Source organism: Rhinoderma darwinii, chromosome 4 (assembly GCF_050947455.1).
Source record: "Rhinoderma darwinii isolate aRhiDar2 chromosome 4, aRhiDar2.hap1, whole genome shotgun sequence".
Taxonomy (NCBI): Eukaryota; Metazoa; Chordata; class Amphibia; order Anura; family Rhinodermatidae; genus Rhinoderma; species Rhinoderma darwinii.
Window position 1 is genome coordinate 175,075,989 of NC_134690.1, and position 111,787 is coordinate 175,187,775.

At 42.6% G+C, this 111,787-nt stretch overlaps 1 protein-coding gene across 3 annotated transcripts; it reads right to left on the minus strand.

Annotated features, from left to right (window-relative positions):
- Window positions 1–36,394: 36,394 nt before the first annotated feature.
- On the minus strand, window positions 36,395–85,118 carry ERICH1 (glutamate rich 1). Of its 3 annotated transcripts, none has more exons than XM_075861919.1 (6): window positions 84,845–85,118; window positions 72,176–72,316; window positions 68,103–68,225; window positions 53,789–54,145; window positions 46,256–46,450; window positions 36,395–38,897 (listed from the first exon to the last, which is right to left on the minus strand). In XM_075861919.1, exons 1-6 carry the CDS (start codon window positions 84,864–84,866, stop codon window positions 38,818–38,820), a joined length of 918 nt encoding a protein of 305 aa, XP_075718034.1. In that variant the 5' UTR covers window positions 84,867–85,118; the 3' UTR covers window positions 36,395–38,817. The 3 variants fall into 3 exon arrangements, with proteins under 3 accessions (XP_075718034.1, XP_075718033.1, XP_075718035.1); XM_075861918.1 differs by having other exon boundaries at window positions 53,789–54,148; XM_075861920.1 differs by lacking the exon at window positions 36,395–38,897 and adding an exon at window positions 41,240–42,215 and having other exon boundaries at window positions 53,789–54,148.
- Between the last annotated feature and the right edge of the window lie 26,669 nt (window positions 85,119–111,787).

Consider the following 111,787-nt stretch of genomic DNA (forward strand, 5'->3'; position numbering starts at 1 on the left):
TGTCCAAGCTGCCTCAGGTACCTATACGAACTATAGACATTGTCCTGCGCCGTGGGCCAGCTGCCATACCGCCAAGGCGGTACAGCCCAGTGGGTCCACAAAGCCTTCGTGACAGCAAGTGTGATAAAAAGAAATCACGGCATGCTCAATCAGACTGTGTATCCACATAGGTATTCAGCCCTAGAAGTATTGCTTCTAGGGGAGAATATCTCGGTACACACAGAGTCCGACGAAGCCTGTACAGTAGTGCAAGGACCCTGTATGGCTCCATACTAAGGACCCATACAGGCTCTGTGCACAGGGATCTGCTATTTTCATGGACCATTATACTTGGCAGGTGCTTGAAACAGGCATTCAAAAACACCAGAGAAGCCACGTATTTCCTCTTCATGCTATGTACTAGACATAACATAGTATCAGTTTTGTCCAGTGTGGTCCTTTAAGTTGCTTAAAATAGCAACATCCAAATTACCCCCATAGGTGACAGCCACAATGCCCATCATAACAGACAGCCAGTGTACCCTAAAACAGTGAAAGCCACAATGCCCGCAAAACAGGTACAGCAACAAATCGGTGGAACAACAATAAAAGTCAGTGGCAGCTACAGTGCCCAACATTAGAGCCAGCCACAGTTCTCTCCCGATAGTGCCAGCCACGAGTCTCTTCATTAGTGTCAGTCACAGTGCCCTTCATTAATATTTACCTTTTCCTGATCGTCCTACGGCAGCACATTTCAGGCTGGATTCACACGAGCATAATCGGTCCGTAAAGGACGGAACATATTTCGGCCGCAAGTCCCGGACCGAACACACTGCAGGGAGCCGGGCTCCTAGCATCATAGTTATGTACGATGCTAGGAGTCCCTGCCTCCCCATGGAACTACAGTCCCATACTGAAAACATGATTACAGTACAGGACAGTTGCCCCGCAGCGTGGCAGGGACTCCTAGCGTCGTACATAACTAAGATTCTAGGAGCCCGGCTCCCTGCAGTGTGTTCGGTCCGGGACTTGCGGCCAAAATACGTTCCGTCCTTGACCAAACATGCTCGTGTAAATTCAGCCTAAGGGTTAAGATACTTCATCTGACCGGATAGAAGAGACATATTACTCAGCAGTAATCAATTAAACAATTAGGAGGTCCCAGGTAACCTTAAAGTAGATCCAAATCCCTTCAGAAAGCATATTTTTTCTCTTCTATGAACATGGATAGTTGAAAACATCTATACCAAAATGCTTTATACAGAGGGGGTTCCTCTGTCCCTAAGCTGCGACCCATGAGGACATGGGGGGCTGTATACTGGGAGTTTCCTCGGTCCTCCAACCTGGCTTCTAAAAATCTTACCTGGAGGTAATGAGAAGCCATGCTTCCAGTCTGGAGCGGCATACAGGTCTTACCTGTCCATCGGCTCCTAGACGTGGATCCCATAGGTGTACGCTGGATTCCGGCGCATGTGCTGTGCACTCTCCCGGCTTCGGTGCGGTCTGCGCATGCGCGAGAACGGAAGTCTCGCGGGATCCCGGCGGTTCAAGAAAGGACCGCGAATCCGGGGCTACAGCGCTAGTGCAGCTGCTCGACCCTGGAGATTAAGGTACCCAAAGCTTTCATTGTGTAATGTGAGAAGGCCACTTACAGATAAGATTGTAATTTGCATGCCTTTTTTACAGATGGCAAGTCCTGCATCTCAAGGGAAACGTAAAAGGAAGTCCAAGCACAATATGTGTAAAGGTTGTCAGCAGGACCGGCCCTATGATAGATGGCGCCCTGTGCGAAATGATCTTTTGGCGCCCCACTCCATCACTAATAAAAAATGCCCCATAAAAAAATTATAATGCCCCTTTAGTGCCCCATACAGTATAATAATAATATTTAATAATATATTACAACCCCTTCAAGGACACAGTATTTTGTCCTCTAACTGTGTCCACAGTATTATGCCACCTGTAGTACCCCTAAACAGTATAATGTCCGCTTAGTGCCCCCCACACAGCATAGTGCCCCCTGTAGATTTTTCCATATATCCTCCATGTAGACAGTGCCATAATCCCCCACCTCCTTATTGTAGATTGTGCCATACAGCCCCACCTCCCTTTGTAGACAGTGCCATAAGTCTCCCACCTCCCCCTTGTAGACAGTGCCCCCAAACAAAAACAAAAATTGTACCCAACCTTTTCGGACTCGAGGCAGCACTGGAAAAATAAAATGTCCTCAGAGCACCACTACCAAAATTGTTTTGAGAAAGACATAAAATGGTTAAGAACAAGCACTACACTCGTAGGGTATGTTCACACACGTATTTTGTAAGGCAAAAAAAATCTGACTCAAAATTCCTTCAGGAACTGACAGCGTTGTGAACTTTTTTTTTTGTGTTTTTTCTTAAGTCGTTGAAGCAAATGCAAAAGAAGCAGGAAAAAAAGCTCCAAACGGGCGACGCAGGTATTTTCTGCCTCCTGTTAATTTCAATTGGAGGTCCCCTTGTGGGTAGCGCCAGACAGCCCCCTTGTGGGTAGCACCAGACAGCCCCCTTGTAGGTAGCGCCACACAGCCCCCTGTAAAGAGTGCCACACAGCCCCCTGTAGAGTGCGCCACACAGCCCGCTGGTAGGTAGTGCCACACAGCCCCCTGGTAGGTAGTGCCACACAGCCCCCTTGTAGGTAGTGCAAGGACTACGAAATTACCCTGATAACTGGTGGGCAATAGACATTCAAAAAAGGACAACTGCGCAGGAGCACACAAAATACCCAACTTTCCCGGCTATCAAATAAATGTGTGGAAATAAACTAAGATATAACTTTTACTTAGTCTAGCTAAAAGGATTAATTCATTTAACTAGATTAAATAAAAGTTATATCTTAGTTTATTTCCACACATTTATTTGATAGCTGGGAAAGCTGGGTACTTTGTGTGCTCCTGCACTTTTGTCCTTTTTTGTAGGTATTGCCACACAGCCCACAGCCCCCTTGTAGATAGCAACCCCCCCCCCCCCCTTCCAGTATAGATGGCGCCACTGTAGCTCCCTGAAGCAACGGAATCCCCGTGTGGCCGGGGATTTCGCTCCTGGAGCGCTCTTTGATGTCTCTGTCCATACAGTGACATCAGGGGAAACTCCTGAAGTGGAATCCCCATCCACAGCGTTGCTAACGTTGTGACTGTCGATTCCACTCCAGGAGAAGCACCTGTCGTCTGTGTCCATGACGTCATTGGCTTCTCCTGGAGTGGAATCCCCAGTCACAGCGTCGACAACGCAGTGACCAGGGATTCCGCTTCAAGAGTTTCCCCTGATGTCACTGTTCATATATGGACAGAGACATCAAGGAGCGCTCCAGGAGCGGAATTCCCGGCCACACGGGGATTCCGCTCCTTCAGGGAGCTACAGTGGCGCTAGTAGATAGCAGAGCAGGAAGATACCTCCCTGCTCTGCTATAGTGCCGTCGCTACCGCTATAGCAGCCGCAGCGGCTGCTAGCGGCGCCAGCGCCACCACCCTCATGCCCGATGCCGCCGCTAGCAGCCACTATGGCTGCTACAGCGGTAGCGACGGCCACTAAGTGAAGAAGCGTCCGGGCTGAATGGCGATTGCCTAAGGCCAGCCCTGGGTGCAGTTAGCGAGTGGCACCTGACCCGCTGGTAGTTGCAACGGCACGGGGATAAACACACCCACTGGCGCCCCTCTTGCAGTGTGGCAGTTGGCACCCTGTGCGACCACACTCGTCGAACGTATCGAAGGCCGGCCATGGTTGTCAGCAACTGTTGCCAGGTGATTGGGACCAGAGTTTCTGCTCCTCTTGCAGACCTCCTGAACAATCCTTACATACTGTACCCGTGGGGTTCCTGTCCTGGTTTAAAGATCAGCTTACAGATACCTTTCAGGAGATTAAGTCGTCTGCTATGCCGAAAAAATCTAAAGGTAGAAAGCGGTTGTCCTCTCCACATTCCCCTTCTGAATATGATCTATCGGAGGAGGATCGGGATTCAGAGGACTCTGATGGGGAAACCTTAGAGAATATTTACAGTGAAGGAAATAAGTATTTGATCCCTTGCTGATTTTGTAAGTTTGCCCACTGTCAAAGACATGAACAGTCTAGAATTTTTAGGCTAGGTTAATTTTACCAGTGAGAGATAGATTATATTAAAAAAAAAAAGAAAATCACATAGTCAAAATTATATATATTTATTTGCATTGTGCACAGAGAAATAAGTATTTGATCCCCTACCAACCATTAAGAGTTCAGCCTCCTCCAGACCAGTTACACGCTCCAAATCAACTTGGTGCCTGCATTAAAGACAGCTGTCTTAAATGGTCACCTGTATAAAAGACTCCTGTCCACAGACTCAGTTAATCAGTCTGACTCTAACCTCTACAACATGGGCAAGACCAAAGAGCTTTCTAAGGATGTCATGGACAAGATCATAGACCTGCACAAGGCTGGAATGGGCTACAAAACCATAAGTAAGACGCTGGGTGAGAAGGAGACAACTGTTGGTGCAATAGTAAGAAAATGGAAGACATACAAAATGACTGTCAATCGACATCGATCTGGGGCTCCATGCAAAATCTCACCTCGTGGGGTATCCTTGATCCTGAGGAAGGTGAGAGCTCAGCCGAAAACTACACAGGGGGAACTTGTTAATGATCTCAAGGCAGCTGGGACCACAGTCACCAAGAAAACCATTGGTAACACATTACGCCGTAATGGATTAAAATCCTGCAGTGCCCGCAAGGTCCCCCTGCTCAAGAAGGCACATGTACAGGCCCGTCTGAAGTTTGCAAATGAACATCTGGATGATTCTGAGAGTGATTGGGAGAAGGTGCTGTGGCCAGATGAGACTAAAATTGAGCTCTTTGGCATTAACTCAACTCACCGTGTTTGGAGGAAGAGAAATGCTGCCTATGACCCAAAGAACACCGTCCCCACTGTCAAGCATGGAGGTGGAAACATTATGTTTTGGGGGTGTTTCTCTGCTAAGGGCACAGGACTACTTCACCGCATCAATGGGAGAATGGATGGAGCCATGTACCGTCAAATCCTGAGTTACAACCTCCTTCCCTCCACCAGGACATTAAAAATGGCTCGTGGCTGGGTCTTCCTGCACGACAATGACCCGAAACATACAGCCAAGGCAACAAAGGAGTGGCTCAAAAAGAAGCACATTAAGGTCATGGAGTGGCCTAGCCAGTCTCCAGACCTTATACCATCGAAAACTTATGGAGGGAGCTGAAGATCCGAGTTGCCAAGCGACAGCCTCGAAATCTTAATGATTTACAGATGATCTGCAAAGAGGAGTGGGCCAAAATTCCATCTAACATGTGTGCAAACCTCATCATCAACTACAAAAAACGTCTGACTGCTGTGCTTGCCAACAAGGGTTTTGCCACAAAGTATTAAGTCTTGTTTTCCAAAGGGATCAAATACTAATTTCTCTGTGCACAATGCAAATAAATATATATAATTTTGACAATGTGATTTTCTGTTTTTTTTTTTTTTATATAATCTATCTCTCACTGGTAAAATTAACCTAGCCTAAAAATTCTACACTGTTCATGTCTTTGACAGTGGGCAAACTTACAAAATCAGCAAGGGATCAAATACTTATTTCCTTCACTGTATCTATTAGATAAAGACAAGGTCCCGCACTTGCTGAAAGCAGTCAAACTGACCGTGGAGATTGATAAAGATGTGTCTCATAAACCTAAAAAGGAACAACTTTATTATTTTATTATTTTCCGGTCAATAAAAGACAGAGTCCTCACCTCCCATCCTGTTATTACAGATTGGGTCCAGAAAGATTGGGATAAGTAGGAGAGAGGCATCGATCAAGGGGCGAGGTTTAAACACACCTACAAAACAGATCCCAAGTTCAGTTCTAACTGGGATGTTCCGCACAAAGTTGATCTTGCTGTCGCCAGATTGTCAAAGAAATCTGTTTCCTTCAGAGGAGTCCTCATTCTTAAAGGATCCAATGGATCGCAGAGCTGATTCTATATTAAAAAAGCCTACTCATCGTCGGCTGCGGCGTGTAAAGTGGCATCAGCTTCCATCCCGGTTGCCAGAGCCCTTCGTACATGGCTTAGTCAGCTCTCTCAAGATCTGGAGGAAGGCGTACCGAAAGGGAAGATCTTGAAAAATATCCCTCTCATGAAAGTGGCTGCAGAATTTTTGTGTGACAAGCCACTGGATGTCTTGAAGTTTTCTTCCAGATCCCTGGCTCTCTCTAATATGGCGCGTAGAATCCTCTGGATCAAGCAAAGGACAGGGGACGTGGCATCTAAAAATAATTTCCCTTCCCTTCCATTCCATCCCTCTTCTCTCTTCGGCCCTCAGCTGGAAGACATCCTTAACGCCTTAAGGACGCAGCCTAGTTTGGGCCTTAAGGCTCAGAGCCCATTTTTTAAATCTGACATATTTCACTTTGTGTGGTAATAACGTCGGAATTCTTAAACCTATCCAAGCGATTCTGAGACTGTTTTCTCGTGAGACATTGGGCTATATGTTAGTGGTAAAATTTGGTCGATATATTCAGTGTTTATTTGTTAAAAATTGCAAAATGTAGAGAAAAATGTGAAAAAATAGCATTTTTCTGAATTTAAATGCATCTGCTTGTAAAACAGATGGTTATACCAGCCAAAATAGTTACTAGTTCACATTTCCCACATGTCTACTTTAGATTGGCATAGTTTTTTGAGCATTATATTATTTTTCTTGGACGTTACAAGGCTTAGAACATAAACTGCAATTTCTCATATTTTTAAGAAAATTTCAAAAGCCTTTTTTAAGGTACCTGTTCAGTTCTGAAGGGGTTTTGAGGGACCTATGTATTAGAAACCCACATAAAACACCCCATTTTAAAAACTAGACCCCTCAACGTATTCAAAATAGCATTTAGAAAGCTTTTTAACCCTTTAGGCATTTCACAGGAATTAAAGCAAAGTGGAGTTGAAATTTGCAAATTTCATTTTTCTTGCTGAATTTCAATTTTATTCTATTTTTTTCTGTAACAAAGAAGGTTTTACCAGAGAAACACTACTAAATATGTATTGTCCAGATTCTTCAGTTTTTAGAAATTTCCTACATGTGGCTCTAGTGCGCTCGTGGACTAAAACACAAGCCCCAGAAGCAAAGAAGCACCTAGTGCATTTTGGTGCTTCTTTTTTATTAGAATATATTTTAGGCAGCATGCCAGGTTTGGAGAGGTGTTGAGTTGCCAAAACAGTAGGAATCCCCAAAAACTGACCCCATTTTGGAAACTGCACCCCTCAAGGAATTCATTTATGGTTATTGTTACCATTTTGACCCTGTAGTTTTTTCACAGCGCGTATTTGAATTGGGCTGTGAAATTAAAAGACTGACAATTTTTCCAATAAAATGTCATTTTTTATCAGAATTTCTTATTTTCACAGGGAAAAAAAATGCCCCATTTTGTTGCCCAATTTGTCCTGAGTGCGGCAATACCCCATTTGTGGTGATAAACTGCCGTTTGGGCCCATGGGAGGGCTCAGAAGGAAAGGAGTGCTATGTGTTCTTAGGAGTCCAGATTTTGCTGGATTTGTTTTCGGGTTCCATGTCGCATTTGCATTGCCTCAGAGGTATCAAAGTAATGGAAACCCACCAAAAGTGACCCCATTTTGAAAACAAAACCCCTCAAGGAATTTATTTATGGGTGTTGTGACCATTTAGACCGCACAGTTTTTTCACAGAATTTATTTGAATTGGGCTGTGAATTTAAAAAAATGAATTTGTTTTCCAATAAGATGTAGTTTTGGCTCAAAACTTCTTATTTTCACAAGGAATAAAATACCCCATTTTGTTGCCCAATTTGTCCTGAGTGTGGCAATACCTTATTTGTGGTGATAAACTGCCGTTTGGGCCCATGGGAGGGCTCAGAACGAAAGGACCGCCATGTGGCCTACTGGGGATTTTCTGGTGCCAAGTTATGTGTGCAGAAGCCCCTGAGGTATCAGTACAGTTGAAACCCCCAAGAAGTGACCCCGTTTTAAAAACGACACCCCTTAAGGAATTCATCTAGAGGTGTAGTGAGCATTTTGACTCCACAGGTACTGTGTAAAAGATAATGCGCAACAGATGGTGCAGAGTGAGATTTGCAATTTTCTATATATATGCCATGTCAGTGTCCGATATATTGTGCCCAGCATGTGCCACCGGAGACATACACCCCATAAACTGTAATGTGGGCTCTCCCGGGTACGGCAATACCCTACATGTGGCTGTTATTAGCTGCCTGGGCACACGGCAGGGCTCAGAAGGAGAGGACCACCATTTGGCCTACTGGAGCTTTTCTGGTGCTAAGTCTTGTACGAAGAAGCCCCTGAGGTACCAGTATAGTTGAAACCCCCAAGAAGTGACCCTGTTTTCAAATCTACACCCCTTAATGCATTCATCTAGAGGTGTAGTGAGCATTTTGACCCCACAGGTATTGTGTAAAAGATAATGTGCAGCAGTTGGTGCAGAGTGAGATTTGCAATTTTCTATACATATATGCCCATTCAGTGTCCAATATATTGTGCCCAGCATGTGCCACCGGAGATATACACCCCATAAGCTGTAATGTGGGTTCTCCCAGGTACGGCAATAACCTACATGTGGCTGTTATCAGCTGCCTGGGCACGCAGCAGGGCTCAGAGGGGAAAGATGAGGAGGGGTAAGCGGTGCGGAGTGCATTAGGGTGAGTAAAACTGTGGTAAATTAAAAAGGAATGGATGATAAATTTTAAAACACTTTCATACAGAGCTCTGGTTTTTCGGGACACATGTCACATTGATATATTGTGTCCTTCCTTATCCCCCTTATAGCAGACCTTGCACCTCTTTTGACTTTTTCCCTTCTTGCCAGTTTGGGGAACTTCTCCTAAAAAGTGTTGCCCTGGTACGATGCGTGTGGCCCCGCTTCCAGAAGTACTGTAGGGCTTCAGGACTTGATCTGACAAGTCCACCCCTCCCATGTACCTATGGTAGTCCAGGATGCAGTCTGGTTTGGGGGTCTCTGTACTGGTACCTCGTACAAGTACATGGGTACTGGTGGGACATCTCTCTTGTCCTTGTACTTGACACACAATATGTTGCTGCTAGAATGTGCCCTGCTCTCACCCCTTCTTGTTTGCCCAAGCAGAGTCTTAGGGAGGCTTCTCAGATTTCTTCTAGCAGTGCCGCAGGACTTCTGGAAGCGAGGCAGTTGAAGAGTGGGACGCTGGTATAAAAATTATCCAGGTAGAGGTGGTAACCCTGGTCCAGCAGTGGGTGCACCTGTCAGGGATCATTACCATGTATATTGTTTGAAAAATATTATCCTTACATATATATATATATATTCAGTATATTATACAAAGAGATTGAATTCATGGAGTACAAAGAGCCTGCATAACACGCCTATGGAAGACACCGCCCCCTGGAATGCAAATAGGAGTGTGCAGAAGAACGTACAGGAAAACTTACGACAGAGGAGCCAATGGGATTCAAGTTCCACATCTCGAGGGAGGGGCATGTGTCTCCTCTGTCTGTTTCTTTGTTCTGAATAAAGTTCAGTTCTCCTCTTTTCTGATGAAGGGAAAGTTGTGTTGCGAACATTTCTGACTCGTTCACTTCTTTCCAGGCATGCCTTCAGCTTTCAATTTACAGAGGTGGTTATTCGGTGTGAAATGACAGGGAGAAAGGAGCTTCCCTGATTTACGGACCTGACATTTTTGGCACCCCAGATGGGACCTCACTCGAGGAAATATCGAAATCCGGATAACCGACAATCACAGGGTGAAACAGAGGACCCGAGATTGCCCACTGATAAGGAATTTGATCACCTCCGCAATAACACGGTAAGCGAATTGATTTTATAAATCTTCGTATTATCTGTGTTAGTGGACAGTCTTGTGGCGATCTGTAGAACCCTTTTGTTGATTTCCTGGATTATCTCAGGCGACAGAGGTGATATTTTCCGCTGTGAGGTCGAAAACCAGTGAGACCCTAGTCGCGCCCGACTAACCATCCTCTGGGTAATTAGGGACTGGATAAAGTTATATAACACGACCGGAGAGTTATCGACTGTGAAATTTTTTATATTTCCAGCGAAGCCAGAGAGTCTAAATAGATAAAGTTATATAACACGACCGGAGAGTTATCGATTGTGAAATTTTTTTATATTTCCAGCGAAGCCAGAGAGTCTAAATAGATAAAGTTATATAACACGACCGGAGAGTTATCGACTGTGAATTTTTTTAATATTTCCAGCGAGGCCAGAGAGTCTAATTAAATATTTTTTATTTTTTATATTTTTTTTTATATCCTAGCGAGACGTAATAAATTACATTGCAGACTAGAGATGATACTATTTCGGCGAGACTTAGCGTTGGAGACTGTGGAATTATAATATTTCCTGCCAGACCAAGAGTTGCAGATCGAAAATTGTTATATAAATTACGTGTATAATATAGACTGTTAGAATGGATGGTTTACGGTCCATATTCAAATCTACAGGATTGTCCATATCTGGACAGTCCTATTCGCATGATTTAGTGAAGCGAAGGGAAGGGAAGCAGTATGTGAGTAAAATTAAGGAATTGATGGATGTGTGTGGGATCCATAGAGGAGGGCGGCTCCAAGCCGCAGATTGGGCAAAAGGTATTCGTGAGAACAAAGGGAAGTTAGAAGATAGTAAGTTGATGGAAAGTGCTTTAGCATGGCAGCGAACAGCCATAGCGGTCAGCAAAGAGGGATTTGAAGAAGCAGAAGTTAGGAATAAGAAGGGCATTATATTATGTTATATGTATTATACAACAAAGGAGCAGCCCCCACCTTATAATGGCCGCCATCCCTCATTTTGGGTGTGCCCTTATTGTGGCCAGCAAAACCCCCTTACAATTGAACAATGTGTTTCCTGTGGGAGAGGCCGCCCCTCACCTCCTGATGAGCTCACGTCCAGCTCAACCAAAGCAGCCTGCCCAGGCCCAACCCCTTCCGCACCCACCGACACGCCCAGTACACCCGGAACTGACATCAGTACGTCACAGGAAGTTCCCACCCCCGGCGGCCATCTTACTACTCCACATGAAGCTACCATAGAGCCACCATTACCACTATACCCAGTCCTTACACCAGATGGTGCCTATTATGTCCCGAAAGATTTTGTGCCCCTTTTCCCTATTGTCCCCCCAAACATGACTGGACGCTTCCCGTCCATAGATGACTTTCTTAATAGCCCGGCCTTTCAACGTGAAATGGTGAAGAGAAGGAGTCAGTGTGAACCGGATGAAGACAAGGAATCCCAGCATGAGTTACATGCTGTGAAAGAGGATTGTTCGCTCCCCCTCCCGGTCAGTCAGATCCCAGGCCGTGTTACATTTCACATACCAGAGTCCCCACCAGTGGAAGAGAGGGATACTTTCTCTGATGCAGGACACCCACAGCACTGGGAACCATTAGCAAAAAGACTGGTGTGGCCTACTGACACTTTGTTGATAGCAGGAATGGGCGATATTGTCACCCAGCGAGTGGATGCAATTGTCAATCCAGCTAATAGTAAGCTCCGCCATATGCGAGGGGTGGTCAGAGCAATAGTACACGCGGGAGGTGTCGGAATCCAACGTGACAGCGATCTCATAGTTCAGGAACAAGGCCCACTTAGAGTGACAGATCTGGTATCCACAGGCCCAGGAAATCTCCCCTGCACCCTGATAGTACATGCAGTAGGCCCTGTGTATGAGGCCGAGAATCACGAGCACTGTGTTCAACAGCTTCAAACAACTGTCCGCAGGATTCTGGATTTCGCCAATTATAATAAACGTCTCACAACCATAGCACTCCCAGCTATTAGTGCAGGAATTTTCGGGTTCCCACCTCAAGCATGCGCACAGGCAATTGTTCAGGCCATACGGCATCACCCAGCAGTACCGTCCCTGGAGGAAATCAGATTAATTAGCAATGATGATGTTACTGTCCAAGCACTGAAGCAGGCCGTGCAGAACATGTCCAAGCAAGTTATCCCCTCACCTTTATTTAAGGAGATGTTCCCTGAAGATCCGGATGAACTGCTACCTGGCCTACCCCGCCCACCGGTCTACCCACCCCCTCCTACAGCCTTACCTCTAGTTCCCATATCCACACCCATTGTGGTACTCCCCGATGCGACACTGCCTCAGGAGATCGGGATTACCACAGCCGCCTCCTCCGCCATCCCCGGCTCTCCTCCTGTCCCTGACCCACTTACGACCACGTCCCAAGGTGACGCACCCAACAGATATGTGGCCTTCAATCCGACGCAAGTGAACCAGATTGTGAGCCAACTCCCGGACCCGGACAAGAATCCTATGCCGTTCTACAGGAGACTCAGACAAATTCAACAGACATACTCAGCAGCATGGAAGGATTTGCAACTCATCACTAGCATCAAGGCGGGGGATGGTTTCTGGCCCATAATCCAGTCTGCCTTAGATGATACACAAGTACCAAATCAGGTAACTTATGAATCAGGAGATGTGTTTTGTCGTCAAATGCAAGGATGGGCCAGGGATAGGTTAACGGAATCTTCCACGAGTATTTCGGACTGCACCCAAGACACCACGGAGTCAGTGGAGAAGTTCTATGCCCGGATACAATCCCTTTTCCAAGACCAGGGGTTTGATGTTAAAGTCAAAATGCAACAGGTGTTGTTAGTGTCCTCCTTTGTTAATGGTCTCAAGGAGCATATCAAGAAGAAGTTGGTGGAGGGAAGGCCGGAATATGTTGACATGGATCCCAGGAAGGTCCTCCTCATAGCTAAAGCTATTGAAAAACCAGCCCCCACCCCACAGGAGTCTACAAAGGTAGCTGTGTGCCAGGATATCAATACAATTATGTATGCCGGACCAGCAGAGCGACGCCCCCCTCTCTACCCGCAACAGGCTTACCGTCGTCCTCAACGATCTTACGGGCCCAGACCCGTACAAGCGAGATTTACAAGGGAATATCCTGGCACCCAGGATCCCAGACGGGCCAGTGAAGTCCTCATCTGTTATAAATGTGGGGAACCAGGGCACTTCAAGCGAAACTGCAAGACTCGTCTGGACAATCGGCCTGATCCACGACCTCAAGATGATTACCGTAATCACTCTCTGGAACGCCCTTACCGACCATAGGGAACCGGCAAGCCCGTGCCCACCATGTCCTCTGTTACTGCACAGTCTGGACCTATTTCTTCTGTTAGGATCCTGGTGGGAGGCCACTCTTTGCCTTTCCTAGTGGACACGGGTGCAGCCAGATCAGTCATAAGAACTAAGGATCTACCTGCTGACAGTTTCATATCTGAAGATTATATCTCCTGTGTTGGTGTAGACGGCAAGCCATCTTCTTCTAGGCTCACCTACCCCGTACCTGTTGGGGCCCAGCAAAAGATTCTCTCCAGATTTGTGGTTTTCAATACCTGTCCTCTCAACCTGTTGGGAGCAGACTTGTTACAAAAACTTCACGCAATTATCCGCTACGAAGACTCTGGAATGTACCTCGATTTGGACACTCCTCTGTCCCAGGAAGAGACCTGTCAGATCAGGGCTATCCCTTTGCTTCTACACCAGCCCCCTGCCACCCCCATTCCGAAATATTTCTACAATCAGATCCCCGATTCTTTGTGGTCCACAGGCCCGTAAGATATAGGGAGATTGCCCGTTCCACCTGTTCAGGTGTTCCTCAAAGAAGGTGTGCACATACCACGACTCCCACAATATCCTTTGAAGGCTACACAAGAAGCTTCCTTAGGAGCCCAGATTCAGGGACTACTACGGAATGGCGCCCTTATCCACTGCATATCTCCAGCAAATACCCCCCTCTTCCCTGTGAAGAAGAAAACTCCGAAAGGTGAGCCCGATAAATTTCGCCTGGTCCAGGATCTGAGAGCAGTTAACGCTGCCACGGTACTAGAAACTCCAGTGGTCCCCAACCCGCATACTCTGCTGAGTAACATTCCGCCCGAATCTACATACTTCACGGTTATTGATTTGGCCAATGCTTTCTTCAGTGTCCCTCTACATCCTGATTGTCAGTATCTTTTTGCGTTCACCTACAGGGGAGATCAGTACACTTGGACAGTTATGCCACAAGGAGCACAGAACTCACCAAATCACTTTTCTCAGGCCCTCTCCATGTGCCTGGATCCTTGGATACGAGCTCACCCTGAAGCCACACTCCTCCAATACGTGGATGACCTACTCCTTTGTTGTCCGGACGAACAGACAAGTCATCATCTCTCTCTACGCCTGCTCCAGTTTCTTGCGAAAATTAATTGTAAGGTCTCTCTGAAGAAGCTCCAGTGGTGTGCCACCAAAGTTGTTTTCCTAGGACACTGCATTTCTCAGGGGGTGAAACACCTTACAGAAGACCGGAAGTTTGCTATTCGAGATATTCCCCTCCCAAGGGGAGTGCAACAACTCCAAGCGTTCCTGGGTATGGTAACCTACTGTAGACAGTGGATTCCCAATGCTTCTGCCCTTATGCAACCGCTGTATGCTGCCTTGAAGGATGTAGTCTGGAATCCACAACTACCTGTGGAAGCCGTGGATGCGGTACAAAGACTCAAAGACCTGATTGTCTCCGCGCCAGCCCTTGGCATCCCCGACTATCAGCGACCGTTTTTCCTCTTCGTGTCAGAATACCACGGCCATGCATCCGGAGTGTTAACCCAACACCATGGCGGGACACACCGTCCCATTGGATATTACTCTTGTAAATTGGACTCTGTCTCACAAGCGGCCCCTGTATGTCTCAAAGCTGTGCTGGCCGCCAAGGAATTGCTGGATAAAACGTCTGACATTCTTCTAGGACATTCAGTTACGATATTGGCTCCACATGATCTCAAAGCCATCCTTGATCAAAGCCAACAAAAGTATCTCTCTACACAGCGGCATATGAGACTCCAATGTTCTCTTCTTCTCCAAGAAAATGTGACCCTACAGCGATGCACAATCCTGAATCCGGCCACACTGCTTCCTCTCTCGAGGGGGGATTATACAGATGGGTTTTCTTCTCACACTCCTAACCCCCCGCTTATGACGGATCATGATGATCCAGATGCCCATGAACACGACTGCCTTCAGGTAATGCACCATGAAACATCGCATTTGCCCACAGTGACTGAACAGATGATAGTCAATGCTGACCTTACCCTCTTCACTGATGGATCCAGATATGCGGATGAATGGGGGTCTTTCCACACTGGATATGCTGTGGTGTCCTCTACCACGGTTATTACAGCCGGATCTCTACCGCCGCACATGTCAGCGCAAGAGGCGGAGCTGATAGCCCTAGCTGAAGCCTGCAGACATGCAGAAGGACGAACTGTCAATATCTATACTGACTCTAGATATGCATTCGGGGTGGCGCATGATTTTGGTCAGTTATGGGCCATACGGGGCTACAAGACAGCCACCGGATCCCCTATCAAGAATGCAGAGGCGGTGGAGAATTTACTGGAGGCCCTCCAGCTTCCCCTGCGAGTGGCGGTAATCAAAGTTAAAGCACATGGGAAAATCCATACGGCAGAAGCCCAAGGAAATCTGTTTGCGGATCAAGAGGCTAAGCAAGCAGCCATAGGACCTCGAGAGGAGGCAGGTGTGTACGTAATGACGAGGAGGGGTGAAAGGAAGGAAGAAGAGCAGGAGGGGGAGAAAATGGATAATCCAGGAGTTAGGACCCTCCAGGAATTTCAAAAACAAGCCCCGACCCACGAGAGAGAAGAATGGCTCAGAACAGGGGCGATACAATCGTCACAGGATGAACTCTGGAGAAAAGGGAACAGAATATGTCTACCCAGAACACTTTACCCATCTACAGTACAATGGGCCCACGGAATAGTACACAGAGGGAAGAATCAGATGATTGCTGCCATAAACAAACTATACGTAGCACCCGGCATTTCCTCACCAGTTAAGCAATACACTCAAAGCTGTGAAATCTGCAATACCTGCAATCCAGGAAGAACTGAACCCACTCCAAAGAAACACTTGGCAAGACCATTGTACCCGTTTCAAAGGATACAGATAGACCATATGCAATTACCAAAGAGTGGAAGGTATGAATATGTCCTGGTGGTGGTGGACAGGTTCTCAGGATGGCCTGAAGCGTACCCAGTGTCCAACATGACAGCAAGAACCACGGTGAAGTGACTGCTGACAGAGTTAGTCTGCAGATTCGGCATCCCTGAAGTCATAGAAAGTGATCAGGGACCAGCATTTATTGCAGATGTGACCAGAGACATTTGGAAGATGGTGGGTGCAGATCTTGGACTACACACCCCGTACCACCCTCAAAGCAGTGGCAAAGTGGAAAGAATGAACGGTGCTCTGAAAAGTAAAATTCTTAAAGCCACTAAAGAACTGTCCCTGCCATGGCCCGAAGTATTGCCCATTGCTTTGTACTCGGTTAGAAATACCCCCAAACAGCCAACAGGACTCACCCCATATGAAGTCCTCTTTGGGGGTCCTCCCAGAATGGGATGTTACTACCCGCAACAACTTAGTCTAGGAAATGATAGTCTTGTTAATTTTGTTATTTCCCTCAGTAAAGAGTTGACAGTAACACATGCTGCAGTGTTTTCTTCCATTCCAGATCCAGATTCTGTCTCAGGGGTGCACAAGCTACAACCAGGAGACTGGGTACTGGTGAAAAGACACGTCAGAGGGGCCTTAGAAGCCAGATTCGAGGGTCCATACCAGGTCCTCCTGATCTCGCCCACTGCAGTTAAGCTGGAAGGGAGGCCGACATGGATCCACGCCTCGCACTGCAAGAGGGTCTCTTCCAAAGAATGACTATCACCATGTACATCCTTATCCTTTTCCGTGTTATTGCACAGAGTGTTGAGGGGGAACATGTAGGAATCTCCCAGGCTGATGGGGTGACCACTTTTTGGTATAATTCTTCTAGTACACATGTAGCTACATACCAGTTTGAATTTGAGTCTGTAACATCCTTCAGAAACAAACATAGTTGTGTCAAACAAACATGCGGATATTGGAATGCTTATCACCTGTGCGATCGAGGCACTCAATATATATGTGTAACAGACAAGTATTACGGCAATCATTGTACATCCTGGAAGGCGGTGGGCTGGAACACGGGGGACCATTGGGGATATCGCCCACAGAGTGCCTTAGAAAAGAAAGACATTAATGGGAAGTCCCTTCTAACTAGAATGACTTTATCAAGGAAAGCCTGTGGTCTGTCAGGATTAAACTTGATCCTCACCATAGAAAACCCCAGTAAAACAGACCAAGACACATACATATTAGGGACCCATGGGGGAGTAAACAGAGAAATGGGAAAATTCAAACTAAAAGATATGGTAGACTCCCGAGAATGGAGAAAGTTGAACCCTGAGAGACTGATAAAAGTGTTGCTATCCCAAATACAGATGCATAAAAAAATGATCGCCATGGCTGACACAGGATTGGAAGACACTATGGCCGTAGAAACCGGATTTGGGGACCATAATGTCTGGTTAGAGTGGGTACAATACACGACACGGAAAGTGAATAAGTCCAACTGCTATGTGTGTGCAGGAGCCCGGCCACACCTGGGGATAGTGCCACTTAATATTCCTGACGATGCTGAAGAATGTTTCCTAAGCCTATACACCAATATAACATTAGACCACACAGTATGCGAGTCCTGGAAAAAGGAATACCCCATAGTCACCACGACACCCAAACAAGCCCAGGGACTTACCATCTACAAAGGCAACTACACATGTTACACCAATACAGAAGGGAATGGCCGGTTCCTAGGGAACTTTCCGGAAGGGTACTGTTCAAGGTACAGCTCATTAAATGCATCTATCACTCAGAATCAGGTGCAGTTTTTGGGCGATATATACTGGATATGTGGGGATATGAAAATCAGAACCAGACTTGAGGGGCAATGGAAAGGAGAGTGTGCATTGGCTAAAGCAATTATGCCTTTCCACATTCTTGGCGAAGGTTCAGATGGAGAACCAATAAAAGGATCTTACCACCGCAGAAAGAGGGAGGTATCCCCAAGGGGAAGCTTCGATCCACATGTGTATATAGATACAATTGGTGTCCCGAGGGGGGTGCCAGATGAGTTCAAGGCCAGAGATCAGGTGAAGGCAGGATTTGAGTCTCTTATCCCAATTATTACTGTTAATAAAAATGTAGACTGGATTAATTATATATATTACAACCAGCAGCGGTTTGTAAACTATACCCGAGATGCTTTACAAGGGTTAGCCGACCAACTAGGGCCCACCTCAACTATGACATTCCAGAATAGAATGGCTCTTGATATGATATTGGCTGAAAAAGGTGGGGTATGCCGAATGATAGGGACAACCTGTTGTACGTATATCCCCGACAATACCGGGCCCAAAGGGAAAGTCACAATGGCCATACATAAGCTGGAGAGCTTATCTCAGGAGTTGAAAAGGAACTCAGGTATTACCGACCCATGGGACCAGTATTTCTCATGGATGACTGGATGGCAGAAAATATTAGCACAAATAGGAATAGTGGTACTCGCCTTTTTAATACTATTCTCTGTCCTTGTGTGCTGTGTTTTCCCTTGTATCAGGAAAATGATGACGAAAGCAGTAGAACAGACTGTGCCCACTATGCTTACACAAATAGACGAGGTGACACCGACAGTCCCTTTAAAGACAACCATCCTGTATACTGAGGAGAATAGGGACAGTTAGGACCATTCAGAAACCTTGGAAGTCCAGGTACAAAGGGGGGTTACTTATAAGGAGTAGCTTTTCTCAAGCTGGTGAAGAAATCCAAAACCCCTACCCGCCTGGTTCGAGTGGTCAGTGGTAGGTTGATAAGCAAGACTCAGAGATAGAATAATATTTAGGGGGGACTGTCAGGGATCATTACCATGTATATTGTTTGAAAAATATTATCCTTACATATATATATATATATTCAGTATATTATACAAAGTGATTGGATTCATGGAGTACAAAGAGCCTGCATAACACGCCTATGGAAGACACCGCCCCCTGGAATGCAAAGAGGAGTGTGCAGAAGAACGTACAGGAAAACTTACGACAGAGGAGCCAATGGGATTCAAGTTCCACATCTCGAGGGAGGGGCATGTGTCTCCTCTGTCTGTTTCTTTGTTCTGAATAAAGTTCAGTTCTCCTCTTTTCTGATGAAGGGAAAGTTGTGTTGCGAACATTTCTGACTCGTTCACTTCTTTCCAGGCATGCCTTCAGCTTTCAATTTACAGAGGTGATTATTCGGTGTGAAATGACAGGGAGAAAGGAGCTTCCCTGATTTACGGACCTGACACACCAAATCCCACACAATTTTTGTATTAACTCCCAGTAAAGGGGGGCATTCTGGGGGCTGAATACTGGTGTCCTTCCCTTCATATATCCTCAATTTGTAGGTATACCCTGATGCACTCTCGCACAGCTTATACATCTTCACGCCATACCTTGCCCTCCTACCCGGCAGGTACTCGCGGAATTGAAGCCTCCCTTTAACCGGTTAAGGACTAGGCTGTTTTACAGCTAAATGACCAGAGCAAATTTCACAATTTTGCTATGCGCTTCTTTAGATGACTATAACTCAGCAGGTGAATAAAGTTCATCTTTGAATTTTACACTCTTTTTAAAGGACAGATAGGGCTTTGTTTTAGTGGCATTTGTCAGTATATATCATTTTTATTTTTTTCTCTAAAGTGGGCAAAATTGGAAAAAAATGCAAGAATTTAGCAATTGCGCCAGTTTATGCTAGCATTTTTCACACACGGTATGGACCACGGACAAAATTAATCTCCTTTCACATTCTTCCACTTCTCCCGTGCATGGGGATACCAAATATGTGTGCCTTATTCACTGTGCGGGCATGTGCCAGGTCTTGGCATAAAAGGAGGCTTTTCGGCCTTTTCGGTCCAGGAATTTTGCATTTGATTTTATAGCAGCATACTGTTTTCTGGGGGGTGTAATGCTGCTGAAACATTAGAATCACCCCATAAATGACTTCATTCGCACAAGTAAACCCCACAAGGTTTCCTTCAAGGGGTTTATCATATTTTTAGCAAGTCCAGTTTTCTTCTGAAAGTTTCTTGAATAAGATGGAACAAAAAAAAATCAGCTATTTTTTAGCAAATGCGTCAGTTTAGGCTAGTATTTTTCACACACGGTATAGACCACGGACAAAATTCATCTCCTTTCACATTCTTCCACTTCTCCCGTGCATGGGGATACCAAATATGTGTGCCTTATTCACTGTGCGGGCATGTGCCAGGGCTTGGCATAAAAGGAGGCTTTTCGGCCTTTTCGGTCCAGGAATTTTGAATTTGATTTTATAGCAGCATACTGTTTTCTGGGGGGCGTAATGCTGCTGAAACATTAGAATTACCCCATAAATTACTTCATTCACACAAGTACACCCCACAAGGTTTCCTTCAAGGGGTTTATCATATTTTTAGCAAGTCCAGTTTTCTTCTGAAAGTTTCTTGAATAAGATGGAACAAAAAAAAATCAGCTATTTTTTAGCAAATGCGTCAGTTTAGGCTAGTATTTTTCACATACGGCATAGACCACGGACAAAATTCATCTCCTTTCACATTCTTTCACTTCTCCCGTGCATGGGGATACCAAATATGTGTGCCTTATTCACTGTGCGGGCATGTGCCAGGGCTTGGCATAAAAGGAGGCTTTTCGGTCCAGGAATTTTGCATTTGATTTTATAGCCGCATACTGTTTTCTGGGGGGTGTAATGCTGCTGAAACATTAGAATGACCCCATAAATGACTTCATTCACACAAGTAGACCCCACAAGGTTTCCTTCAAGGGGTTTATCATATTTTTAGCAAGTCCAGTTTTCTTCTGAAAGTTTCTTGAATAAGATGGAACAAAAAAAATTCAGCTATTTTTTAGCAAATGCGTCAGTTTAGGCTAGTATTTTTCACATACGGCATAGACCACGGACAAAATTCATCTCCTTTCACATTCTTCCACTTCTCCCGTGCATGGGGATACCAAATATGTGTGCCTTATTCACTGTGCGGGCATGTGCCAGGGCTTGGCATAAAAGGAGGCTTTTCGGTCCAGGAATTTTGCATTTGATTTTATAGCCGCATACTGTTTTCTTGGGGGTGTAATGCTGCTGAAACATTAGAAACACCCCATAAATGACTTCATTCACACAAGTAGACCCCACAAGGTTTCCTTCAAGGGGTTTATCATATTTTTAGACAGTCCAGTTTTCTTCTGAAAGTTTCTTGAATAAGATGGAACAAAATAAAATTACCTTTTTTTTTAACAAATGCGTCAGTTTATGCTAGCTTTTTCACACACAAAATGGACCACGGACAAAATTCATCGCATTTCACATTCTTCCACTTCTCCTGTGCATGGGGATACCAAATATGTGTGCTTTATTCACGGGCATGTGCCAGGGCTTGGCATAAAAGGAGGCTTTTTGGCCTTTTCGGTCCAGGAATTCTGCACTTGATTTTATAGCCGCATACTGTTTTCTGGGGGGCCTAATGCTGCTGAAAGATTAGAATCACCCCATAAATTACTTCATTCACGCAAGTAGACCCCACAAGGTTTTCTTCAAGGGGTTTATCATATTTTTAGACAGTCCAGTTTTCTTCTGAAAGTTTCTTGAATAAGATGGATCAAAATAAAATTAGCAATTTTTTAGCAAATGCGTCAGTTTATACCAGCATTTTTCACACACGGCATAGACCACGGCCAAAATTCATCTCCTTTCACATTCTTCCACTTCTCCTGAGCATGGGGATACCAAATATGTGTGTCTTATTTATCACATAGAGAAGTAGGAGGGCGGACGATAGAAGAAGCTTATTTCACAAATCGCTTTTTTTCAAAGCTGGTTTTACAAAACTCAACAGAGTTTCTATAACACTTCCAAAATATCTGCTCTTGAAGCAGAAATCCCAAAATATTCATCTAGGGGTATAATGGGAATTTATTTTTTGGGGTTTTCTAAAATAAGAAATTGCAGGTTTATGCAAATGGAGCTCTCCAGCAGATGAACTTTAGAGAATATGCAAACATGACATCCACCCCCCACCCACCCATTCCCTCCCTCACCCTTGGAGTAAAATCAGGGGAAAAATAAAAACGTAATGTAGGGCAAATATATTTTCAACGAATTAACTAAAATCTAATAATTCAGAACAGTGTGGTATTTTTTAAAACATGGCTCAATGCACAGGCCTGGTTGTGAGGGACATGAGGGACAGAAATATCGGGAATCTTTGCGGTGCCCGTCTTTTCTGCAGACGCGGCACTTTTTCTGAGGGTTGCTTCTGGTTGGTGTTGGGGGAATCCGACTGATGAAGTGTCTTTCAGTCAGTCGCGTGACATCCTCAGACTGGGGGCATTCTCGGGTGTCCTGAACATCAAAAATGAGGCCTTCAATAATTTTCTCCTGGAAATCCAGGTATGTGTCTCTGCCTCTGTTTTTTTTGTAGCGCACAAATGAGTTGTGGATTGCCACCTGTAACAAATAAATGGCCACTTTTTTGTACCAGGTTTTAGTTTTGCGTTTTACTAAATAGGGCTGTAAAACCTGGTCGCTTAAATCCACCCCCCCCCCATGTACTTGTTATATTCGGACACGCTCACTGGTTTGTGCTTGTCCGATGTTGCCCCCCTTTCCCTCACTGCCACTGTTCCTGCGGTATGAATCGTGCTTAGCACATACACATCTTTGCGATCCCTGAACTTGACCGCCAGCAATTCTTCAGATGCATAAGCACAGGAGTCCCCCTTTACCATGCGCTTCCCCACTAATTGCTGTGGAAAACCAATTCTGTTTTTGCGCATGGTACCACATGCCCCAGTCCTTGCAGCATGCAAATGCCTAAACAGGGGCACACTCGAATAAAAATTATCACAGTACAGGTGGTACCCCTTGTGAAGCAGAGGCTGCATTATCTCCCACACGATCTTACTGCTGGTGGAAAGATCAGGGGGGCATCCAGGAACATTTATTGTGCGGTCCCGCCCTTCATAAATTCTGAAGGCGGTGGTATATCCTGACCCGCTTTCACACAATTTGTAGAGCTTAACGCCATATCTTGCCCTTTTTGAAGGTAGATATTGGCGAAAGCTAAGTCTGCCATGAAAGTTGAGGAGGGATTCGTCCACACTTACATTCTGCTCAGGGGTGTAGAGTTGCAGAAATAAATTATTCAGGGAATTTATTAGCGGTCTTATTTTGAACAACCGATCCCGGTTTGCATCGGTACTTGGGGGGGCCTGTGCGTTGTCATTGAAGTGGAGGAACCTCATTATTGTCTCATAACGAGACCTGGGCATTACTGCAGAATATACTGGGGTGGCTTGGGCGGGTCTTGTTGACCAGTAAGACCTAATGGAGGGCTTTTTGACAATACCCATATTTAGGGTGAGCCCCCAAATTTTTTTTAATTCCAGCAAATTGGTGGGCGTCCAATCTCTGGCATGGGTGGATGAAGGTTTCTGCCTTATATATTGAGTGGCATATAAATTTGTTTCGTGGACAATCTGATTTAGGATGTCGTCCGTTATAAATAAATGGAAGTAATCCATTTGGACAAAATTTGTATTGTCCACGGTTATGCCAGGAGTGGCAGTAAATCCGTGGATTCTAGGCCCAAAAGATGGGGCAGGTGCCCATACAAGAGCCTGGACTGAAGGGACCAGGCTGTCCCGTGCTACAGCGCTACTTGGCCCTGCGCTTTCAAGTTCTGCAGTTTCAACTGCATCAGGGACAACGTCCCCTGAAGATGAACCTGAAGTGACGCTGTCATCGTCACTACCTAAAACAGGTTCCATCTCGGACGCCATCTCTGATGCGGTCTCCGACTCAGATCACAGCATGGCGTATGCCTCCTCGGCGCTAAACAACTTCCTCGCCATAACGTAACTAACACTAACACTAACTAAACAAATTGTTTTGTTTTTTTTGTTTTTTTATATAAAACACACAAACTAACTGCTATATATATCTACACTACCGCTAACAAAAAAATAAACCGCTATTGCTATATATATTATATATATGTGGATATATATATAATTATATACTCCCTACCTGCCTATTCTAATAGAATAAAAGATAGAAAGGTAGATATATAGAAAAAAAGATAGATGGATAGATAGATAGAAATCTATCTATACAGAGAATGTTTTAGAGTGTAACTGTATTTTTTGTGTAACTGTAACTGTAATCTTCTGGCAGCAATTCTCCCGAGTCTCTTCTTCTCCTCAAACTGAAACAATGTTTGAGGAGAAGAAAAGAGGCAGGAGATTTACTGCCAGAAAAGTCAAAATAAAACAAATGTGGTCGCTGCGACCACATGTTCAGGGACCATCAGATTGGTCCCTGATACTCTGCCCAGTGCCCAGAGCTGTTGGTAACAGCGTGGGCACAGGGCTGTGTGCACGCGATCGCGATCGCGTGCACACTGTTTTCTATGCAGAAATGCATGTGATCGCTGTGATTGGTTGTCACAGCGATCACATGTTCAGGGGCCAAAAGATTGACCCCTGACATTCTGCCCAGTGCCCATGGCTGTTAGCAACAGCCAGGGCACAGAGCTGTGTGCACGCGATCGCGCGTGCACAGTCTCTGAAGTGCCGCCGTAAATAGTCTATACGGCGGACTTCAGAGACCCTGACCTGGTCGGGAACCTGTTAAAATGTACCAAGGACTCATCAATAGAAATACAATTCTCGGAGGTTTATGCTTGGGAAAACCGGGCACTGAAACGGTCTAATAGGGGTCTCCGTTTATACAAACGGTCAAAACTGGGGTTATCTCGGGGTGGGCACTGCTCATTATCAGTATAATGTAAGAAGCTAAGTATTTCCTAATTTTTATATATTTTTTAGTTTACAGCTCAGTTCTGAAGTTGCTTTGAGGGGCCTATATATTAGACACCCCCATTAAACACCCCATTTTAGAAACTAGACCCCTCAAAGTATTCACAACAGCATTTAGAAAGTTTATGAACCTTTTAGGTGTTTCACAGGAATTTAGAGCAAAGTAGAGGTGACATTTAATTAATTTAATGTATTAGGCACCATGTCCGGTTTGAAGAGGTCCTGTAGTGCTAAAACAGTGGAAACCCCCCAAAAGTGACCCCATTTCGGAAACTAGAGACCTTGAGGAATTCATTGCAGTTTTCATGGGGTGCATGCGACTTTTTGATCAGTTTTTATTCTATTTTTAAGAGGTGTGGTGACTAAAAAACAGCAATTTTACTATTGTTTTTTATTCTATTTTTTTTTACAGCAATCACTGTGCGCTATAAATGACATAATCACTTTATTCTGCAGGGCGATACGATTACGGTGATACCAGATGTTTATAGTTTTTTTTTATGTCTTATGGCGTTTGCACAATAAAATACATTTTGTAAAATATAATTTATTTTTTGTGTTACCTTATTCTAAGAGCCATAACGACTTTATTTTTCCATCAGGAAAGCCGTGCGAGGACTTATTTTTTGCGTAACGAACTGTAGTTTCGATCAGTACCATTTTTAGGTACATGCGACTTTTTGATCTCTTTTTATTCCATTTTTTGGGAGATGAAGTGACCAAACAATTGTGATTGTGGTACGGTTTATTATTTTCTTTTACGGCGTTCACCACGCGGGATAAATAAACAACATAGTTTTGTAGTTCAGGCCGTTACGGATGCGGCGATACCAATTGTGTATAGATTATTTGTTTATTTATATATTTTTATTAATAATAAAGGACTGATGAGGGAAAAAGGGGGATTTTAACTTTTATCACTTTTAAAACGTTTATTTTCTTATTTTTACACAACTTTTTTTTACTTTTTTTACTTTGTCCCACTAGGGAACTTGAGGGCAGGAGGCCCTGATCGCTATTCTAATACACTGCACTACTTGCGTAGTGCAGTGTATTAGAGCTGTCAGCTGTTCGCTAACAGCAAGCATAGTGGGTCCTGTTGGCTTCCGTCGATGGCGTAGCCAGAGTCCATTGTTAGTACTTTGGTTGCCATAGTAGCCATCGCCGGCCGCTATCGTGTAGCGGGCCGTCGATTGTGGCTTAACCCCTAAGAAGCCGCGATCGCTATTGAACGCGGCTTCTAAGGGGTTAATCGGCGGGGACCACCGCGATCGGTCCCTGCACACTGAGCTGTGATAGCTTGCTGTCGGAAACAGCAGGTATCACAGCTCAAACACGTGCCGGGGAAAGATGGCGCCGTGTTAACTCAGGTCAGTACTATACACAACCAATGCGGAGGACAACCAAAATACCCCTTTGAAGGTCATACAAAGTAAATTACTTCAAATAATATATAATATATCGGGGGAAGGGCATATAACACAGTGAATACACATGACTGCTGGTAACATTAGCAATGACTCATATAATGTATAAGAACAACAACCTAAAAGAATTGAGTCAAAGACCAAATTTTAATAAAGAATTATAATTTTTATTATTGCACAACACAAGAAATAAATATATTTACTCACAAGTATAAAAAGACAAGGATAACTACCACAGTGTGGAAAAGGAAGCCAGACACATGTAATGGGGCTACTGTAATAACATATGCATAAAAAGGATATATATAAGACCAAGGTACATAAATAGATTAATAAATAAATTAATTAATTACTAACACCTGGGTATGCTTATCAAAAAAGGGCTTGTGTAAGGTCCAAAATGATGGTATATGGTATTACTCATTAATGTAGCCTAACATTTGATAATGCATAATTCATTAGTATAAAGTGCACATGCAGTTGAGTGAGAGCAGCGTACCCATATTATAACACACTGTTGTCTGGCATCACACCCGATGCGCGTTTCGGCGAGGAACGCCTTCGTCTGCGAACGATGCGCTCAGCACGACGTAATAGTACTGAGCTGAGCGCGAAGGGGTTAAATTAATTAATGATGAAAAAGGGGTTTCCTTTCCACATCCTCCAATGAGGCCGCCATTTAAAACCTTTCAAAACCGTTCTAAAAGGTCCTCTAAGGGTCAAAAATATTTTCGGTGGGGTGACAGGCAGCATAGATTCAAACACAAGCAAGAGGGTAACCCCTCCGTTCGGAAGAAATCACCCTTTCAAAGAAATCCTAACTTATGACCCTAAGAGAGAGGAGTGTCCAGTAGGTGGAAGGCTAGGAAAATTGGTTCACCTATGGCTAAAAACGTAAACACACGCCTGGGCCAGATCCACCATCCAGAATGGCTACTCGCTGGAACTAAACACTGTTTATACAGAATCTGTTCTTTGGAACGGAGGAAGAAATCCTATTGTTCTCAGGCTTATTCAGGACTTCATAAGGAAGGGAGCATTGGAGGAAGTACCGTATCAGCAGCGGGGTCTGTGAGTGTACTTCCCTATCTTTGCCATTACAAAAAAAAGAAGACAAGTGGTGGTTGGTGATAGATTTAACATTTCTGAACCAGTTCTTTGTAAAGAAAAAGTTCAAGATTGAGTCTATACAATCAGTCATAAATATTATCCAAGAAGGAGATTTTCTAGCCACTATCGATCTGCAAGATGTATACCTTCATATCCCAGTCCTGAAGAAACACAGGAAGTTTCTTCGGGTAGCAGTTCTTGTTCATCATCAAGTCCTACATCTTCAGTTCACCTGCCTACCCTTTGGGATAACATCAGCACCCCGAGTGTTTACGAAGGTAGCTGTGGTACTGTCTGCAGTACTATGCATGAAAGGGATCTTCATATGTCCATACCTGGACGATTGGCTGGTGAGAGCCCCATCAGCAGACAGGCTCATAAAACACCTGAAGGTCACTCTAGACATGCTCAGATCGCACGGTTTCATCATAAACCTCCAGTAGTCTCATCTAACGCCATGCACCAAGTTAAAATACTTAGGCTTCATGGTAGACACACAGAAAATGTCACTGACTTTGTCCAGCGACCGGATATGTTCTATCCGTCAGGGTGTTTGGCGACAAACTTCATTGAGTCACTGCTCCATCCGTCAGGCCATGAGAGTGTTAGGCCTTCTAACATCGGCTATCGAGGCGGTACCCTGGGCAAGGGCACACATCCAAATGTTTCAATCCAACATACTAAAAAGCTGGGACAAGAGAATAGTGTCACTCGACGCCTTAATATATCAGTGCCTTCGGATGTGAAACGGGGCCTCCAGTGGTGGCTGGTACCCTACCATCTTGAGCGAGGCTGATTTCTGAAACCAGTTCATCGGATACTCCTCACTACGGATGCCTCAAGCTCAGGCTGGGGTGCACATATGGGAACATCATGGGTGCAAAAGAAATGGTCCAAACACGACAGCTGCCTTTCTTCTAACATGAAGGCGCTCAGGGCGATGAAACTAGCCCTATTACACTTTCAGGCTTTACTCCATCAGCACGATGAACAAATTCAGTCGGACAACCTCCCTGCAGTGTTTTATGTAAACAAGTAGGGGGGCACCAGAAGCAATTCCCTCAGAAAGGAATGCAGTCAGATTATGCGGTGGGCAGAACGCAATCTGAGATCAGTCTCTGCAGTCCACATTCGAGGACTGTTGAATCTGAAAATGGATTGGCTGAGCAGGAAACTGATTCACCCAGGAGAGTGGATGTAAAGGATCTGCCAGACACAGCTTCTGTGTAGACGCCCGTGGTTAATCAGTCTGCACCTGCTCCTAGGTCTGATAGAGTGACTCGATCTGCTACCACTCAGGCTGGTAAGCTCAGGAGTGAGAGAACCTATCAAAGCCTGGCAAGACGGTTCTAGCTCCCGCCCTCGGTCTATTTATACCTTCATTTCCTGCTTGTCTTTGCCTGTGATTCTCTTGTTTCCTGGCTCTGCTGTTCCTGCTATTACCATTGACCTCTGCTTCATATTGACCCTGCTTGACTGACTATTCTCCTGTTCTGCTTTTGCTACCACGTACTCTCCTGGTTTGACTCGGTTCATTCACTACTCTGTTTCTCACGGTGTTGCCGTGGGCAACTCCCCTCTTCCCTTGCTTCTGTGTTCCCTTGTCTTGCTTTGTCTGTCGTGCACATCGTGAGCGTAGGGACCGTCGCCCAGTTGTACGCCGTCGCCTAGGACGGACCGTGCAAGTAGGCAGGGACTGAGTGGCGGGTAGATTAGGGCTCAACTGTCCGTCTCCCTACCCCAACATTATATATATATATATATATATATATATATATATATATTATAATGTAGTAGAGGTTAGAGTGGTTGATGCCCGCCCTTAGGAGAGACCACTAAAGACAGATTTATACGGATTCATTGGTTTATTAGAATTAGTATAAGATGGCCAAACGAACAGTAGCCCCATACAGATTAGACGATCGGTGAGCTCAACCAACGTTGGTCAAAGGTTTATGGCCAACTTAAATCCCATGGGGTCACAAAAGCAGTTTTGAAAGATGGAACAGTGCGTGCTTGAACTGGAAATGCAATGCAATGCAGGTAAGTAGATAAAAGGTAGTAATGTGCCAGGAGTTTTGTGGCAGAAATAGACGTTTGTGTGAACTGAACCAAATTGTTTTATAAATGTCCATCCTATTTTTCAGAGTTTTTTGGCGCTGATTTTGGTTGCGGAAACCGCATCGGGATCAGCGCCAAAAAATGGCCTAAATTGCCCCCTATTGATATAGATGGAAGGCAGAGGCGTTGTTTTTTTCCCCTTGGGCGGTTTTTGGCCACTAGTGGAAAAAAAGGGGCATATCCTTTCTTGCTGTGGTTTCTGCCTCTAAAGTGAGGCAGAAAAAACCTGCGGTGCTAGTTTAAGCATTTTCGTGGCTTTTTTTGGCCGTGGTCCTTGCATTAGGTTCAACGGCCGTGTGTTGAAAAATTGAGCAAAAAAAAAAAATGTGTAGGCAGTTCAAAATCTGCCTCAAAATTCCTGAAGAAATTCTGAGGCAGATTTTTTTTCTTCCTGCAAAAACCTCCATGTGAACAAGGCTTAAAAAGGAATCTGTTACTCACCTCCTACACAGCTGCTCATTGCATGTGTGAGTACAGCTTGCCCCTGTGACCAGCAGACACATCAGTGACAGATAAGCACTGCGGTTTTATTCTGCTTATGAATTACTTCAGTATCATTTATAATGCTGGTACCTTTATATGGTTCGTATTGCAGAGCCAATGTAAATCTATTGGGCTTTTCACGTAGGTGTAAAAATATGCTGCATATTTTAAATGCATTCATGCGCTACTTTTATCTATTTTGTAAACAAGAAACTCACATTAATTAAAGTCTATGAAGATGGATGTATCCGTATTCTGCATACGGAGGCATGCGCTTGTGTATATAGGCATACATGAAATTGTAAATGTTGCAGCACGACTGGAGATATCTTTCTTTTTAGTATATACTATTTGGCAGTATTATTTAGGTATGAATGCATTTATGTACTGCAGAGAGCATGTATGCGTCTATGTAATGTATGTATTCTAGTGAGCACATATGCGTGTATGTATTTATGCATATGTAAAAGTTAATCAATGAATTACAAACATTTTATTAAAAACAAAGTTAAACAATATTCCAATACACACTTTGTATTAACTCCTTGAGGTGAATAAGAGCTTTGTTTTTAGTAATTCAATAGGAACCTTTATTGTTTACTTCCATGGTCATGTGATGGACACACAGGAGCACGGCTCTTTTAGAAGTCACAGCTATGATACACATACTGTAACTGCTATCACTCCCGAACCTGTGTGTCCATCACATGACCAGGACAGATATTTTCTCCTGGAAGTAAACAATAAGGGTATAATTCTCTGGGCCGGATATACTGGGGAAAAGTCTGCAGTGTATCCGACCAAGAAAGCACAGGGAAATCCGGACAAATATTCGCACCAAATGGTGCTTTAATATGGCGAGGATATTTTGCCGGATTTTCTGCTGCAGAGTATAGTTTTTTTCATTTTTTGGAACTTGCAGAATTTTCAACAAATTTCGCCTCTATTGGTATTCGTTGTGTAATTGGATTTCCAAATTGAACTCAATGGGTACATTCTGCAAAAAATATGCAGATTTCCCGCAACGTAAATTTTCATGCTGCAGAATTTCTAATCCTCAGTGTAGGTCAATTTATGCACATATCCTGTGCAGAAGTTTTCTGCAGCGTATGGATGAAATTTGATAAAACCTCTTCTATTTTGCTGCTACTGTAAACGCTGCAGAACTTCTGCACAGAAAATATTTTCAGAAATTCTGCAGCGTACACGTCCTGTGGCAACATAGTGGACACTTGGCCATTACACGTATATGAGATTGTTGCACATCACAATTCAAAACCATGGGCGTTAATATGGAATTGAGCCCTTTTGCGGCTATAATAGCCACCACTTTTCTGGGAAGGCTTTTCCTATGATTTTGGAGTGTGTATGTGGGAATTCGTGTCTACTCCGCCACCAAAATTATTTGTGAGGTCAGACAATGATGTGGAAGAGAGGGACTGGCTCGCAATCTCCGTTCTAGTTCATCCCGCAGGTGTTCGATGGGGTGAAGGTCAGGGCAACCCAAGTGGTTGCCACAAAACTGGAAGCATACTGCTTCATGGCAGAGTGGTTACTTCTTGATGCTTTCACTTCAAAGTAATAGCACTTACATTTGATCTGGTCATATCTCACAGATAAAAATTCACTAACTTGTGGTAAACAAAGACAGTGTTAAGTTTTAAGTCACTGAGCTCTTCAGTACATCTCATACTTTTACCAATGTTTGCCTATAAATTTTTCATGACTGTGCTTGATTTTTTTGCACCCTTTTGCAGCGGTTGTAGTTGAAACACCTGAACGCAATAATTTGGAGGGGTGTCCACATATTTTTGGCCACAGTGTACTTTGTCAGCAACATTAAACGCTAAATGATGGTAAGAAGCCAGAGGCACAGGTAATATGGAGAAACAAGAAAACACTAATTACATTGATTTACATGAAATTAATTTGAAATTTGACACTCGCGTGTTATAAAGCCCAAAGAGCCTGAAGTTTTCAGCAGTTGTCTCTTTAATCTCAGATTGGTTGCAGTAAAGATAGTGGTACAAGCAACACTGCATGTCTTAATGGGCACGCACTAAAGTAAATAGTTATTATACAAATTGAAAATGTTGAGGGGATAGTTTAGGATATATCTGCAATATTGTTGATGTTGTATTTTAACCAGTGCATACGGTCATCACCCAGCGCTCCTGACACAACAAACAATTATTGGTCATCAGTCACATGTGGGTCCTCAATCACTGATTTGGAACCAGTGCCATAAAGTATCATGTAAAAAGACATTTAAAAAAATAAATAAATTCCCTTACAAAACAATACAAAAACTATGACAAATAAAATGCAACCCAAAAAGTAATATTTTCAATAGGTGCCACAATTAGCGTAACAGTTTGGTTTTTGGATTAGTCGTGGTTACATTTTGGGGAGGCCTGAGCACACATAGGCACTCCCTACATGGATTCATTTCAAATATGCAGCACATTCAGGGAATAATTGTGGAAGTTTTTGCTCAAATGACAGTAGTTTTTTTTCATTGTACCTTATTCCAAGCCAAATTGTGCTAGTTATATAATTACAAAGAACTTAGGACTATGCAATGCATCCCACTTCAAAAGATTATTGTATTAGCCCCCTATAGTCATTATGCAATGTGCAATATGGCTGTTTCACACATGGCCAGCCTTGGATACGTTCAACCAGTGCGGTCGCACAGGGCGCCTACCACAAGAGGGGCGCCAGCGGGTGTGTGTATTGCACCTACCAGCGGGGATACACACACTAACTGCAGTCGCCTTTCCACCCGGGCGCTTCTTAACTTAGTGGCCGTCGCTACCGCTGTAGCAGCCATAGCGGCTGCTAGCGGTGACACTGGGCATGAGGGCGGTGGCGCCGCTAGCAGCCGCTGCTAGAGCGGTAGCAATGGCACTATAGCAGAGCAGGGAAGCATCTGCCTGCTCTGCTATCTACTAGCGCCACAGTAGCTCCCTGAAGGAGCGGAATCCCCATGTGGCCGGGGATTCCGCTCCTGGAGCGCTGCTTGATGTCTCTGTCCATATATGGTTGCAGATGCTATGATCGGGGATTCCACTCCAGGAGAAGCCAATGAAGTCATGGACACAGACGACAGGAGCTTCTCCTGTAGTGGAATCGACGGTCACAGGGTCAGCAACGCTGTGGACAGGGATTCCGCTTCAGGAATTCCCCTACAGTGGCGCTATCTATACTGGAAGGGGTTGGGGGGAGGGGTTCTATCTACAAGGGGGCTGTGTGGCACTACCTACAAAAAAGGACAACTGTGCAGGAGCACACAAAATACCCGGCTTTCCCAGCAATCAAATAAATGTGTGGAAATAAACTAAGATATAGTTTTATTTAATCTAGCTAAAAGGATTAATCCTTTAGCTAGACTAAATAAAAGTTAGATCTTAGTTTATTTCCACACATTTATTTGATTGCTGGGAAAGCTTGGTATTTTGTGTGCTCCTGCACAGTTGTCCTTTTTTGAATGTCTATTGCCCGCCAGCTATCAGGGTCATTTCGTAGTCCTTGCACTACAAGGGAGCTGTGGGCAGTGTGGCATTACCAACCAGGGGGCTGTGTGGCACTACCAACCAGGGGGCTGTGTGGCACTACCAACCAGGTGGCTGTGTGGCACTACCAACCAGGGGGCTGTGTGGCACGACCAACCAGGGGGCTGTGTGGCACGACCAACCAGGGGGCTGTGTGGCACGACCAACCAGGGGGCTGTGTGGCACGACCAACCAGGGGGCTGTGTGGCACGACCAACCAGGGGGCTGTGTGGCACTACCTACTAGGGGGCTGTGTGGCACTACCAACCAGGGGGCTGTTGGTTCACTACCAACCAGTGGGCTGTGGGGCACTACCAACCAGTGGGCTGTGGGGCACTACCAACCAGTGGGCTGTGGGGCACTAACAACCAGGGGGACGTGGGCTGTGTGGCACTACCAACCAGGGGGCTGTGTGGCACTACCAACCAGAGGGCTGTGGGGCACTCCCAACCAGGGGGCTTTGGGGCACTCCCAACCAGGGGGCATTGGGGCACTCCCTACCAGGGGGCATTGGGGCACTCCCTACCAGGGGGCTGTGCGGCGCACTCTACAGGGGGCTGTGCAGCGCAGTCTACAGGGGGCTGTCTGGCGCTACCTACAAGGGGGCTGTGTGGTGCTACCCACAAGGGGCTGTGTGGCGCTACCCACAAGGGGCTGTGTGGCGCTACCCACATGGGGCTGTGTGGCGCTACCCACATGGGGCTGTGTGGCGGTACCCACATGGGGCTGTGTGGCGCTACCTACAGGGGAAACCTGTGAGTGGGGGGCTGATGGTCTTCAAGTGGTTTCCACCTCTGACCTCCAATTGAAATTAATAGGAGGCAGAAAATACCTGCGGCGCTCGTTTGGAGCTTTTTTTCCAGCGTCTTTTGCATTCGCTTCAACAGCTTAAGAAGAAACACCTAAAAAAAAGGTCACACAACGCTGTCAGTTGCTGAAGGAATTTTGAGGCAGATTTTTTTTGCCTTACAAAAAACGTGTGTGAACATAACCTACGAGTGTAGTGCTTGTTCTTAGCCGTTTTCTGTCTTTGTCCAAAAAATTTTGGTAGGGGGGCCCTGAGCAAATTTTATTTTTCTAGTGCTGCCTCAAGTCTGAAAAGGTTGGGAAACTCTGTACTAGGCTACAGGATCCCGTCATGGAGCAGCTCAGTTCGTCATGGCAACGGGGCCTAGGTGAGTAAAATTTTTGTTTTTGTTTGGGGGTACGGTCTACAAGGGGGAGGTGGGAGACTGTATTGCACTGTCTACAAGGGGGAGGTGGGGGACTGTATGGCACTGTCTACAAGGGGGAGGTGGGGGACTGTATGGCACTGTCTACAAGTGGGAGGTGGGGGACTGTATGGCACTGTCTACAAGGAGGAGGTGGGGGGCTGTATGGAACGATCTACAAAAATGAGGTGGGGGATTATGGCACTGTCTACAGGGAGGCTATATGGCAAAATTTACAGGGGTCACTATACTGTGTGGGGGCCACTAAGCGGACATTATACTGTGTAGGGGTACTACAGGTGGCATAATACTGTGGGCACAATTAGAGGACAAAATACTGTGTCCTTGAAGGGGTTGTAATATATTATTAAACTGTATGGGGGCACTAAAGGGGCATTATAATTTTTTTATGGGGCATTTTTTTTTTAATGATGGGGTGGGGCGCAGAAAGATCATTTCGCACAGGGCGCCATCTATCCTAGGGCCGGCCCTGGTTTCACGTCAGCATTATAAATTAGCTGGTGTTATGTGTTCATGATGTCGGATATAACAAAATATTAATCAATTACTTTGTGTATCCTTATTATACATGTACTATAGATGGCAATACTATATATGAACTAATGGGAGTACTGTAAGACTGGGTTCACACGACCTATTTTCAGACGTAAACGAGGCTTATAATGCCTCGTTTTACCTCTGAAAATAGAGCTACAATACGTCGGCAAACATCTGCCCATTCATTTGAATGGGTTTGCCGACGTACTGTGCAGACGACCTGTCATTTACGCGTCGTCGTTTGACAGCTGTCAAACGACGACGCGTAAAATGACTGCCTCGGCAAAGAGGTGCAGGACTTCTTTGCAACGTAATTTGAGCCGTTCTTCATTGAAGTCAATGAAGAGCAGCTCAAGATTTACGAACGTCACAGACGCCTCGCATAATGAGAGGAGGAGCTTTTACGTCTGAAACGACGCAGCTGTTTTCTCCTGAAAACAGTCTGTCTTTTCAGACGTAGAAGGTAGCTAGCGTGTGCACATATCCTAACTCTGACTTATAGGGCATAGCTATGACAACGATAGTCAGAAGAATTTGCAATAGCACGCTGCAGGTTTGCTCCTCACCATCCCGCTATATTAAGTCCTTGATTTGTTCCGGTCAGACACTGCCAGTAACAGACTAGATATTTCAGTGCAACATATGTTCTGATGCAACCAACACTAAAAGTTCACAACTTGTATTTGGTCCATCTAATAAATGTCAATTTATTGAGGAAGATAAACCGCAGTTGGCTTGCTAAGCTGTTGACAAGGGGTCTAACATGTAACCACTAATCATTTCCACTGCATATTAAATGGTTTTAACTTCGCATCAAAAAGAGCAAATTTAGGTTTTAGCCGCTTGGGTAAGAACTATAAAACATGACCGCTAACTTTTAGTACTAGGAATATCAGGGATGTGAGATGTAAATAGCTCAACTGCTTCATACATTTCTTTATTCTATTGTTACAGCTGTAATATACAAAGAAAAGGTACGACTTCGCTCACACCGGCTTTGTTCTAGGTGTCATACCTTTAACGATATAAAAGATTTTTCCTTCTGTGCAACTGTTGGAGATTTTTATTCTTTGCGAAGGAGTCATCACTAGGTCTTCTGAGAACCGAAGTGATCTGGGTCACCTCTGGCCCTGCTGCTTGAGGACTTATTATCTTATTCTCTTCATGTTTTCTTTCTTTCAGGCTTCATCCAGAGAAGCACAAAGTGGATATTTTAAGAAAGGATTTGACTGAATAAAAGGCATTGCAGGATACCATTATGCCGTCTAAAGCAGAAACATTTGCATTGAAAACAGACAGCGGAACTTTACGAATAAATCAGTGAGACTAGTGTGACAGACCAAACAGAATACAATTTGTACAAAATCATATAAACAACTAGGCCACTCTGTCTGGCTCAAAAAACTAGCCATAGGAGAAATGCAAGTGCAATGGTTTCTGCCCCCACAATTAAGACTGATAAACAAAAGACACGTTTGGCTACTGCAATGAAGAATTCACAAAGAAACACTTAACTAAAGAAAAGGCACATTATAAAAGAGGTTGTCTCACCAGGACAACCCTTCCCATATACCCCAATAGGGAAGACCTCATCGAGAGGGCTCCCCCGCTCAGGATCCCTCTCTATGGACTATGGAGTGGAGAGCCGCTAACAAAGAGTGGCTCTCGCTTTGACAGACCTGGCCAATTTATCTGCACATTTGCCTCTCCACATTCCAATAGTCATAATTTTATTATTATTATTTTATGTCCTTGTATAAGGCTTTGTTTTCTGTCAGATGAGATGCAATTGTCTTTTAGTATACCTCACCACTGCTTGTATAAAAAGGTTTACCTTGGCAACAAGTGTGACAAACTATTTGTTGATGAGGCTATCAAACATAGCCGTCTGCCCAATAACTCGGACAAACCGGTTGCACCCTCGTGATTACTAAGAATTTACGGTTAATTAAGTCAGAGTATAATAGAACATGGAAGCCTTTCTTGAAAGTAATAATATTACATTTCATAAGTACTAGTTTACTGGAGATGGGTCATTAGTTGCCATATTGGAGTTGGAAAGGAATTTATTCCCTAACCTAAAGATTGGCTTATGCCTCATTGGCAGTTTTGCCTTCCTCTGGATCAACATTGCAGGAAAATACACAGTGGAGTCGCATTATTATGACCACCAGCTAATATCCAGAGTAACTGCCGTGTGCAGCACGGACAGCAGCTAGGCGGGCTGGGAGTGACTCAATAAGGTGCTGGTGGGTTGTCTCCGGTATCTGGAGCCATCTGGAGTGCATCCCACATTTGCTGGATGGTGCGAGGGGGAGGATCCATAGAGAAAACAAGACAATCGAGATGGTCCCATAAATGCTTAATTTGGTTCAAGTCTGGCGAATTAGGGGGCCAGGGAAGTACTTGGAAGTCTTGGTCGCGCTCTTCCAACAACTGTCGGACATTTCTAGCCGTGGGACATGTTGCATGGTCTTGCTGGAAGATTCCATCTGCCCCAGGGCAGAGACAAACAGCATGTATGGGTTGACATGATCTGCAACGATGGTGTGCCTTGAGAATACCATGAAAAGATTCCCCAGACCATAACGCTGCCGCTACCAGCTTGTGTTCTTCCTGCAATAGCTGGAGAGTGTTAGTGGTCTGATTTTTCTCACCTGACACGCCAACGTCCATCCATCCATTTGATGAAGCAGAAAAGGTGACTCATTGGAGAACGCAACCCTTTGGCAATCAGTGGTCCAATTCTGATACTGCCGTGCAAATTGAAGCAGTGACCATAAGTCAGCTTCAGAGCCCCATATGCAGTAGAGTTCGCGGAGCTGTTTTAAACACGTCTGGTAGCCCGCTGGAGATTTTCACGGTGAGTTGCTCCACTGAAGCATGTTGTTTGGCCCTCATGCACCTTCGTAGCAGACGTTCACCTCTCACACAAAAGGCACGTGGTGCTCTGCAGCTTCCACGTCGGTTAATCCCAATGGTGCCATTTGTCCACGAACGATAAACTTTCACCACAGCAGCACGTGAATAGTTCAAAAATTGCGCTGTTTAAGAAATACTGCCACCCTTGGCCCGAAAGTCAATAATCATCCCTTTTTGCAACTGATAAATCGCCCCTTTTACCCGTGGCAACGAGTGACATGTTTTCAGACAGCCTATCACACACCTTATATACCCACCAAGCCAGCCCAGGACACATCACTTCCTTCATGGGTTACGCGCTGCCGACGTCGATAGTAGGAGGTGGTAATAATAATGTGACTCGACTGTGCAAGATAAACTGCATTGCAGCTAGAGCAGCTTCTGCTACTTAGACGTAAGATCTAGCCCTTATATTCTTTTCACAGCAATCGTTAAAGTCAAGACTTATTACATACATTCTTGGCAGGGAAAGGAGTATACCTTTAAAGACAGAAGTCAGGATGCTAGAAAGTCCCTCAAAACACCTTATTCTTTCAGTTAGGAAAAGTTAAAGTAATAATTGTATGAATGATCACACAAAGTACTTTAATAGGAATTACGCAGTCAGTTTTGTATTCATTGGTAAGATATTCATAATCCAGTAGTCAAATAGAGAACATAGCGCCTTTAAGTGATCTGTAAAACACAAAAAAACTAAGAATAATAAGCGGACAGGATAAATAATGAACAATCCATTATGTGCTGACTAAAAAATGTGCACTCACTCAAAAGAACATGACAGAAAGGAAGACCGCATAAGGCTATCACCTGTTTTCTTTTTAGGTTTCTATATGAAGTATAAGAATGCAGAAAAAATTTGCCAGTAGCCAATGGGCCCCAAAAGCTCCAGAAGATGATAACCCCATTTGACACCAAGAACTTGCCACTAGGATCTATTTCTGATGGGGTGATTCACAAATAACCTATTTGACCTTATTGATAATATGTTCTCTGCGTACAATGATAGATTTTTATCTTAATTGCAGTGAAAACTATGTTTTTGAGTAACTGTTACTATTAGATTTAAATTTTCAAATGTCCATGTCCAGCCAAACACCCCACTACGGACCTATCTGTCCGAATGCTGGGCTAGAAGGAAATTAACCAACAGTCCAGCATATTAAGGTCTTGACACTGGGAATATAAATCAAGGAAGTGTCTAGTCAGGGATTGTGTGTCAGACATGTTTGTTTTTTTTGGTGGCTAAGGAGGGGTGGGGGGCCACGATCTACACACAAGTCAAGAAAAATAAAATACTGTGCATCGTTTCTGGTCATATTCCCCAGAGTTTGCTCTATATGCCCATACAGTACTGTGAAAAAGTAAATTTACCAATTACCGAGAAATAAAAATTAAAATCAATATTTGGTGTGACCACCCTTTGCCCTTAAAACAGCATCAATTGTTCTAGGTACACTTGCCCACAGCTTTTGAAGAAACTCGGCAGGGAGGTTCTTACAAACATCTTGGAGAACGAACCACAGATCTTCCGCGGATGTAGGCTTCTATAAATCCTTCTGTTCACCACCAACATGTATTCCAAGCATATAATGAACAATCAAGACATATTTATATCTTAGAAAAACCCAAAAATGTCTAAACCCAAAAAAAAAAAAAATACACAAAAGTATTTCTGAAATAGAAAAATACAAATCTTTATTGTCCCATTTAGGGAAATACCCCCCTCTCAATTATATACAATAGCTAAAAACATACAATTAAGAAAATACACAATTAAAAAGGCCTCGGAAAGAAAAGTCCAACATGACCCTATCAAGTTATTGGTCAAGTAAATGAAAAATAATAAATAATGTGAGATGTTCCAGCAGAGACCAGGAATCTAGAATCTGGTCTCTCTGGGTATACCATAAGATTTATTGCACAACAATGGTAACATAATAATAATAAATATCTAAATCATTTACCCAGGGGCGTAACTAGGAAAGACTGGGCCCCATAGCAAACTTTTGACTGGGCCCCCCCCCATCCCTGGGTGTCACACAACCCACCCCCTTGTAGATAGTGCCTTTTTTACAGCCCCCACCTTTAGATAACGCCATACAGCCCCCTCTGTAGAGAACGCCATACAGAGTCCCCCCCTGTAGGTAACGCCATACAGAGTCCCCCCTGTAGATAACGCCATACAGAGTCCCCCCCCTGTAGGTAACACCATACAGAGTCTCCCCCCTGTAGGTAACGCCATACAGAGTCTCCCCCCTGTAGGTAACGCCATACAGAGTCTCCCCCCTGTAGGTAACGCCATACAGAGTCTCCCCCCTGTAGGTAACGGCATGCAGAGTCCCCCCCCCTGTAGGTAACGGCATGCAGCGTCCCCGTGCCCCCCCTGTAGGTAACGGCATGCAGAGTCACTATGGCTGCTACAGAGCGACGCCACTAAACACTACAGCAGAGCAGGGAGGCATCTCCCCGCTCTGCCATTAAACAAAAGACATGTATCCCCTATCCACAGGATAGGGGATACATGTGTGATCGCTGGCAGCGATAAGGAGAATGGGGGACCGAAAGTCCACTGAAGTTCTCCATGACTAACCTCTGACTTCCGGCGTCTGCGCAACTCAATAAAAATGAAAGGAGCGCTGGTCACGCATGCGCACAAGTGCGATCGGCGCTCCATTCATTTCTACGGAGCTGCCGACACAGATCCCGGAAGTCTGAGGTTTGTGATGGAGAACTTCAGGGGACTTTGTCCCCCGTTCTCCCTATCGCTGCAAGCGATCACACATGTATCCCCTATACTGTGGATAGGGGATACATGTCTTTTGTTTAATGGCAGAGCGGGGAGATACCTCCGTGCTCTGCCGTAGTGTTCAGTGGCGTCGCGCTGTAGCAGCCATAGCGGCTGCTAGCGGAGCCTCCGGCCATGGTGGGGGCCCGTGCCGGTGGGCGTCACGGGCCCTCATGCCGCGGGCCCCGTAGCAGCCGCTACGGCGGTAGTTACGCCACTCCATTTACCTATGGTAGACATGCTGGCAGATAATCTCCGATCCGAAGAAAGACCACGACACGCGTTTCGCTACCTTCGTCGTAGATTGTTTTCTGCCAGGGCTCCTTGTTCTTCTTTACACTGAAGATACATCTAATGTCATTATGAACTATGTTTGGGGTCGTTGTCCTGCTGCAGAATAAAAAAATCAGACGCTTCCCTGATGGAATTGCATATTTCTCAGTATTGAGGACACCATTAAGCCTGACCCAAATCCCCAACTCCATTTTCTGAAATGCAGCCCCAAACTTCCAATGAACCTCAAAAATGCTTCACTGTTGCCTGCCGCCCACACTCATTATTGTACCGCTCTCCAGCCATTCAGTGAGCAAACTGCCTTCTGTTAGAGCCAAATATTTCAAATTTTGACTCATCAGTCCAGAGAACCTGATGCCATTTTTCTGCACCCCAATTCTTATGTTTTTGTGCATAGTTGAGTCGCTTGGCCCGGTTTCCACGTCGAAGGTATGGCTTCAGGGCCTCAATTCCTCTATGAAGCCCACTTCTGGCCAGACTTCTCCGAACATTAGATGGGTGTACCTGGGTCCCACAGGTCTCTGCCAGATCTGAGCTGAGGCACTGCTGGACATCTTCCAATTTCAAAGGGAAGTAAGCATGATGTATCTTTGATCTGCTGCACAAAGTCTCCTTGGCCGACCACTGCGTCTACAGTCCTCAAAGTTGTTTGTTTCTTTGTGTTTCTTCAAAAGAGCTTAAACAGCACATCTTTATACGCCAGTCGGCTTTGAGATCTTTGCCAGGGATAGACCTTGCTGATGCAGTATAAACTACCTAGTGTCTTGTTGCTGTGCTCAGTTTCATGTCATAGATCCAACATGTCAAGACGGTCTTCCACAAATTCACCATTATAGCACAGTTTGGCTGTCCTTCACCCGGTTTTATGCCTCCTACACAGCTGTCTGTGTTACAGTTAATGTCAGTGTTTCAACCTACAAATGAAAATGATGATTATCACCGGTTAATTGGTTAATCATACACCTGACTATAATTCTACAAAATCCATGACTTTGTGCAAGTGTACCTAGAATAATTGATGCTGTTTTGAGGGCAAAGGGTGGTCACGCCAAATATTGATTTGATTTACCTACTGTTCATTCACTTTGCATTTTCTTAATTGGTAAAAAAACACAACTATTATTAAACACATTTTGAACGCATTCTTGCTTTGCAGCATTTTTCCACAACTGCGTAAAACCTTTGCACAGTATTAAACATGAAGAACACTTACTGAACATAAAGAAAAACGGAGTGTATTTATTACACCTTTTTTTTTTAAAATAAAACATAATGGTTCAGGTTTTGTACTGGGAACAAGCCAAATAGTCAATGAAAATCAAGCGTTGTACATCTTGTGCTTTCGTACTGGTACTCTGCCCATTAATTTCTTGGCAGAGATCTCCAGTTTGGTTTAATCTTTAAAATGAGCAGAATATTAAACTCCAGTAAGTTTGAGCTACAGAGCCTAATAATGAGTGGACACGATTTAAAGGCCCCATATAAATCACTAATTCAGGTGGCTAGGGGAGTCGTCACAACACTTAGCTAACAACTTTGACATTAGGTCCTTTTGACATCACTTCTGAGATTTCCATCAGACGTATACATTGGAATTATTGTCCAACGTATAGCTATTTACCTCTGGTGGAAGGCTTGGAGGTTTGCCATTGTATAGGCATACATTGTCCATAGTCTCCAATGTAAAAAAAACAAAACATTGATACTGCGCGGTATACTTTTTACGGGATGCCGCTGCATAGAAAAGTGTATTAGACCAAGTTTTTCTATACAGCAAAAAAACTAAACGGTGAACCAACGTATACTAGCACAACAGATGCCAAAAAGACACTCTTTTGGCCTTTGTCTGGTGAATGGAGGCCCATAGATATGTTTGGCATGTACATTGGGATCTTTTCGAGGCTCAAACGTGATGGTCAACAGACCTTTATACTACTGCTTTGTGATCTAATCAGTATTCTGGGTATAACACAATCAGGCACAGTAAGACTTCATCCAACCTGGAAATAAAACATACACATCTACTTTTACCTAGTAAATACTACAGGAAAGCTTAAAAAACCAAAACAAAACAAACTTTCATTTTTAGTACAGGCGGTGCTGTTCTGAAGTGATGTACAGGGTGGGCCATTTATATGGATACACCTAAATAAAATGGGAATGGTTGGTGAGATTAACTTTCTGTTTGTGGCACATTAGTATATGAGAGGGGGGGAAACTTTTCAAGCTGGGTGTTGACCATGGCGGCCATTTTGAAGTCGGCCATTTTGTATCCAACTTTAGTTTTTTCAATGGGAAGAGGGTCATGTGACACATCAAACTTATCGAGAATGTCACAAGAAAAACAATGGTGTGCTTGGTTTTAATGTTACTTTATTCTTTCAGGAGTTATTTACAAATTTCTGACCACTTATAAAATGTGTTCAAAGTGCTGCCCATTGTGTTGGATTGTCAATGCAACCCTCTTCTCCCACTCTTCGCACACTGATAGAAAATCCAAATTCCAATAAAACTTAGAAATTAACAATTTTTACAAGGAATAAAGAAGAAAAAGCGCCCCAAGATTTGTAAAGCAATTTCTCCTGATTACAGCAATACCCCATATGTGGTAATAAATGGCTGTTTGGACCAACAGCGGGGCTCAGAAGGGAAGAAGCACTATTTGGCATTTGGAGCTCAAGTTTACTCAATTGGTTTTCGGGTGTCATGTCGCATTTGCAAAGCCCCTGAGGGACTAAAACAGTGGACACCCCTAGGACCTAATCGCCCTCCATAGATGGCAGACCAGAAGCCTTTGTTAGGCTTACGGTTGCCATAGCAATCGCCACCCGCAAGAATCTGCCCCCACAATTGCGTAGCGGGGTGCCGATGTTGCTATAACAACTTAAATGCGGTGGTCGCTATTGATCAGCGCATTTAAGGGGTTAATCGGTTCGGATCAGTACTAAGGCTGTTAGTAGCAGCCTGTACGGGGAGATGCTGGGCTGCGGGGACCGCCTGTGTGCTGTTAGGAGCACACGTAGATTAATGGGCTGCAGGCACAAGGACCAGTGCTGCAGCCCATTAATCTACGTGGGTTGGTCGGGAAGGGGTTAAGATACAGGTCTGAGGTAACTGTTGTATTGTAGAAGAAAGGTCCAATTACCCCTTTACACTAAAGGGCCGCCCAAACTGTAACCCCAGGTGGTTTCAACTGTTCTTCAATTGTTGCAAGGGGGTTTTCTGCTGAGTAATAAACACAGTTGTGCCTATTAACAGCACCTGAAAGTTTGAAGTTGGCTTCATCGGCCCAAGTTTTTTATCTAATAATGCCATCTCCTCGTGTTTCTTCATTCAGAATTTCCTCATTGAATTGTAATTAGACTGTGTGAAAAATCACCCCCCTGTATACCTACTTATGCACCTCCATGTATACATGCTTGAGAAAGGTCCCAATGAGGGACTGAAACATTACATTGTCTGATGTTGACTGAATAAACCACATTTTTTTGATATTTTCAACTGGAGTGCTGCAAGATCTTCTTTGTCATTGGATCGGGATTACTTGCTGGGCACCAATCTACTATATATATATTCCACTTATAGATATCAGGTAATATATATTCCCAAATATATATTATCAAATTGCCCACTTGGTAAAGGGGAGCGAGCGGATATAGCACAGCGTAGCAATGGGTAAAAATTGCCCAGGTTTCCCCGCAAATTCATCAGCAAATGTTTAAAGGTACCGTGTAGAAGGTTTACAGACACAGGGTGATGGGCTGCAGGAAAGCCATGGAGGAACATGAATTCCAAATTGCTTCTTCCATTGGGAGGAAATGCCGTGGATTTGCGGTGCAGATTCCGCACTGAAAATCCTCAGCAATTTACAGTAAATACATGTGGATGGTGTTTAAGACCCTATCCATATGTAGGGAAAAAAAAACCCACGTGAAATTGTGGGCTTGGTAAAGATTTTCTCATCCGTAGCATTTCAATTCGGTCTCGGATTTGACGCAAATTTTTTACGCTTTGCAATGTATAGGGTGAAATCCATTGCAAACTTTTAGAACACATGCAGATTTTGACGCAAATTTGCAGCATTATCCGTGGTGTAAAATATTTGCCACATCTGAACTCATCTGCACAGACAGGAGTGATTCATAAGGGTAATACTTAAGAATATTAGGACATTGTCGTTTATGAACTAGACATCTTTATACAACGGAAAGCTTCAATTTGTGAAATAGATCAGAACAACAAATGCGGTTTGCAAAGATAATTTAAAGGGGCTGTCCAAGATAAAATGACTGTGTTAATGCTTGTAATTTATAAATGTAAATACATTTGTAATATACTTACATTTTCCAAAGTGGCCCCGTTTTCAGATCCTGCCGTGGGGTACTTGACGGGTGTCGTCACTCCCTGCACTGGCTCTTGCCACTTGTGACGTGACGTGCCGTGTATGAGCTGTTCTGCTGCACAGCCCGTAAAGCACATGCGCGGTCCCTGCTGTTCTCGCGGTCCCTGCTGTTCTCGAGATAACAGCAGGGACCACACATGCAAGTTACAACAGAACAGCCCATAGAGGGCACGTCACAAGTGACGTGTCGTATACCCGGAAAAGAATTGAAGATCAACACAGCGGCCAGAGCCAGTGCAGAGAGTAAGGTCATCCATCAAGTACCCCATGGCAGGATCTGGAAACGGGGCCGCTTTGGAAAATGTAAGTATATTACAAAAGTATTTAGATTTATAAATTACAAGCATTAACACAGTCATTTTATCTCGGACAACCCCTTTAAGTCTTTCAACTTTAATAGCAATGTAAAACAAAAATATCTTGTGTTCATTCTATACATACTGTATTTCAGGGTTCAGTATTTTGTTTGCAGCTTTTGTTCTATTCATCTCTGATAAGCAGAGGCTAATAGAATTCAGCACCACTATTTTTTAAACAGTTAAAAATACGTACCAAGAGGCATGGATGATTTTTCTTTGAAGCTGTCCAAGGAATCGTTTAATCTTTCAATATCCTGTAGGAGAAGGAGGCTCTTGAGATGATGTAAGAGCTGAACTTCAGAGAACGGCACTGCACCACTCTTAATCTTGTCCAGAATTTCTACAATCTGTTCCACCATCGGAGCAGAGTCTACACATCTGGATTTGCCTGAAAGACATACAGATATCATATTCTAATAGAAACTGTGTCCACATAAACCAAAAATAAAAGTTCTATGATTAAAGTCTACCTACAGTATGGGAAATCAGCATAAGCTCTAAAAATATCAATTCAGAACCCATAATGTAATCTCAAATCATACATTCCAGTTCGAAGCTCTTCAGCGGTTTTAGTACAAGCCCAAGGCCGTCACTTAAGATACATTTATATTACTATGTTTGTTATTCAATGCTACAAGAGTTGGGGCAGATTGTATGTGCGCCCTATGGAAGCCGCAGATTGAGAGTTTAAGTCAAGCTTGTCAAAAAACATTAACAGTTTGTACTATTTTGGGCTGGTACCTGAACCTAAATCAAATAAAAAAATCGAATTCAATTTATGTTAAAGAGGCTCTGTCACCAGATTTTGCAACCCCTATCTGCTATTGCAGCAGATAGGCGCTGCAATGTAGATTACAGTAACGTTTTTATTTTAAAAAAACGAGCATTTTTGGCCAAGTTATGACCATTTTTGTAGTTATGCAAATGAGGCTTGCAAAAGTCCAAGTGGGTGTGTATTATGTGCGTACATCGGGGCGTTTTTAATACTTTCACTAGCTGGGCGCTCTGATGAGAAGTAACATCCTCTTCTCTTCAGAACGCCCAGCTTGTGACAGTGCAGATCTGTGACGTCACTCACAGGTCCTGCATCGTGACGGCCACATCGGCACCAGAGGCTACAGTTGATTCTGCAGCAGCATCAGCGTTTGCAGGTAAGTCGATCTTACCTGCAAACGCTGATGCTGCTGCAGAATCAACTGTAGCCTCTGGTGCCGATGTGGCCGTCACGATGCAGGACCTGTGAGTGACGTCACAGATCTGCACTGTCACAAGCTGGGCGTTCTGAAGAGAAGAGGATGTTACTTCTCATCAGAGCGCCCAGCTAGTGAAAGTATTAAAAACGCCCCGATGTACGCACATAATACACACCCACTTGGACTTGTACTTTTAAACACACCCACTTGGACTTTTGCAAGCCTCATTTGCATAATTACAAAAATGGTCATAACTTGGCCAAAAATGCTCGTTTTTTTAAAATAAAAACGTTACTGTAATCTACATTGCAGCGCCTATCTGCTGCAATAGCAGATAGGGGTTGCAAAATCTGGTGACAGAGCCTCTTTAAGATTGCACAAATCCGAGCGGCGACAAAAGAAGTGATGCTGTAGTATCAATAGAATACCGACAGGGATACCCATCCTACACATAAAATGTGAAAAAGTACATACTGCATAACACCATATTTCAGGATATATTTGGCAAATGGCAGCAATGACCCTTTGCTTTTGAGAACACTATTTGGCTTCCTGCTACTGGCAAAAATCTCAGGTGGCTCAAGTGCATAGCACAAAAATAGAAACCAGCTTCAAGAAGCAAATTTACTTCGGGAGGACTGATCCTAATTTAAAGAACCTGTAGACAAAATCTAAATGTAACAGGTTCAATATAAGGTAGCTGTACATATAAATATCAACTACATAAAAAAACAAAAACGTTAAAAAGATTCCTTTACCATTCTATTGTGGTTTTGTATATTTCATCAGTAGGAATCTCAACACCCACTCTCTCGGTGAGAGAGGTTTACTATGTTTATATGTGGGGTTTTCTTTTGGGGGGATTTTGGGAATAAAGTCGGCACCTAGTTGGATTGTACAGATCCGCTGTTTACAGATGACACATGTACGGCTAAATAGTGTGTTTTATTCTAAATATGGCGAATTCAGTCAGATTTATTAGTTGGAATATTAGGGGAATGGCTGATGCCACAAAACGTCAGGCCATTTTTCAACTTATTAGTGAGCACCAGCCGGCGATTGTCTGTCTGCAAGAGACACATATGATAACTGAAAGATTACAACAGCTAAAGAGGAGGTGGGTGGGATTTAGTGGTCACTCTACATACTCAGTATATTCTAGGGGAGTAAGTTTTTTAGTACATAAACAGATTCCATTTAATTGTCTGGACATGTAGGTGGACGCAGAAGGTCGATATATTTGTGTACTTTGTACCATATATTCAAAAATGTTTATAATAATATCCATATACATACCTCCTCCTTTTTGTAATAGAGTCTTATTAAAGGCCATGACTTTTGTGGCGGATAAACCAGGGATACCTTTGCTCCTACTCGGGGATTTCAATAATATTCTTGATTCCAACTGGGACAAATGTAGAGAGGGGGACAGGAGTGAAGGGAAGGTTGGGACTTCATTTGGTACATTGGTACAAGAAATAGGATTGTTGGATATATGGAGATTACAACACCCTTGTGAACGGGAGTTTTCCTGCTGTTCATCCACGTATTCTTCTTTATCCCGTATAGATCTGGGCTTGGGGAATGAGGGTATGATGCCCTTAGTTAATCAGGTGGAGTATCTACCTAGAACGTTATCATTCTCCCATTAGGGTCACGGTTGATATTAATAACCAGAGTCCCCAACGCCCGATAATCTGGAAGCTGAACCCTTTCTGGCTGACTTTGGTTGATAGGCAAGGTTTCATTGCCCAAAGGCTAGAGGACTATTTTCAAATTAATTGTGGCTCTTCTTCTGTTCGCTATGTATGGGATGCAATGAAGGCGTATTTGATAGGCCTGTTTATGCAGGCAATTAGCAGGCACAAAACAGCTACTAGGGTGGAGGATGCGAGATTACATGAAGAAATGAGTAAGGCAGAAGCGGCATTTATTTTAAATCCTACTGTGGTGCAGCAAATAAGTTTGCAAAGAGCACAAGAGGCACTTAATTTACATCTGTTAGCTGTAGCGAGCAGAAAACGGCAGTTTTTTGCACAGAATACCTTTGAAGAAGGAGAAAAGGCTGGTCATATGCTAGCAGTGGTAGCAAAGGCACAACAGGGGGTAACACATATCACTGCTTTAAAAACGGCAGAGGGCCATTTAGTTACAGAGAATTTGGAAGTTGTAAAAGTTTTGAGAGACTTTTATTCAGACCTATATACCTCCAAGGTGCATCCATCTACATCTGATATTTATACATTCTTAAATAAAGCAGAGCTCCCTAAGCGGTCAGGAAGCGCCAAGGCACTTCTGGATTCTCCACTCACGTTGGAGGAACTGGAAGAAGCGGTCAAACAGATGGCTAATGATAAGGCACCTGGGGCGGACGGGCTACCAGTTGAAATTTATAAAAAATTTCATTATTCATTGGATTGTGGTTCTTTGCCGGCTTCTATGCAAGAAGCCATTATTGTGGTCTTGCCGAAACCCGGGAAAGATCCTCAATTAGCTGATTCTTATCGACCGATTTCATTATTAACATCTGACGTTAAGATTCTGGCAAAGGCATTAGCTCTGCGGTTGAATGGTGTTATCTCTACCATTATACACCCGGATCAGAGCGGTTTTATGCCTGAGGGCAGACAATGTAGGTGAAAGAGCCATTTTTTCACTGGACGCTGCTAAAGCGTTTGACAGTGTGGAATGGCAATATCTTTGGTGCACCTTGGAGGCTATGGGTTTTGGACCATCTTTTATAGCATGGATTAAGGTCCTATATTCTTGCCGTACAGCCAGAATACAGGCAAATGGAGGATTGTCTCCCCGGTTTGCACTTGAAAGAGGGACTAGACAGGGATGCCCATTATCGCCCCTCCTGTTTGCCGTGGCAGTAGAGCCCTTGGCAGCGCGCATACGTGTGTCAGACGATATTAAGGGCTTCTTGTATGGCTCGGTGCAAGAAAAGGTAGCGCTTTATGCAGATGATATGCTTCTATACTTGGGGGATGTGGGTAGCTCTCTGGCAGAAACAATATCCCTAATTGAGAAATTTGGGGCATTGTCTGGGTTTAAAATAAATTGGGATAAATCCCACCTGCTCCCTGTGGATTCAATGTGCTCTATATCAGGGGTGCATGGGGTACCTATAGGACGCGTTAAACATCTCAAATATTTAGGGATCAAGATCTCGACCTCCCCTTCTGAATATGTTGCTCTCAATTTGCAACCCCTTCTGGTCAAATTTAAAATGAAAATAATGGCCTGATGTAAATTACATCTGACAGTTGTGGGTAGGGTCAATCTTATTAAGATGATCCTAATGCCACAATTATTGTATATTTTACATAACTCCCCTGTATGGATCTCATTACACAACTTTTATTATATTAATGCACTTTTTAGGGACCTAATATGGCGGAAGGGTCGCTCAAGAATTAGATTAGAAATTCTACAGAGTGCAAAGCATGATGGTGGTTTGGCCCTACCCAACCATTGGATATATTTTCTTGCCTCCCAATGTCAGCACTTTAAGGGGTGGGGGGAAATTATATCAAAGGGATCCAATGGATCGATTCTACAGGCACAGTTTGGACGATCTGTTTTATTCTCAGTTCTGGAGGCAGGTCACTCTATGTTGGCAGGCAGGAATACGCCCACATATACACTAATGCGTAAAGTATGGGATAAGGTCCGAGCTATTAGAGATTTGGGGGTTTGCACAATTTTTACACCTTTATGGGGGAATAAGGCACTTCCGGAATTCTTCTCTCTTGAAGGATTTGAGGGTTGGAAAGCAAGAGGCATCCTTTATGTCTCACAGTTGCTCCAGGAGGATGCATTTAAAACTTATCAACAGATCCAAGAGGAGTTTGAATTACCTCGAAATTCCCTCTATCAATACTTACAGATAAGACATGCTTTTGTTGTCCAGAAGAAGGCGGTGGATTTGGCAATACACGCAGATGGGGTGTGGTCTGTTTTACATACCAGGAGTGTTACATCGGGGGTTATTTCACATATTTATCAGTGGTTGATCAGTAAATTTTTTGATAAATACCCCCTGATGGCTTCTAAAAAATGGGAAAGAGATATGGGTCCCATCTCTGAAGAACAATGGATAGATATGAAAGCAGTTCCGAATATTTCTCTTAGTGAGGCTGGGCGCCTTTCTCAATTATATATTATCCATAGAGTATACAGGACTCCTAAATTTCTTTTTCATATTGGGGTAAGGAGTGATTCGAAATGCTCCAGATGTGCGGAAGAGGGAGCTGATCATATGCATATGTTGTGGTCCTGCCCACAGTTAACCACGTACTGGATGGATGTACTGAAGGTGATTCAGGAGGCCTATGGACCTGTGTTGCAAGGGACTCCTTTGGAGTGCATTTTGGGATGTATTATGGACACCCCACCCTCTACTTTGGAGCGGTTGGCTATTGTAAGGTTGCTATATATAGCTAGAAAACTAATTGCCCTACATTGGATACAAGGCGCCCCGCCGACTAGGAGCGAATTCATTGCAAAAGTGAATAAAATTATTGTATTGGAAAAGGTTGTCTATGTAAAGCGCAAAACACTTAAAAAATTCGAATCCATATCGGGACCATGGGTAGGGGTAATGGAATCTGTATTATAAAATGTATTCAGGGACTCTGTATGACCGCCAGCCTTTACACGGTATTGGGGTTATGTATATAGATGTGGGATAAGGAGAAGGGGGGAAATAGAGAGGATTAAATATCTGCTATATATTATATCTGTTTTGTATTATACATGCTTGTAGACGATTAAGCTACTTGACATTTGGAAAAGGATATGTCCCATGTACCTTGTATTTTGTGAATAATGTATTCGATATTTGGTACAATTTCTATTTCATATACTATCTAAATTTGGAATTTTGTGACAGTGCCTGGGGGGAGGGTTTGTTTAATATGTTTTGTAGTATATAATTTTGAAACTTCAATAAAAAAAATTATCTGAAAAAAAGATTCCTTAAAGATAAAATAATGCGTGAAAGGCTGTTGCTATATATGCACAACAAATGTCTACATTCAAGACACGGTTCATTCTCCTTTACTTTATGGAGCTATGAAACTGTGCCAGTTTGCAGTCAGGTAAATCCATTATCACCTCAATTTATAGGATTTTATACTGTGCGTGTGCACGCAACTAGGATACGCTTTCCACTCTCAAAAACTCCTCCAAAATATAACTAAAATTGACTGACTGCATCATATTTATTATAGGTATATAGCCCTCTTTAAAAAAAAAAAAAAAAAGACGCCGAAGAAAATTAGACCTCGCGTATCGTACTATATGGTTTGGGTTCAAAATTATCCTGGGGCTGGAAGCGCTCATTAATATAAATTTTACTTGTAACAAATTTCGTCATCGATAAGGATGTAGATTCTATAAAATCATCATTGCCATTAGATAGAGGTCTACACTAGCACAACTCTTGTATGATTGTATTACAATAGGACAAGTCAGATGATGACCATATACAATTTAGCGATCATGTATGGACGATAATTTTTTACCAGTAATGCTTTTGTGATTTATGCATTTACACTGGGCAGTGCTTGTTTCACACGTACAGCCTAAAGAAACGCATCTGAAAAATCAAATGCGTCTTTTTTTAAATGTTTCAGCTGTAATTTGGTTTTCAATTTAATGGTCATAAGCTTAAAGAGAACCTGTCACCTGCCCATACACGTGCAGCATTTAATGGGAAGGGCTGCACAAACCCTGGGGCACTTTACATTTTTCTCCTAACCGCCTCCATTATCTAGATATCGGTGCCGTTATATTTGGCGCCCGATATTTAAATAACCCCCTGAACAGTCAATGGGGCGTGTTTAGGCAAGGGGGCGTGTAACATCGCTGTGACACTGTCCAATCAGCTACGGACAGTGCCACAGCAAGAGCTGAAGAGAGGAGAGCGTGTGCGCGCAGCTCGGAGCGGTGCACGAATGCGCTCTCACTCACTTTAGCTCTCGGCAGACAAGGACAAGACTGTGCAATCTCTCGCATGCGCGCACAGCTCCAAACTGCACATGCACAGCTCAAAAATGCACGTGCGGGCGCACACGCTCTCCTCTCTCCAGCTCTCGCTGTGGCACTGTCCGTAGCTGATTGCACAGAGTCATAGTGAGGTTACATGCCCCTTTGCCATTACACGCCCCTTTGGCAGCTCAGGGGTTATTTAAATATTGGGCGCCAAATATAACGGCACCGATATCTAAATAACAGAGGGTAAGAGAAAAATGCAAAGTGCCCCAGGTTTTGTGCAGCCCTGCCCATTACATGCTGCACATGTATGGGCAGGTGAACGGTTCTCTTTAAGTTGAAACACTTTGAAAAACGCACGCATTTCTTTTAGATGCGTTTCTTTAGGCTGCGTTTAAAAACGCACAAAGTGAATGCAGCCTTAACAAGTCTTTAGTAAGAAGAAATCAAAACCTTCTCCATCATTTTCAAACTCTCTAAAACCGTATCCTTTTTTCAGCGATTTGACTAAGAAAAGGAAATATACCACATACTATCAGTAAAATAGAGCTCTTGAGTGCCTTGAAGGAAACCCAGCAAGTCTTCGGTTTTCCTTGTTTGGTCTTCCTTTGTCTGTTCATCAGATTGAATAACGGCACAGTCTTCCGCCTGGTACACATCACACTGGCATGTTCTACCTTTGGTCCACAGCCCTTCTGCTTTCAGTCTTTCCTTCTGTCTCTTTCGCTGCAATTTCCTTTTTTTGTTTTTATTGATCTTCTCACCTTCCAATGTTTCAGGAGGAGGAGAAGTTTTTTGTATGTTTTGTTCACCGACAGGGGTGGGCTCAATCATAACATTTACTTTCTTCTTTTTCCGTCTGCGTCTTCTACGTATTTCCACTTGCTGATCTTCTAAAGTGAAAAGTATACATTGTTATTCGTTCTGTGAACGATCATTGGAAAACAGACATTGAAGTCTTCAAGATATGTGGTATAATACACTATAGTAGATTTTGGGAACATATGTGCATTATTCAACACTATAGGTCTGTGGTTTTAACCTCTTAACGCCGAATGACGGCTATATCCGTCCTCTGCAGCTGCTAGTTCGCGCAGGACGACGGATATATCCGTCCTGTGATGGCGCGGGTACTGAGACTGTACCCACGCGATCAGCGGCAGGAGCACGGCTGTTATACACAGCCTGGCTCCTGCTGCAACTGCCGGAATCGAAGCTCCGATTCCGGCAGTTTAACCCATTAAGTGCCGCTGTCAATAGTGACAGCGGCATCTAATGTGTTTGACAGAGGGAGGCATGACCTAACAGGTTGCCTGTCAGTTTTACACTGACAGGCAATAATGCTTTGGTATACTAAGTATACCAAAAGCATTATATATGCGATCAGCAGATCGCATAGTGAAGTCCCCTGGTGGGACTAAAAAAAAAAGATGTCAATCAGTTAAATAAAGTTGGTGAAAAAAAAAAAATAATTATTACAGTGAAAATCAAATAAAACGTGGTTTGATTTAGTAAAAGTGTCAAAACAAATCACACATACACATATATGGTATCCCCGCGATCGTAACGACTTGAACAATAAAATTAACACATTAATTAAACCGCCGGATGAACGGTGTCCAAAAAAAACGCAAAAAACACAACAGCAAAATTCTCTCTTTTCTCCCATTCCCCCCGTAAAAAATGTAATAAAAATTAATCTCTAAGTCCTATGTACCCCAAAATAGTACTAATGAAAACTACACATTGGCCCGCAAAAATCAAGCCCCCATACGGCCACATTGACGGAAAAATAAAAACGTTACAACTCTTGGAATGCGACGATGCAAAAACAAGTAATTTTTTTTCTAAAAGGCTTTTTATTGTGCAAACGTAGGAAAACATATAAAACCCTTACATATTTGGTATCCCCGTAGTCGTGCCGACCCATAGAATAAAGTGAACATGTTATTTACGCTGCATAGTAAACGGCGTAAATTTATAACGTGAAAATCAATGCTGGAATAGCTGCTTATTTTCAATACTCTCCTAAAATAAAGTTAATAAAAGTTAATCAATATATTATAAGCATCTAAAAATGGTACAATTACAAAATACATCTCGTCCCGCAAAAAACAAGCCCTTATACGGCTATGTCGACGGAATAAAAAAAAAGTTACGACTCTTGGAATGCGACTGTGAAAAAACAAAAAATAATCCTTGGTCATTAACGTGCAAAATGGCCCGGTCATTAAGGGGTTAATACTTCATTGTATTTGATTGTGTCCGGTATTATTAATATCGGATACATAATAGAAGAAAAAAAAAAAAAAAGACTGATCAACCAATAAAAACAAAAATGGGGACAGCATAAGGAACCAGGGTAAAGTATAGCATAGGCAAGGTATTCCTTCTTCCTGTGCGGTCACCCACTGATGTGTTTTTAAATATTCATTGTTTCCTTCCTTTCAAAACAAGTGTGAATAATAACAATTTATACTTAAAAGGGGTTGTCCCATCTGCTAAGACATAGGGTCATCATTCACCCTCAACCAGAGCAGAGAGCCTCTGCTTCTAGCGGGTCTCTGTCTGGAAACGTAACAAGCCCATGAATTATATTTCTGACTGACTATTTCAATAGGCGTCATCACTGTTCAAGGAAAAATGTTAGAGGTCCAGCACACGATATGATGTGAAAAAATACAAAACGGTTTATTTAAGTCAAAATTAAAACAAGAAATTTAAAAAATCACTGTTTCCTCACTTTGGACAAATAGAGTTAAAAATGTCAAACCATGCAGACAGGTACAGTTGATATTGGGCTCATTAACTGCATATGAATGGTGTATTAACTCTTTCCTTTCCAGAGTGCACATCTTGTAGGGAACACTGAGCGCCATTGTAATACATTTGCAGGGGAAATAGTAGACGCACAGAGCTTCCTTCCCGAGCCGTTAAAAGCTGAGCAATTCTGAACACAAAAGACGAGACCAACAAGATGTGATGTTGAATTTATCCCGCATATTACAATTATCTGACCCTTCTTTCCAGCACATGCCTTGCAAAATAACGTGGTTACCCAATCCCAGAAGAATGAGTAGAGAACCAATTTGGAAATTCCTGACTGAAAACAAATAGTTATAATAGCAGGTTTTGCGTTGGAATTTTGTTTTTGGACTATCCTCCTAAAGGCGCTCTATCGTTCCAAGCATTATATACTTTTCTATGACCAGAAAATAAAAAAGAAATTAAAAACAGACTAAAATTACATTGTCACAATGTCTTAAACCACTTTCACAAGATGTTTATCCCAGGGTTCACAGACGGTGGGAAAATCTGCAGCAAAATCTGTGTAGGATGTGGATTTTGCTGCAGATCTCACCCCTTTACATTGCAATGGTCAATATCCACGTGCCACATTTGTTGCAAAAATGTCTGCGACTGTCCAATTTATCCAAATAGGGCTTGCAGAAATCCATGCACATGCTGCAGAAACAACCCCATTAACATGTATATAACAGATTTTCAGTCGCAGAAATTTCTGTAAATCGGACGCAGGTGAATTTACTAAAAAAGGGATGAAATCTGCAGCTGAAATAGATATGCCGCCAAAATTCCACAGGATCTTTAACCCCTTCCCGACATATGACATACAGTTACGTCATAGCCGGGAAGGGGAAGTATGGAGCGGGCTCACGCAGTGAGCTCGCTCCATACGATGCCGGTGTCGGCTGTATGTTACAGCCGACACTTCAGAGTAACTAGCGGCATCGCGCGATCCCGCTAGTTTAACTAGTTAAATGCTGCGGTCAATACCGACCGCAGGATTTAAATCGTGAGAAAGCGGGGGTGGGCGACCCCCTCTAACCGCTCATCAAGCCCCCCGCAACGCAATGGCGTGGGGGGGGGGCGGTGGTTGCTATGGCTGCCTGGGGGCCTAATGAAGACCCCCAGGTCCGCCATCTTTGTACACCTATTAAGTCCTGCCTCTGGCAGGGCTTAATAGATGCCTGAAAGAATCACGATATACTGCAATACAATAGTATCGATCGCTGGTTGAAGTCCCTTAGGGGGACTAATAAAAAAAGTAAAAATAAAGTTGTTTTTTTGTGTAAAAAAAAAAAAAAAAAAAAATCTAAATTAAAAGTTCAAAAACCCCCCTTTTCCCATTTTCCCCCTAGAGCATAGTAAAAAAAATAAATATATACATAATTGGTATCGCCGCATCCGTAAAGGTCTGAACTACTACAATATATCATTATTTAATCCGCACGGTGAACGCCGTAAAAAAAAATTGTAAATGCCAGAATGTCTATTTTTTGGTCTCCTAATCTCCCACAAAAAATTAAATAAAAAGTGATCAAACCGTTTCATGTACACCAGAATGGTATCATTAAAAACTACAACCTATCCCGCAAAAAATAATCCCTCAAACCACTTAATCGGGGGAAAAAGAAAAAAGTTTTGGCTCTCGGAATTTGGCGACGCAAAATAAATTATTTTTTACACTTAGGTTTTTACTTGTAAAAGTAGTAAAATATAGAAAAAAAAATGATACATATTTGGTATCACCGTAATCGTATTGATCCGCAGAATAAAGTTAACATGTTGTTTTAATTTTTTTCCCATTTCCTAGTACATTATACAGCAAAATAAATGGTGCTACGAAAAACTAAAACTCGTCCCGCAAAAATCAAGCCCTCATAGTACTATATCGACGGAAAAATAAAGACGCTATGGCTTTTGGAATGTGGAGAGGAAAAAACGAAAATGAAAATCTGAAAGTTGTTTACATCGGGAAGGGGTTATGAGATTTGTTCAAAACGCTTCCACACGTCTGGTACAGTAATTCAGTCAGGAAAATCTGCAGCATATTTCACTGAGTGGACTCTGCTTTAAAGAGACTCTGTCACCACATTATAAGTGCCCTATCTCCTACATAAGGAGATCGGCGCTAGAATGTAGATGACAGCAGTGCTTTTTATTTAAAAAAAACGATCTATTTTTACCACGTTATTAGCGTTTTAAATTTATGCTAATGAGTTGCTTAATGCCCAAGTGGGCGTGTTTTTACTTTAGACCAATCAGCCTTATGCACTCCTCTCCATTCATTTACACAGCGCATAGGGGTCGAACACATTAACAATACTGAAGTGTTTAGACAGTGAATAGGGATTCCACGGAATATCTATTCACAATCTCTGCACTTCGTTACTGTTTCTGTGGTAGTTACAGCAGAGGACGCGTAATCTCGCGAGATTACGCGGTAAATGAAAGGTTACAACGAGATCACGCTTCCTCTGCTGTAACTACCATAGAAACAGTAACGAAGTGCAGAGATTGTGAATAGACATTCCGTGGAATGTCTATTCACGGTCTAAACACTTCAGTATTGTTAATGTGTTAGTATAAGACAGCACATAAGGAACTAACAGGATCCCTATGCACTGTGTAAATGAATGGAGAGGAGTTCATGATGATGATTGGTCAGCGTCATACACTTCCCTGTACAACGCCCACTTGGTCTAAAGTGAAAGTACGCCCACTTGGGCATTAAGCAACTCATTAGCATAAATCTAAAAACAGTAATAAAGTGGTAAAAATAGATCGTTTTTTTTAAATAAAAAGCATTACGGTCACCTACATTATAGCACCGATCTCCTTATGTAGGAGATAGGCCACTTATAATGTGGTGACAGAGCCTCTTTAAGTGGGAAGGTGCTATCCTACAGCTTTCACTTTACTCCACCATTCAGCTCAATCTACAAGGTAGTTAAGAGCTCCACTAATCGCATATTCATTTTCTGCAACCGAAAACCGTTTAAAAGTATATAAATATACATACATAAACAAACAAACACACATACATATACAGCGTGCGACCCGAGAAATGATGGGAAAGGGGAAAGGCGAAGGCCCACAAATCAGCAGCCGGCTTGGATCTCAGTGTAGATCACGATGGCCAACAGGCCTTCCCTTTCCCTCAGGGCCTGCTCACAGCTAGTGATGAGGGGATTTGCATTGGTTAATGAGGATGGTAGTCTCTTGATTTCCCCTGGGACACTCAGTGTGTCTGCTCCTGTCCTGATGGTGTTTGGGGTGTCCTTGATGTTATGGGTGCAAAATAAGACATGAGGCTAAAGTGTGGCAGTTTAACAGGCTTGCTCGAGTCACAATTTTACTTAAGTTTTCCACATATATGGAGGCACATTTCTCACAAATAACTCAATCCTTGTAATACAATGTAGCGCCAGATGCAGGTGCGGGGGACCCTCTCTCTCTCTGCTTTCCTTGCGGGTTCCTACCCTTGTCAATTCAGTGGGACGATAAGATATGTGTCCATGAATGCAGCTTTCTGCTTCTGTGTAAAGGCTCTCAGCCTGTCAGTAAGGGTAGTAAAAGGTGTATATTAGAAGGATGAAACTCACCAACATATATGGACACACACACATCTAAAGACAACCATGAGGTACACAAAGATACTCCTGTCCATTACCGGTCACCCATGGCAACCTGCGAGTAAAATCTGAAGTGAAAACGATGAAACTTCTTCAGTAAACGCATGCAGAGCACAGAATTTTATTCTAGTATTTCTAATAATCTGTGAACCCAGATCCAATTAATGCCGGATTAAAGGAATTTTATTGTACCAGGGCATAAATCTACTATTAAGAAAAGGATTAGAACAGAAGTTAGAAATACACTGTGATTGGAATTGAATGCATCGTACAAAAAATATCTTGAACGTGAAGGGAAACAAAACCCCAAGTGCTAAGGGTAAATATCTAGGCAAAATATATTTAACAGACTTCAAATAGACATTGAAATGAGACCATTTTAGAAAGCACTTGGGAATTCGGGTTAGGGTTGGGAATTCACGAGCTACACACAGACAATTCTCCAGAAATATATAGCTGCAGTTTGTTTTATAAACATTTCCATGTTTCTAAAATGCTGTTGGAATTCTACTTCATTAAATAAGACAGGGGGTAATTTTGTGGCGTATAAAAAGGTTAATTGAAAAGACAAAAAGATATTTCCAAAAAGCATAGAGAAAATAAGAACAAAGCATAAATATGTTTAAACGGAGAAATGCAGAAAGTAGCAGAACTGCTTAAATTCAATGGAAAATTGAAAAATATTTTCCGGCTTTTTTCATACTGCCTTCATCTTCATTTACATAAACCATTTTACAAAATATATTTCTAACTGACTGATGTTTATGGCAGAGAACAAAAGTAGAATAAATGTGTATACGGGTTCACATAATTTATGTTCCTTATTTTTGTCCCCTTAATTTACCTTCTAACTCCACTGTTCATGAAGTCTAACGATAGAACAGTTTTACAAAGCAATGCAAAACAGAATATATAATATAGCAAGTAAATCTAATTCAACCAAACTCTACTAAGCCATGAACAGAAAATGCTACGTATAAAAACATCTTATTGAAATATGGTAATCAAAAGCATGTTTAACCTCTTAACGACTGATATATCTGTCATGTGCTAGTTCATGACGGTTAAAAACCCCGCAAAAAACGGCAAAATTGATTTTCTCCCATTCCCCCCCATAAAAAATAAAAATTAGTCTATAAGTCCTACATACCCCAAAATAGTACTAATGAAAACTACACCTTGGCCCGCAAAAAAATCAAGCCCACATACGGCCATATTGATGGAAAAATAAAAATAAAAAGTTATGGCTCTTGGAATGCGGCGATGCAAAAACAAGTAATTTTTTTCTAAAGGGGTTTTTATTGTGCAAATGAAGGAAAACATAAAACCTATACATATTTGGTATCCCCGTAATCGTGCCGACCCATAGAATGAAGGTGACATGTTATTTACGCTGCATAATAAACGGCATAAATTTAGAACGTGAAAATCAATGCTGGATTAGATGCTTATTTTCAATAAAGTTAATAAAAGTTCATTGATATATTATATGCATCCAAAAATGATGCAATTGCAAGTCGTCCCGCAAAAAACAAGCCCTTATAAGGCTATGTCGACGAATAAAAAAAAAAAAGTTACGACTCTTGGAATGCAACCGTGAGAAAACAAAAAATAATCTCTGGTCATTAACGCGCAAAATGGCCTGGTCATTAAGGGGTTAAAACAGCATAAAAAAACAAAAATAGAAATATACATTGAATGGCCACTTTATTAGGAACACATGCTCTTTCACGTTTGTAGCTTTCCGGTATGAAAATTAGACCCCGGAATGCAGAATAAAATCAAGTGAGCAAGCTTTCGATTGTTTAGTTTCAGTGTGAATCCACATTAGAATGGGGGGGGACGAGACGAGGGGACGACACAAAAAAAAAACTTCGAAGAAGGAGTGTTCATTGGTGCTAGACTAGCCGGGGCCAGTATTTACAGAAGTGGTGATTGAGGAAAAACATCCAGGAAAAAAAAATAAAAAAAAGAAGGGGTCAGAGGAGGATGTCATCAAGAATCGTTTTGTGCACAGTCAAGACAATTGCAGCCGAATAAAACGCTGGTGCTCCAACTAACGTGCCCAACCACACAACTAGTAGATGAGCTATAACAGCAGATAACCAGTCTGAGTGCCATTGCGGTCTAAGGGAAACACAGTCAAGACTCCAGTGTGCAAAAGAGCGCAAAAATTAGATCACTGAGCAGAGGTGAAGCATCGACTGGTCATATGAATCAGATTTCCGTGGCACCGTATGGATAGGAGGATCAGAATTTGGTGCAAACGTAATGAATTGATGAACCCTTCCTGTCAGGTGTCAACAGTTCAGACTGGTGGAGTAATGGTGAAGGGAATGTTTTCTTGGCACACGCTAGGTCCTCTAATACCTGTGGACATACATCTGAACAGTGGGGCTCACCTAAGAATTGTAGCAAACCAAGTTCATCAGTTCATGGCAGTTGTTTAGCCTTTGACAGCATGACATTTTGCGACAACTGAAGCTATCATGGGTCAATATTTCTGCAGAACAATTTAACAGCTAGTAAAATCTATGCCATGACGAATTGCTGCGGTTCTGAAGGCCAGAGGAGGTCCAACGCGCTACTAGATGGGTGTCTCTAAAAACCATGCCTTAGGCCTCATTTACACGAGCGTAATATACGCGAGTGCTTTTCACGCGTGTCGTACGCACCTATATTACTCTATGGGGCAGTGCAGACAATGCGTGAATTTTGCGCAGCGCGAGTGCGTTGCGTAAAACTCACGACATGTTCTATAATCGTGCGTTTTTCGCGCATCACGCACCCATTGAAGTCAATGGGTGCGTGAAAACCACGCATGCCGCAAGGAAGCACTTCCGTGCGAACTGCGTGATTCGCGCAAGAGCTGTCAAAAGGATGAATGTAAACAGAAAAGCACCACGTGCTTTTCTGTTTACAAACATCCAAACGGAGTGTCAAATTAGAGATGAGCGCACCGAACTTCACCGGGTTCGGCCGAACTCGTTTTGACCGAACCCGGCAAAAAATGTTCCGGTACGCGACGTCAGGAGACAGTCACTGTCCACGGTGCTGAAAGAGTTAAACTGGTTCAGCACCCTGGACAGTGACTTCCGATCACAATATACATGAACGTGTAAAAAAAAAAAAAAAAGAAGTTCTGACTTACCGATAACTCCCGGCTTCTTCCTCCAGTCTGACCTCCCGGGATGACAATTCAGTCCAAGTGACAGCTGCAGCCAATCACAGGCCAAGCACAGGCTGCAGCCAATCACAGGCTGCAGCGGTCACATGGACTGCCGCGTCATCCAGGGAGGTGGGGCCGGATGACAAGAGAGGGACGCGTCACCAAGGCAACGGCCGGGAGACCGGACTGGAGGAAGCAGGAAGTTCTTGGTAAGTATGAACGTCTTTTTTTTATTCACAGGTTGGTGTATATTGTGATCGGAATTCACTGGTCGAGGGTGCAGAAACAGTTACTGCCGATCAGTTAACTCTTTCAGCACCCTGGACAGTAACTGACGTCGACTAGCCTCATCTCTATGATGGCGGCTGCGCGAAAATCACGCAGCCGCGCATCATACACTGATGACACACGGAGCTGTCAAGTGCCTTTTGCGCACGCAAAACGCTGTGTTTTTTTGCCTGCGCAAAACGCACACGCTCGTGTAAATGAGGCCTTATAGACATATTGTTTTGTCACTTTATTAAAGGTTTAAGAGCACGTGTGGCTTGAAGAATTTGGGCCATCACTTTTCTATTAACTGTAATGTATATAGATCTTTAGATTTATATTTAAAAAGTGAAGTATTTGTATAGTAGGGAAGATTTATCCACAGTAATTACAATATATTATGATCCCATTAACATTAAATGCCATCGCACTTCTAGAATACAGCTGCAGTCTTACATGGACCCTGGGTGGGAGTGCGAACTCTGCTGTCCCCTCTTTTTTCCAGTAGGACTGTAAAGTTTCATTGGAAGAAAAATAAAGAGCATCTCCACCAAAATAAATACTATTCCATACAGTATTAATTGTCTCCCGACCGCTGGTTGTGTTTTTACGGCCAGCGGTCAGGGTCCTTAAAACCCGAGCCATAGACTTTTTACGGCTCGGGTTTTAACTTGCTGCTCGCGCGATCGGGCAGCTGAATGTAGGGTCTCCGACTGTCAGTGAATGCCGGGGACCCTGAGGAGAGGATAGGAGCAGCTTTCGCTGCTTCGGTCTTCTCCGATGTCTTCTTACACAGCGCTCAATGAACGCTGTGTATAGGAATAGAGACAGCAGCAGCGGCGCGGTCTCTATTCCTCCCGGTGATCATGTGACTGGTCACATGATCGCCGGGTGCCATTACTGACAGACTGCTGCTGAGTCTTACTAGACCCAGCACAGCCCTATTAGTGACAATAGTCACTATGAGAGGGCTGATTCCCCTGTAACTGGAGCTGCTGTGCAGCTCCAGTGGAAAAACATGGTGTAAAAGAAAGAAAAAAAAATATATATATAAAGTTCTCCAAAGGTCTTTTTTGACCTTTGAGGGACAGACCATAGTAATAAAAAAAATAGTAAAGTAAAGTGCAAAAAAAAATTAAATAATAAATACACATAAAATACCCACCCCAAAAAAAAACGTTCCCCCCCCGCCAATCATTGTTGTAACGCTAGCGCTGACCCAATTACCTTAATATAGACATGTAATATATTAAAATTTACGGTAGACAATGACGATCACAAATAAAAGGTCTATTTTAGGGTAAAACTATGTTATTACCAAAAAAAATAGCTGAAACATAAAAAAGCTTATTTTTTTACTATTTTCAAACTTTATGAATAAAAATTCTAAAATCGCAAAAAAGGTGTGTATAAAAACTATATAAAAAAGAAACCTGCATTGTCTATGGAAAAAACGTCGCAAAAATCACGTCGTTAGCCCAACAAATAAAAAAGTTATAGCCATTTCACTAACACGTGCTAAAAATGGCTAAACGGTGTCTGGTCCTGAAGGCACAAAATAGCCTGGTCCTGAACTGGTTAATACATGGCAGAGCAGCAGCTTGCATTGCCGTGCCATCATCTGTAACTGGGGAGGTTGGAACCATAGTCCAGCATTTAGCCTCTTAGTCACCAGCTTGGTCTTTCCTTATTTCTACTCTCCTCTTTCCAATTCTATCAATCTTGTTTAAGTTACTCCCATAGTCACATCCCAATATCTTCTGGGCCTATTTGGATTAGAATACAAGGGGAATGCAATCCTACGGGGATCTAGGAACGACCACATGATAGACTAGGGGGGGGGGGGTTGCGATTGCAAAGTCTTGATTTTTAGATGAATTTCAATGGTGGAAAAAAAAAATAAAAAATCAGGCAAAAAACTTACTTCATAAAGTAAAACATTATATTTTATATTAAAAACAAAACATTTTAAAAATGCACTTTGATGCACATCTTCTCCAGACATTTGCTTTAATAAAAGATCGGCATGTTTTAAGAACTATTCTGCGCTGCTGAGAAGTCACTTAGAAATATCTCTGAGCGCACATTGATATCATTGAGGAATTGGAAACCAGGACACACATCACCAATCTCATATTATTGAAGTTTCCCTAGGTCTTTTTTCTTCAAGTGCTTCGCCTAACAAATAATTACAACATGCAAATATAAATTAGAAAGGTTTTATTTTTCTCTGCTGGACAAGCTCCACGGCACACATCAACTGTCATGAATATTATAATAAATGTATAAAACAAAAGAAACCTGATTACTACTGGTGACAAATGAAGACTATGTACACACATGAAGTCTGCCTGGGATCACAATATAGCATTATAGAAACATCATCTTGGAAAAATAACCAGTGAACTAGGGAATGATGGGGTAGAGGTCTCAAACTGTTACAAATATAAAATTGGAGTTTAGAGTAGGCCCCGAAGACTATGAATGTGACCTGGGCCTTATATAAAAGGGATTTTCTTATTCTGGAAAGTGATCGATAGGATGTCATGACTTTGATTGGTGGAGGTCCAACTGCCAGATCCCCTACTGATCCTTAGAATAAAAGAGACACAGCGCTGATTAAATGCTGCGGCGCCTTCACCATTTTGCTTTGCTCAGCGACGCTCCCGGCCACCCACTGTGCAGGGAACTGCAACACAGGCCCATTCAAGTGAATGGATATATGCCATCACTTTCTCAAACTCTATATTATTAGGGTGCTGGCAGGAGTTAGTTACTACACAGAGCCGTACGATTACAGCACGTTGATCCAGGAGCCAAGAGTGCAGTTGCCAATCATAGTCGCACTTTCCAATCTAACAGCGGAGACCAGAGAAACCGCTCATCTCCACCATTTAACCCCTTATATGCTGCAGTCAATGCTGACTGCAGCATAGAAGAGGTAAAACAGAATAGAGCCCAGGGTCCATTAAAGGATCCTAGAGCATTCTGTTACTAAAGCCAGTTGCTCTGGCAGATTTATGGATACAGAGGGTTATATACTCGGATAGATTTATAGGCCAGTATATTACAATGTGAAAAAAAACAAACATCAATAAAAGAAAATCTCTTAACACCTTCCCGACCGCCCACTGTCTTTTGACGTCAGGCGGTGCGGGTGCTTAATCTACAGAGACGTCTTTTGGCGTCGCTGTAGATTAGGCTCATGAGCGCTCGTGAGTGTAACAGCTCCTGCTTAGAGGATGAGCGCTAACAGCTCCTGATCTTAGAGCAGCCTCCTGAACACAGCTGGGGTCGGCACACATTCGGACCCCAGCTGTTTAACCCTTTGATTACCGCGGTCCGTGACCGCGGCAAGATCAAAGGGAATTCCCCTCTTTGATCGCATCACCGGGATTCCAGTGATGCAATCAAACACCGGGGAATCCCTCTGCAGTCAGCCCTGGGGACCTACAAAGGACCCCAGGGCTGTCTGTTCCATGTGCCTGCTGTTCGGGCACACTATGTGCTGCCCGATCAGAAGCCTGTGTCATAGTGACACAGTGTAATGTATTAGCGTACAGAAGTATGCTAATACATTACAAGTAAAAAATAAAGTTATCCCCTGATAGGATTAAAAAAAAAAAAAAGTAACAAAACAAATAAATAAATAAAAAAAGTCACAAAAAGAGTCTTTATTTTGCATTAAATACATTTTATTGCCCCTACACTAAATAAAAACAAAAAAACCTACGCATATTAGGTATCTACACAACCGTAATAACCTGAAGAATTAATCTAATGGGTTATTTAGCGTGAAACGTGAACGGGATAAAAAACAAAAAAAACGATTCGGAGAATCGCTTTTTCCTATATTCACGGCGTAAAAAAAAATGTGGGAAAAAAAAAATACTATTTCTCTCGCATAAAACAAGGCCTCATACAGCCACGTCAATGAAAAAATAAAAACTTTATGGCTGCTGAAACGCAGAGAGGCAAAAACAGAAAAATTTAGCTGGTCATTAAGGTCTTTTCAGCCCCGGTCATTAAGGGGTTAATAAGTACAAAAAAAAAAGGTTAAAACAAATATTCATAAAAATAAAATGTGTACCCCAAAATGGTGCCCTAACAAAGTACAACTTGTTCTGCCAAAAAACATGGCCTCACGCATCTATGATAGAGTGAAAATAAAACCGTTATGACGATCAGAATGTGGGAATGCTAAAACATTCCTTAGGCCCTGAAGGAGTTAATATTTGAGACATTTAATTTAAATCTGCTTACGATGATAAACCCACTCTATAATCATTTTATGAAAAAATATTTTATGTTTCATATGTTTGAGCATTAAAATTTATAGTAAAAGTGTTTGTTATTCTATTTACTTCTAAGAAAATAGGAGGACAGCGACACAGGCAGCTAAGTCTTCATCTAAGGCCTAATTCACACGAACGGTGCGCTTCTCGGACATGAAAAACTGCAGTTTTTCAGGTCCGAGGTGCATCTGTGCTCATGCGCTTCGGGACGCAATGTCACGCATCCCCCATAGTTGAGAGTCTATGGAGGGATGCGTGATAAGAACGGACATGTCCTATTTTCGCACGGACCTTTCACACGGTCCGTTGAAACGGCAGCTGTGTGAACGGCCACATTGAATTACATAGGTCCGTGGGACAGCCGCTGTATAAACGGCCGTCCCACGGACGTTTAACACGCTTGTGTAAATAAGCCCTAACAGTAAGACCGCAAACTTCACTAAATTCACTATTCCATCAAAACTTCATGTTTAAGACTCTACTGTGGTAGAAGGGTTGAAACCGAGATTGACCCAATGATGCATTGTAAATCTCATACATCAATCATAAGGAAATATACAAAGCAACTGAACATTTGTAGTTGTAAAAGGTAAATCACTGCATTTTTTCAATATTGTACCACCAGAAATTCACATACAAAACTGAAGAAGTCTACTATAAAAATAATGTCATACACTACCTTCTAAATCAGAATCTTCAGTGGCGGAAGGTTTGATCTCACTTTGAGGAGGTGGTATATAGTCATCCGGGGGAAGACTCACAGTGAATACCTTCTGTTTAGAAAGGTTTAACTTTTCAATAACTGCAGGAGAACATTAAAAATATGTATTAGATTAAAGGTTTGACTAGGACTATCTGGAGTACAAGTGCACTGATGATGTCACCACAAAATTCGAACTTTTTTTTTTTAACAAATATTGATATGAGTCTTATGAAGAGACAACAATTACCTGTTTTGGGAATAGAGAAAACCAAATACTCCAAAAAAAAAAAAAAGGGAACAGACTGTTTTTATATGAGGTATTTTGTATTTATAGGATGTATTAAAAACAGTTTTGGTAAAGGCATATACATTCATAAGAAACTGACTAAAATTATTTCCATTCTTTAATTACAAATACAAAAGTGTATAAACAAATTCTACTATAATGTATATCTATAATGAATATAGGAAATGTTCCTTTGAGGACATACGGATTCACTGTAAACTCTCTGCCAGAAGAGGGCAGTAAGAGACTTTACACGCAGGACAAAATTGACAACTGAAAAGGATATATTTAGTTTAGTTTTCATTTTTTGTGGATGTGCGATTTTGTTTCTCACATAACACCTGTCAGTTATATCCAAAAATTTTGCAGTAGATATTGCATGTGACAGGATTAGGCCTTATGTCTGTACGGCAGCAGACGGAGGCCTCTGTGTGCTGCCAATCAATGCTCTGTCAGGGGTCGAGTGTGCTTTTAGGGTAGAATACCTCCATACGTAAAGCATGAAATGGTGCATGGAACCATTTTTTCTGTCTGATATTTTTTTTGTGTGAAATTTGATGCATTGTTCGGTACAGTAAAGGCAATGGACTTGTATTGCCACCATATTACAGCGTTGTAGAACTCAGAGGTTGTACTTTGCCGTTATATGGCCGATGCATGAGGCCTTAGGCGGAGGTAACAAATAGGAGAACGGAGGTTACAGCGATGCGCTAAGAAACTTCAGTAAGCTCTGAAACCACGCGTTTTTGTCCACTTTGAAAATAAAATTATAACATTTTTCTATAGCATTTGCATGTAAAATGGTCCTAAAAATTGTGGTTAAAGGGGGTATTCTGAGCTTGGATATTTATGGCATATCCACAGCCCAAGGTTATGACACTTAGCTGAGAGTGACAAAGAATCAGTCTGCTAAATAGTGTCATTTAACACTACAAAGGAAATAGAAAAATGATACTGGGATAATGATTCATATACATAATGTTGTATTTAACCATTAAATACACAATTAAAGCCATCATGTTCAAATTACAACTATTATAGAACAAATGTTAAATATTACAGAAAAAAAAAAAAGATTATAAAAAAGGACTATACCAGTAGAAACAGACTAGACTAATAGAAAAGAAAAAAAAAAACTGTAATATTATTAGAAATTCTTACATTTTCTTATACATATTCCTCATTTTTAGACTCCTACAAAATTGTCATAATGAGTTTGAAGGGAAAGGGAATTATTTCCATTTTTCATGCACAGTCCTATTATCTAGGCATGGAAAAGCACAATTTATCAGCCACAGAACATCCTGTCTTGTCTGCACAATGTTTCCATTGAAACATCAATCCCTCTTTTGTCCTGAAAATTTTAATTTTTTTGTTTTATAAAAGAACACTTTGATCTGATGTGTTAAGACGGTGTCTCTAAAAAAGAAATGAAAATACATTATAGGAGCATGCTGTAATACAGGCTTCCATTTATTGTGAACAAAAAAATAAAATCCACTAGGTATATTAACTGCACCCTACATGGGACCAGGTCTGTAAAAGCTATAAAGATGATAGACCATTCTACACGCAACTACAGAACGGACATTAAAACATATATCCTATGGAGTTTTCAATGTTAGCCTTACAAGAGTGACACAAGGATCATAAAAAACAATTTTTTTTTAAACTGGAATCATTTCCAATTGTATCTGTGCTTTATACTTGTTATGGTGCCCCCTGTTATTTTTTTTCAAACCCTCTCAGAACATCCACCTAATGTGTCCAGTGCTGGTGAGAGGAAGCCGCTTCTAGTGTCCTGATTCTTGTTGGCTAGCCTGCACATTAGTAGAAATCACTCCACCGCCTGTATACAAGATAATCCACGTGGTGGGAATGTTTTCTACTGGGCATGTTTTCTGGGATGTAATCAAAAAACAGGGGTGATATAAGAAGTATGCAACAGCAAAATATAGACACAAGGGAAAACCCTTTAAGAACGGTAGCTATGACACTAGTAAGATGCGCTGGTTCAGACAACATAATCTTAAGGGGGTCGTGCCATCAATAGAAATGGCAATTCATAAACTCAATATACATTTTAGAGTAACTTTGTAAAGTATTGTTAGTAAAACAATTTTTTCTTGCAAAAATATGGCAATTATCTTCTTGTAATAGCACCCCCTAGTGTTCAAATGTATAGGTCTCTGCACGTCATTCCAGTAAAGCTCCGTTAGATGTGCAGCTTCTGCTATGATCAGTGAAACAAACAGAGAATGAAAGCCCAGCATGGGCAGTAAGAGGTATACAGACTGCAAGCAGTGAGGAAAATAGCCATCAGATAATCACTTCACTGCTTGTGCTGAAGTTCTTATCTCTGTCCTTGATAAGGAGGAGAGCAGCACAGACTTGTGAGGAGATTATCTAATGGCTTTAACCCTTACTGCTTGAAGTCTGTACTCTGAGATGTAGAAGTTAGGCATATGTCTATCCTTAAAGAGGCTCTGTCACCACATTGTAAGTGGCCTATCTTGTACATAATGTGATCAGCGCTGTAATGTGGATTACAACAGTGTTTTTTACTTAGAAAAACAATCATTTTTGACGGAGTTATGACCTATATTAGCTTTATGCTAATGACTTTCTTAATGGACAACTGGGCGTGTTTTACTTTTTGACAAAGTGGGCGTTGTGGAGAGAAGTGTATGACGCTGATCAATCAGTGACCAATCAGCGTCATATAATTCTCTCCATTCATTTACTCTGCACATCGTGTTCTAGCTAGACCACTATGTGTAGCCACATACACACACATTAACGTTACTCAACTGTCCTGACAGTGAATATACATTACCTCCAGGCAGGACGTGATGTCTATTCAGAATCCTGACACTTCGCTAATGTTTGTGTGAGATTTACAGCAAGGTAAGCGTAATCTCGTTTTAAATGACAGTTTACAGCGTAATCTCGAGATTATGCTTGCCTTGCTGTAAATCTCACACAAACGTAAGCGAAGTGTCAGGATTCTGAATTAACATCACGTCCTGACTGGAGGTAATGTATATTCACTGTCAGGACAGTTGAGTAACGTTAGTGTGTGTATATGTGGCTGCACATAGTGATCTAGTAAGAACACTATGTGCTGTGTAAATGAATGGGGAGTAGTGTATGACGCTGATTGGTCGGTATCATACACTTCTCTCCACAACGCCCACTTGGTCAAAAAGTAAAGCACGCCCAGTTGTCCATTAAGAAAGTCATTAGCATAAAGCTAAAATAGGTCATAACTCCGTAAAAAATGATTGCTTTTCTAAATAAAAAACACTGCTGTAATCTATATTACAGCGCCGATCACATGTACAATATAGGCCACTTATAATGTGGTGACAGAGCCTCTTTAAAGATATACCTGTTTCTTTAACTGTATTGTACTGTGCATGCACATCTGACATTCTCTAGAAAGACTTGCAAAGACCTATACATTTGAACACCAGGGGGTGCCATTACAAGCAGATAATTACCATATTTCTGCGAGGAAATATTTATTTTAATAATATTACTTTACAAAGTTACTCTAAAATATATATTGAGTTTATATATTTCCATGTATATTGATGGCACAAATACTTTAAGGGTAAATGGATTTTTTTTGTAGCTAGACTTTTTTTTACCATCTAGAAATCATATAATAAAAAAAGATAGCACATACATTTCGTCTTCATGCATAATGAGTGGTTATACATAACTGATACATAATATAACATGAGTCAATCACACTTACCTGCTGGCTCAGATATCGGAGTCTGTAAAGCTTCTTTAGGCTTTCCTCCTGTTTCTGTCGGTAGGATCTCATTTTTGGATGGTACAGTTTGGAGATCAGAAGTTTTCGGATACAATCTTGTTAAGACCTTGGAAAGAAGGACTTAAAAATAAAATAAAAAAAATAAAAAAGGTGAGCTGTTCATATTTCACAAATCAGTAAAAGAAAAAATCCACGTATCACTACAGAAAATAATGTGAAGTATGATAACCCTCTTTTGCAGACAATTAATTAATTTATCGCATCTTGAAGCGTTAAATAACAATTTTTATTTGTATACACCATCTCGTCAATGCGGGTTGATTTTTTACTTATTTCTATTTTTGTTAACACCATTGCTTAGGACCCAATAAAGAAATAAAAAATAAAAAATGGTGAAATTATAAGAGTTTTAATGCAACTTCAATATAGCACAGTAGCTAAGAAACCTGCACGTTTTCAACTGCTCTATGAAATCAGAGTTCAAGCTCGATGTATAAGCCCCTGAACAGTCAACGGGGCGTGTTACTATGGCTGTGACACTGTCCAATCAAATATGGACGGTGCGAGAGAAGAAGAGAGAGGAAGAGAGAGAGGGGAAGAGAGAGAGGGGAAGAGAGAGAGAGAGGGAGGGGAAGAGAGAGAGAGAGAGGGAGGGGAAGAGAGAGAGAGAGAGGGAGGGGAAGAGAGAGAGAGAGAGAGAGAGGGAGGGGAAGAGAGGGAGGGGAAGAGAGGGAGGGGAAGAGAGGGAGGGGAAGAGAGGGAGGGGAAGAGAGAGAGAGAGAGAGGGAGGGGAAGAGAGAGAGAGAGAGGGAGGGGAAGAGAGAGAGAGAGAGAGGGAGGGGAAGAGAGAGAGAGAGAGAGGGAGGGGAAGAGAGAGAGAGAGAGAGGGAGGGGAAGAGAGAGAGAGGGAGGGGAAGAGAGAGAGAGAGGGAGGGGAAGAGAGAGAGAGAGGGAGGGGAAGAGAGAGAGAGAGGGGAAGAGAGAGAGAGAGAGGGGAAAAGAGAGAGAGAGAGAGAGAGGGGAAGAGAGAGAGAGAGAGGGAAGAGAGAGAGAGGGAAGAGAGAGAGAGAGAAGAGAGAGAGAGAAGAGAGAGAGAGAGAGAGGGAAGAGAGAGAGAGAGAGGGAAGAGAGAGAGAGGGAAGAGAGAGAGAGAGAGAGAGGGAAGAGAGAGAGAGAGGGAAGAGAGAGAGAGAGGGGGAAGAGAGAGAGAGAGGGGGAAGAGAGAGAGAGAAGAGAGAGAGGGAAGAGAGAGAGAGAGAGAGGGAAGAGAGAGAGAGGGAAGAGAGAGAGAGAGAGAGAGGGAAGAGAGAGAGAGAGAGGGAAGAGAGAGAGAGAGGGAAGAGAGAGAGAGAGGGAAGAGAGAGAGAGAGGGAAGAGAGAGAGAGAGAGGGAAGAGAGAGAGAGAGAGGGAAGAGAGAGAGAGAGAGATATAGATATATATATAGATATATATATATATACACACACACACACACACACACACACACACACCAGTAGAAAAACGGCAGCACTCTGTTTCAACGTACAAATTCAAGTAATGAAGGGTGCCAGCTGATTGTCCCGATCCAAAGACCATATGCATATCCAAGAAGAAAATTCAGCAGCACTCCAACGATCAAGGTGAAAAAAAAGTGAAATTTATTGTGCCAACATGGCAATGCAACGTTTCCGTCCCAAGGTGTGACGGAAACGTTGCATTGCCATGTTGGCACAATAAATTTCACTTTTTTTTCACCTTGATCGTTGGAGTGCTGCTGAATTTTCTTCTTGGAGATATATATATATATATATATATATATATATATATATATCGGCACCAATATCTAAATAACGGAGGGAGGTAGAGAAAAATGTAAAGTGCTACAGGGTTTGTGCAGCCCTCCCTATTACATGCTGCACTCAGCTGCACATGTATGGGGAGGTGAAAGGATCTCTTTAAGTCCGTACTGCATATTATTTTATTACCGAGTTCAATGCCGTAAGCTCCTAAGTTCCCCATAGGGGTGGATATTTTCTTTTAATTCTATTACTATACAGGAGATTTTAAGTTCTCGATCAGAAAAACGGAGCTCCGCTTTAAAGATATATTGTAAAACGAATCAGCACGGACCAATATAGATTAAAAACAAAAGGATGAAAATTCACTTTAAAGTGGTGTTGCAATGTACAAAATTGTGGCTACCCTAAGTCAATTAACCTCTGGCTGTATATAGATAGCCTTAGAGAAACTACAGATCAGAAAGACAAAGGGGATGAAAAGGATTAATCCACTTCTCTCACTAAAATCCTAAAACGAACAACATTAGCAGCACGGTAAGCACAAAAAACTGTAAATGGGCTGAGCACTATTATTTGTAGTGTGCAACATGATAAATGGCTTCTGACTACTTAGTGGGAATGCAGAAGAGTTTGCCCCTATTAATGCTGACAGACAGAATACAATGCAAACCTTGCAGGTAAAATTGTAACACAATATTTTGACACTGCAAGTGATATGCTAAATGACAGTAATAGGATTTCCTACTCTAATAATATGGTCAATTCCTGCAGCGGTTGACAATACAATGTCCTTGTCATAAACTTCAAGAAGCAAGGTGATTTAGAGCATAAAACCAAGCTCCCCCCTAAAGAAAAAAAATAACCACACACAGAAGCGGCTGTTGACAAGCTTTAATGGCAAGTTATGCACTGCCAGAACAGGTAGGTGACCTTATAGGAAAAGTATTGAAATTGTAAACACATTGATGTAATGAGTTATAGAAACCTTCCAATCATCATCATCGAAATGTAGTGCAACCACCTGCAGAATATAGCTTTGCAAATCTTCCAAAAGCAAAATGTCATGTAAAGCAGTTTTGAAAAATAAAAACAGACACAGGGTTATGTGTCCACTCAGGTTTCTGATCAGGTTTTACAAAAATAGACCGCAGAGTTACAGTAGGTTGCAGCTCTCACTTCAACCAGTGCTTCTAAAGACTCTAGCTCAGGCTTCATAGCAGCTGAGATCTAGGTCCTTAAGGACACAACCAATTTTGGCCTTGGGGAACGAACAATTTTTTCTATATTTCCCTCTTTACATCCCGGCGCTTATAACTTTCATTTTTTGTCCGATGTAGTTGTATGAGAAAGTTTTTTGCAGGACGAGTTGTACTTTACGTAGGTACATTTATATTATTGTTTAATTTCTATAAATTTTTATTTTGGCAAAAGCGTAGAAAAAAAAAAAAAAAAGCAGTTCCGCTGCAGTTGACTTTTTTTTTTACACCATACACCGATTATAAATAAAAGTTATACATTTATTGCACAGGTTGTTATGGATGTGGCGATACCAAATATGCGTATATTATTTCATGTTTTGGGACTAATATTTTGAAAACTTTATTTATTTGAAAAAATTTGTATTTGTGTATTTTTTTTAAAAAATTGTTTTGATTGTACACAGGCAGTTGTTAGGGCATACCCAAGTATGTCCTAACAACAGGAAATAGTCAGACAGCCCTGGGGTCCTTCAGTGGACCCTGGGCTGTCTTGCCATACCAGGTATAGCCATTGATCGCATCACAGGGATTTCCTGTGACGCGATCAAAGGGGAGACCCTCTACTCACTTTAGCTTTGAATGACGTAATCAGCTTAGATTACGGCATTCAAGGGGTTAACGGCAGAGAGAAGAGTGACTGAGCGGGGCTGCGGCTGTGTATAACAGGCAATACAGCCTCTGCACCGCGGACACTGGCTGTAACACAGGACGAGAATACTCGTCCTAATGCGCCAAGTACCCGCTAGTCAGGACGAGTATTTTCGTCCTGTGTCGGCAAAGTTAAAGCTAAGATTCTTGGCTTTTAAACAATACCTAGAACGCAGCGTCAGAGCAGCTCGAAGCGAGAGTTGCATAACTTTGATCTATTGTTTAACATTTTTTTTTAGTAATCCTCTGCTTGTATTTGGGTTTTAGGTGTAAATGTGTAACGGCTGGCACACCGTGTACTTACAATTTCCTGGCCGCCACAGCTCTTCTCGAGTTTCTGCTAGTGGCAGCCTCCCATGATGCAGATGGCACTCGCCTCCTAACATGTCCACCACTGCTGCCAGGGCATGCGATGACCCTTCTCCTCTTAAAGGGCCAGCATGTCCCAATATTCCACCCAGCTTCCCAAAGCTATAAAAGGCTCCGCCCCACTACGTTCCAATGCCTGAGCAATTAGGTTTATCCTTTCTAGTCTAGTGATTCCCTGCATTATGCGTTGTTGAATTTCCTGTGATTGAACTGTATCTTTGACTACCCTTGCCTGCCCTAACCTCTTGCTTGTGAACCATGACAAACCTCTGCCGCCTGCCCTGAACTTTGGCTCTACAAACAGTCAGTGTACTACCACCACCTGCCCTGACTTATGCTATACGTGACCTCAAATTCCATCTGCTCATCTTGTACTATGCCTTTTAAATGTCAATGTTTGCCAAGGGAGACTTCTCTGGAGGTAGCGACCTTTGGTTTCCCAGCAGCGAAGTCTAGATCCATGTATAGCGGTAAAAATGTGAATACCTAGGGACATCTAAGACTCCACTATCTGGTTTAGCCCCAAGCCAAATCCCTAGATCACACAGGGGATTCACAACATCCTTTACAGACCCCGTGACAGTCTCCTTATCCACAGGCCCTATGACAAACTATGTTTTAGCACATTTTTTAAAAAAATAAAAAATATTCCGGTTTGTCACAAAGTTACGTGAAAGTGGACATGACTGCCAACAGCACATCAAGACAACTGCAATCATCAGGTTGTCTGCATTCAGGAAATATAAATTACGCTTTGATACTAAATTGCACGATGGTGCTTGTGTGTATAAGGCTAGGGATACACTGCAACTTTGGCCATAACACAGGTTGCGCGGCCAAAGAACGCTTAGATATGGCTAGCTGCATTGCAGGCATAAAAGTGAATGTGACCGCACTGCAAATCGCAGTTTTCAGCGACCACCAAACGGCAGTCGCAAGAAACCCACCAATTTTTTTTTACTAGTGATCAAAATAACTTCCCAATTCATTATTAATCACCAAAACAGGAAATATACACGACAATCAATAAGTAGAACGCTATTAGGAAAAAAAAGGATCAGAAACGACTTGACATAACGGATTGCATGTATAGACTGGTAAAGAAACAGATTTAAAGGGAACCGGTCAGCAGTTTTGAGATCCCAAAACTGCCGACAGTATGATATAGTGGAGGGAAAGGGCATCTTAAACTTAGCAAGTTGCATGACTGAGAAAACAATGTTTTATTACCCTGGCTCACCGTTCGCAAGTGCCACTGGGGCAGGACTTCATGTGCATGTACAAGCTCTAGCTTTAAGGGAAAGTGTCATTTATTTCATTTTAGTTTCATTAAAGTATAGAAATGTTAATGTGTTTATTTTTTTTATGTTGTAGCTATTAATTTTTTATTTATAAAACCTCCCTGGAGGCGGCCATATTGGAGACACAATCCCTTCCTGTACTTCCTGTGCAGTCCGTACAGCAAAAAGTGTGCACTTTATGGCAGCTGAGCTGAACTGCAGTCAATTGACAGAGAAATCTAATTTCTACAGTCTCCAGGATGTGATGGAGTACAGCCCCTCCAAAGAAATCAGGGGAGATGCATACAAAGCCTTCTCAGTGTATATATAGTGGATCTACACTTCTAGTAATACAACAGTCATTAACTTTTCCACCCTCGAAAGACAATGAGCCGATTCTCTGCCTGTATGTAAGGGGGATAAGCCATACATCAACTATAAACATATCCCTTGTGTGCCTGCTGTCTGTGGTGATGTGGTTTGTGTGCCCTCATCGGTTTCCCCTGTCGGTCCCCTCTGTGTGTGTCTTGTCTGTGTTTAACATTAGTGGTGTGGGTGGACTGAAAGGGGAGGAGGTCTCCGGAGCCAGTGGCAGTTGGTGAGGTGCCATTTTTGGTGTGAGGAGCTCCTGGTAACACAGTGAGGGAGGAATCCCTGAGTGAAATTGGCATTTCCCTGGCAGCACCATTGGGACTATAGAGTGTGGTCCCCGAGTCCTTGAAAAGATAGAGAAAGATTGTGCTGTGACTTCATAGGAGAAGTGTCCTTCCTGTTGGTGTGAACAGATGCTATACTGTAAAGTCTTTTAAGATTTTCTGTGGGGCCTAAAAATAGGCCACCTGTCTTAAAACCAGTGACCGCTGAGCGGATCTAATAAGAAGGCAGTGGCTAGACTTTGCAAGGACCCATCGCACCATATTCTGCCAAAGTAATGGGTGCCCCCACAGTGTCCCGCAAAGGCAAAAGGAGAGCAAGAGTGACATGCTCACACACCATACATAGATCAAGGGGGGACTCGAGTGAGTTTGACGTCCCTGACCTTAGTTGTATACCACTTCCTCAGTTTAAATACCTGGAAGTTCTCACATAAACCAAAAGTTGAAGAAATCGCGTGTGTCCATATCTGTATATATAGCACGCCCTTGTTACATGTATATATAGCAAAGCTGACAAGTGAGCTCCAGAGAACAGGAAAGATCAGCTTATTGTGCCTGATCAAGCGGCCTATGTGAAAACTGATATATTTGGAGATTTTTTTGATGTATATAGTGTTAGCAAGCAGCAAAAAAAAAAAAAAGTATTGGAGGGCGTGTATATCTCACTCAGTTTGTTGAGATGGGAGAGATGCAAGAATCGAGAAAAAGTAGAATTAGTCTTACCGGTAATACAGTTTCTACGAATCCTCCATGACAGCACGGAGTTTCCCTCCCTGTATCCTTTCCCTAGTAACTACATTTTTCTTCTTGAGCATCATATAGGTGACGGAGTAGTTATTTATAAATGAATGGAGAACACTGGGTGGGAGGGGCTTTTAACCTCTCGTGTTTTCCTGTCCATATTAGGACCATTAGGCAACTCCTGTGGTGCGGTCACGGAGGATTCGTAGAATCCTTATTACTGGTATGACTAATTCTACATTTGTCCCCTCCATGACAGCACCACAGGAGAATACCAAATTAATCGTCTAAGGAGGGACATCTGTCTAGAGAACCTCTCTCCCAAAAGACAGTTCAGAGTTTGAACCGAAGTTGAGGCGGTAATGTTTAGTGAATGTATGAAAACTCGTCCAGGTATCTGTAGTACGGTCATGGAGGTGAGGGGAGAAGGCAAGGTTTCCTCAAAAAACCTAGTATGAGGAGACTTTTGTTAAATGTGTGTTCTGGGACTAGATTTCCATGGAACGGCAGGAAGGATTGGTAGTGGGAACTGTAACTCCCTTCCCCACTACAATACAGGCGTTACCCTTAGCCCAGTATGTTCAGGTGAAGCTACTGGGCTCATTACGGAGCCTTAAAAGCTCCGCAGTTAGTGCAGAGAGGGTCAGAGTCTGGTAATCCACACAAGGATAGTGTGTAAAGCCTGATCCAAGGAACTCATGGTTTACAATTGGTGAGGAAACCTGCTGTTTAGTTAGTGTCCAGACTGACCAGGTGTTTGTTTCTATGCGGACAATAGAACACAGACGTACTGGTAATAATGTTATTAGTGACCCGTGAGACAATCAATATAACCGATAAAATACACAGGACCAGTTAGTGTATATGAAAAGTACGAAACTTGCTTTATTGTAATCATACATTAATAAAAATATATAGTAGAGGATAAAAAGGAGAGGAATAAAGCCTAATGGAGGGTGGTAGAGCGGAGATGGTATACAGAACAACAACAACATATGTATGTATTAGGGAAGAGATTACTTTTTCCCGAATATACATATGCTCACGACCCCTGTTGATACTGCGTAAACAGCTACATAATACATGCAAATATCTATCAGAATAGGGATAATGTAGCAACACAATGAAACAAAAATGTATAACATACACAGCCTACCACCTGGCCCCAAAGAGATGCAGAGGGTCAGAGTCTTGGAATCCACACAAGGATAGTGTGGTAAGCCTGATCCAAGGAACAGTGTACACATGGTTTATAATAGGTGGGGAAACTGCTGTTTAGTTCGTGCCCAGACAGGCCAGGAGTTTGTTTTGTTTACAAGCTGCAAGATGTATATGCTAGATAAGTATTTATTTATCAATGTGCAGATTTAAAGGGGACCTGTCACCTTCCCAAAAAACTGCAATTAACATCTCAGCTATATTGCTGGCGCCTCACCGATTCTGGCCCTTTTTTTTTTTATTCTTCTAGCCAATACCATTCATGAATTATTGGTGCTAGATATGCAAATGAGGCCTTTGACTGTCAAGTGGGCGGTTACCCCTTGGCAAGTGAGTGGCGTTAACTGACCACTTGAAAGTCAAAGGCCTCATTTGCATATGTAGCAACAAACTAATGGCACCGATCTCAAACAGTGGGAACTAAAAGGAAAAATAATTTAAAAAAATCAGAATCTATGAGGTGCTGGCAATCTAACGAAGATATCAGATGCAGTTTGCTGGGCAGGTCACATGCCCTCTAAGAAAGTTATGCCTGAAACAAGACCTTACCACATAATAATGGAATAAGCCTTTTGGGAAAGGTTTTTCTGCCCTCACACGATGCAATCTTATCCTGTTTTGGGGCCAAAAGGATTAAAGGGTAACTAAACGTTCAATAAACTTCTGACATGACATAGCGACATGTCAGAAATTTTGATTGGTGACAGTCCGAGCACTAAGACCCCACCAATCGCTTAGTTTCTGTTTGGCTTTTTCTGGAAAGCCGATGTAGCGGAGTATGGGCTCATAGGCTTTCTATTGAGTCCGCGCACCGCTACATTGATTCTGGAAAAAGCCAAACAGAAACAAAGCGGCTCAGCCCTCACACGAGCACTTCTGCAGCTTAGTTTTAGCAATTGGTGGGGGTCTCAGTGCTCGGACCCCCACCAATCAAAACTTCTGGCTTGTCACAATGACATTTTAGAAGTTCCGTTCAACGTCTAGTTACCCTTTAAAGCAGGTCTGTACATGGAAATCAGAGGTAAACTCAAATGCTATGTATTTGGACAACAATTTTCTTCACTGTGGAAGAGTCTCATATACAGCATTTTGTTATGTCTTTTAAATCTTGAAAAAAAAATCCTTACAAAATAAAGGCAGACAACACACCTAGTAAACAAGTCGAAGTGTGTATCAAACTTATAGGCAAGAAAATATCACAGGATCAAATGTATTCAAGATTTACTCAGACAGTCTTGTATAAAAATATTAATCAAAGTTATTTATTTGTCTGTAAGAAACAAAAATGACAGTAAGCGACCCATCAGCGACAGCATATATTACAGCCTCTCTGTGAAGACGGCCAAATCTCTTCTGATGCTATGCTGTCAGCATCTCTACTGCTCGACCAGATATGACAGGTGAATTACTGGACCTTTATTATAGAACCACTGTTTCTTTCTTGGTTTCCATTTACATTGTGAATTGTTTTGATTTTTTGGACAATAGGTTCCAGGAAATCGGATTGTGGATTCCAAAGAACACAAATTATAAAGCTAAAAAGAGAACACAACCAGTACTGTATATTAACGGGGATGTATCATCCATATTTTTATTGTAGATTTTTTTCATTGTACGTTCTGTACATGGGGGCAGCCATTTTGCCTGAGCAGCGCTTAACATCATTTAGAGATTTGCTTTACAGCAATCACATGGATCGTAGGAACCTGTATACTGGAGATGTTCATTTACTACTATGGGAGAGTGTTCTAGTCATGCTCGGACACCTGTGCAGAGGTCATTGTGCAGGTAGGGGAGAAAGGGAGATGTGTATCACCTATTATAAATGGTGGATCCTGTCTTATCTATATAGATGTGTTACCTTTGTAATCCTGTTGTGATGATAATGAGATGACTGCTGAGAAGTGATCTCTACAAAACAGGAAGGGTCAGTCTATTGTGAATGGTGGATCCTGTGTTATCTATATAGAGGTGTTACCTTTCATTGTAATCTTGCCTGTGATGATAATGAGATGAGTGCTGAGAAGTGATCTCTACAGAACAGGAAGTGTCAGTCTATTGTGAATGGTGGATCCGGTGTTATCTATATTGTTAGGTCCAGAATTATTTGGACAGTGACAAGTTTTGGCATTTTAGCTGTTTAAGCCCATATTGATTATATAACTGTTTATTCAATATGTTTTTGTAAAGTGCAGACTCTCAGCTTTAATTTGAGGGTATTCACATCCTAATTTGAGGCAGGGTTTAGGAATTACACCTCTTTAAAGGAAGGTTTTCGCAAAAAAAAAAAATTTTTATATCAATTTGCTTTTAGTGTTTTATTTTTTTTTTTAATTATTTATTTGTGTGTTTGACTTTTTTTTATTTTCTAACTTTTTCTTCTCTATGGGGGCTGCCATTTTTTTTTTAAATTTCTGTATGTGTCGATTAACGACACATACAGAGATGGAATACGGCACATACATCCCCATAGAGAATGCGAACGGGAGCCATTCGGATTCACTATGGTGTACGCCGTCTGTGTGGGAACGGCGCATGCGCCGCTCCCACACAGTCCAAATGGAAGGTCTTCGGCCGAGCGACATCCGGCGCCATTCTACAGGGGGGATCTAGGTAGGGCACCATCTACAGGAGGGATCTAGGTAGGGCACCATCTACATGGGGGATCTAGGTAGGGCACCATCTACAGGGGGGATCTAGGTAGGGCACCATCTACAGGGGGGATCTAGGTAGGGCACCATCTACAGGGGGGATCTAGGTAGGGCACCATCTACAGGGGGATCTAGGTAGGGCACCATCTATGGGGGCACTGTCTACAGGGAGATCTATGGGGGCACTATCTACAGGGGAATCTATCTACAGGGAGCACTGTCTGTGTTTGGGACACCATGTATGGTTCTATTATAATCAGGGACAGTGTATGGTGCCATTATAATTAGATGTGCAGTGTATGGCACTATTATATTAATATTTAGGGCGTAGTGTGTGGCATCATGAGAATTTTATCTTCGTTTATAGGTGAAGAAATGTTTGAAAAAGTGAGAAGCTTTAGACATCTGAGCTGAAAACTGCAGAAATTGGCCGTGGCCGGGAGAAGTCATCATAGAGGTCTGGACCGGATGGAAAAGAAAAGCGAAAAAGAACAACTAGAATCTGAGATAGTCACTGGTGAGTCACTTAATGTAAATGTTTATTCTGCCTCTAATCAGTAATGTAGTCACTGTATGATCTGCAGCGAGATGATGGGTGGTACGATTTTTTTTTTGTGTGAAACGGCAACTCCCAGCATATCCTTACCATTGTTCGGACCATGCTGGGTGCTGTCGTTTTACGCCGTACAAACCTATACAGCAGGTGTTGCACTAAACTGATCTATATTTGTGTTGGTGTTGTATTTATGTACTGAACTCAGTTCTGGTGTTGTATATATGTACTGAGCTTGGTTCTGGTACTGTATAAATGTACTGAGCTCTGTTCTGGTGCTGTATATGGGCATGAGCTTGTTCTGGAGCTGTAATTATATAGAATATATTTATACTAACAAAATTGCAGGGCAGATAGAATGGTTTCCAATTCATTGTATATTTAATGGGAACCTGCCAGGTAGTTTTAACCCCTTGAACCACCACCATGCAGTAATACATGACCTGACAATATTTCCAAACATTCCCAGGTATGTCTTTTTCAGATGCAGCAAAATCTATAAAATCAACTTTTAAAACGGTTCACACTATATGCTAATTACTCATTAAAGTTTCATGGGGGGTGCCGCTATCCTGAAGAGTCAGAGTCCTGCCTCCAAACCCACCTTTCCATGTTTGACTGACATCCCCCTGGTTGTTATACATCACTACCAGTTGCCTCCAACTTCCTCGGATGTGCCATTGCCTTGTACTACTTGGGCATACACCGTGCAGGGAGGTGTACTCTGCCCGGCTGCACCGAGCATGCCAACGGCGCATATGCAAGAGTTGGAGGAGGCTGTTAGTGACTAGAAGGCTGGGTTCACACGACCTATTTTCAGACGTAAACGAGGCGTATTATACCTAATTTTACGTCTGAAAATAGGGCTACAATACGTCGGCAAACATCTGCCCATTCATTTGAATGGGTTTGCCGACGTACTGTGCCGACGACCTGTCATTTACGCGTCGCCGTTTGACAGCTGTCAAACAGCGATGCGTAAAATTACTGCCTCGTCAAAAGAAGTGCAGGACACTTCTTTGCAACGTAATTTGAGCCGTTCTACATTGAAGTCAATGAAGAGCAGCTCAAGATTACAAACGTCAAAGACGCCTCGCATATTACGAGGAGGAGCTTTTACGTCTGAAACGAGGCAGCTGTTTTCTCCTGAAAACAGTCTGTCTTTTCAGACGTAAAAGCCTCTCATCGCTTGCACATACCCGAACAGCCAGTGGGATGTCAATCAAAATCTAGGGGGCGCTATTTCAATTTTCGCCTCAGGCAGCAGAAAAGCTGGCCCTGAAAGTACCCTAATAATTGTGCCAACCAGTGTCCCTCTTGCAGCCACAGGGCACCAGCATTCGTTTCCCAGAACTTTCCCCAGTTTATATAAGTTATGCATGAAGACATGAAGGATACAGAATAATGAAGACGGCCTCTTATCACATGCATTAGTGAAGACATCTTATCTATCTATCTATCATCCGCATAGTCATTACAGAAGTCTATGTTTACCTTGTTTCCTGGCAGAGGACATTGCGCCGGTGAATCTAGCAGAACATGGATCAGCGTCAGGTCACAGCTACACACAACACCGCGAGCACAACAAAAGCAACTCGTTGCATGAAGGAAGTCATCGATTTACTTCTTTAACCCCGCCCACGAAAGACTATAACCAACACACTTCCCCCTTTCTGAAACACCACCAATCAGAGGCAAGTGTAGCGAGCAATGCCACGCCTACTGTCTCATTGCTTAGCATCAATCCCGTTTCTCAGGCCGACCTTTCTCCAATGGCGCCCAGAAAGGGATGCAGGCTTCACTGCGCATGACCAAAAAAATAAAAAAAAATAAAAAAAAAATGTTTATTCCTGACGCATGCGCAAAACGTTCAAATCTTTGAAGCAGAGCGAGCGCTTTAGCCAGGAGCTCTGGGCAGCAGCTACTGGGAAATGCACAGCTGATGCTCGCTTGACAAAATGCAGTAACGTACCTACAAGCGCGCAGGGGGAGAAAGAAAGGCGCATGACGCAAACTGAACTGTTGTAAAGTTTTGTAAAGTGCTCCTCGTGCAGGTTGCAACTTGCTAAATGAATAATGTATTAGGATGAGAGCTCTGAGGAAGGTAAGACAACATCTTCATGTGAACTAGAACATGCATGTCTTGTGCTGTAACTTTTTACATCTTGTGTATGCGCTGCGTTTATGAACTTGTAACATTGTAACCTGTGCTGGAAGGAATGAGCTAATATTTATCTGGAAATTTGCTGCATTCAATATGATCGGATGTGACATTTCCATAAATACCCTCTTTTCTTCTATTTTCAATATCTAACAATTCCTCATAGCCATACAGTGCAGGTTACAACAAATCATGACATAACATATAACATCTTGTCACATGGAAGCCGGAGACAGGAGTTCAGAAATCCTGTTATACAGAACATTGGATTTGTACAGATCGAAATATATAGTAATCAGCGAATGCAGCGATGGAGATCTATTTAAAGAGCACAGTACATGTTCACATGCAGCATGGCGGTACTCCTGTGTTGGGGAGTCACCTGCTGGCTCTGAAATAGTTAAACTCATGGATGTAGTAATGCAGTGCATCATAATGTATAGGGGTTTATGTGAGCGTCAGCAGAGTCGTACAGTGACAAATTATTATCTGGCTGCAACTCTAACCTTATGTCACCTTTCTTTTCCTGGCTTATGAGTACTAGGGCTGCAAATTAATCGTGCAACATCATCAGACTATTTTTTTGTGCCATTGGTATATGTCATAACAGTATTTTGCTCTAAGATGACTGTCCGGAATATGCAGGTCTAGTTTATGCATATTCTACATTGGGGAGCAGGTTTTTGCTACATTGATAAGATCTGATGACACATGTATGTACAGTTTGCGCTACATTGGGGTACATCCTATGCTATATTAGGGTACAGTTTATGCTACATTGTTGTAGATCTGATAGTATATTGTTGCACAGTTTAGGTTTCATGATACATTGGGGACATTTGATAGCAATGGTTAGCTTATGATACATTGGGGTACAGTTTATGATAAATTGATGGTTAGCTGATGAAACATTGGGTATCTGATACATGGGGTACAGTTTGAGAGAAATTGGGTAGCTAATGATACATTGGGGTACAGTTCGGTGGGGTCCCACGTTGTATAGCTGCTGATACATAAGGAAGCAGATTATGCAACTTGCATGTACATTGGGGTACAGTTTATGATAAACTGATGGGAAGCTGATAGGTTGGGGTACAAATTATGCAAAATGCATATACATTGGGGTACAGTTTGATAAAATGAAGGGTAGCTGATACCTGGGGTACAGATTATGCAACATACATGTACACTTGATACATTGGGGTACAATTTATGGTCCTTTCTTGTAGAATTGTTGTCACATTCGGATATAGCTGATGATACACTGGGGTACAGTTATAGCCTTATTCTTTTCCCAGAAAGTGATGCCATATCGCTATATGCCATCATCTTGTGATCGGTAGGGATCTGAGTTCTAGATAACAAAGTTTTTTTTCTTGCAAATCGGCGCTGCGGTCCCTTTATTCTCAGGCTGGATGGGGTCCCGGCACAGATCTGAAAGTGATGGCATATCCTAGCAATTACTTTCTGTGATAACCCTATTGGGGTACCACGTGCCCGGGCTGTCCTGGATGTAGAGGTTTAACAGGTTGTTGGCTATTGAATTGGTCTTACCTCCTCACCCTGAAAGCTGCTAGCCCTACAGTTGTGTTACTAAAGGTTCCCGTACTAGAATGTGATATGTCAGTGTGAGGTCCCTGCTAGCCGTTATACAGATAATCGGTGTTCTGTGATCAGATGCACTCACTCCCCAGGCTTGGCGTCTACTGCTGTCTCAGGAGCTGGACCCTATTCAGTTGTATCGCTGCTGTCCATGGTGCTGAATACACATCCCTTCACTGCGGCCAGGAAAGCACAGGGAATAAGAGTGACAGTGAATGCATGAGGAAGCCAGGGAGTAGTGAGTCACTTGCACAGTGAACAGCTGAACTCAAATTTTTTTGTCTTTTCGGCAAAAATAGACAATCTCCCACCCCCTCATCGCAGGTGCTTCCACCAAGGGAGGATTTCAAGTCTAATAGATAATACACATTTGTCTGAGGAGGAGGCATGTCTTCCAGATTTATATCTTTTCAATTTAGTGGCAACCTAAGAACTTTGCCACCAATCCGTGTCTGGTGCATATTGAAATGCATACCCTTCATCTGGTGAGTTTACTACACAGGCTAGTTATAGGATACAATGCACATAATATATACATGTATGTGTCAGGACCTATACAGTACATTCATGCTTGTTCTTTAGTTCAAAGTCTCCGTAAATGGGTTTTACCAGTATGCTGGAACTGGCTGCTATCCAACATTTTCTAATGTGCAGAGGGTGCTGAGTACGCCTATGCAGCACACAGTCTATTCATTGAGTAGCTTCAAAGAACCAAAGAAAGCATATGCTCTAAGCCCTTACGATTTTTACTGCAGTTTATCATCAATGTTGTATTATCAAGTGTGTGTGTGTGTGTGTGTGTGTGTGTGTATATGTGTGTGTATGTATATATATATATATATATATATATATATATCATTCATTTAATTAACTGCGTGCATTTTAGGACAACCCGTGCAGTGAAATGTATCCATTTTCTTCACAATATATCATATGTTATATGGGCTTGGAACACATCTTTTTATACAGTTTATTCTTAAATAGTTATTCAACTTTCTTTTTTGTTAAATACTCACAGAATAATATATTAAAATGTGTCTCCATTTTCCAGTAAACTTTAAAATCAGAGAGAATGTATTCACTGACGTAAGTCTGGCATATAGTTCATTACCATTCTGTATGCCATTCTTCAGATACTGCACTTATACCTGCCAGTGTTTATATTTTCAGAAAGCTCCTTCTGTATGAATCCACATTCAGTATACAGATACTTGCAGTACGGTATCAGTTACAGTTAATAGGTTGCTTCGTGCAAGGATCTGTATATCGAATAGGGATTCACTGAAAACAGAGTAGGCACTGGCTGAAGTTTTAAAAGTGTTCAGAAATTAAGGTAAATGTGAAGAAGAATAGAGAATTAAGAATAGCGCATAGAATGCTAGAGAGTATAATTTGACTCGGCTTCTGACATGATATAGAGGTTTGTCAAAACTTGTAATTGGTAGGGATCCTAGATAAGAGAACCTTACCAATCATCAGAAAGAAGGGGCTTAGGCACTCTACCTGGCTCCTGATGGTTTCCTTCGCTCCTCCTCAAGACCTGAGTACTGGCAAAATACTTTGGGAGCTAAATAGACTGGACAGCAGACTGTAGCATTTAGCAATCACTGTAGCAAGCAATCAGAGATTTGCACTGCTTCTCTGATGTGTTTATCGCACAGAACATTGCACAGACTAGATACAATTGTATCTACTTCTCAGCTGTGAGCGGGACTAAGTATATAATGGTTTGTTGCCTCTGGATATAAATAAGAATGTTCTCATTCTCTTGAAAATTGTGAGGAACTGAAACATAAAGTTCTCTAGGAAGTTGTAGAACCGTAAATAAAGAGTAACTGTACTTTCAAAAATCTTTTGATATGTCCTAGAGACAAATCAGACGTTTTGATTAGGTGGGGGTCCCGGTGCTAAGAACCCCGCTGTCGCTGAAACAAAGGTGCAGAATCGCTTAGCTGATCATCCTGCACCTTCAGCTGTGATCGGCACTCCTTATTAGGTTGAAGACAGCTCACAGGATATCTATGAACCGGTCTTCAACCTAACAAACAAAGTTAATCACAGCTGAAGGTGCAGGCAGGGTGCTCAGCTGAGTGCTTCTGCACCTTCGTTTCAGCAATGTGGGGGTTCTCAGCACCCAGACCCACACTAATCAAAACTTTCATATGTCTGGACTCTGATAGACTCTATCTTCTGTCACCAGCATAGAGCACACCATAAGTTTTGCTCCATTGGTAATCGCTAAATCTATTAAGACTCTGTGCACACTACGTTTTGGCCCTGCATTCGCGTATAAGTCGGGAAAGCTCCCAATATACAGGCCAAAAATTTATATAGGGCTCCATTAGCCCATCATAGGCCAATAGAGTGCATTTTTGGCCTCCATCGGGCTGTTCTATGTCAATATAGCTTATTTTTGGAGGATGGAAAAGAGTAGTAGACTACACTCTTCCATCCCGAGCTATCCCTCAAAAAAGTATACTGCATGGTAGGGTTGTCGCGATACCAGAATCTGGACTTTGATACTTCGTGTAGTATTGCGATGCTCGATACCAAAACGATACTTTGCCAAGAATAATTTAAAAAAAGTTCTTCCATTTTCTGATGTGGGGCATGTGGTGTGATGAATTTTGAACCTCAGTGTGCCTCACATTAATAATAATCCCATGTACATCACAGTCCTAATGGACAACATTGCGTCAATGTGGGAGGTACATGATGGGACTCATTTCTACTAAGGTGAGGCACATGGAGGTTCAATATTCATAATACCATGTGCCTCACATTAATAAGTGAAAGCAGTTTTTATTTTATAACCGCGTAAACATCATAAATTACGCTATAAATTAGTTATTACAGTCGCGATGATACTGAATGTGTATATTTTATGTATTGTGACTTATCTTAATGTTTATTGTAAAAAAAAAAAAAAAGGTGTATTTTTTTAATTCAACATTACTTTTTTTTTTTTACTAATTTATTTTTAAACTTTAATGTACTGGCATATATCTATATACTGATAGTACACAGGCAGTTGTTAGGTCATACCGAAGTGTGCCCTAACAATAGAAAATATGGTCAGACAGCCCTGGGGTCCTTCAATGAACCCTAGGCTGTCTGCCCATATACGGTATGTTCCTCGATCGCGTCACAGGGATTACCTGTAACGAAATCCAAAGGGCATCCCCCCTTCTCATTTTCCCCTTGAATGCTGCGGCCAGCTTTGATTGCAGCATTCAGGGGAATATCGGCGGAGGTCAGAGGTTTGGAGTGGGGCTGCGGCTGTGTAATGCAGCCATTGCCCCGCTCCTAACAATAGGTGATGCGGTCAGCACTGCACTATTGAGCGGTGACACTAAAGACAGAACATTTGGGTGTTGTGCAGTGCTCCCGCCATGTTCTGTCTTCAGTGCCACTGGTCCTTATTGCAGGGCTGGTCGCATCACATCATACTGACGGTGCACGTGCGCCTTTTCAGGAGTGGGGCAATGACTGTATTACACAGCCGCAGCCTCGGCTCTAACAACAATCATGTGTTACTATACTTAGCTGTGCAGGTGCACAGTTTGGTTGTAAAGGATCTGGCAGACACAGCTTCTGTGTCGACGCCCGTGGTTAGTCAGTCTGCACCTGCTCCGAAGTCTGATCGAGTGACCCCTCCTTCTACCAATCAGGCTGGGAGGCTGAGGAGTGGGAGAGCCTATTACAGCCTGGCCAGACCGAGCTAGCTCCCATCCTCTGTCTATTTATACCTTCACTTCCTGATCCTCCTTTGCCTGTGATTCTCCTGTTTCCTGGCTCTGCTGCTGCTTGAACTATTTGTCCCTGCTTCATATTGACCCAGGCTTACTGACTACTCTCCTGCTCTGCGTTTGGTACCTCATACACTCCTGGTTTGACTCGGCTCGTTCACTACTCTCCTGCTCTGCGTTTGGTACCTCGTACACTCCTGGTTTGACTCGGCTCGTTCACTACTCTTGTTGCTCACGGTGTTGCCGTGGGCAACTGCCCCATTTCCTTTAGCTTGTGTGTACCCTTGTCTGTTTGTCTGTCGTGCACTTATTGAGCGTAGGGACCGTCGCCCGGTTGTACGCCGTCGCCTAGGACGGGCCGTTGCAAGTAGGCAGGGACTGAGTGGTGGCTAGATTAGGGCTCACCTGTCTGTCTCCCTTCCCCGTCATTACATTGGTATTGAAATACAAGAATTAACGGTATTGAATCGTTTGAGGGTGCACGGTATCGAAACAGTATCGAAATTTCGATGCATTGTGCAACCCTACCGCACGGTATATGTTTTTTATTTAACATGCGAGTCTGAATGATGTATGGTACTGTCGCAGGTGTTTCAACACTTATACCTAATGTGTGTAGCACAGAAATTGCTAACATCTTTTTTGTCATAGTACAAAAATACCCAAACATACCATCCCTATTTGTCTGTAACCAAAAAAAATAATATATATATATATATATATCACAGCAATAATGTCCACCCTGTATAAGAAATGTATTGTCACAGAATATCCCCAATGTGTATTTGGCTTCCTTTGTAACAAGTTTGGATTCTGTTCAGTGTGGTCTGTGCTTATGAGACTCCAGTCTTTCAAATGTAATCTGTAATGGCAGAGTAATTTGTCATCTTTACTGATTAGATATTTGAAAGCTTCCATATTTTTTGCTTATGAAAGAAAGTCGAGGAAAAATATTTTCGGAATTAAAGCAATTTACATAGAACAACTAATGCCAGTAGGACACCGTCCAGTAAGAGACTGAATATATAAAGATAATTAATTGATACTCAAAAAAGCTTTCAGCCAGAGTAGTATTACATGCTACTCATTGTATAGGAATGAAACGGTTAGCATGGTTCTGTTCACACTGGCGTCAAGGTTTTTGTTTTTAAGAAATCCATGACTGATATGACTAATCAGTTTTGTGATGGATCCTAATAAATCTAGCTGATTTATGTTGAAATTCATCAGGTTTCTGTGTGTGTGTGTGTGTGTGTGTGTGTGTGTGTGTGTGTGTGTGTGTGTGTGTGTGTGTGTGTGTGTGTGTGTGTGTGTGTGTGTGTGTGTGTGTGTGTGTGTGTGTGTGTGTGTGTGTGTGTGTGTGTGTGTGTTTTTTTTATCCAGATAAAATAGCATAGCCTTTATATCTATAAGGGGCAACATAAACCCGATGGAACAGAACCTACTGTCTAAATGAAATAATTCACTTGATTGTTAAATATTTATATAATTACTTTGTTCTTCTGTACCTGAAAAGTTGTAAATCATTTTAAGTGTAAAACCAGGCACTATTAGGGGGATTTATTAACACAGGCTTTTTATGCACCAGTTTTCATTTGAAAAAAAGTTGAAGTAAAATGCACCTAATTTATTAAGAGACGCACGCCTCTTAATAAATTAGGCACATCTCTCGACGTTCAATATGCCAGAAAGTTTAATCTTTTCCCAAAGGCATAGCTAGGTTCTCCTGCACCTAGGGTAAAGATTCAGTTTGGCGCCCCCTTCCCCAACTTCTTCCCGACATCTCCCTCCCCCTCGCCGTGTTTGCTTTCCCTACCAATCAATAAGGTGTAATTTTTTTTCCCACTTTTTTTTTAATGTAACTTGAGCATAAAACCTCTTGTAAATTTTACAAGCAATATAGAAATTTAAGGTAGTTAACATAACAATAAATTAAAAGAAAATAAATTAGAGTTCAGTGTGCTGGACTAAAACAGATTGTATAACTGAGGCTATATGGTGACATAATGAACAGCCTCCTCTTGTAGATAGTGCCACACAGTCCCCCCTTGTATATAGCGACACACAGCCCCCAAACAAATAAAAAAATGCTTGTACTCAACTAGCCCCGTTCTTACGACGAACCTGAGCAGCTCCACAGCCTCCTCAGCAGCCTATGAGATGGGATCCTTGGATAGGCAGGCGTGATCCACTGATGTTATCTCGCCGGCCTGCACAGGGATCCTGTCCCAGCTCCTTAGTGAATGGCAGAGCAGGGAGCTAGCTCCTTGATCTGCCATAGTATTCAATTGTATCTGCGTTCTAAGGATGCAGATATAACTGAATGTGGCAGTCACCCGGGGCCCAGGATGCACGGTGCAGGCGACGCTACCGGGAATGAGGGCCCAAGCCGTCTGGCCTGGCCCATTATAGGCTGGGCGGCATAGGCTCTCTCATGCCATGGGCCCCATAGCAGCTGCTATAGCGGTAGTTCCACCACTGGCGTCCGCGGTACCAGTGGCACCTGTTCAGTAGCGGTGCTGCAGTGCCCCCCCTTCTTTCCCTCCTAGTTGCACCTGGGGCACGTTCCCCCTCTGCCCCAACCCCAGCTATGCTCCTGCTATGCCAGCTATGAGGTAGCGTAGATTTGCACCATTGTTTACGTCAATTCCTGTTGTAAATAATGTTACATTTGTTGGGCCACGGGTGGCCACATCCCCTTTTGTAAAGCCACGTAAATAAAAGTTAATAGGCCAAACAATCTCCCTTGACTCCACCAAATAAGCTTGTTCAGGTCTGCTGAACAGGAATATTATTTCTATGGTTAGTGTAGAGTAAGGAGTCACCAGACACCTCTGACTACTTATCCAGGGGAACAGGACCAGACAGTTGAAATCCAAACTGTATAATTCCTGTCCGGTCTGCTGGTCACTAAGGCATGAGATTCAAGGTTTGGATATCAGTACGTAAGATTGGCCGTTCATTCTGTTAGTGTGGTTATGCATGCACCATTTATTTTACTGATACGACCAGTAATGACTTAGTAATTTTTCATTGTTTAGCTATCTTGGCAACAGATTGGTATTGGTTGAATAAATTATTGCACATATTCAAAATCTTCTATTAGTTCCCTGTTGTATCACTATGATTGTAGCATTTAACAATTGGCTGAGAACTTTCACATTGAGACAATGCAAACCACCAATCGCACTGATTTCTCTTTTGATCAGAGTGGTTTTGTATAGAAAAAATTATTCCAATCACGGCATATTATGATAATGAAGAAATATTGGAAAAAATGAACAGGAAAAACCCAGTGTAGTATTGGGTAACGGCACCAGGCTCAGGAGGACAAGGAACGAGGCTGGGTAAGTTTGATCAAGGCGATCTATTTATTCAAACGACGACACGTTTCCGGACCGGACTGGTCCCTTCGTCAGGTCAGTGTACAATGTTTGCACGTGTAAGGTGCTTCTATATACAATAAAAAAAAACGGCAAAGAACCGGTGCACAGCCGTTGATTTTACAATTGCAATCACAAAAGCAGTTGCGAGTTTAAAACCCTCCATATGGTATTTTTAAAATTAACACCAAGTTTACTTAAAGCAGTACATAACATTCATATTTTTCAGTTTTTCAATTATCAGTGCACATTTATTCATTGCAATGTTTCCAACTCTTGGAATATAATTAATGCCCGAGTTTTTATTGTAATGGATTATCATCCAAAGTTTCCATCTAGTTTACTTTTATAAATGGATGTACAAGCATATATTTCTAAAATGTTTTTTATCGTATGTACACTTTACTTTTTTTGTGTTGTCAGAACTTTCCATCGTATTGATGCTTGTTTACAATAAACTTATATCTCGTTCCATATTGATCCTCCATATATCTCGTTTTACACGCTCAGGTGGGTGGAGTAAGAGGGGTATTTCATTTTCATAACCCATATTCCATTTCTTTGCAATTAAATGAAAAAAATATATAAAATCATTTAAAATTTGTATAAAAATTAGTAACAATGGTGCAGGACTGCTTGTCATGCGTTACCTATGATAATAGCCTTTTTCCTGTGCAGGAAATATATGATTGGCTAAATTATATGCAAAAACTCAGGCATTATTTTGTACCAAATTCTCATAAAAATTGGTTTATAAGAAAGGAAGTTCATAATTGCAAAAAATGGTGAACGGATGTTTCATCTGTTTTGTTTTTATTGTTTTGTATTAGAAAGTGTCTCTCTAGGGTTAATTTCCTAATGAATCGGTTTAGATCTAAAAATAGCTTAAAATCATCTGGACAAAATGATAAACCTTTTTGATAGCACTTCAGTCTCTTTTTGATCAAGTAAATATTTGGATAAATTGAATAATTTCGTGGTTATGGGTTGGTTGTGTACTGATGGTTGTTTTATTGTTTCATTTTGTTTTTTCTCGTCCTTATATTGCTTCTCTCTTTTATTGTGTTCGTGGGTATGTTCCCCCCCCCTTTTACCTCTACGGTGTCTCCAGCTGGAGGATTTGGTGATGAGATGTGCTTCATTCAAGGACTTAGATATTGAAGGATCCGAGCTTCGCCAATTTATATATGGGACTATTTGAGTCCCTATATATTCATACTAATAAGATTCACCAACAGAACATATTCTTCTATAGAAGATTCATAGATGACCTCTTCATCCTATGGGATGGTGCAGAAAAAGAGGCCACTGACTTTGTACAATTCAGCAATACTAATGATTGGGGTCTTGTATTCACCATGAACTTTTCAAACAACAAAATAGATTTTTTTGGACCTAACTATTAATATTAACCTAGGGAGCACCACCACCATGACACACTTCAAAGATGTGGACACAAACCGTTGCATCAAATTTTCTAGTGCCCACTTCAAACCATGGCTCACTAATATACCCCATAATCAATTTAAAAGGATTAAAAAGAATTGCAGTTCTAATAAAATCTATCGTCATCAAGCTAATATACTTAAGAGGTTCGAAGAAAAAAGTATCCAAAACAAATTATAAGATCAGCATATTTATCCTCCCTAATCACTACACAAAAGACCCTCCCTTTATAAATCTAAACCGACAGCAGATGTTTCACAAACATAACTTTATCACTGATTTTAATAGTGGCAACAGTACCTTGAGGACCATTTTAGAGACACACTGGAACATCTTGCGTAGTGACCCGGTACTAAAATCAATCATACCTGCGAGACCAGGTTTCACCTACAGGAAAGGGCGCAGTGTAAAAAATATGGTAGCACCTAGCTGACTAAAAGAAACTGTCATAAAACCTGCCACAAACTTCATGCCAAAAATAGTAGGTTCCTATAGATGCAACTCAGCGAGGTGCCAATGTTGCAACACCATCAGCCACAGAAAAACTTCTTCAACGTGTAACATTACAAAAGAAAATTTTCCAATCAAACAATTCATGAACTGCGCTTCCAACTATGTCATATACCTATTGGAGTGTACTTGCGGCCTCCAATATGTAGGTAGAACCATACAGTCCCTAAGAACAAGAATTAACAAACACAGGTCTAACACCAATAAACATTTTTTGAAACACAGCGTATCAAGACAACTCCATTACCATCATGAGGGAGTTTTTTCATTAACAGTAACGCCTCTGGAACACAAACCAAAAACAGCCAATAACAGGTTCTCCCGTTTAAAAAACCGAGAGGCTTACTAGATTTATAAGTACCATAGCTTGAGTCGCCTTGATCAAACTTACCCAGCCTCGTTCCTTGTCCTCCTGAGCCTGGGGCCGTTACCCAATACTACACTGCCTTTTTCCTGTTCATTTTTCTATATGCGTTGTTCCCGGTAACTAGGAACTATTACAGAGGGACTGCAGTGGGTGGCAGCTGGCAATCAAAACCCCCTCATTCCACGCATAACCTCGGAGGAGCGCCGTTGACCCCTCACCTTTTCTATTCCGCTGTGCAGCAAATTAGATTTAGTCACAGATAATTGTGGGGAACACGATGCTAACAAAAATATAATTTTAAACTATCAGTTTTTTTGCACCTGGAAAATATTTTTCTCTGCCGATTATCAATGTAGTTATTTTTATAGCATTTAATGGAAGAGCTGTTTCTAGATCGCTTACCACACGCTGTGGTAAAAATCACCTGAGAAATGGTGCATAAATTGGCCTGCGGTGCAGATTTTTAATCCGCAGCATGTCCATTTATACTGCGGACTTGTTGCACTTTTTCCCCATTTGAGTTTAACAGGGAGGTAAAAGCCGGAACAAATAGCAAATGTTGAGGATTTTTTTGTTGCTGCGGAAAAGCTGCAATTCCGCCGCAGAAATCGCAAATCTGAAAAAAAAAAAAAACCTTATTTTTGCTTAAATTGATTAAAGTCTACATTTACATCCCTAGCGTTGTCATAGCGATGACTTCTTTTTGTTCCTCTGGCTGTTCTACATGCTACTGGCCTCCTGGGATAACTTTTCATCCCGTGTGACTGTTGCATTCGATCACAGGTTGTAGTGGTCACATGGGCTGCTGTGTCATCATAGGAGGCCGGGCTGCACGGAGAGCAGAGGAATGTGTCGCTTTGGCAATGCCAGTAAAATCGGCTTTAATTTTTTTATTTTTTTTAGCTCTGTTTTCCGCAACGGCGATTCCGTTCAAAAAGCTTTACCACAATTTGGTGCAATCCGTCGGTCGGAGTTTCCTGCGTGCTCTGGGTAGGAAATGCTGCGTAGTTTTTCACAGTGTATACAACCCGTGTGCACATATACCCTTATGGAGAATTTGTTGGTTATTTGAATAAACTATTGAAGTTTCTATTTTCGGCCCTTGATTTTATCCATCAGGTTATAAAGCAAAATCCACAATATCTTACTTAGGCTTTTGAGTTAGAAGTCTTTTTTTTTTGTAAAATATTAAAGTGAGTAATGGTCTTTGTAATCTCTTATGAGTAGAGAAGTCTATTAGCATAATTACGATGTCTGCACACTAGCAGAATAATACATGGCACACATACAGTCTTTGGCAACATTTTCCATTAATGCCTGCCCAACTGTTCATCTGTTTGCAAATATTTTACACTGGCCATTGATCGAGGGTACGGAATATGGTCCTAAAAATTATCGTTGTCTGCAGGACATCTCCCCGTGTTTTCAGGGGATGTGCTGCCGACAATGAGGCAAATTGTATTCTGACGGATGATCTCCTTCCCAATCATCGGCCCATGTAAAAGGTCCAGCCATCAGTCGACAATTGAGCAAACGCTCATTTGTTGGCTGCTTGCGTCTTTTATATGGTCCTCAAAATTATTGTTGACAGAAGCACATCTCCCAGTGTAAACAGTGGATGTGTTGCAGACAATAAATCAAACTGTATGGGGGGGGGGATGAACAATGTTTGTCCCTATAAAGTTAAATAATAGCTCCATGTAAATCGAGCTAAATCAGTGCCGATCGGCGCTAGTGTACTGGCATATATCTGCCGGTGTAAAACAGCCATTAATGACGCAGCCTTGAGGACACCGCAAATTATTTATTTTTTTCTCTCTTTACTACATTCCGAGGGCCAGAACTTAATTTTCTGTTGCTGTAGCTGCATGGGGGCTTATTTTTTTGCTGGACAAGTTGTATTTTTGAATGGTACCATTTTGGGGTAAATATAATATATTACAAAACATTTGCTTTTCTGGGAGGAATAAAAAAAAAACATTCCGCCATAGTTTTTAGCATCGCTCATGACAGCACCCATGTGAGGAGACCGCCCATCCCAAGACAAGAAACCTGAGGAGATAAAAAGGTTCACAACGCCACCACACCTCTGTTTCAGGTTTCCTGTCCTCTGGATAGGTTGTCCTGGGGAGCTTCTATTCCCATTGGAGATATGTATCTAATTTTTTAATTATAACTCGCACACGGGGCTGAGGACTAGAAACTGGAATGAATTTGCCTTCCTTTTCTGGTATGGTATAAGTCATTGTAAAATGCAGCCTATTTACCTAATCTGATTCCCTGTGTGCTCTCTCCATGTCTGCTGCAGGTGGGTCGGGCAGCATGCTTGTCCGGCGACTCTTCCCTTCTTGGAAGGGGGAGTGGTCAATGCGCTGTGGGCAGGTAGGTATCCTCAGTGTGGTCTGGACAGTGTCTGAGATGCATCTCAGGCACTTTCGGTAAAGGATTGGGCACGTCCGGTTTTGCTGACGTTACGTCCGGTGGCGTCTGGCAGGTGGAAGGAATCGCAGCACTGCTGGGCGCTCTATAAATAGGCAGCAGGGCGGCAGCCATCTCCTGCAGATCCTCTGAAAAATTAGGTTTTCAGCTTGTAATTTCTGTGAGCTGTAAGACTAGAAAAATCACAGTGGTGAATCACCATGTCTGATACTGGTGATGTCCGTTTAAGAAGCGCTGACCCGTCAGAAGCACCCAGGCCTCCAAGTCCGGTATTTGTCTTGTCGGATGATGGGATCCACTGAACGTTTGGGAAGATGCATTTTCCGTTATGTTAATGGTTTTCTATTCCTTATGTTTTTATAGACTACTAAAGTGGTTAAGTAGTGCAGCTCCAGCTCCGGTAAAGCCAGGACTTGTGGAATCAGTAAAATGACTTTATCATCTTCCTCCTCTTACTCTAAACCCCCTAGTCAAGTCTGCCTGGATGGGGTCATTGCTGCGCAGGAGCCTTATTTAGTAGACCGTATGAAACAAATTGAGAAGGATGAAGTGGCTTCCTCATTGGAAGCTATCAAGAGGAAGAGTTCTGCGGCTAGTGCCTTGGGTGCACCCTCTGCTCCCTTTAGTACTGATGACTCCGGCTCAACTTCAGATGAGGGTGAAGTATCCCCTGGATCAGACTCGTCTAATGAAGAACAGTCTGGTAGTACCTCCTTCCAAGCAGAAGATACTGAACAATTGTTAAAAGCAGTTAGGGAAATGATGGGGTTAGAGGATGGTGGCCTTGCAGCGCTGGGGTCCTGGGTTAAAATCAAACCAAGGACAACATCTGCATGGAGTTTGTATGTTCACCCCGTGTTTACGTGTGTTTCCTCCAGGTACTCCGGTTTCCTCCCACACACCAAAAAACATACCGATAGGGAATTTACATTGTGAGCCCCAATGCAGACAGTAAAAGAGGACCTCTAAAGAGCTGCGGAATATGTTGGTGCTATATAAGTAAAAAATATATAAATAAATGTCAGGGAATCTAGATCCTTGTCAGATTTAATGTTTGAAGGATTAGTTCCTAGACCGAATAGTGTATTTCCGGTACAACAGAATGTGCAAGCCCTTATTGACAAAGAATGAAAGAATCCCGACCAAGTTCTTCATTCCTTCTTCCATAAAAAGGAAATATCCCCTTGGTGAAAAGGACTCCGCTACTTGGGATAAGGGATGCCCCAGTAGCTAACATGTCGAGAAAAGGTGTCTTCCCCTTTTAAGATTTGTGGAGTTTAGGGGATCCCCTGGATAGAAAGCAGATGCATACCTTTGGAAGTCCTGGGTGTCATGATCCATGAACTTTGACGGCAGGTGATGCAAAATGTGGGGGTTGGTACCAGGCATGGCAGATGACCCCAGATGTGGTGTATGACAGCAGGCATAGCAGATGGCACAACACGACTCCAACACTAGAAAGGGCACAGGAACAAACACAGCACGGGATACAGGTAGCGGGCATGGGAACACTGGGAGCAGGATACAACTAAGGGACCATTTGCAAGACTAACATGGGAATATACAACAATGCTCAGGCAAGAAGTGGAAGGGCAGAGCCCTTTTTATAGTCCATGGGGACTAGTGCTGATTAGTGATATTTTTCCATGTGTGCGTGCTGGCCCTTTAAGGCCGGGCACGAGTGCACGCCCCCTAGAGTACACTGCAGAATTGAGCGGAAGTGAGTGCTGGCGTCTCCAAGGAAGGAGATGCCGGCCAGCACTTGGGAGTCTGCAGCCGTCGAGAAGTGAGTGGAAACGACGGGCCGCGGACGTTACACTGGGAATCTGTGGAAGGTAGCCTTAATCCTAGCATTGCTGCTACTTGTGTGGCTAGGTCAATGAATGTCTGGTCGGGGCAATTACACCTACACCTAAAAGATAACACCCTAAGAGAACAAATACTTGCCTCTTTCTTCCTTCCTTTGCAAAAGCTGCAGACTTTTTGGCAGATGCATCGGCTAATGCAGTAAAATTATCAGCTAGGGCTGCGGTTATGTCTAGCTCCACCTGCAGGGCTCTGTGGGTTAAAACATGGAAGAGGGGAAATCATGGATCCAAAAATAGGCTGTGAGGGAGATCTATTGTTTGGATGATATCTTAGATAAGGCATCCGATAGAAAGAAGGGGTTCCCTGTCCCTCAGGCCCCCCGTGGGAATCTGGTTTTTCGCCTGTAAAAATAGATCCAGAACCTTGGGGAAATAAAGTTCTCTTTAACAAAAAGGTAGATGCTTTATTTTTTTCCGGGCAGGATAAAAATAAAACCAGCCAGCAATGACGTCGGGCCTCCAGTGGGGGGCTCTTTTATTTATTTTTTTAGGCCTGGGGAAAAATCTCAACCAACCCTTATTACTAGGGGGGTATAAGCAAGGGTTTCAGATTAAAGTTTCTCACTTCCCCCTGGGGAAAGATTTATATAAGCAAAAAAATCCAGGGGTTATTTTCAAGAGACAGGTCTTACTAGGGGGAAGTCCAAGTCTTGGTTCAGAAGGGGGTGCTAGTCCCAGTTCCCCCGGCAGAAATTGGAAGGGGTTTTGCCCCCCCCCCCCCTATTTCTAGTAAAGAAACCTGATGGCAAGTTCAGGGTTATCAACCTCTGGTCCCTGAACAAGTTTTTAACATACAAGAAATCCAGAATGGAAACTACTGCCTCAACAGTTTGTAGTTTCCACACGGTGTAATGGCCACATTAGACCTAGAGGATGTATACTACCATATGCTGTTGCATGCATCCTCCCAGGGGTTTTCAAGGCTGGCTGTCTGGATGAATGGAAGCCTTCTCCATCTCCAGTACAAGGCTCTTCCCTTTGGAGTCTCTCAGGCCCTGAGATTTTTCACGAAGGTAATTTCAGAAATGGCAGCCTTTGGCAAAATCCAGGGGTTACTTCTAGTACCCTATCTAGACGGCTTTCTACTGACTTCGTCCTGTCACTTATCTTTGACCAACCACTGTCCACTCCACTGCTCTACCGCCTGGGGTGGAATATAAACCGGAAAGAAAACCGCTCTAGCCCCCTCCAAAATCAAGATCTATTTTTTGGGGGGGGGGGGGGGGGAATTCAGACAGAAGTACTTTCTTCCCCCTCAAAGTTCAGTGCCTAAAGAACAGGTTAATGGATTTCTCTTTCCCACCAGTGCTCCCTCCGAGAAGCAATGTCCTTTCTAGGCCTTGTGATCTCCACTATTCCAGCAATAAGGTGGGCTCCGCATCAGTCAAGGCCAATTCAGGGGTAGATTCTTGGCCTTTGGGATGGTTCCCCCCTCTCTTTGGACACCAAATTTCACCTTTCTTCAGAAGTGACACTCTCTTCTGTGGTGGACAAAGGTAAAGAATCTCCAGTCTGGGATGCCCTGGTCATTCACAACTTGGTCAGCCTCACCACAGATGCAAGTCCATGGGGTTGGGGGGCTCACTTGGGGGAGGATCTCTGGCAGGGAAGTTTGGTTCTTTTGACCAAATCCTCCTCCTTAAATCTCAAGGAACTGATGGCCCTAAAGAGGGGTCTCCTAGTTGCAAGTCATCTATTACAGGGAAAGGATGTCAGAATTTATTCAGACAACACAATATCAGTGGCTTACATAAATCGTCAGGGAGGTACTAGAGCTCCTCACCTCCAAGCATTAACTTAGTCAGTTTTCCTCTGGGCAGAACTCCACCTCAACAGCTTATCTGCAGTTCATCTCAGAGGAAAGAAAAATTATGTTGTAGACTTCCTCAGCATGGTCCGAATCAGGCAAGGCAAGTGGTGCTTGAACAGGATTTTTTTTCTGAAGTTTGTTTTCCAGATGGGGTCTTCCTCTGATAGAGATCTCTTTGCCTCCAGGGAGAACAAGCAAGTAGGGAAATTTTACTCTCTGAACAGTCTAGATTATCCTCTATCTGCGGACACTTTGTCAGTCCTGGGGTCAGGAATTGGGAATTGCCTTCTCACCCCTTTGTTTTATTCCAAGAGAAGACATGGCTGCAGTGATTCTGATTGCTCTAAGGTGGCCCAGGAGAGCCTGGTTCACTTAGCTTATGTCCCTATCAGTAGCTCCTCCTTGGGTCCTTCCCATCAGGAAGGGTTTTCTCTTTCAGGGTCCCGTTTTCCATCCAAATCTCTACAAACTTCAATTGACGAAATGGAATTTGAGAGGTTAAATCTCTCTAGATAGGGTCTTTTGGACAAGGTAGTAGACACCCTCAAACCCAATAAGAAGAAAGTGACATCTAACAGCTGCTTGAGTTTGGAACACCTTTACGAAGTTTGCAGGTTCAGAACAAGATTCTCTGACAGATCCTAACATACCAGTCTTTCTAGATTTCCTACAGGCAGGTTTAGACAAACGACTTAGACCCAGTACTCTGAAGTACCAGATTGCGGCATTGAGTTCCTTTTTTGATCGGCTAGCCGAACATCCCTGGGTGTAGAGGTTTATACAAGCATAATGACGTCTGAATCCCACTATTAGGTCTGTAGTACCACCTTGGGCTCTAAATACTGTGCTTTTGATTCTTTCTCAAAGTTTGAGCCCATTAAAAATATTTCTATCTGACTACTAACCATAAAGTTTACTTTCCTTATGGCCATTACATCTGCCAGGAGGATTTCCGAGATACAGGCTTTTTATACTAAGGTATTGGATGATAGGATGATCATTAAACCTCTCCCCTCCCTTCCAAAGGTAGTGTCAAAGTTCCATACTTCCCAGGATGTCATTCTACCTTCCTTCTTACCTGACCCAAAGAACACTCAGGCAGAAAGATTCCACTGCTTGGATGTCAGGAGATGTCTTCTGAGATATCTAGAAGTTACTTCTCATTGGAGGAAAGATGAAAATCTTCTCCTACAGTTTCAGGGACCTCGTAAAGGAAGTAAGGCTTCTACAGAATCCATGTCCAGATGGATTAAGACGTTTAGTGTACATACGCACTAACCAGACACATTGACACACTGAAGATTACGTGCATCTGCCAAACGCCATGCAACAAGATAACGTGGAAAACTTAGGCGATTAGTTATCCTGCCATCCAGTTTTATCGGTGGTCTGCGTTACATGCATGAACGTACACAAGATGCTTTCTGCTGTGTCCGAGAATACGGCCTGCCTGACCTTTTCATAACGTTCACAACTAATCCAAAGTTCTACGAAATTTCCCAGGCGTCTTATGATAGGCATGATATTATAGCCAGAGTTCTCCACTTAAAACTAAAGTTGATCATCGACCTGATCACAAAACAAAAAAGTTTTCGGTTCAGCTCTTTGTTTCATGTACAGCGTTGAGTGGCAAAAGTGTGGCTTGCCACACGCCCACATTCTCCTGTGGCTGCAAGAAAAAAATTGTCACGAAGCTGTTGACACGGTCATAAGTGCTGAATTTCCTGATCGGAACGAGGATCCGATATTGCACGAGATTGTAAAGACGCACATGGTTCATGGACCATGCGGCGCTTTAAATAGAAACTTTCCTTGCATGCAGGAGGGTCATTGCTCTAAAAGAAAAGCAAAAAGGAAGACCCCTAGTGGCTGGCAGGGATAAATGAACAATGAGAAAAAAATGTGCCGAGGCACAGAGGTCCCAATTTCCCAGCCACCATAGAATTGGTGTCAGTAGTAGCAGTTAAAATATAACTTTTATTAATGAATCAAACAGACAGACAACAACAAAAGGTTAAAATTGTATCAAAAGACGGCTCGTGTGTATCGTAAGGATCAAAGTGCATGCACCCAGCACATCGCTGGACTCCTGAATTTGCTGAGTGTGAGTTTAAATTACAAAAAAATATAGAACATCTACAAAAAGAGATAAAGGAAAGAAAACACCGCAAATATATACGTGATCGCAGAGATTTTGACACGGGGCGGGTATACACTTATCGCTCTCGCACTCCAGCTACATCATTCCCTAATCGCACGTATAGACCAGGGGATATTTCAGAGTCTGACGTATCTGGAACAGATGACACGAGACCAGCCTCTGATAACAGGCTGGGAGCAAAACGTAAAATCAGAGGCAATAAATACAATCCGTCTAAGAGAACACCCGCTGCATCTCAAAAATTCTCTGCACCATGTTCGCCTCACAGTGGACAACGTCCAATTTCATCTACTTCGTTTACACCATCAGTCTCGTCTCTGGCTCGTCCCTCCTTTACGACCATGACTACAAATATTCCATTGACCCCAAATATTATGGGGACAATTTCGAGTGTAGACGTCCTAGGGAGAAATCCTATATCTACATCTGCCACCAGTTCCCTGATGACTGGTCCCCCGAATGCTTTCCCTTTTTTAGGGACACATCATACTCCATGGAATCAACCAAAATAACACCAGCTAATGACACCTCAGACGACTTACAGATTTGTAATCTTTCCTCTGTACAGTTAAGTCCCCATCAAGAGACACTTTTACGGAGGGGTCTCTCCTATACTCCCACTTTTGCTTTTGATGAGTTCTCCTGGGTTAAGGATATTCATCTTTTTGCCAGAAAACTGGCATTGCATAAATATTTTAAGACCAAGACCAGTGATGAACATCCCATGGACCTCAATGATCGTAGGACATTACAGGTCCTTGAGGACCTGTCTGATGAAAACAAACATCGCATTAGTTCAGCCACCGGCCCTTTCTCTTCCTTAAAACCTCGATCAAGGATGACTCCTCCTTTTGCACAATACGCACACATTGACGTTTTTGTCAAACTAGTGAGCTCTGAATTGGGGAAACTAAAAGCCAACAAACATGGCACCAATAATTTGAATAAAATGGAACAAGATGCTTTAGATACTCTGTGTAATAACAATGAAATTATTATAAAATCCTCAGATAAGGGTGGTAATATTGTTATCATGGATCACATTTTTTATGCATCCATGGTACACAGATTACTTGATGACAGATCCACATATGTCATCTTGGAAAGTAACCCTACGAATCTCTTTACATCTGAGCTACGCTCCTTATTGGACGATGCTAAATCTAGGCAACTTATCACTCCGGACGAATTCAAATTCTTGTACAATTCCACTCCGACTATTTCAACTTTTTATGCACTCCCAAAGATTCATAAGGATACCAGACCAGTCCCTGGGAGACCTATTGTCTCTGGAAATGACAACCTGACACAGGGCATCAGCACATATGTTGATGAAATGTTGGCACCCTTTGTTAAAGCTTTACCCTCTTTTTTGAGGGACACGAAGGACACCCTCACCAGAATCCAGGGGATCAATGTCACTGACACCACTTTTATTGTCACTGTGGATGTAGAATCACTCTACACTAATATTAAGCATGATTTGGGTCTACAGGCGGTACAGTATTTTTTGAACACCAAGGGAATACAATTTCAGGCACACAACACTTTGATACTTTCTCTTCTCAAATTCTTACTCACCCACAATTATTTTTTATTTGATGGCAAATTCTACCATCAGGTAAAAGGCACAGCTATGGGCACAGTCTGCGCACCCACATATGCAAATTTATTTCTAGGGTGGTGGGAAGACACTTTAATTTTTAACGAAGATTTACTTTTTTTCACATGTCACATACTATTCTGGGGGAGGTATATTGATGATATACTGATCTTCTGGGATGGTGACACTACACTTTTTCTTGATTTTATGGATATACTTAATCACAATGACATTGGCATGAAATTCACTCACCACATAAATAAAAACACCATTGATTTCCTTGATCTTCAGATCTCTCTGGATTCTGGTGGCGGTGTCCACACTAATGTCTTTAGAAAAAAGACCGCTACCAATAGCTTTTTACAATATGGCAGCTTTCATCCACCAGCACTTAAGAGGGGAATACCCATTGGTCAGTACCTCAGGGCCAGAAGGAACTGTTCCGAGGAACACACTTTTAAATTAGAATGTGACACCCTCTTCCATAAATTTTTGGCAAGAGGCTACCCCAAAAAAATTCTACATCGAGCTTATGCGAGAGCTAAGGCCACCCCTAGAGAGGAACTGCTCTATGGCAGAACTAAAATAGAGGAAAGATCTGAAACTTCCAACATCAGGTGTATTGGTAATTTTGACACCTGTTCCACTCAGGTCTCTGAGATTCTAAAGAAGCATTGGGCTATTTTACGGTCTGATCCGGATTTAGCGGACGCTATTTCCGACATTCCGAATGTGACCTTCAGACGTGGAAGAAATCTTCGAGAATTCCTAACGCGGAGTCATTACTCCAGACCACTCATCCCTCGTGATACATGGCTTTCATCTCCCACAGTGGGATCCTTCCCCTGTGGCAGATGTTCCTTCTGTATATACATGCCCAAGACCAAGTGTTTTACCAACCACCTAAACGGTTGTCAATTTACCATCAGACACTTTATCAATTGTCAAACCACTGACGTTGTATATGTTGCCAGATGCCCGTGCCCCAAATTGTATGTTGGCAAGACCACTCAGCAACTCAGGAGAAGGATCTCCAGACATGTCAGCAGTGTTAATATGAAAGAGGATACCTCCATTTCGAGACATGTGAGATCTGTTCATGGGGGCGACTCTAAGGTCCTTCAATTCTGGGGCATTACGCAATTAAAACTTGGCCCTAGGGCTGGCAATCTAGATAAGAGACTACTGCAGGAGGAGGCTCGATGGATACATAGGCTCGGCTCTTTGAGCCCCAATGGCCTTAATGAGGGTTTTACCTTTATGGCCTTCCTGTAAAAAATACTAAACTATCTTCTTCCCTTGCAGTAAACCTTTCTTGCTGTATATACCATTCTTGCTGAATATCCCTCTTTCTTTCGTGTGATACCTCTGTCGGTCTGACAGTTCATGAGACACACTGATTACTACTCATATAGTCTTGATGCATATCTAGCTTCACTACATTAATGTTCGGTAGGTATTACTATTGATTGTTGTCATTGACATAACAGACAACTTCATCTGCTCCTTGCTCTTCCCTACTATCTGGTTATGCTTATTAGACTCTTTTGGGAATATTTCTTATTATGCACTTGTGTACATTTATCTTATGTGTGACACTCGTGATTGTATGTGTGCTCTCTCTGCGGATATTGTGACGTTCGTATTGTAATTGATACGTAATTTATGCGCTATTCTTGTGTGGCATCTATTGCCACCACTTATTGAGGATCCCGGCGTCATCTACTCGTTTGATTAGTGCACCTTATTTGAGCGCCGTTCTGAACTCTCTATTGGTTGCCCGTTTTGTCACTCTTCCTGCATATAGAGCTCTCCGGATAACAATTACCCGTTTCGGCTGCTGTGCGCATGCGCGCAGCTCCCGTTATGATTTGACACATTGTCACGGTGTTCTATTGGCTCCCTGCCTTGCCACTCTCCTCGGCGTGGGGGCTCGTCATTTATGACTGCCTGATTGGCAGATAGTAGAGCCGTTGTCACACATACGTCAGGCATACGAGTTTATATAAGGAGCAGGATCTCACACGCGCGCTCATTAGCCCCGTGTTATCCCCTGAGGACGTTACTTCTGTAACGAAACATGTCGGGGGGGCTATCGCCATCTTAATAATCACTGACGGCTTAGTCACTTTCTCTCATTGTGTGGGACTGATCCTACGAACGGCAGTCTGCAGCTGCCGAATCAGTCTCTCTCATTGCGTCCAGCGATGTGCTGGGTGCGTGCACTTTGATCCTTACGATACACACGAGCCGTCTTTTGATACAATTTTAACCTTTTGTTGTTGTCTGTCTGATTCATTAATAAAAGTTATATTTTAACTGCTACTACTGACACCAATTCTATGGTGGCTGGGAAATTGGGACCTCTGTGCCTCGGCACATTTTTTTCTCATTGCTCTAAAAGATACCCTAGAGCGCTATTAGAGCAAACGATGTCGGGGAACAACGGATATCCGTTGTATCGTTGAAGATCACCCCTAGAAGGCGGTTTCACAGCTACAGTTTGGTTACATGGTCAAGAAAATGTTTTGCACAATCGATGGGTTGTACCCTATTCACCAGTGATATCAAGAACATTTTAAGCTCACATCAGCGTCGAAATATGTTACCGCATCGAAGCCATTAAATATATATGTAAATATATATGCCAACAAGGGTAGTGACCAGGCTACGTTTGCGTTGAGAAATAATAATGAATACGACGAAGTCACAAGGTTCCAATCTGGCGATGTATACGCTCTTCTGAGGCAATGTGGCACATTTTGAGCTTCCATATTCACGAGAGACATCCGCTAGTGATGCATCTTGTTGTTCACCTTGAAGGCGGGCAACGGGTGTACTTCAACCCTGAAAATGTGGCAGAGCGGTTAGAAAACCTGAGACAAACCACCTTGCTGGCATACTTTCAACTTTCTGAAACAGATGATTTCGCAAAAACACTATTATATATGAAGTTCCATCATATTACACTTCTAATAAGCAGCAAGGTGTTTTCAACTGTCGTTTGCGTCATTTGTTTGCCATTTTGATGGTTTTTTTTGTGGACTTTTGGATGCTGCACAGTTGTGGCAAAAATATCAGGAACAATTAGTTGAAGACTTTTTCAGGAATGCACAACTAAACAATAACGGTGAACTGAACGACCCTTTGTGTGAAAGTAATATGAATCGATGTTTGCTGGCTATCCAAGACATAGTTACATCTATAGGGGGTAATCCTGTCTCTCAATATGGTATGCATTAGCTTCAGACGGGAAACACATTAACAGGGAGTACGCAAAGGAAATAAGCTATAATCCAGTGTTACTGGCCGAAACATTGGAAAACGGTGTCTCGAGTCTGACAGCGGAACAGCGTATGATATTTGATCGCGTGTGTCATAGCGTAGATGGTACTTAGGGTGAAATCCTGTTTTTAGATGCACCCGGTGGGATGGGAAAAACATTTCTCACCAAAGTCATTTTGGCCCAAATACAAAATCAAAGCAAAATTGCTCTTGCTGTCGCTTCATCGGGCATAGCAGCCACGTTGTTGCCCGGGCGCAAAACCGCCCATACAATGTTAAAGATCCCGATTGACTTGAAATCTTACGGAAAGCCCAGTTTGTATGTTTCTAGAAACCGCGACAAAGCAAGGGTTCTACACGATTGCTGCTTAGTAATACGGGACGAGTGCACTATGGCAAGCCGTAAAGTGGTAGATAGAACCTTGCAAGATATCAGACAAAATGACCAGCCCATGGGTGGTATGACGATGCTTTTCTGTGGCGATTTTAGGCAGACTTTGCCAGTCATATGACGAGGGCAGATGAAATTAGAGACTGCCTATTGAGCTCAAGTCTGTGGCGCAATGTTATACCAATGCATTTAACAATAAATTTGCGGTGGCGAAAAGGAGGCACCCCAAAATGCACAAGAGTTTTCAGATTTATTACTAAAAATTAGTGACGGCACGTATCGGCAAGAAGGGAAAGTTACTTTGCCTGATGATTTATGTTGTACTGTTCCATCACTGCAAGACCTCATTTCTTCTGTGTATGGTAACCCAACGCAAATAACAAATCATGAAAACTCTTGGCTATGCGAAAGAGCTATTTTGACCCCTCGCAACGACCAGGCAGCAGCAATAAATGCTAAAATTTTGACGTGTGTTAATGGGGAAAGTGCAGAATATATCTCTATCAACAGAGTCATTGAACAAGAAGACGCTACCAACTATCCATAAGCATACCCGGTGTTCCATCACACAAAATTAATTTAAAAGTCGGCATCCCCATAATTCAAGCCCACCAAAACTATGTAACCGCACCCGACTAAAAATCACAAATGTACAACAAAACGTGATAGAAGCTGAGATTTTAACAGGATGTGGTGCAGGTGATAGCGTTTTTATACCCCGAATCCCCCCTCATTCCAAATAATTTTCCCTTCAGTTTTAAACATGTACTTTTTCCGGTCGGCTTATGTTACGCTATGACCATCAACAAAGTGCAGGGCCAAACGCTGCGTGTCAACAGCTTTGCGCACGACCAGCTTTTCACCTGTCAGTGGTTTAAATGTTACGGCTGATCAGTATACTGTGTGTATGTGTGTATATATGTATATGTGTATATATATATATATATATATATGTGTGTATATATATATATATATATATATATATATATATATATAGCAAAAGAAAATTTGCAGCACTCCAATATGAAAAAAGTGGTGATTTATTCAGTCCAAATACAACAGCAACGTTTCAATCCTACAATAGGATCTTTATCAAGCCTAGTGACACATCTAATGCTGCAAACATATATAGGGTTGAGACCACTTTGCATAATTGGTCTCATTACAATACAATAAAGTGCTAAGTGCATAAGCTCTTAGTGAATGGTTTAAGGTATCAATATGCACAATACATATGATACATAAAGTGCACTTGTGCATATACAGTAATGTGAACTACAAAACAATACAGCAATCATTAAAAACAACTGATCAAGACATAATCCTTTATGCCTCAGTAGTGTTGAAATACGTCATCATAGAAACACTCACCAATCAGAACTTCGGGTATATCCTAAAATACAGAACCATAGGGATCCACAGCAGCATTCAGCTGCACAACTCGTGGCAATCAGGATGCTGTGCGTCTGTGTAATGCCCTGAGGCGGAAGCATGTCGTTGCTAAGCACCAGGACGCACAAAGCGCATAATAGTGATGTAATGCGTTCCACTGGTGAGATCATGTGAGCGGCGGCATCCTCAGTTGCCAAGCAACTGATGCAAATATGTCAAGTCATTGGTAACCGTAACGGGTGATTGGTGAGTGTTTCTATGATGACGTAT

Bases quoted from the DNA above. Each gene is read 5' to 3' on its own strand.
- ERICH1 (XM_075861918.1), bottom strand. From the start codon at position 84,866: ATGTCCTCTGCCAGGAAACAAG. The intron at 72,317-84,844 runs GTAAACATAGAC...TTTATTTTTAAG, and splicing joins GTCCTCTGCCAGGAAACAAG to TCCTTCTTTCCAAGGTCTTA. The intron at 54,149-68,102 runs GTAGTGTATGAC...TTTTCACTTTAG, and splicing joins TGAAGATTCTGATTTAGAAG to AAGATCAGCAAGTGGAAATA.